Here is a 144,179-nt window from a genome sequence, read left to right as displayed (position 1 = left end):
GCTGGGTAACATCATCAGTGCAGCCTCCGATGAAGCACCGTTGTGTTTTCTTGCCTGTTACTTAAACTCTGGCATCCGTTGGAGTTGACTACCTCATTACCGGGTTTTCTTCGCAGTGGTGTTTATATAGGGTCTACTTCTACATGTTTATTGATGGCCTTCTTGGTGAAGAACCAGGCTTCTAAGAATTCCCATGCTTGTATCTGTTTGATATGTTCTAGAATTCTCATGTTGTCCTTATGAACTGGTGGTTGTCCTTGTCTGTGAGTATGGAGATGAGTGAGTATTGGTCATGTCTTTTTGTTGCTAGTTGGCGTTCATGTATTCTTGTAGCTAATTTCATGCCTGTCTGTCCAATGTAATGTTTGTCACAGTCCTTGTATAGAATTTTGTATATTACGTTGGTTCTGTTCATAGTAGGTAAAGAAGAGGTCTTTGGTTCTTGCTAGCAGTTGGTTTAGGGTTTTTTGTAGATTTGTGTGCTATTCTGATGCCCAGTGGCCATAGGAGTCTTGTGGTTGGTTCAGATATGTTCTTGATATACAGTAACATTGACAAGTGTGTGTTGGGGTGTACAGATCTTTCTGTTGTTTGTGCGACAGGCATCACCGGACCCAGCTGTTCGGGTTTCCATTGTCTCTAAATACTTAGTGTGGGTAGTCTTCATTTTGGCGTAGTTCTGGGTTGCTGCAGGGTGTTGTGGCTCATTTGCACAGTGTTTTATGCAATTCTGTTTGCTGCATGGATGCCTCAGGAACGAGGTATTATCGCGCAATGTTAGATACAGACCTCCCATTAACAACCCAGAGGCACACAGGGCAACACAGCGCAATGGCCACAGAATGGGGAAGGTAATGATTAACAGCTGGGTCCAATGATGCCTGTCACACAAACAACAGGAAGATACAGTACGCCCCGACACACACTTGTCACTTGACTGTACTTTAAGAACAGATCTGAATCGATCACAAGACTCCCATGGCCACTGGGCATCAGAGTAGCATGCAAACCTACATCAACCCTGTGCCAACTGCTAACAAGTACCAAAGACCCCTTACCCACTACGAATAGAGCCAACGTAATATACAAGATTCCATGCAAGGACTGCGACAACCATTACATTGGACAGACAGGAAGGAAACTGGCCATGAGAATACATGAACACCAACTAGCAACAAAAAGATATAACCAATATAATCACCAATATCCAGCAGGGTAATGAAATGTCTGCAAACTAATGAACCATGGAATGCCCAACCCGAGCTACAACTCTACTGAAGAACCTTAGGGAAAATAGATCAGCCTGAGATTGGTGCAATTGAGAGAAAGGAGCCTGTCAAACAGTCAGGGCAGACAGGAACAAAGCAGAGTATGAAGTAGGCCAATAAACTGAACTGCGAGAGTTAAGGCAAATGAGCTCAGGGCCTGGTGGAGAACATGAGACTGGGATATTGTAATGATTTATAGAGACATGGCTCAGGGATTGACAGAACTGGCAGCTCAATGTCCCAGGGTGTAGATGCTACAGGAAGGATCGAAAAGCAGATGAGAGAACGTAGAACATAGAACAATACAGCGCAGAACAGGCCCTTCAGCCCTTGATGTTGCACCGACCTGTGAATTAATCTAAGCCCCTCCCCCTATACTATCCCATCATTATCCATATGCTTATCCAAGGACTGTTTAAATGCCCCTAATGTGGCTGAGTTAACTACATTGGCAGGCAAGGCGTTCCACGCCCTTACCACGCTCTGAGTAAAGAACCTGCCTCTGACATCTGTCTTAAATCTATCACCCCTCAACTTGTAGCTATGCCCCTTTGTACAAGCTGAAGTCATCATCCTCGGAAAAAGACTCTCACTGTCCACCCCATCTAATCCTCTGATCATCTTGTATGTCTCTATTAAATTCCCTCTTAGCCTTCTTCTCTCCAATGAGAATAGACCCAAGTCCCTCAACCTTTCTTCATAAGGCCTTCGCTCCAGACCAGGCAACATCCTGGTAAATCTCCTCTGCACCTTTTCCAATGCTTCCACATCGTTCCTCTAATGGGATGACCAGAACTGCATGCAATATTCCAAGTGAGGCCGCACCTGTGTTTTGTACAGTTGCAGCATGACATCACAGCTCCAGAACTCAATCCCTCTACCAATAAAACCTAACACACCGTAAGCCTTTTTAACAGCACTATCAACCTGGGTGGCAACTTTCAGGGATCTATGTACATGGGCACCAAGATCCCTCTGCACATCTACACTACCAAGAATCTTTCCATTGACCCAGTATTCTGCCTTCCTATTATTCTTCCCAAAGTGAATCACCTCACATTTATCTGTATTGAACTCCATTTGCCACCTTTCAGCTCAATTCTGCAGTTTATCCAAGTCTCCCGGCAACCTGCAACATTCTTCCACACTGTCCACCACTCCACTGACTTTAGTGTCATCTACAAACTTACTAACCCATCCACCTATGCCTGCGTCCAAGTCATTTATAAAAATGACAAACAGCAGTGGTCCCAAAACAGATCCTTGAGGTACACCACTAATAACCAGACTCCAGGCTGAATATTTTCCATCAACCACCACCTTTCTTACAGAAAGCTAATTTCTAATCCAAACTGCTAAATCTCCCTCAATCCCATGCCTCCGTATTTTCTCCAGTAGCCTACCATGTGGAACCTTATCAAAAGCTTTACTGAAGTCCATGTACACCACGTCGACTGCCCTACCCTCATCTACATGCTTGGTCACCTTCTCAAAAAACTCAATGAGGTTAGTGAGACATGACCTGCCCTTGACGAATCCATGTTGACTATTTCCAATCAAATTGTAGCTCGCTAGATGTTTATAACTCCTATCCCTTATAATCCTTTCCAAAACTTTTCCTACAACAGACATAAGGCTCACAGGTCTATAATTACCCTGGTCATCTCTAGTGCCCTTCTTGAACAAGGGCACAACATTTGCAATCCTCCAGTCTTCTGGTACTAAACCTGTAGACAATGAGGACTCAAAGATCAAGGCCAAAGGCGCCGCCACCTCCTCCCTAGCTTTCCAGAGAATCCGCAGAAAAATCCCATCCGGCCCTGGGGATTTATCTCCCATTACACCTTCTAGAATTGATAATACCTCCTCCTTACTAACCTCAATCCTTTCAATTCTAGTATCCCGTAACCCAGTCTTCTCCTCTACAATATTCTCCTGTTCCTCAGTGAAAACAGATGAGAAATATTCGTTTAGCACCTCTCCGATCTCCACAGGGTCCACACACAACTTCCCACTTCTGTCTTTGACTGCCCCTATTCCTACCCTAGTCATCCTCTTATTCCTCACATACCGATAGAAAGCTTTAGGGTTCTCCATTATTCTACCTGCTAATGACTGCTCATGTCCCCTCCTTGCTCTTAACTCTCTCTTTAAATCCTTCCTAGCTAATCTGTAACTCTCTGTCACCTCATCTGAACCATCTCGTCTCATTGTCACATAAGCCTCTCTCTTCCGCTTAACAAGAGATACAATTTCTTTAGTAAACCATGGTTCTCTTACCTTATCACTTCCTCCCTGCCTGACAGGGACAGAGAAGGGAAAGTGGTGTTTTTGATTAGGGATAAATTTACCGTTGTACTTAGCGAAGATATTCCTGGGAGTTTGGGAAGCTATTTGGGTGGAGCTGGGAAATAAGGAAGTGATGATAACCTTTTTGGAATTGTACTGTAGACCACCCCCCCCCCCCCCCTCCCACCCCCAACTCCTCCAATAGTCAGCAGGAAATTGAGAAGCAAATTTGTAAGGAGATCTCAGTTATCTGTAAGAATAGTAGGGTGGTAATGGTAGAAGATTTTACCTTTCCAGACATAGACTGGCACTGCCATTGTGTTAACGGATTGGATGGGCATGAATTTGTTAAGTGCATGCAAGAAAATTTTCTGATTCAGTAGTGGATGTACCTATTCGAGAAGGAGCAAAACTTGACCTATTGTTGGGAAATAAGGCAGGACAGGTGACAGAGGTGTCAGTGACTATAATTCTATTAGTTTTAAAATAGCAATGGAAAAGTATAGAGTGGATCTAAAAGTTAAAGTTCTAAATTGAGCTTGGCTGATTTGTATGGTATTAGGCGAAAGTTGATTGGGGCAGATATTCACAGGTAAAGGGATGGCTGGGAAATGGGAAGTCTTCAAAAATAAGATAATGAGAGTCCAGTGACTCTGTGTTGCTGTGAGTGTGAAGGGCAAGGCTGGTAGGTATAGGGAATGTTGGATGACTGGAGAAATTGAGGTTTTGGTCAAGAAAAAGACAGAAGCATGTGTCAGGTATAGACAGCAGAGATTGAGTGAATCCCTTGAGGAGTATAAAGGCGGTAGGAATATAATTAAGAGGGAAATCAGTAGGGCAAAAACAGGACATGAGATAGGTTTGGCAAATAGGATTAAGTAGAATCCAAAGAGATTTTATAAATGCATTAAGGCAAAGTGAACTAGGGAGAGAATAGGGTCTCTTAAAGATCAGCAAGGCTGCCTATGTGTGGAACTGCAGGTGATGGCAGAGATATTAAGTGAGTTTTTGCATCAGTGTTTACAGTGGAGAAGGATAAGGAAGACAGAGATAGCGACATCTTGAAATATGTCCATATTACAGAAGAGGTGGTGCTGGTCATTTTAAAATGCATGAAGGTGGATAAATCCCCAGGACCTGATCAGGCATCCCCTAGAACTCTGTGGGAAGCTAGGGAAGTGATTGCTGGGCCCCTTACTGAGATATTTGTAACATTGATAGCCACAGTTTAGGTGCCAGAAGACTGGAGTTGGCTAACATGGTGCCATCATTTAAGAATGATGGTAAGGAAAATCCAGGGAACTATAGACCATTGAGCCTAACATCAGTGGGGGGGGCAAATTGTTGGAGGGATCCTGAGGGACAGGATTTACATGGATTTGGAAAAGCAAGGACTGCTTAGGGATAGTCAACATGGCTTTGTTTGTCGGAAGTAAAGGCTCAAAAACTTGATTAAGTTTTTTGAAGAAATAACGAAGAGAATTGATGAGGACAGAGCGGTGGATGTGATCTATATGGACTTTAGTAAGGCATTCAACAAGGTTCCTCAAGGTAGGCTGGTTAGCAAGGTTAGATCACATGGAACACAGGGAGAACCAGCCATTGGATACAAAATTGGCTCTAAGGAAGGAGACAAATGATGGTGGTGGGAAGTTACCTTTTAGGCTTGAGGCATGTGACCAGTGGTGTGCCACAAGGATCGGTGCTGGATCCACGGCTTTCTGTCATTTATATAAATGCCTTGGATGTGAACATAGGATGTATGGCTGGTAAGTTTGGAGATGACAGCAAAATTGGTGTATTGGTCAGCGAAGAAGGTTACCTCGGAGTACAACAGGACATTGATCAGATGGTCCAATAGGCTGAGGAGTGGCAGATGGAGTTTAACTCCGATAAATGTGAGGTGCTGTATTTTAGAAAGGCAAATCAGAACAGGATTTACACACTTAATGGTAAGGTCCTGGGAAGTGTTGCTGAATAAAGAGACCTTGGAGTGCAGGTTCATAGCTCCATGAAAAGGGAGTTGCAGTTAGACAGTACAGTGAAGGAAGTGTTTGGTATGCTTGCCTTCATTGATTAGTACAGGAGTTGGGAGGTCATGTTGTAGCTGTTCGGGACATTGGTTAGGCCACTTTTGGAATACTGCATGCAATTCTGGTCTCCCTGCTATAGGAAAGATTTTGTGAAACTTGAAAGGGTTCAGGAAAGATTTACAAGGATGTTGTCAGAGTTGTAGGGTTTGAGCTATAAGGAGAAGCTGAATAGGCTGGGGCTATTTTCCCTGAGCATCAGAGGCTGAGGGGTGACCTTGTAAAGATTTATAAAATCCCTACCTCTCCCCTACCCCATGGCTCGTTCACATTGCTTCTAGCTGAGAAGAGCAATCCTCTCTCTTTTATGCCTGAGCTTGCAACCATTTTATATCTGTATTTCTCTTTCATCACAATTAGCAATAGCATTGTGTTGGCCCTCTACACCATCTGTTGCCCTCACTTTCCTCCTCCACTTCTGTCAAATGTATAAAAACTATAAAAACTTCTTCAGTTCTGAAGAAGAGTCGTATCAGACTCAAAAAAACATTAACTGTTTCTCTCTCCATAGACGCTGCCAGACCTGCTAAGTTCTTCCAGCATTTGTTCCAACATTCCAGCACCTGTAGTATTTTGCATTTATTATATGCTCATTGATCACATTGTCTAAGGGATTTGTTGTGTGCTGCAATATAAAAGTGTGTCTTGTGATGTCCTGAGATCTTGAAAGCACTATATACATGCAAATTCCTTATTTGCACATAGGTGAGGTATCACTGCTCTTTGCTGCAATATTTTGCATTAGTATCAGCATTTAATGGAAATTGGATTCTGTCATTTGATATGTCTAAGGTAGCTAAGATGTCACATTGAGTACACAAGCTTCCAGTCACACTGGCTGGAGTCCCTCCTTAACTCAGATTCTTATTTTGTGTTTCACACCAGTTCATGGCTTAGTATGCCAGCTTTCCTACAGGCCCCTGGCATAACAATACATAAAATCTAAGATGTGGATGAGGCTGTCGCAAATTTTTAAAAACTGCACTCAATCAGCTCTTCACAAGTTCAGTAATTCTCCCAAGTATGTATTTTGAACGACCTTGCAATGTTGTAAATGGGAAGCTAATTAATATGTACATTGAAATTAATTGTCACCATTATCACAATTATACGTAGCTGAGAAATTGGAGGGGCTCCTGTGGTGCAATGGTAGTGTCCCTAGCTCTGGGCTGGAGGTCTGGGTCAAAGTACCATTTGCCCCAGAGAACATGTGAAAGCAGTATGGTTAAAAATAATTTAAATATTGGGCAATTCCAAGCTGCACTTGGAGTGTCAGTGAGGATATTGCTCAAGTCTCCGATCTGAATGAAAGTGTGCTACCACTGAACTCACTGGTAGTGGAGTAACAGATTTTGACAATTTGAGCTGCACAGCAGTTGGTTAAGTCAGGCATCTGTTTCTGGTCTGTGGTTGGTGCTTCAATTATGCCAAAAAAGATCAATAACAGTGCCACCATCCCTCTCTGCTGTTTCAGCCGTCACTCAGGCGACATTCTATCACTTCTGAGGGACTTCCATGAATGGGGTGAAAACACATCCAGACAGCTGCGAGTAGCTATCAGCCAATCAGCTGCTTGATCTGCTTGCTCTCGATGAGACCATCTCCAATCTGGGCCCAAACTCCTTTTAACCCATCTCCCTTGATACCCCTATTGAACACACATCGATCTGAATCTATGGGTCAGAATCCAATTAGTCTACGAACCTTTGGTGGAGTTTCTCAGGTGAGCCTGTGGGACAAGACCCTACCCAGCCTGACGTGGGTACAGGGGCCCACAAAAACCTGAAGCCAAGAGCAGAGAGGATTGTCTGTGAAACTGCATTCCCGGTGAATAGCACTTTAATGACTCAAAGCCGCTTTGACAGACTGAGAGGAGTGTGTAAGGTAAGTGAAGGGGTGTGGTTGTAGGTGGGTGAGGGGAGGGTTAAGGGCATTAAGTTGAGTTCTACATTTTCATGTTAAGTCAATGCTGAGCAAAGCATTATGTGTTATTTGTTAATGATGAATACTCTTTCTAAACCTCAGTGATCTCACTACGCCATAGGAGGCAGCAGAAAGTACCTAGGTATGTATCCTCTAAAAATAGATACTCTGGTGTCCAGCTTACATCTTGAGAAATTTTGAGATAACAAAGCCTGATGCCTAGCAAAACCATAGTAACCTGGCCAGAGTCCACACCATTTATTATGGACTCAGTTGGTGCTGATGCAATTTGCTTGTAGTAGTCAATGTGAACAATGCATTCTAAGTGTTCTTTATAGACAATCAGCTCCCCCATGTGTAAAAAAAGTTGAAGTTTTGAGTTTGATAAAGCTCTAATTTGGGTTATATTACTAGAATATAAGCTAGACATGGGTGAGCCTGTTGGCATGTCAAGCCATGCTTTGCTATTCAATAAGATAATGGCTGATCTTGGGCCTCAGCTACACCTTTCTGGGCTGCCCACATGTCACTTCATTCCAAATATTTAACAATCTACTGAGCTCTGATTTGAACAGATTCAGTGACTAAGCATCCACAACTCCCTGTGAAAGGGAAATCCAAAGATACATCACTCATAATTTCTCCTTATCACAGCCCTACGTGGCTGATTGTCTAGCCTAAGACTCTGACTAATATTTGTCAATTCCCCAATCAATGGAAACATCCTTACAGGACCTTCCTATCAATTCTCTTACATGTCAGTGAGATCACCTTTTTTTTCTAAACTCTTTGAAATATGGGTCTTGTCTACTCAGTCTCTCCTTGTAGGTCAATCCCACCATTTGTGGAAGTCCTTTTCTACACTCCCTATGGAGTAGAGACCAGATTTGGTACATAGTACAATTGTATGAAGGATTCTCATCTGAGTCACCTTGGTGAAAAATAACTCAGGTAGATTTGTTGTCACCATCCTACTTCTGGTTAGGACCTAAAGGCCAGACTGGTCTCGTGTGATAAAGGAAAACCACTTCTATCAGACCATCTTGTCTTATACAAGACATAATTTATCACATGATAGGTATCTGGTATGATTTACATTTGTATGGTAGACATCACTACTAAGACTTCAATGGAAGGTCTGTCTCATTCAGGGTTTAAAACTATGTAACCTACAAGACCATGTACATCATCATACTAGACAGTGGTTGATGCAGTCTGCTGCATTAGCCCTTTCAGAGAGTAACACCTTATGCAACAAGTACCCCAAGCCCATATACAATTGCAGCAAGACTTCTTTCCCCATGATAAATATAGGAAGTAAGAGCAGGAGTAGGCAATTCAGCCCAACAGCCTTCCCTGCTATTCTATGTGATCAGGCTGATCTGTCCCAGGCCTCAACTCGTCTTTCATGCCAGATTCTCAGAACCGCCAATTCCTTAATACTTTAATAACTATCTTCCTCTTCTTTAAATACTTTCAGTGATCTGGCCTTTACAACTCTCTGTGATTGAGAACACCAGACGTTCACTATCCTATGGGAGAAGATTTTTTTTCTCTGTTTTAAATGAGTGTTCCCTTATTATGTAACCATGTCTCCTAATTCAAGGCTCCCTCAACATCAACCCTGTCAAGACCCCTCAGAATCTTAAATCTTTCAATAAGATCACATTTTATTCTTCTAAACACTACTCAAGGATTTCTGAAGAAGGGTCTAGGCCTGAAACATCAGTTTTCCTGCTCCTCTGATGCTGCTTGGCCTGCTGTGTTCATCCAGTTCTACACCTTGTTATCTCAGATTCTCCAGCATCTGCAGTTCCTACTATCTCTAGGTCTAATAATAATAAAGGTCTAATCTGTTTTGCTGTTCTTGATAAGTCAACCCTTCAGGCCAGGAATCAGCATCGTGAAACTTCTTTTGAACATACCTGTACATCCTTTCTTAAATACTAAAAACTGTACACAGTACTCCAGGTGTGGCCTCACCAACACCCCGTACAGTTGTAATAAGATTTCCCTACCTGTAAACTTCAACCGTCTGGCAATAAAAGCAAAAATTCCATTTGCCTTCTCAATGACTTGCTGCAGCTGCAATTTTTTATATTTCATGCACAAGGATGCATCCTCTGCTCTCTGTCTGAGTAATTGTCTTTTGATTCCTACTGTTAAAGTGCAGGACCTCCTATATTAAACTCCCGTCTCCCAAGTTTTTGCCCACCCACTCAGCCTTTCTATGTTCCCTTAGAGAATCCTCATGTCCTCTCACCTATTTTTGCATCGTCAGCAACTTTGGATACATTATGCTCTGCTCCTGCCTCCAAATTGTTACTATAGTCAGTGAAGAAATGCAGCCCTAACATGTTTTTTGTGACACTCCACTCGTTACATCTTTCCAACATGAAAGCGACACATTCATCCCAACTCTGTCTTCTGCATATTGACCCATCCGTAGTCCATGCTAATACATTATCCCTAATGCCATGAGATCCTATCTTGTGCAATAGCCTTTCATGTGAGCATGGTTCCATGAAGGCGAAATCTTATCTAACATATTCATTAGAATTCTTTGACGAGGTACAACAAGCAGAACAGATAAGGGAAGCAGTAAATGTGATATGGTTGGATTTTTCAGAAGGTGCTTGATAAGGTCCCAGTGTTAGGTTACTGAACAAGATATGAGCCTGTGATGTTGGACATAGTAGATTAGATAGACGATTGATTAAACAGTAGGAGACAGTATTGGGATAAGGGGGTTATTTTTAGAATGGCAACCTGTCACCAGTAGAATTCCGCAGGGATCAGTACTGGAGCCACAATTATTTACAATGTATCTTGTCTTGGATGAGGAAAGTAAATGTACTATCGCCAAGTTTGTGGATGCAACAAAAATAGGTGGGAAGGCAAGTGGAGAGGGTAACACAAGGAGTCCCCAGAGGGTTAAAGGCAGGTTAAGTAAATGAGCAAAAACTTGGCAGATGGAATATAATGTGAGAAAATGTGAGGTTTTACAATTTGTCAGGAAGAATCGAGGGGCTAAATATAATTTAAATGGAGAAAGACTGTAGAAAGCTACAGAACAATCATTTAGGAGACCCTGTGCATGAATTACAAAGCAAGCTTCCATGCTCAGCAGGTATCAGGGAAGGAAATGGAATGTTGACCTCTATTTCAAAGGCAATGGAATATAAAAATGAGGAGAGTTTGCCATAACTAAACAAAGCACTAGTCAGTTAGAACACCATGTGGAAGAAATGATATACTGGCATTGGAGGCAGTCCAGTGAAAGGTCACCAGGCTAATAGCAGGTATGGAGGGCCTGTCTTATGAGGAGAGGTTAGGCAGGCTGTGCCTAAACCTATCGAAATACAGAAGAATGAGAAATGATCAAGCGGGCTGAAAGGACAGTTTGTTTCCAAAAGAAGACAGCCTGTAGTTCTAGAGTGGCTCACGGATGGGTAGGGGTATTTTCAGCTTGGCATTTATTACACTGCTGCAGAAGAACAGGCTGATACTGCAAAGTTGGAGATCTGATGGCTGCAGAGGGGCTGGAGTTGGTGATTAGGAGTTAACAGACTGTTTGGCCATGCTGCAGGAATGCTTAATAAGATTTTAAAATTCATTTGTGGGACCTGGGCATCTCTGGCTGGCCAGTATTTTTATTACCCATCCCTAGTTGCCCTTGTGAAGGTTGTAGTGACCTACCTTCTTGAACTGTTGCAGTCCACCTGCTGTAGTTTGACCCATTTTTCTGAAGAAGGGTCTAAGCCCGAAATATCAGCCTTTCTGCTCCTCTGATGCTGCTTGGCCTGCTGTGTTCATCCAGCTCTACACCTTGTTATCTCGTAGTTTGACCATAATGTCTTCCAGGAAGAAATTCCAGGATTTTGACCCAGTAACAGTGAAGGAACAGCGATATATTTCAAAGTCAGAATGGTAAGTGGCTTGGAGGGGAACTTGTAGATGGTGGTGTTCCATGTATCTTCTACCCTTGTACTTCTAGATGGAAGTGGCTGTGGATCTGGTACGTGCTGTCTGAGGAATGGATGCCCCTGCAAGGACAGTGTAGGAGTCCATCCCAGCCCATGAGTAGTGCTTCCCAATCCTTCTCCAGGTCTTAACCACTCACTGCATAAAAAATACTTTTCTTCATTTTGTAATTTATTATTTTGGTTCTCAACCCTTTCACTGATTGGAACAGTTTCACTTTATCTATCCTAGACCCTTCAATTTGTTTTAATATCCCTGAATACAATGAGACTTTCACCTGTAGTTGGTAAAGCCATGTGGTCACTTAGCACACAGGAGTCAGTTTGGTCTATTAGGTTCGATCCAACTCTCTGTAGAACAATCCAGCTAGTCCTATTGATCTGCTCTATCTGCACATTTATTTCCCTCAAAGGTCAATCCAATTTCTTTTTGAAATCACTCAGCATCTCTACTTCCGCCACTCTCATTGCTAGTGGGTTCTGGGTCATTACCATTCACTAGGCAAAAAAAAAGTTGTTCCCCTGGATTTCTTCCACTAAACTTTAAAACTGAGCCTCTGGTCCTCATCAGACCATCAAATAACGGGAACAGCTGTCCTTTGTCTGCTGTCTATAAACCTGACATAATCTTGTGTAGTTCTTCAGATGAGGGCTTATGTTTCCCCAGCTAATCTCTTTTCAAAATACTTACAGCTGTCTCAAATTGTTTTTATGTATCTTGCTACTTTAGTTTTTTTTTTAACGATCATGGTTATCCTTTGCCAAATTTTTAAATCCTCCCAGGCTTCAGGGTTTTGACTATTTTCTGACAACACTATTATCCTCTTCCATTAATCCACTACTATACTTAACTTCTCCTGTTACCAAGCTGAGTCACTTTTCCCTGGTATTTTTATTTCATGAGAAAAAGTACACTTGTTGCAAATTATGTATTACTATTTTAAATTCATATTGTTGCCTACCCATTGGCATATCTTTTAATTTAGTTGCAAAATCTACTTTAGCTAATGTGCCCCTTATACACAGTTTGCGGCGTTCAGACTTAATTAACCCAATCTCAAGCTCAGTTTAACAGCCTATCATATTACGGCAATCATTCCCCAGAGGATCATTCACAAAGCTATTAATTAACCTCCTTTCATTGCAATTTACTAGATTCAAAATAGCCTGTGTCCTAGTTTTCCTTGATTTCCTGGCCTAGAAAACTAGCTGTCTCCACTCTATGAAATCATCCTCCTTACTAATACTAGAAATTTGGTTTGCCAGCCTATATGAAGATTAATGTTTAATATAATTATTGTTTTATTCATGATACATTCACCTCAGGTTTGCTAATTTATACTCCACAACTATTTACACTTGTGTTTCCTGCTCCTTTTCTGTTTCAATTAACTTTATATTTTGACTTTCTCTAAACTATAATCCCTTCTCTATATCTTTATTCAATTGTTTATTTTCTTTCATTTCACCTATCTTTTCTAAGTGTCAATCAATTATGCTGAGATATTCAATTGCAAACTTTAATCACATTGCAATCGCATTTCTGTAATGGCTATTAGATCAAACTTGTTCATTTCTGCCGAGCTACTAATTCATCTATTTTGTCACGAATACTTTGTGCATTTAGATGTAGTACCTTTGGCTTTAATTACTTCTTCCACTGAATTTGGTAGAGAAAATGTTTCATATGCTTGTTTGTCTGCAAACATTATATCTCAAAAACTAATGGGTGAATTTCAAGTGGATGCAATACACAGTTAAGGTATGGCCTAACAAAGTACCGATTAGTTTTTGATGAAGTTGCAGATCCGGATCCAGATCCTTTGGGAGATTGGGTGAATTGAGTTTTCTTTTAAATTATTGTGGGTTGTTTTCATAGAATCTCTACAGTGTGGAAACAGGCCCTTCAGCCCAACAAGTCCACACCGACCCTCAGAGCATCCCACCCAGACCCATACCCTATTACCCACCTAACCCATACATTCCTGAATACCACAGGCAATTAAGCATTGCCAATCCACCTAAACTGCACATTTTTGGACTGTGGGAGGAAACCCATGCAGACACGGGGAGAATGTGCAAACTCCACATGGACAGTCACCCGAGGCTGGAATTGAACACAGGTCCCTGGTGCTGTGAGGCTGCAGTGCTAACCACTGAGCCACCGTGTGATTGTTGTTGATTATTTTAATGCTGTGGATTTTCTCACGTGTAGTGGTGGAATTTATCACAATTATTAAAATATAAGCAGAATTTTCAAAGCAGATTAGTGGATTCGCAGTTCTGACAAAGTCACCTGACTTGAAATGTTAACCTTCCATTCTTCCCACAGAAGTTGCCAGACCAGCTGAGTTCTACCAGCAATTCCTGTTGTTGGTGGATATACAGATGGGCCTCAAGCCTCTTCTGTGAAGCTCTTAAAAAATGATTACTTCTTCTTTTGTTTGTGTGAATCTTTTGTCTTCTTTGTAATTGCTGAACATTGAGAAAGCTGAGGAAAATATCGAGAGAACTGAATGTTACAATAACCTTAAGTTAGTAAAGCATAGCGAAATGTTCACTCTTTGCTCTGCCTTCTCCAACTTTTCTTTTTTTTCCCCTCTGATATCACCCCAGTTACTAATGCAGTAATGTTCCTTATCTTTATAAAACTCTCTGTCCCATCCTGACCCAAGCTGCATGTTTTCAAACCGGATCACTAGTCTGCTTTACAGCCACACAATTTTTATAGATTATTTATTGACATTCACTTTTCCTGAACCTTCCCAATATTCCCAATCTGATTTAAAGCCCTTTTCACTGCACTTGTTTTATGATTTGTCTGGGTACTATTTTCAACCTGGTTTAAATAGATTTCATCCCGATACAATCGTTCTCTTTCCACCAGCACTGGTACCTGTCACTCATAAATCAAAACCTCTGCCTCCTGTCAGTAGATTCTAAGCAGGCTGGTCAAACAGAGACTAGGGCTTGATTTCCATTGTGCAATAGTTATCGACTATATCAGATCTCACAGTTCTTTCTCCTGGTTCCCACTGTTCCCCTTTTACATATCTAACTAATTGATAATCATCGCCCATTTCACTTCTAACATTAATTATTTGTTAACTTAACAGATTTCTTGCTTCTCTTTAAATAGTTTCAATTCATGACAACCCTTTTAAAAATTAATGAAAAGGAACAAAGGATTTTTGTGATGTTCTGTATATTGCATTATAACACAACCAACTTTACATCTTCACCTTTTTTAAATGAGAAAAATATTACAACATATTGAATTACAAAGAAATATACTAAAGAATTAATTTTCTATGCTCGTATAAGACAAGATCCCCTCATCAATGATTTCAAATAGATTCTTAGGGCAAGCCGTAACCATATATTTTTATCTATTCATGGGGTGGGGATGTTGCTGACGAAGTCAGTGTTTATTGTCCAATCCTAATTACCCTTCAAATGTTTGTGGTAAGCTGCCTTCTAGAACTGCTGCAATCCTTGGGCTGTTATTATATGCAGAGTGCCATTAGGGTGGGAGTTCTAAGATTTTGGCCGAGCAACATTAAAATAACAGTAACATATTTCCAAGTCAGGATGGTGGATGGTGGATGGTTTGAAGTGGATCTTGCAGGTAGTGGTGTTCCAATGCATCGGCTGCTCCTGTCCTTCTTGACGATAGTGTTTGTAGATTTGGAAGGTGGTGTCTAAGGAGTCTTGATGACTTACTGCAGTGCATCTTGCAAACAGTACAAACTGCTGCCACTTTGCATCAGTGGTGAAGGGAGTGAATGGTTAAAATATAGATGAGACAACAATGAATGGAACAAGATAATAAAATGTGAGGCTGGATGAACACGGCAGGCCAAGCAGCATCTCAGGAGCACAAAAGCTGACGTTTCGGGCCTAGGCCCTTCATCAGAGAGGGGGATGGGGAGGGGGTTATGAAATAAATAGGAAGAGAGGGGAGGCGGACTGAAGATGGAGAGAAAAGAAGATAGGTGGAGAGGAGAGTATAGGTGGGGAGGTAGGGAGGGGATAGGTCAGTCCAGGGAGGACGGACAGGTCAAGGAGGTGGGATGAGGTTAGTAGGTAAGGAATGGAGGTGCGGCTTGAGGTGGGAGGAGGGGATATGTGAGAGGAAGAACAGGTTAGAGATGCGGGGACAAGCTGGGCTGGTTTTGGGATGCAGTGGGGGGAGGGGACGAGCTGGGCTGGTTTAGGGATGCTGTAGGGGAAGGGGAGATTTTGAAGCTGGTGAAGTCCACATTGATACCATTGGGCTGCAGAGTTCCCAAGCAGAATATGAGTTGCTGTTCCTGCAACCTTCGGGTGGCATCATTGTGGCACTGCAGGAGGCCCATGATGGACATGTCATCTAAGGAATGGGAGGGGGAGTTAAAATGGTTCGCACCTGGGAGGTGCAATTGTTTATTGCGAACCGAGCGGAGGTGTTCTGCAAAGCGGTCCCCAAGCCTCCGCTTGGTTTCCCCAATGTAGAGGAAGCCACACCAGGTACAGTGGATACAGTATACTACATTGGCAGGAGACATTTTGTTGTGATTCACGAGGCAGAAAATGGGTGATGTTGGTGATTAGGAGATCATGCTCATCATACATTTCAATACGAGAAGACCATTATTGTTACAAACTGCTAAACACGTGGTTTTATTTTGTTCATGCTCTGCCACACTTTTAGATCACTCTGACAAGTGAGTCACCAAGAATGATTAAGCTAACTTTAAAACAAAACAACCATTGAGTGGAAGTTAATGTAGATGTTATCCTTGATTTCATCAGCATTGGCCATGGCAGGGGCACACATACTGGGGAGAGTTGGTTGCCTGGTGCTATGTAGGGAGCAGTAAAGAGTCAGCTGATGGTCATTAACAGACTTAGGAGGGTAATTTAACATAACTGACAGGATGGGCTGCAGCAGTAAAACCTACCACAGGTTTGCCAATTTCATCTTTTCCAAACCCACTCCAAATAAAATGAGAAACCCATGCCAAATTTCCTGAGCTGATCCTGCCCAAGTAGACCAGTCTCACTCAGAATGGTGTTAATGGGAACTGCAGATGCTGGAGAATCCAAGATAATAAAATGTGAGGCTGGATGAACACAGCAGGCCAAGCAGCATCTCAGGAGCACAAAAGCTAACGTTTCGGACCTAGACCCTTCATCAGAGAGGGGGATGGGGAGAGGGTTCTGGAATAAATAGGGAGAGACGGGGAGGCGGACCGAAGATGGAGAGAAAAGAAGATAGGTGGAGAGGAGAGTATAGGTGGGGAGGTAGGGAGGGGATAGGTCAGTCCAGGGAAGACGGAGGTCAAAGAGTTGGGTTGAGGTTAGTACGTAGGATATGGAGGTGCGGCTTGGAGTGGGAGGAAGGGATGGGTGAGATGAAGAACAGTTAGGGAGGCAGAGACAGGTTGGACTGGTTTTGGGATGCAGTGGATGGAGGGGAAGAGCTGGGCTGGTTGTGTGGTGCAGTGGGGGGAGGGGACGAACTGGGCTGGTTTTGGGATGCGTTGGGGGAAGGGGAGATTTTGAAGCTGGTGAAGTCCACTACTGGCTGCAGCCCAATGGTACCAATGTGAACCCTGCAACCCAATGGTATCAATGTGGACTTCACCAGCTTCAAAATCTCCCCTTCCCCCAACGCATCCCAAAACCAGCCCAGTTCATCCCCTCCCCCCACTGCACCACACAACCAGCCCAGCTCTTCCCCTCCACGCACTGCATCCCAAAACCAGTCCAGCCTGTCTCTGCCTCCCTAACCTGTTCTTCCTCTCACCCATCCCTTCCTCCCACCCCATGCCGCACCTCCATCTCTTACCTACTAACCTCGTCCCACCTCCTTGACCTGTCCGTCTTCCCTGGACTGACCTATCCCCTCACTACCTCCCCACCTATACTCTCCTCTGCACCTATCTTCTTTTCTCTCCATCTTCGGTCCGCCTCCCCCTCTTTCACTATTTATTCCAGAACCCTCACACCATGCCTGTCTGATGAAGGGTCTAGGCCCGAAACGTCAGCATTTGTGCTGCTGAGATGCTGCTGGGCCTGCTGTGTTCATCCAGCCTCACATTTTATTCACTCAGAATGGTGATCTGGATATTGTATTGAGACAATTATCTACTGACAAGCTGTTCTTCTGTTTGTGACCAGAAGACTATAAGATATAGGAGCAGAAGTAGGTCATTTCAGCCCATTTAGTCTGCTCTTCAATGAGATTATAGCTGATGTGATAATCCTCAACTCAACTTTCCTGCCTTTTCTCCATAACCCTTGATTCCTGTATTGATTAAAAATCTAATTTATCTCAGCCTTGAATACACTTAATGACCCAGCTTCAATAGCCCTCTGTGGTAAAGAATTCCACAGATTCACTCCCCCTTGAGACAAAATTCCTTTTTATCCCCATGTTAAATGTATGACCCTTTAATCTGAGATTATGCACTGTGCTACAGGACTCTCCCAGAAGGGGGAAGCAACATTTTTGCATCTGTCACGTCTAAGAATCTTGTATGTTTCAATAGGGTCACCTCTCATTATTCTGTATTCCAATGAGTAAAAGTGAAAACTACTCAACTTCTCATTATGAGACAGTCCGTCCATACCTAGTGAACCTTCCCTGGTCTGCTTCCAATGCCAGTATATCTTTCCTTGGCTAAGGGCCCAAAACTATTTAAAGTGTTACAGGTGTGGTCTGACTAGTGCCTTGTATTGTTTTAGCAAAACTTCCCTATTTGGTGAAAAACAAACAAAAAGTACTGGAGAAACCCAAAAGGTCTGGCAGCATCTATCGAGAGAGAAATAAAGTTAATGTTGAGTCCAGTGATCTTCAGAACTGAAAACAAATGGAAAATGGTGGTACTTATGCTGATGATTGGAGTGGGGGCAGGGGAGAATTGAGTAGAATAGATGGAAACAGTACTGAGAGAGAGACAGAGAAAGGGAGGCAAATAAAAGGATTGCTGATGGTAAGCTGGGGGGAGTTGCAGCGAAGATAAATGCTGAACAAATGCTCATGAGAACTGTAAATGCTTGAAAATGGCCTAGCTGTGCTGGGATCAATCCATAATGAACAGAATCTCAGGACATGGGGACAGTGAACAACATAGAGGAAGGTGTTCACTTTCTGAAATTTCTTAATGTTTTGTGCTGAAGGCTAAGGTATCTAAGTGGAAGAACTTTACTGCAGCCCTGCAGCAGGCCTAAGACAGATATATGGGCATGTGTTGGAAGTGGCTGGCAACTGGAAGCTTTGGGTCATTCTTACAGACAGAGTATAGGTTTTCTGCAAAGTGGCCACCCATTCGGCATTTTTTCTCCCCATTGTAGAGGAGACCACATTGTGAACAGTGAATACTGTAGAGTAGGTTGAGTGTAATGCAGGTGGCTCAGTGGTTAGCACTGCTGCCTCACGGTGGCAGGGACCTGGGTTCAATTCCAGCCACAAGCAACTGTCTGTGTGGAGTTTGCATATTCTGCAACCCCCCCCCCACCCTCCACCACCAAATGTCTGCATGGGTTGCTTTTGGGTGCTTTGGTTTCATCCCACAGTCCAAAGATGTCCAGGCTAGGTGTGTTAACCATGGGAAATGCAGGGTTACAAGAATAGGGTGCAGGGTGAGTCTGGAAAGGATGTGCTTCAGAGGATCAGTGTGGATGTGATGGGCTAAACAGTCAGTGTCCATTGTGTAGGGAGTCTGTGATTCTAGGTAATTCATTGCTTCATCTGAAAGGTGTGCTTGGATGGTGATGACATGGAAATGTGGGAAAGTATTGGGAGTGGAGTAGCAGTTGATCAGGTGTCTTGGAGGGAACAGTTCTTGCAGAAGGCTGAGGGAGGGGAGGGTAATCTGTGACAGGTGGTGGCATCCTACTGGAGATGGTGAAATGGGGCTTATGATCCTTTAGGTGCAGTGGTTGGTGATATGCCAAGCAAGTACAACAGGGAACCTATTGTTATTGTGAGATGGTAGGGAAGAGATGAGGATAGAAGTATAGGAACTCAGACAGACATGGCTTTTGGCCCTGACAACCATTTCCGGCAGAGAATCCTTGGTTGAGTAAAAGGGTGGGCATGTCTGAGGCTTCCCTTGGAGAAAGTAGCACCATGTCCAAGGTCTCTTTATTGTTATGCTTGATTCCCTTTGAAATGAAGGCCATCATTCCCTTTGCTTTCCTTATTACCTGCTGAACTTGAATACTAACTTTTTGTGATTCATGGACAAGGGCTTGCAAATCCCTCAGTTCTGGAGGCTTTTTCAATCTTTCTTCAATTAAATAATATTCAACTCCTCTATACTTTCTGCCAAAGCACATGAGCTCATATTTGTCCATGTTTTATTCCATCTGCCATATTTTTTGCCCACTTGCTTAACCCATCTATTTCCCTCTGCCAACTCTATGCCATCCTCTCAATGTGCCTTCCCATCTATTTTTGTGTTATCTACAAAATAAGATGATTAACCTTTGTCAATAAATTAATAAAACATCACACAGCACTTTAGAAACGTTATGAAGCAAAATCTGACATGAGACATAACCCAAAGAAATGGTTTTTAACAAGAGTCTTAAAGTAGGTAAAGGAGATGGCGACCCTAAGGCAGGAATTCCAGAGCCTGTAGCCTTGGTAACTAAAGGCATGGGTGCCAACATTGCCTTAATAGAATTGGAGGTGCTCAAAAGGTAGGGATTAAAGAAGTGCACTTCCCAGTAGGTTGTGGGAGCTGAAGGAGATTCAGAGATAGGAAGAGGAGGGGCCCAAAATACAACTGAAAAGTAAAAGCCGAGACTCAGAGAAACTATAACCGGTCTCAGTACCTCTAAGGATCAGAGAGATGTCACCTTTGCTCCTGACAAGTAATCAGTGACTTGATGGAAAGTCTACATTTCTCCTGTGGATTAGATAACTGTGAAAAGCTCAATTCATGGGTTCACCCTTTGGAGTTGTATTTTCTGGCAGGTATTGCCACCTTCTGATGTTCCAGAAGCTTAAACTGAACAGCTAATTAGCATTCAATACTTGGGCCCAACTTCATCTTCTCAGGACAACTATAGGATGGACAATAAATACTGTTCTTCCAGCAGAGAATAAGAATAAATTTACTTGAGGTGTGATTGAAGCCAGTCCTTTTTGTGAATATACCCTAAAGGGCTTATTTAAGGTCACCAGGGCTTCAGCAGTGAAACGGAGAAAAGAATGTAGTAGAATAGACAAAGAAGCTGCTCTCATGCAATTAGTATGTTTTATAAACAAAGACATTCAAAAACGCTTGTAACACCTGAGTCCCCTTAGCGAATAGGTAAAGAAGGGGTGAGATAAGTGTTTGTGCATCAAAAAATTACTCTTCCTTAAAATATACACTTAAGTCTTCCTTTCAATATCTTACTTTATGCAAGCCATATAATATTGAATTCAAATGTTCCACCAATAGCAGATTTTAATGTAGATGAATTATTAAATAAGTGCGTCAATCATTTGAACATGTTTGAACAGTCAAATTTTAATAGGCTTCACCAAATTAACCACAATAAATTTTCAATAAAGCTTGAGCAATTATTTGCATCTATACAATGCCTTTAATGTAATTAAAATATCTCAGTTCTTCATAGTAGTAATTATTAAATGCAATTCAATGAGCCACAAAAAGATGGAGTAATGCTGGTAATCAGAATCTTGTTCATAAGGGTAACATTAGGCAGATATTTACGAGGAAATTCCAGAATTTATGGCCTCGGGATCAACAACAATTAGCAGAGCTGGAGTGACAGAAATTGGGGATGAACAACAATCCAGAAGCTTTAAACAGTCCTGCAAAAGGATGAGGTCACAGAAATAATGAATGAACGAACATTAATTTTAAAATTGGAACATTGATTTAAACTTAAACCTAGTTCACCAATAAGCACAGGAGCAGTATTTCTACAGATCTTGTTGCAAGTGAGGGTACAGGCAGGAAAGCAATGCTAATTTAAATTTGATGACTCCAAAGACACTGATAAGGATTTCACAGCAGGCTTAGATGGGGTGGGATAGATAGAATTACTGAAGTGAGAGGGAATCTTCATGATGAGAGGGATTATGGGCTTAGAAGCTCAGTTTGGGGTCAAGTAGAATACTTATATTGAAAACAACCTGATTTAGTTTCAATCATCGACCAAGAAGGGAATGAAATAATTACAGTTCACAAACTAGGGAACCAGAGCAACAAAAAGGAAAAGGAGAATGAAACAAAAATTAGAGGAGGGAGAAACAATGTGGGGAACAGTTATTTAAGACAAGACTCCAAAATTTGCACAGACATAGCAAGAACTGCAGATGCTGATGTCAGCAGTTAACACAGTGTGGAGCTGGAGGAATGCAGTAGGCCAGGCAGCAGAGGAGTGGGTGGGACGGGCAGATAGGTGGGAGAGATGAAGAAGAGGTTGTGTCTTGTCAAGGAGGTGGGGTTGAAAGGGAGGTTTGGATATGGGAGGAGGTTGGGGATGGGAAGATTTTGAAACCGCTGAAACCATTTTAACTGCCCCTCCCACTCTCTGGGTGACCTGTCTATCTTGGACCTTCTCCAGTGTCACAACGACACCACCTGCAAACTGGAGCGGCAACACTTCATTATCTGCTTTGGGATCCTACAGCCCAATGGCCTAAACATGGAATTCACCAGTTTTACAATCTCCCCATCCCCAGCCTCATCCCACGTCCAACCCTCCATCTCATCCCTGCCTCCTTGTCGTGAGACAACCTGTTCATCTTCTCTACCATCTATCTGCCCCTCCCATCCCACTTACCAATCCCTACCACTGCCTACCTGTGCTCACCTATCACTGTCCCACCTACCTTCCTCAGCCCCACGCCTCCACTCTCTACTTATTTCCCAGCTCCCTTCCCTCTCCCAATTTCTGAAGGGTTCCAACCTGAAACACAAACTTTCCTGCTCCTGATGTTGCCTGGCTTGCTCTGTTCCTCCAGTTCAACAATGTGTTATCCAAAATTTGCATCTCTTTTTAGGATTGAGTATCAGCTCCTTGATTTTGTTTTGATTTGGCCATTTGTATTACATCTTTGCATTAGAAAGTGCACTAAAGTCTTAGGAAATCATTTAGTAAGTTACTTTTGATATTTTTATTGTATCAATAGCACCTTAATGGTGTCTTACAGTGTAATCAATACTGCAGAAACATCAGAAAGCAATTTCTATTCAAATAGAATTTATATATTTCCAATCCGCTACTCTTTCTTCAATTTGCAAGTTATTCTTCCCATTATGAAAGTCAAAATATTTTATATTGGACTAACTGATACTTAGACATTAAACTAAGACAAATGTGATCACAATGGCAAGAGAGGAGAAGGTCCTGCGACTGACTGAATGTCATGCAATGACTGCATATCCCTGATTTAATCATTCTCCAATGAATAACCATGTCTTCAGTTGTCTTGGCAGTCCCAGAAAATCCCCCTTAAGCCTTTTTACCTCATTATTTTGCTCTCCTCCAAGACGATCTCTAAAACCTATATCTTGACCAAGCAATTGGTCACCTGACCAAATCTCCTTATGTGGATCAGTGTCAAAGTGTTTTTCATAATGCTCACGCAAAATGCCTTGGGAAATTTTATAGCATTATTTAAAGGCACAGGAAATGCAAGTTGTTGTCACACGATCAAATCTTCAGGAACACAGATTTAGCAACCCACAGCTTGGAAACTGATTCTAAGCTTAAAATTACTTCTCTCAAATAAAGTGAGTCTCAGCAATGATGAACTAGAGTACAAGTTTGCGAGAGGAAGAAATGTCATTTTGAATGTTGTCACAATCAGGAATGGAGGAAAGGAATATTTAAAAGATTGGTCCTGAAGCTGCTTTAAGAAAAAATCTTTTCAGCAGTATTGAGAATGAGGGGTAAGTAATTGTGGGAAATACTGGTTGAATGTTAGTTATTACGGCAGCCAAGATATAGCCTTTAAAGGTGAGCGATGAACCCAGTGCTCCCAGCTACCTTTCTCAGTCAGATATAGAACCACTTTGGTGCAGATTCAAGAAATAAGATGGGTGCAGCCTCTCTGTCATTGTAAAAAAACTTGTTGATGTAGGACATACTTCAGAGACAGGCAGATGGTATTGGAGCAGCTGTGTAGTCATCAGGGTATATATGTAAACAGACATCATGCTTTTGGGTAATAAGGTGGTCTCACCTTTAATCCAATGTGCTGCTTCTTTATTCAAATATTTATAATTATTAATTCATGGATTAAAGAAACATTTCTGAAGATTTATCAGCAACTCTCTTCGTTGAAAGTCTAGTTCTGATTTCCGTCTTTTGTTTTACAGTTGAATGTAATAAACTATGCAATAGAGTATGTAAGTTTTTTAAAAGATGGATGAATGATCTGCTGGATTGAATTAATCACTTTTGAAGCTACAGGTTAGAATACTGCAATTATCAGATGGAGGAAAAGGTTGACCGAGGTCACTATTTTCTACTGAGATCTTTATTCAGCATTCTTGATGTAGAATAGCACAAACGATACTAATACTTAAAAACAAACCGGATATCAAACTTGCCAGATGAGGACTGAAATGCACACAGATTTTCCTTTTACGAACACAAACAGTGACAGACTAATTCCAAACATATAGAACAAACATTATGGTCTACTTACTCATCCTCCCAGCTTGGAGGCACTGATTCCATATTCTTCATCTAACTGCCCTATGTTGGTATAAGAGGCAGGATAGAATACACATATCAGACGTCCATGGAAAGGGAGAATTGTATTTCACAGAAGAGATGGTTAGAAATTCTTAGTGGAATATTGTGAAGATGACAAATGCCTTGGTCACTGGTAGCAGAACAAGTGAGACTTCCATTTTACAATTTTTGGGAAGGCCAATCACATCGCTCAGCCATTGGACTGTTCACCCAGCAGGCTTCTGCCTGTGATCCAGGACCAGTGGATGTCCCATCTGTCAAGAGCTACTGGCCAATTAGAAACTAGCAATTCTATTGAACAGCAGTACAAGCAGGAGGCAGCGGTTCTCAACAAGTCACCCTCTTCTTAATACCAGGTCCCTCAATCAGACGTTGTGTGTCTTTGAACAAGGGACTCTTTCCCAACACTTCCCTCTCCCATAACCCGCAAGCTAAGGGATCCCTGCATGATGAGATCCCCTTCCATTGCCATGTTAATGCTACTGACTGCTTCGATGAGGTCCTCAAGGGGGCGTCAACTGGAGCCATCCACAGAGTTAATGGGATTGGAAGTGGGACGATGCCAAGATCTCTCTCGAGACACCACCCCCATTACCAAATCTGCCCCACTCACATTCTCTTCTACCACAAATCATACCATTTGGTAAGGATATAATATTGCATCCTGGGAACCAGGCCTGTTTTAATCTATTCATCCCAAGGTAATGAAACCACTGTTTCCTCAACTGCAGTCACCCTAGTTTGAATCAGTTGGACTAATTCATATTAACATATCTGCTGAAAATGTAGTAGTTTCAGGTTGGCTGCCTGATTAACATCTCAAACAATTTTATACTCCATTGACTTCAGAGATAAAAGCCTTTTATCAAAAAAAATGTGTAACCCTTTGACAAAGGTGTGCAGTAACATGCACATATTTATGTTTCAAGATAATAGCATTTTGTTAAAAAAACTGATCCAAGCTGATGTCACTAGTCCCATTTTTACACACAGCTGAGCTTCAAAGTAATAAAAGAATCCCTGTGTAAGTATTCATCTCAAATATGATCCATGTAATCTGTGCCTGCGTCCTCAACAATTTAACTTGGGTTGTGTGTGCATACATCTCATTATGAACTCTTCATCTCAAAAGAATGGCTAAACAGGGACCTGTTGAGTCTGTGGATATCTGGCAGAGACCAATTTGGAGAAGCACTAGTTTTACAGATTTTCACACTTCTTGTCCTCAGCTTAAATTCTGGCCAGTATTCAAAAATGTACAATTCCAGCAACATTGCTCTATATTTCAAAAGAAAACATATTTTCAGCATAATCCATGAGAATTATAACAGAAATATAAAAATACATCTTCAATCATTCAAGAAGGTTTTCAGCTTGAAACAACAAATGTCATCTAACTTGCTGAACATTTCTAACATTATACTTGAACAAAAAATGTTTTGAAATAATGAACAGTTCATTTGAGACTACATTGATCCATTTGTTTTTAATAACCTCTGTCAGTAAAAAAGACAATTGTCATCCATTTCATTACATCCTTTTGCTTGATTCAAGCCTTGAAACATTTGTCCAGCTTGCTAACTAGATACAAAACTTCATTTAATCAGCAGGGCAAGAGGTTTGTGTTGGCAGATGTTTGTGTTAACACACAGATGTCAAAACATACCGAGTAATGGCCAAGTGTAATAGGGATTGATAGGAAGGGTGAGGGGAGAAACAAATTAAAAATATTATATATGAATGCATGAAGCATAAGAAATAAGGTGGATGAGCTTGAGGCTCAGTTGGAAGTTGGCAAGTATGATGTTGTGGGGATAACGGAGACATGGCTTCAAGTGGACAGGGCCTGGGAAATGAATATTCAAGGCTATACGTGCTATCAAAAGGACAGAATGGTGGGCAGAGGGGGTGGGGTAGCCCTGTTGGTGAGGAATGATATTCAGTCCCTTGCAAGGGGGGACATAGAGTCAGGAGATGTAGAGTCAGTATGGATAGAGCTGAGAAATTCGAAGAGTAGAAAGACCCTAATGGGAGTTACCTACAGGCCCCCAAACAGTAGTCAGGAGGTAGGGTGCAGGTTGAATCAAGAGTTGAAATTGGCCTGTCACAAAGGTTTCACTACAGTTATTATGGGAGATTTCAACATGCGGGTAGACTGGGAGAATCAGGATGGTACTGGACCCCAAGAAAGGGAGTTTGTAGAGTGCCTCCGAGATGGATTCTTAGAACAGCTTGTACTGGAGCCTACCAGGGAGGAGGCAATTCTGGATCTGGTGTTGCGCAATGAACTGGATTTGATCAGGGACCTCAAAGTAAAGGAGCCATTAGGAGGTAGTGGCCATAATATGATAAGCTTTAATCTGCAGTTTGAGAGGGAGAAGGGAGAATTAGAAGTGTCAGTATTGCAGTTGAATAAAGGGAACTATGGAGCTATGAGGGAGGAGCTGGCCAAAGTTCAGTGGTACAATACCCTAGCAGGGATGGCAGTGGAACAACAATGGCAGGTATTTCTGGATATAATGCAGAAGGTGCAGGATCAGTTCATACCAAAGAAGAAGAAAGATCCTAAGGGGAGGCAGGGGCAGCCGTGCTGACAAGGGAAGTTAAGGACTGTATAAAGATAAAAGAGAAGTATAACATAGCAAAGATGAGTGGGAAGCCAGAGGACTGGGAAGCTATTAAAGAGCAACAGTGGATAACTAAAAAGGCAATACACAGAAAAATGAGCTATGAAGAAAAACTGGCCAAAAATATAAAGGAGGATAGTAAAAGCTTTTTTAGGTATGTGAAAAGAAATAAAAATGGTTACGACTAAAATTGGGCCCTTGAAGTCAGAAACGGGTGAATTTATTATGGGGAACAAGGAAATGGCAGATGAGTTGAATAGGTATTTTGGATCTGTCTTCACTAGGGAAGACAAGCAATTTCCCAGATGCAGTAGTGGCTGAAGGACCGGGGGTAATGGACGAACTTAAGGGTATTTATATTAGACAGGAAATGGTGTTGGATAGACTGTTAGGTCTGAAGGCTGATAAGTCCCCGGGACCTGATGGTCTGCATCCCAGGGTACTTAAGGCGGTGGCTCTAGAAATTGTGGACACGTTGGTAATTATTTTCCAAGATTCTATAGATTCAGGATCAGTTCCTGCGGATTGGAGGGTGGCAAATGTTGTCCCACTTTTCAAGAAATGAGAGAGAGAGAAAACAGGAAATTACAGACTGGTTAGCCTGACGTCAGTGGTGGGAAAGATGCTGGAGTCAATTATAAAAGATGAAATTACGACTCATTTGGATAGCAGTAACAGAATAGGTCAGAGTCAGCATGGATTTATGAAGGGGAAATCGTGCTTGACTAATCTTCTGGAATTTTTTGAGGATGTATCTGTGAAGAAGGATAAGGGAGACCCAGTGGATGTAGTGTACCTGGACTTTCAGAAAGCCTTTGATGAAGTCCCGCTTAGGAGATTGGTGAACAAAATTAGGGCACATGGTACTGGGGGCAAAATACTGAGTTGGATTGAAAATTGGCTGGCTGACAGGAAGCAAAGAGTAGTGATAAACGGGTCCCTTTTGGAATGGCAGGCAGTGACCAGTGGGGTATCACAAGGTTCAGTGCTGGGACCACAGCTGTTTACAATATATATTAATGATATGGACGAAGGCAAATTTGCTGATGACACAAAGTTGGGTGGCAGTGTGAAATGTGAGGAGGATGTTATTAGAATACAGGGTGACTTGGACAGGCTAGGTGAGTGGACTGATGCATGGCAGATGCAGTTTAATGTGGATAAATGTGTGGTTATACACTTTGGTGGCAAGAACAGAAAGGCAGATTACTATCTCAATGGAGTCAAGTTAGGTAAAGGGGAAGCACAACGAGATCTAGGTGTTCTTGTACATCAGTCATTGAAAGCAAGCATGCAGGTACAGCAGGCAGTGAAGAAAGCTAATTGCATGCTGGCCTTCATCACAAGAGGAATTGAGTATAGGAGCAAAGAGATCCTTCTGCAGCTGTACAGGGCCCTGGTGAGACTGCAACTGGAGTATTGTGTGCAGTTTTGGTCTCCAAATTTGAGGAAGGACATTCTTGCCATTGAGGGAGTGCAGCGTAGGTTCACAAGGTCAATTCCCGGAATGGCGGGACTATCATATGTTGAAATATTGGAGCGACTGGGCTTGTATACACTTGAGTTTAGAAGGATGAGAGGGGATCTGATTGAGACGTACAAGATTATTGAGGGATTGGACACTCTGGAGGCAGGAAGCATGTTTCCGCTGATGGGAGAGTCCAGGACCAGAGGACACAGTTTAAAAATAAGGGGTAGGCCATTTAGAACAGAGTTGAGGAAAAACTTCTTCACCCAGAGAGTGGTGGATATATGGAATGCTCTGCCCCAGAAGGCAGTGGAGGCCAACTCTCTAGATGCTTTCAAGAAAGAGATAGACAGAGCTCTTAAAGATAGTGGAATCAAGGGTTATGGGGATAAGGCAGGAGCAGGATACTGATTGTGGATGATCAGCCATGATCATAATGAATGGTGGTGCTGGCTCGAAGGGCCGAATGGCCTACTCCTGCACCTATTGTCTATTGTAATGCACAGAAACATTGTGCAGCTTATTACAGGTGCAGCTTAGTTTGTTCAAATCTGGTTCTTTTGGTTTTATCAAAAGCAGACAGGTTAAAAGGGGTAATTTGTGCTTACCTTGAGCAGGAGGCAGGGAACCTTTCCAGTATTCAGCAAATGTCAAAAACCATGGTCAGGATACTTCTGAAATTCCAACAGGTGCTAATGATAACCTGCTGCAAGTGCCACAGCATTATTTCATCGAGTGTTACAGTTTACAAAATGGGCATTTAATATCACAAAAAATGACTTTATGCAGCTTCATGGTGTTTTACATCTGGTTGGGCCTTGCCTCTACTTTTTGTATCTGAAATGTTTCTAAACTACTTATCTTCCAATATATGTGGCACCATACCTGCTACGAACTTTCAATGCAAAGAAAAACCTAGAGCGGTAAATATTCTTCCGGGATGTTCGGTACAGACATGATCAAACATTATGTTGCTATGATGTTAATCTGCTTGACTTCTTGCCCTGCTGAAATGAGAAAATATTAACTCACACTTGTGATGTTCATTTTTACAAAGGAACATGCAAAATACTGTTGGGATAGTTCACAGGAGAAATATATAGTTCATTACAGGTAATGCTAAAAAATGTTTATTCTGTGTTCAAATCCCTGCCTTCATCTCCCACACCATTTTCTCTGCAACTGCAAGCAGACCTACACTCGGTATTCTAGATTCATTTAATTTTGTTATTGAGTGCACTTCCAATTTTCATCACACCACTACTGGCAGCTGTGCCTAAATGTGCATGCATCCCATATTTGGAATTTCCTCCGTAAATGTCAGCTTTATACCTTGTTCCTCTTTAAAAGAATCCTCCAAATCTACATTATTCATAATGTTTTGTTCCTGTCCTTATAGCTCCTGATGAAGCTATATGTCAAATTTTGAGAACAATCAAATTTCAATGCAGCACCTTGAGATGTTTAAGGATGATCTAAGTACATGTTGTTCTTGTTATAAACTAGGTCCAAAATACCAGAGTCTGTATTGCAGTTCATGATTTCTCCATCAGCCTAGGAAAGAGTTACAATGCCAATGCGGCTCTAATCTGAAAAGGGTCACATTCCTACTCCTTATTTGCTAAATAGTTATGTGTAGACAACTCCTGAAGAGTATTTTTTTTTTGAGATGTACCCCATAATAGAGCAGTGCATCATGCTGCCTTTTGCTACCTTTACCTTGAAAACCTAAAGGTCTGTTTTCAAAGTCTTTTTTCTCTAAGGAATTGTACTCCAATTCCTCTATGATGCTGTGTTCTCTGACATCTACAGCACAATGCTGAGATCTCTGTAGCAAATCAAGACTAAATGGAACCCACAGGTTGTCACCATAACAGCTGGTGGAATTTAAGTATAGTCAATAAATTTGGAGCTGAAATCTAGTCTCGGGAATGGTGACCACAAAACATCAACTGTAGAAACCAATCTGGTTCACTGTTTTTGATGGAAGAAAATTTTCCTTACCCAGTCTAGTTTACATAGGACTCCTGATCTACAGTAATGCCGGTCATTCTTAAATGCCCTCCAAAATGACTAAAGCAAGCTTCTCTGTTCAAGGGAAAATTGGATGGATAACAAATGCTAGTAATGCCCACAATACATGGAAGAATACATTAAAAACTATATAAAAAGATCAGGCACAGGAGACTTGAATTTTGATAACTCTGTTGTTGAACCAGAGAATGTAAACCTCAACAGGATAAAAACAAAGCACCACAAATGCTGCACCCTGGGAAACCTTTATTATCTCTTCCACTCGCTCCTCCTCCTTTGTTCCACTGTATAAGACCCATCACTTTTCTAGCCCCCCTCAATTCCAAAGAAGAGTCTTATTAAATGTGAAATATGAACTGCTTCTCTCTCCATAGATGCTTCCAAATCTGTCGAGTTTCTCCAGTACTTTCTGTTTATGCCTACAAGTCACAATGATACCTGGCAGCTATAATATCAGGTCCTGGCAGTTGCAAACTGTTTTCTGTGTTTAATCCCATGGCAGCAACTTGACTCTTCGCTAACTCAGTTACATTACAAATATCTCTTCACATCACTTCTTATTGAGGCTTTTATGAACCTAGAATGGCAGTTCCCTTAGTGTTTACTTTCACTTGAATACAAACTACCTTTGAAATGATAAAGTAGCCGCAAAGTAGTAAACCCTTATTACATTCACCAGACGGAAGCATCTTCAGATTGGCACCAGTATATTCAAAGTTAGTCCCCAAGTACAGCGTTGATATATTATGTGAGCAAATTCTCCAGTGCTAACAGTTGTGCAACACTACACAAGATTATGCATGAAGATTAGATATATTAATTTAATTGGTTGTTGAAGTGGGTATGACAAAATATTAGGAGACCTCTGAAGCAGAAATAGGACACTATTCAACATTAGAAATACTGTGAGTTACAAAAATTCATAAAAAGGTACCCTAAAAGATTCAGTACTTGAGTTGTATGTTGAATTTTTACATTACTGCAGATTACAACAACAGCAGATACTTGAAAATCAGTACAAACAACTGAGTTATTTGAAAACTCCCTCTTGGTCCTTCTTGTGGGCAGATCCATAATAAATAGTAAAATTGTTTCAGTGAGACACAAGGTTCAGATTCTGTTCATCTTCATTGTTCTGTAAGAGATTCAAGAGTATTATGTGTGATGCCATATTGAATTATCAACTCGAAGTGAACACAAAAACAAAATCAATCTGAAGTGAACGTCAATATCTGCAGTACTCTGTCGCAACAAAAGATCATAACCCCAAATTATTTCAGTACATTGAACTTTCAAATTAAATATTTTTGTAAAATGATGGATATAACAAGCCAAAGTTGGCTGAGAATGTAAATTTAGTGGCCATCTGAAACATTTGTGTGGATTACACCAAGCCCTGATAGGAATCCCGGAATATCTCACCCAAAGCATGTCAAACGTATGCCAGACAGCAACACTTTGAAGAGAGAGATGCCATTTAAAAAAGATTGAACAGTAATCTCAAGCTTGAATATACATAGTGACACAGCCTCAACAGCTCCTACAGTAAAGAATTCTTCAGCTTCACTACCCTCTGAGTGAAGAAATTCTTCCTCTGGCTACTGAGGTAATGAGGGTCTCATCTTCTCCTAAACAAAACATGAAAGAGCGCGGAAGCTTGAAACCAGAAACAAAATAAGAAATTGCTGGAAAAACTCAGCAAATCAGACAGCATCTGTGCAGAGAAAGCAGAGTTAACATTTCAAGGTCCAGTGACCATTCTTCAGATCTATTTCAGAAATATTTTGAGTTTTGTGAGATACGGTGAGACAACTTGCTAGTCAGGCCTTGTGGTGACGTGATCTTCAAAAGAAACAATACAATTCAGGCTTAGCCAAAAAAGAAATGCTAGATTCAGTCCAATCTCTTGCATTGCAGCAAAGCCACTGTTGAAGGAAACTGGATAAACTCCTTTAAGCTAACTGTAGACCAAGAATCTCCAAATAACATTTTAACTGCCAAATTCAGTGCTATCGGATTCATCCACTTTAATGGCCTCAAGAATTCATGAAGTATTTGCGCGGACAAGCTGAAGGCAGATTCTTTTTTCTCGACTTCTGCTTTTTGGACTGGTCTCTCATTTCTACCCAGAAGAGTATTTATGAATAGAATATAAAAGTAGGGAGATCTTGCTACACAATAGTCAGGCCACAGTCGGAATACTGTGAACAGTTTTGGGCCAATATATACGGACTTTGGAGGCAGTCAGAATAGGATCACTACCCTGATCCCTAGGATGGAGACACTGTCTTACGATGACAGGTTGAGTAAACTGGGCGTGTACCCATTGGAATTTAAAAGAATGAGAGGTGACCTTATTGAAACATACAAGATGCTTACAGTACTTGTTAGTGTAGATGCAGAGAGGTGGTTTCTTTTTGTAGGAGTGTACAGAGCCAGAGGTCTCAGAATTAGGGGTCACGCATTTAATACAGAGGAGTAATTTCTTCACTCAGAGGGTAGTGAAGCTGAAGAATTCTTTACTGTATGGGGCTGCTGAGGTTGTGTCATTATGTATATTCATGCTTGAGATACAGATCCTTAAGGAATTAAGGGTGATAGGGAAAAGGCAGGAAAGTGGAGTTGATGATTATCAGATTATCCATTATCTCTTTGAATGGTGGAAGTGACCTGATGGGCCGAATTGTCTAGTTCTGCAACTTACGTCTTATGTATGTCATGATTTGTGTTCCCTCTTGTTCCAGTACCGAATAAACTCACTCCTTCTTTAACTCAATAAAGCCTGGTTAAATTAATTGCTTTTAAGACAAACACATATGGGCTGAAGAAAAGTATTCCACAAGATGAGGGATACTTTTAAAATGAACTTTGTGCCCAAATGAGGGACGGGTTGAGTAAAGAAGAGGAGCTAGTTCATACCTCCTCACTCAAAAGTATATCTATTTGGGTCATCCCATATGGAGACATGATAAATTGGAGACCTTCGCTCAGGACTGGTTGCAACAGGTTTTCGATGGATAAATTAACTAGAAACCATAAATCTTGCATCTGAATTAATAGGTTGCACATTCAAGTTCTACTTCAGGACTTGAGTATAGCAATCCAAGTTGACATTCCAGTGCAGTATTAAGGGAGCACCACAGTGTTCAGAGGTGCCAATGTTCACATGAGTTGTTAAATTGAGGCCTTCCCTCTCAATGATAATGGGAACTGAAGATGCTGGAGAATCCAAGATATCAAAGTGTGAGGCTGGATGAACACAGCAGGCCCAGCAGCATCTCAGGAGCACAAAAGCTGACGTTTCGGTCCTAGACCCTTCATCAGAGAGGGGGATGGGGTTAGGGTTCTGGAATAAATAGGGAGAGAGGGGGAGGCGGACCGAAGATGGAGACAAAAGAAGATAGGTGGAGAGGAGAGTATAGGTGGGGAGGTAGGGAGGGGATAGGTCAGTCCAGGGAAGACAGACAGGTCAAGGAGGTGGCATGAGGTTAGTAGGTAGGACATGGAGGTGCGGCTTGGGGTGGGAGGAAGGGATGGGTGAGAGGAAGAACAGGTTAGGGAGGCAGAGACAGGTTGGACTGGTTTTGGGATGCAGTGGGTGGAGGGGAAGAGCTGGGCTGGTTGTGTGGTGCAGTGGGGGGAGGGACGAACTGGGCTGGTTTTGGGATACGGTGGGGGAAGGGGAGATTTTGAAGCTGGTGAAGTCCACATTGATACCATTGGGCTGCAGGGTTCCCAAGCGGAATATGAGTTGCTGTTCCTGCAACCTTCGGGTGGCATCATTGTGACACTGCAGGAGGCCCATGATGGACATGTCATCTAAAGAATGGGAGGGGGAGTGGAAATGGAAATGGTTTGCGACTGGGAGGTGCAGTTGTTTATTGCGAACCGAGCGGAGGTGTTCTGCAAAGCGGTCCCCAAGCTTCCACTTGGTTTCCCCAATGTAGAGGTAGCCACACCGGGTACAGTGAATACAGTATACCACATTGGCAGATGTGCAGGTGAACCTCTGCTTAATACGGAAAGTCATCTTGGGGCCTGGGATAGGGGTGAGGGAGGTGGTGTGGGGGCAAGTGTAGCATTTCCTGCGGTTGCAGGGGAAGGTGCCGGGTGTGGTGGGGTGGAGGGCAGTGTGGACGAACAAGGGAGTCACGGAGAGAGTGGTCTCTCCGGAAAGCAGACAGGGGTGGGGATGGAAAAATGTCTTGGGTGGTGGGGTCGGATTGTAGTTGGCGGAAGTGTCGGAGGATAATGCGTTGTATTTGAAGGTTGGTGGGGTGGTGTGTGAGAACGAGGGGGATCCTTGAAGAACTTGGACATCTGGGATGTGCGGGAGTGGAATGCCTCATCCTGGGAGCAGATGCGGCGGAGGCGGAGGAATTGGGAATAGGGGATGGAATTTTTGCAGGAGGTTGGGTGGGAGGAGGTGTATTCTAGGTAGCTGTGGGAGTTGGTGGGCTTGAAATAGACATCAGTTACAAGCTGGTTGCCTGAGATGGAGACTGAGAGGTCCAGGAAGGTCAGGGATGTGCTGGAGATGGCCCAGGTGAACTGAAGGTTGGGGTGGAAGGTGTTGGTGAAGTGGATGAACTGTTTGAGCTGCTCTGGGGAGCAAGAGGCGGCGCCGATACAGTCATCAATGTAACGGAGGAAGAGGTGGGGTTTGGGGCCTGTGTAGGTGCGGAAGAGGGACTGTTCCACGTAACCTACAAAGAGGCAGGCATAGCTGGGGCCCATGTGGGTGCCCATGGCCACCCCCTTAGTCTGTAGGAAGTGGGAGGAATCGAAGGAGAAGTTGTTGAGGGTGAGGACGAGGTCGGCTAGGCGGATGAGGGTGTCGGTGGAGAGGGACTGGTCGGGTCTGCGGGACAGGAAGAAGCAGAGGGCCTTGAGGCCATCTGCCTGCGGAATACAGGTGTATAGGGACTGGACGTCCATGGTGAAAATGAGGTGTTGGGGGCCAGGGAATTGGAAGTCCTGGAGGAGGTGGAGGGCTTGGGTGGTGTCACGGACGTAGGTAGAATGTTCCTGGACCAAAGGGGAGAAAATGGAGTCCAGATAGGTGGAGATGAGTTCGGTGGGACAGGAGCAGGCTGAGACGATGGGTCAACCAGGGCAGGCAGGTTTGTGGATTTTGGGAAGGAGATAGAAACGGGCCGTGCGGGGTTGGGGAACAATGAGGTTGGAGGCTGTGGGTGGGAGGTCCCCTGAGTTGATGAGGTCATGAATGGTGTTGGAGATGATGGTTTGGTGCTCGGGTGTGGGGTCATGATCGAGGGGGCGGTAGGAGGTGGTGTCGGAGAGTTAGCGTTTGGCCTCGGCGATGTAGAGGTCAGTGCGCCATACTACCGCTGCGCCACCCTTGTCTGCGGGTTTGATGGTGAGGTTGGGGTTGGAGCGGAGGGAGTGGAGGGCTGCCCATTCTGCGGGGGAGAGGTTGGAGTGGGTGAGAGTGGTGGAGAGGTTGAGGCGGTTAATGTCTCGACGGCAGTTAGAGATGAAGAGGTCGAGGGAAGGTAGGAGGCCTGGGGGTGGTGTCCAGGAGGAGGACTTGTGTTGGAAGTGGGTGAAGGGGTCTAATCCCATTTTCCATAACTTAGCCCATAGTCTGGTTTGCTTTGGCGTTCCAAGTGTTTACATAAATACTTTAATGTTGTGATTATTCCCATCTCTGCCATCCTTTCAGGCAGTGTGTTCCACATACCCACCGCTCACTGAGTGAAAAAAATTTCTTAACTCCTCTCTAAAACTCATGGCCCTCGTCTTAACCCCTATGCACCCATTTAAGTGGAGAAGTTTCTTCCTGTCTATGCCCCCTGTAATTTCATTCACTGCAGTCAGGCCCATCTTCAACCTACTCTGCTCTAACGAAAACCACCCCAATTTATCTAGTATAACAAGGTGTAGAGCTGGATGAACACAGCAGGCCAAGCAGCAGGAAGGCTGACGTTTCGGGCCTAGGCCTTTCATTTTCTGAAGGGTCTAGGCCCGAAACGTCAGCCTTCCTACTCCCAAGATGCTACTTGGCTTGCTGTGTTCAACCAGCTCTACACCTTGTTATCTCAGATTCTCCAGCATCTGCAGTTCCTATCTCTGAACCAATTTATCTAGTATTTCTTCATAGCTGAAGACCCAAAAAACATCCTAATGAATCTCCTCTGCATCTTCCCAAGACCAATTGCATCCTTCTTACAGCGTGCTCTCTTCTTGTTCATTATTCTTAGTTCCCACAATGATTTTGAGTCACATTCATATAAACACTCATGATAAATATTCCCATGTAGATTTAAAGTGGAATGCAATCTAAATGTGTAAACCTGCCCCAAAAGAATCTATCAAACTACACAAAATACTTGAAAGAAAATGACAAATTGACAGTAACTGAGACTTTTCATGATTCAAATAAGGATGCAAAATGACTGATTACAAAATTTGATTGCTTTTATCAACTAATTTGATACCATCATTAAAAACTTGCATTTGTAGGCATTGACCTCTCCCAAAAAACCTGTACTTGATGGGTCCGATTTTCCCTCGCTTGCCTCACGCAAAGCATGGCTCTCACGTGTCAAGCAATGGCCATTTTCAACAAGAGATAATTAACCATCACCCCTTGATTTTCAATGGCATTAGCATCATTGAATAACCCACTAATATTCTGGGATTACTACTGATCAAGAGCTAGCTGTTAGGATACGACACAGGTTTGAGGTTATGAAATTCTGAAGTAACTCAGCCCCTGTCTTCCCATTGTCTATCCACTAACAACAATGCACAAGTCAGGAGTATGATAGAATATTCTCCACTGACCTGGGTGAAAGCATCTCAACAACACAAGAAAGTTGACACCATCCAGTACAAAGCAACCTGCTGGTTTAGCACCTCATCCAACACCCTCATCAACCCTTGGGCTCAAGCATGTAGAAGCCCAAGCTCAGCAGATTCATGGGGATACAACCACCACAACTGACATGCTCAGTGTCGTTACAAAACAACATGAGAAAGTAAATAATAAAACACTACAGATGCTGGAAATCTGAAATAAAAACAAAGCGCAGGAGAAACTCAGCGGATCTGGCAGAAGAGTTAACGTTTCAAATCTCTGACTTCTTCAGAACTGAACAGAACTAGAAAGTAATGAAAGAAAATGCTAGAAAAATTCAGCGTCTGTGTGAAACAAAGAGTTAATACTTCACATCCAGTGTCCCTTCTTCAGAACTAGAATATAATGATTTTTGTTTTATTGGAAAGGCAGGAAGTGGAGAAGAGTGTGATAATGGGAACTGCAGATGCTGGAGAATCCAAGATAATAAAGTGTGAGGCTGGATGAACACAGCAGGCCCAGCAGCATCTCAGGAGTACAAAAGCTGACGTTTCAGGCCTAGACTCTTCATCAGAAGAGAGTGAAACAGATGATGAGGATGTTGTAGCACAAACAGAGTGATAATAAATTTGTGCAAAATAGGTGTTAACGATAGGTGTGCATGTTGAAAATAAATTGGCTCTCTGAGAGGAAACACGCAAACAAGACACCTGAGGAGAGGGAATGCTTAAGGCCTCTTTTTTAAAGCTGTGAATTGCTCCTCATGTTTGTGGTCCCTGTTCAACCTGCCTGCTGCCCTAATCCAAAACTGTTATTTGGGTAAGGCCTAATGCTAAATTTTGCAGGAGCCCCTGTGAACAGTCCCCAGTTAATGAAAAAGAAGACTAAGATAGGAAAAAAAATGGAAGCAACCTCCCCTGGTTAATTTGAAGACAGCGATGCAAGACTATAACAAATAGGAGCAGGGGTGACGATTTGGACTCCCAAACCTGTTTTTCCATTTAGTAAGATTCTGGCTATCAGATTGTGGTCTTAACCATACTTTTATGTCTGCTCTATCACCCTGGAACCATGTTACCTAAAAATATAATTTGACTTTTAATATATTCAGTGACCCAGTCTCCATTGCTCCCTGGATACAAAAATTCTAACAACACTCTGCAAGAGGAAATTTTTCCTAATCTCTCATACATGAGGGACATCATTATTTAAAATGTGATCGCTTTGTTCTAAATTCTGTAACAAAGGGAAAAGACCTCTCAGTAACATCATTATGCATTCTTACTGAGTCCAGACTTGGGGTAGTCTATTGAAAAACCTAATTCTAAGGGAAAACAACACGAATGACAGCTTTGGCTCTCTGGTCTTGTCATTAATTGTACAATATTTATGCACACAAGATTAAGAGGTTTTGAGAACTTGTAGTTTCTGATACCAATACTTTAAATGGTTTGCATGATTGGCATTTTTATTGTCTTGTAATAAAAAGACCTTTCTGTTTTATGAAACAAAGGAAAGTTATAGATGGATTACTGACTTATTTTAGATAAAGCATGTATCTCTTTTGTGACTACATTGTTTATTGACTCATTAAATGCTGTACAGAACAAGTGGGCATAATGTGCTATAACTTGGCTTGGGGAGGACCTTTAGAACTTATCACTCAAATCATTCCCTCATGCCAAACATGAATAAAGACTCAAAAACAGAGAAAACTGGACCCGAAACCTTAACTGTTTTTCTCCTCCACAGATGCTGCCGGACCTGCTGAGCTTTTCCAGCAACTTTATTTTTGTTCCTGATTTACAGCATGTGCAGTTCTTTTGGTTTTTACATAGCTTAAGGCACCTCTGAGATGCTGTGAACCCCGACTGTTTAAAAAGCTGGCCTGGCTCCATGAATATGACTAAGGAATTGGAGATGCCTCTTTCCAAGATGCAGAAAGCTAGAGCAGGAGTGGCGGATATTTGTTTGTTTGTTTGTTAAAAGGCACAACTGAAAATTGGATACCTCATGATGGGGCCTGATACTCTGAAATCAGGGCCTGCCTCCCACATCTTAAAGGGATCGACTATCACAACTCAAAGATTCAGACTACTGTCTCAGTATAAGGCAATTACATTTCTTAATGTGGTATAGTGGCATTTACATGTGATATTGTTAAGGTTGAATTCATTTGAACTCAGAAGGGGACAGTTGCCAGAGGCTACAAAACGAAGGAGGCAGTAGCAATCTGATTTAGATTCAGCTGCCAAAGGGAACCAGAATTGAGACGCTTCCTGTAACCTACCAAGCCTGCAGAAATTTGATGGAAAAACAAACAGAATGGCTCCCATTCTAAGATGAGGATCAACTAGTTTCAGGGATTTTGCTAGTCTGCATGATGAACTTAGCCTGCTAATGGGGTTAAAGTAACATGGTATTTCCTTTGATGCCAGGATTATTGTGAAATAGATATAATTTTCACTATAAACTACTGGGTTCATTTTGGACACATTCACAGGTTTACTTCTTTATAATAGACCCTCTCTCAGGAGGATGATCACCTGCCCACGGTCTGGAAAGGATCTCTGCATTCAGTATACACAGAATTTATGATGATTCTCAGGTCAAACCGTTGCATGACAAACCACGGGCAAGTAAGGGGAGGTAGAAATCATTTGCAGTAAAAAAAACCATAGGCCCGGAGAAGTGAATCAGCACAATTTTGAAATTTTAGGTAGCTACATTGTTAAGCTTAGAAAAGCTTGGAAAAGAAAATGAAAACAAATCTAGAATAGCAAAATGAATGTGTTTTGCCAAGCGTAATACTTGCATCAGACTGTCGTTGGATTTTTTGCGCTAAAGATTCCATGTCATCACCAGAAGCTGTATCATGTTCCAATTCGCGTTTACCCACCATTGCTCCATTGGTGTGGCTTTGAACAATGCCTGATTAAGTAAGTGAGAACAGCACTACATTAACAATAAAGATGTGAACACAAAATTCATGGACTCAAGGCAATGCCCAAATAGTTGTAACAGCCAGGTGTTATTTAAATATAGCTGTCCCCATTCTCTCTCTCATCTGCCTCATTGCAATTGTCTTGTTTCTGTGCATACAACTGACTGTTTGGACAGACCTACAAAAATAATCCCCAATGTCCAAGGGAAGTTGAATAGGTATGCAGAGGAAGGAACGGGGCAGGATATGCCTGATAATGAAGTGTGAAGCTGGATGAACACAGCAGGCCAAGCAGCATCTCAGGAGCACAAAAGTATATGTGGGGAGGGGATAGGTCAGTCCAGGGAAGACGGACAGGTCAAGGAGGTGGCATGAGGTTAGTAGGTAGATGGAGGTGCGGCTTGGGGTGGGAGGAAGGGATGGGCGAGAGGAAGAACAGGTTAGGGAGGCAGAGACAGGCTGGGCTGGTTGTGTGATGCAGTGGGGGGAGGGGACGAACTGGGCTGATTTTGGGATGCAGTGAGGGAAGGGGAGATTTTGAAGCTGGTGAAGCCCACATTGATTCCATTGGGCTGCAGGGCTCCCAAGCGGAATATGAGTTGCTGTTCCTGCAACCTTCGGGTGGCATCATTGTGGCACTGCAGGAGGCCCATGATGGACATGTCAGCTAAAGACCACTCTCTCCGTGACTCCCTTGTTTGCTCCACACTGTCCTCCAACCCCACCACACCCAACACCTTCCCCTGCAACCACAGGAAGTGGTACACTTGCCCCCACACCTCCTCCCTCACTCCCATCCCAGGCCCCAATATGACTTTCCATATTAAGCAGAGGTTCACCTGCACATCTGTCAATGTGGTATACTGTATCCGTTGTACCCAGTGTGGCTTCCTCTACATTGGGGAAACCAAGCGGAGGCTTGGGGACCGCTTTGCAGAACACCTCTGCTCGGTTCGCAATAAACAACTGCACCTCCCAGTCGCGAACCATTTCAACTCCCCCTCCCATTCTTTAGATGACATGTCCATCACGGGCCGCCTGCAGTGCCACAATGATGCCACCCGAAGGTTGCAGGAACAGCAACTCATATTCTGCTTGAGAACCCTGCAGCCCAATGGAATCAATGTGGGCTTCACCAGCTTCAAAATCTCACCTTCTCCCACCGCATCCCAAAATCAGCCCAACTCGTCCCCTCCCCCCACTGCATCACACAACCAGCCCAGCTCTTCCCCTCCCCCCATTGCATCCCAAAACCAGCACAGCTTGTCTCTGCCTCCCTAACCTGTTCTTCCTCTCACCCATCCCTTCCTCCCACCCCAAGCCACACCTCCATTTCCTACCTACTAACCTCATGCCACCTCCTTGACCTGTCCGTCTTCCCTGGACTGACCTATCCCCTCCCTACCTCCCCACCTATACTCTCCTCTCCACCTATCTTCTTTTCTCTCCATCTTCGATCCGCCTCCCCCTCTCTCCCTATTTATTCCAGAACCCTCACCCCATCCCCCTCTCTGATGAAGGGTCTAGGCCCAAAACGTCAGCTTTTGTGCTCCTGAGATGCTGCTTGGCCTGCTGTGTTCATCTGGCTTCACAATTTATTATCTTGGATTCTCCAGCATCTGCAGTTCCCATTATCTCAGGATATGCCCGAGATTGTTTGAAGGCTAAAAGGAGCCATTATGAAAGAATATCAGTAAAATCTGACTTAACCATTTTGTCCTTCTGAGGCTAATGCAGTCAATAGGTCCACCAATGGACGTGAAACAAAGCTTCCCACTGTCATGGCTACCCGAGCAGAATCAGCTACTTCTAGTGATATACTGTATTGTATAAGCTATGTACAGGACTGTAATGTACTGTTTAAACTACTTGTAGTAACAGTGTATTGTATGATAAAGTACAGCCAAAAGCCAGATATCAAAATGGAGTTTGAAGTATAAAGGCATTACAGGATTTAAGATAACACGGTGTAGATCTGGATAAAAACAGCAGGCCAAACAGCAGAGGAGCTGACGTTTCAGGTCAAAATCCTTCTTCAGAAATGGGGGAGGGGAAGGGGATTCTGAAATAAATAGGGATAGGTGGAGAGGAGACAGACAGGTCAAAGGGGTGGGGTTGGAGCTAGTGAAGATGAATGTAGGTGGGGAGTTAAGGAGGGGATAGGTCAGTCCACAGAGGATGGACAGGTCAAGCAGGCCAGATGAGGTTGGTGGGTAGGAGATGGGGGTGGGACGGTTAGGGAGGCCGGGACTAGCTGGGCTGGTTTTGGGATGTAGTTGGGTGAGGGGAGATTTTGAAGCTTGTGAAATCCACATTGATACCCTTGGGCTGCAGGGTTCCCAAGCGAAATATGAGATGCTGTTCCTGCAGCTTTCGGGTGGCGTCATTGTGGCAATGCAGGAGGCAGAGGATGGATGTGTCATCCAAGGAGTGGGAGGGGGAGTGGAAATGGTTCGCGACTGGGAGGTGCAGTTGTTTGTTGCGAACTGAGTGCAGGTGTTCCACAAAGCGATCCCCAAGCCTCTGCATAGTTTCCCCGATGTAGAGGAGGCCACAACAGGAACAGCAGATACACTACACCACATTAGCAGATGTGCAGGTGAACATTTGTTTGATGTGGAAGGTCTTCTTAGGGCCTGGGATGGGGGTGATGGGGGAGGTATAGCAGCGTAGGGCAACTGGAAGAGGCCACCTCTTACCAGCAGGAGAATGCAGTTGAAATAAGATATGTTATGAAAGCCCAAGGATAACTGAAGGGAGTGGGTGAACATCATGAGATCGTAGGATGACTTAAAGCCACCAATGAACTGATTACACAGTCGCATGAAGAACCTGGTTGGAAGTGTATGTAACTGAATCGATAAATGACTGGTTAGTGCCAGCTAAAATGGGCAAAAAGAAAGCATATAAAAAGTATACGCTTTCCTTTATTCAATGAAGAAGTTGTCTGGACTTCCCAGCAGTTTGGTCTCCACTGGAGTAAAATAAACTTCTGACAATTGGAAATGGACCTGGGTGATTCTTTGATTGTCTATTTCCCTTTGACACGTATTAAGCTATAGTGGCAATCTGATCAGTCTTATCAAACCTTAAATTCAAAATTTAATGAGGGCATCCCCTGCATGGTCAGAATGTGTCCAATAGAATGGAGCAGAACACAGTCTGTGAACAGTATGCAAGCTAATCATAACAGCAAACATTATATCACTTCCTATCTTATTCTTAAAGTGGTTACCATTGTTTGCGTGGACACCATTAAGATTCAAGAGTGCTGAAATTAGACTGCTACAATATCAAGTGGTATGGTCAGTCTCTGGAGGCAAAATGTAGGTTAGTCTATCAGGCAAGGGTGGTTTTATGCATAGCATGGTTTCAATGAGGGAAGACTAGCAGACAGGAAATGTAATAAATTAAAGAACTTTCATTTACTAATATCAAGGCTTCTTAAAGTGTACTACCTTCAATGAAGTGTAATTATAGAAGCTCTACAGTACAGGTAATGGCTCTCTAGTCCATCGAGTCTGTACCAATCCTCCGGACAGTGTCCCACCATAACCCACATTCACTATAGCTAATCCACCTGGCCTACACATCCCAGGACTGGGGGAGGAAACTGAAGCACCACACAGATAGGTGCCTGAGAGTGGGATTGAACCCAACATCCCTAACATTATGAGGTACAAATGCTAACCACTGTGCCATCATGCTATAGAAATATACAGCAGACAATCCTGGCATGTTGATAATAACTTAATAATTTCTGCCTTGGTGATTTTAACAGAGATAAATATTGGCCAGGACACAATAGATAACTCCCTGCTCTTCTCTAAAATAATGCCAATATTCCTTTGGTACTGGATGGGACTGGAGTGCAAGCCTACCATCTAAAATATCCATTTTGTTTGTAAAAGGTGCACAACAACTTGATTTTTACGCCTCCAGATAAATACCTCCATTAAATCAACCATTAATTTTCTGTAAGAAAAGTGATATACTCAATTTATGCATTTAGTGATTTGGAGTGTCAAACCCCAAAACTGCACTGAATATGATAGACCAGTCTCTGATTAATGTACGACTAAAGCATACCTTTTTACGTTTTATATTTCAGTTTGAGATTAAGGATAACATTCCATTAGCTTTCTTAATTTCTTTTTGTGCCTGTAAGCTAACTTCTAAAGATGTGTGTACTGGGATATCAAAATCACCTTATTCACTTATAGTTCCAGGTCTCACCTTTCAGAAAATAATCCAATTTGTTTTTCCTAGATCCAAAGTGATTGATTTAATATTTCCCCAAATTGAACTCCACCTGCCACAGTTTATCCACTCAGTGCTTGTTCTTGTTTGTGGCTTTAACACGTCAAACTTTCCTTGTAAGGCACAATGTACTAGGTAACAAAGTGTGAAGCTGGATGAACGCAGCAGGCCAACAGCATCTCAGAAGCAAAAAAGCTGACGTTTCGGGCCTAGACCCTTCATCAGAGAGGGGGATGGGGTGAGGGTTCTGGAATAAATAGGGAGAGAGGGGGAGGCGGACCGAAGATGGAGAGAAAAGAAGATAGGTGGAGAGGAGAGTATAGGTGGGGAGGTGGAGAGGGGATAGGTCAGTCCAGGGAAGACGGACAGGTCAAGGAGGTGGGATGAGGTTAGTAGGTAGGAGATGGAGGTGCGGCTTGAGGTGGGAGGGGATAGGAGAGAGGAAGAACAGGTTAGGCAGGGTGGGACGAGCTGGGCTGGTTTTGGGATGCAGCCCTGGTCGATCTATTGTCTCCACCTGCTCCTGCTGCACCAAACTCATCTCCACCTATTTGGACACCATTTTCTCCCCCTTGGTCCAGGAACTCCCTACCTACGTCTGTGACACCACCCACACCCTCCACTTCCTCCAGAACTTCCAATTCCCCAGTGCCCAACACCTCATTTTCACCATGGACGTCCAGTCCCTATACACCTGCATCCCCCATGCAGATGGCCTTAAGGCCCTCCACTTCTTCCTGTCCCACAGACCCGACCAGTCCCCCTCCACCGACACCCTTATCCGCCGAGCCAAACTCGTCCTCACCCTCAACTTCTCTTTCGATTCCTCCCACTTCCTACAGACTAAGGGGATGGCCATGGGTACCTGCATGGGCCCAAGCTATGCCTGCCTCTTTGTAGGTTACGTGGAACAATCCCTCTTTCGCACCTACACTGGCCCCAAACCCCACCTCTTCCTCCATTATATTGATGACTGTATCGGCGCCACCTCATGCTCCCAAGAGGAGCTCTAACAGTTCATCCATTTCACCAACACTTTCCACCCCAACCTCAAGTTCACCCGGACCATCTCCCACACATCCCTTACCTTCCTGGACCTTTGTCTCCATCTCAGGCAACCACCTACAAACCGATGTCCATTTCAAGCCCACCAACTCCCACAGCTACCTGGAATACACCTCCTCCCACCAACCTTCCTGCAAAAATTCCATCCCCTATTCCCAATTCCTTCACCTCCACTGCATCTGCTCCCAGGATGAGGTATTCCACTCCTGCACATCCCAGATGTCCTTGTTCTTCAAGGGCCGCAACTCCCCGCTTCCCCCGCAGCCCCCCCCCCACAGTGGTTGAGAACGCCCTCAACTGTGTCTCCCGCATTGCCTGCACCTCATTCCTCACACCCTGCCCTCGCAATAACCGCCCCAAGAGAATCCCCCTAGTCCTCACGTACCACCCCACCCCTGCCAATGTGGTATACTGCATCCACTGTACACGGTGTGGCTTCCTCTACATTGGGGAAACCAAGTGGAGGCTTGGGGACCGCCTTGCAGAACACCTATGCTCGGTTCACAGTAAACAACTGCACCTCTCAGTCGCGAACCATTTCAATTCTCTCTCCCATTCCTTAGACGACATTTCCATCCTGTGCCTCCTGCAGTGCCATAATGATGCCACCCAAAGGTTGCAGGAACAGCAGCTCACTTGGGAACCCTGCAGCCCATGGTATCAATGTGGATTTCACCAGCTTCAAAATCTCCCCTTCCCCCACTGCAACCCAAAACCAGCCCAGCTCATCCCAGCCTGCCTAATCTGTTCTTCCTCTCACACATCCCCTCATCCCACCTCAAGCCGCACCTCCATTTCCTACCTACTAACTTCATCCCGTCCCCTTGACCTGTCCATCCTCCCCAGACTGACCTATCCCCTCCCTACCTCCCCAGCCATACTCTCCTCTCCACCTATCTTCTCTATCCATCTTCAGTCCGCCTCCCCCTCTCTCCCTATTTATTTCAGAACCCTCTCCCCATCCCCCTTTTCTGATGAATGATCTCGGCCTGAAACGTCAGCTTTTGTGCTCCTGAGATGCTGCGTGGCCTGCTATGTTCATACAGCTCCACACTTTGTTATCTTGGATTTTCCAGCATCTGCAGTTCCCATTATCTCTGATCACAATGTATTAGGTGTCTGTTTTCCATGTCTAGAAGAACACCACACATGACGGTTCGAGACCCTATACTCCATCCACTGGTGATGGGTAACATTTATTCTACAGCTCTACTCACTCTCATGGCAGACTTATTACCTATCTATCTCCGTGTCCATTCAGAGAATCCAAACTTTTGAAGATTTTTCACCCTCAGAATCATTCTATGTGTACGATAGCATGTTGGGTTTGGTTTAGCTCAATTGCCTGGCTGGTTAGTGCATGAAGCAGTATGATGCCAGCAGCATGGGTTCAATCCCTGTACTTAATGAGGTTACCATGAATGATTCTCCTTCTCAACCTCTTCTGGGGTACGGTGGCCCTCAGGCTAAATCACCACCAGTCATCTCTCCCTAATGATGAGACAGAAGGCTGGTCAGACTGGGCGACTTGACCTAATAATAGGATGTGTTGTGCTGACATCTACTGGCCACCATAAAGAAATAAACACTGCTCACTATTCAGTGATAATGGGAACTGCAGATGCTGGAGAATCCAAGAGAATGTCAAAGTGAAAAGTTATCATGCAGGCGCGAAAGCACAAGTTAAATCCACTTGTTACTTTCACAAGTTTGTTTTATAACATGATGGTATAATATGATTACTTGTCCAGTTGCTGTTTTGCATTTAGTTTGTTTTAATTGGATTATTTATCTTTGAATCCATACCATTCTTCGAGTGTTATCAGGTCAGATTCAAATTAAATCAAAAGCTCATGAAAGATGGCATTGTATATTAAAGTCATGTCCCAAGAAGACAATTTGAAGGACTAGCATTTGGTTCTTGTTTTAGATCCTAGGAAGCCAAAGGACACTGCATATACTACTAATTGTCCTATGAGCTTGTAAAAAGGGAAAAGGGTTCTACTATATTGGATATCATGAGAGATGACGACTCTTCAAGCATGTTTTATAATAGGACTTGATGAGTGGTTTGACATAGAAAACTCCAGACTCACCATTATTCTCAGTTATTTGATCTCCTAGAGAGTACATGGTTCCTCCACTTCCATTTTGGTTTGAAGGCACTGAGGCAAGTAGACCTATCACAATAACAGAAATTTGTATACGTATGGTACCTTTGATGTAGAAAAATAATTCCATAGGAAAAGACAGAACAAAATCACTGCCTCTTCAATATTTTATACCATTACTTCAAAAGTATCCATGAATAAACCATTTTATTTCAACATTAAGAACATAAGAACCAGGAGCAGGAATAAACCATCTGGCCCATTGAACCTGCTCTGCTGTTCAGTAAGATCAAGGCCGATCTATTCACGGCCTCAGCTCCACTTACCCAACCTCTTACCATAACTCTGAATTCCTTTACTGTTCAAAAATGATCTATCCTAGCTTTAAATACATTTAATGAGGAAGCCTCAACTACTTAACTGGAGCAGGGAATTCTACACATTCACAACTCTTTGGGTGAAGACGTTCCCTCCTCAATTTAGTCCTAAATCTGATCCCCCTAATTTTGAGGCTATGCCCTTCTTCTAGTTTCACCCACTAGTGGAAACATCCTCCTTGCCTTCCATTTTATCTATTCCCTTCATAATTTTCTATGTTTTTATAAGATTCCCCCTCATTCTACTAAATTCCAATGAATATAATCCCAGTCTACTCAGATGGTCCTCATAAACTAATCCTCTCCACTCTGAAATCAACCTAGCGAATCTCCTCTATACCTCCTCCAGTGCCAGTACATCTTTTCTCAAGTAAGTAGGCCAACACTGCACACAGTACTTCAAGCGTGGCCTCACCAGCCCCCAATACAGCTGTAACATGACCTCCTTACTTTTAAACTCAATCCCTCTTGCACTGAATGACAAAATTCTATTTTCCTTCTTAAATACCTATTGCACCTACAAACTGACCTTCTGTGATTCATGCACTGACACCCAGGTCCCTATGCATAGCAGCAGGCTGCAATATTTTACCGTTCAAGTAATAGCTCTTTTTACTGTTATTCCTACCAAAACGGATGACTTGACATTTATCAATGCTGTACTCCATCTGCCAGACCTTTGTCCACTCACTTAAACTATCTATATCCCTCTACAAACTTTCAGAGTCCTCTGCACACTTTGCTTTACTACTCAGCTTAGAGTCATCTGCAAACTTTGACATACTACATGTGGTCCTCAAGTCCAAGTCATCTATGTAAACTGAAAACAATTGTGGTCCCAACATTGACCCCTGAAGCACACCACTACTCACTGAGTAACAAAAGAAAAGCACTCATCTATCCCACCCTGTGCTTCCTGTTGGTTAGCCAATCCTCTATCCATGCTAATACATTGACAGCAATGCCATGCACCTTTATCTTACATAGCAGCCTTTTGTGCTGCACCTGGGCAAAGGCCCCTTAATTTTTAAAAATGCTTTCCTCTCATAAGACATGAACAACACTGGTAAGGCCAGAATTTATTATCCATCCCTAACTGCCCTTGAACTGAGTGGTTTCTTAGGCCACTTCAGACAGAGTTGAGTCAACCACATTGCTTTGGATTTGAACTCTCATGTAGGCCAGGCTGGATAAAGATAGCAGATTTCCTTCCTTAAAATGAAAAGACATCAATTGTTCGAAAAAGCCATATGTTGACAAATGGTTTTGAAGTTGTCATTACTATCTTCTTAAAAAAACTAATTGATTCTAAATTCCACTAGCCTGGGCATCTGGATTACCAGTCCACTAACAATGTTACCATATCCTCTCTGCAAAAAAAACCTGTTCCCATCTACAGATTGGGGGGGGGGGGAAGAGAAGGATTATATATAATAGAACATCTGTAATTACACATATTTCTTTAAAGGTTCTAATGATTAGTACCCTTATTCAGTGGTTGGGGAGATTAATTAGCATTTTTTGGGCAACTATGAAGAGATAGCTGTCTCTGGGCATTAGACTTGAACACCCCATACCAGTGGTTTTGTGGGAAGGCTACACTTTCTTGGAGATAGCTAAGCAGGCCTGAGTAGCCTATCCGCTCAGGAAGCATTAGCACTCAGGATACATGCACTAAGATTTGCTTGTCAAAGTAAAGTATATTGTCGTAAGTCCATCAGAGTTTTAGAACTACTGCAGCTGAACTTCAACGTATGTATTTTGTTATAGAAAACAATGTTATATTGTTTATTGTTGCCTTATGTTGGAAATTAAAAGACTGAGGAGGGGTACTTTGAGTACAGTTATAGGGGATTTATTCACTTTTTTTAAAAAAAGATCAGTGTTGTGGGTGAAAATTAAAGTTGACAAATTATTAGATGATCAGGGCTACTTAAAAAAATACAAAATTGCAGATGCTGGAAATCTGAAACAAAAACATCAGGTCAGTTTTGAAGAAGGGCCATTCTGCTTTCTCTCCACAGATGCTGCTAAGTTTCTCCAGAAATTCCTGTTTAAGCATCATAAGGCATAAGGCTCATTGGACAGAGACAACTAGTGTGAGTTTACTGAGAGAGTCTCCAAGCCTCAGGTCAGGGGCATGGTTGAGGAGGCAGAAACTTCATGATAACCTCAGCTGGTGCAGGGAATCCGCAGTTGGTGTCAATCTGCATTGCAGACCAGCAGATCAGCTAACTGACCTAACCAACCCCCAGTACTCCTGACATACTGTATTTGCTACACTCTGATGTCAAATTTTGTTTAAAAGTGGAGGGTCCTTGAAGAGAAAGAAATTCATGAAAGGGGTGTTACTAGCAGGATTTCAAAATAGGGCAGATGTGTAGTGGTTTGAATTAAACAAACATTTGGTTTACGTTTCCCTGAGAAACAAGAGAATAGGCTTCTCACCAAGTCCTCTGTAGCGTGATAGCTGCTGATAGATCTGTTTCATTCTCTCGATGTTAAGGCGACTGGCCTCTGCATGTATCACCATGGGCTTTGGATAGTGGATGCCAATGATGCATTTTGCTGCAACTTGAACTGAGTTGGGCGCATTCCATGGATCATAGATATACTTTGCAGGAAATCCTTTAAGAACTGGCAAGTACCGTCTGCAAACAGAGTCTTTTGTAAATACTAATGTTGAGCAAAGTTATTCAAAGTCATTCCAATAACAACTGATCTGTACTTCATTTGTGCTATAGATTTAACCATGTCTCTCCCATTCTCCTTCCCTCCTCAACCTATACATCAAACACATTTTACATGATAATATACCAACATCTTTAGCCTCAGGTCCCCTTCAAGATCTGGACGTCCAAAGATGTGCTGTAATGTAGATCCAGAGTGTCAGAATGCAGCAGTTTAGAACCATAGTTACCCCACACGGCAAACTATGAACCTTTATCACACTATTGGGTAGAACCTAGACAATATAAAATTCTGCTCTTTCAATAGAGAATTGCAGGAAGAAATATATAACTTGGGTTTATATAGTGTAGCCTCTTTCACAAATTCAGGATGTTCCAAACTGCCTTGCAGTCAATTAAGTTAAATTTTTCTAACATGTTATAATGTGGGTGTAGTGATTGTGAAGAGGTCAGCCAGGTGAACCTCACGGAATATCAGTTCCCTGGTTGGGCTAGATTAACAGCCACAATCAGGGAACCCTCACTGACAAATGAGGAGTGTCCGAAGTCTGTACATTCTGAGAGCTGGCTCTGAGGGAGCTGGAGCAGTGTCAAGAACTCTTCATATGCAAATAAATGATAACTTCGAAAAAAAAACTTCTGATGTCAGTCTACTCCATACTGTCCAAATGGATCTCCAGTACAATTTCCAGTCTGTCCCAAGTTAGTGGAATTCAGCCAGTGCAATAGTTGTGTACCGTACGAACATTGATCTTAGTATTGTAGAATTTGATGAGGATTTCTTCTCCTGATGACTATTAAGTTACCTAATTGAGTTTGGTTAGCTCATTTTGCATTGCAATCCAGCTGTCCAGCCGAATGACACCAACAGGTGGGTTCAATTCCCATGCTGGGAATTGAAAGTCCTACTATGAAGGACTTTCCTACTCTACTGCGCCTCTCATCTAAGGCATAGTGACCTCAGGTAAAATCACAATCAACCATCTATCTCTGATGAGAGAGCAGCAGTGGTCCTCTGGGATTATGGTGACTAAACAGGTTTGAAAATAATATGAAAAATGGGACTGAGACAGGCAGCAGCATATGGACACCTTGGGTCTGATCCTTGAGTTGGTTTTAGGGATCCAGAAAGTTTCTATGACCTGATCGCACACTACCTTGCCATCATCCATGGTATTTTCAAATGTAAGTGACTCTATTTCTCTGGAAGCCAGCCAAGTACCCAATTTAGTGGCGCTAGGCATTACCAGAGGCAGAAGACGACTGTCAAAGGCAGATGGCAGCTATTTTAGGGTCTATCAAAGTCCTGCTGAACAGACGAAGCAGAACATCAGAGGGACAGCAGCTCACTGCACATAGAACTGACCAAATAGCCAATTAAAAGGTACTACACCTAATTTGACAAAATCTGCCACAGTTGGCAAAAAAACAAGTTCATTTAAGACTATCTCCATGCTTCCTGCATTGAACCAGGCAGTTGTGTATACATGCACACCAGGTCGGTCAGAGTCACCAATGCATAATTTGAAATTTGCCTTCCGGCCCTCTCCGACAGATGAGCCAGTTCCTCAGCAAACTTCACTTGCAGTTAAGCAGAAGCCTGTAAAATGGACAAACCTGCAAGTCCCAACTACCAGGCCTCCTGAAGTTTTCACTCTTACACTTATACCATGCTGATTTTCCCTCCCAAATGTTTTAATCCATTCTAAACAGATTTGCCTTTGGAAGCTTCAATTTGCCAGTGCAGACTAAACACATGACTATCTTGATGCTAGCATAAAGAACTGTGAAATTTAGTTGGCCATTACTGAACTTACGCTCTTCCACTGATGAAAGTGATCTGAAATAAAGATTATCCAAAAATACAGTTTGAAGACAGCTAAATTCTGGAGGGGGCTCCCCCCCACCAATTTCTGCTGCTGAAAAGGTGCTAATCATAGCTCTAGCAGGTTCTTCAAGACTGGTGGGAATATTTTTACGGTATATACGATAACCATTTTGAAAATAACACCTTCAAAAATAGAACAGTTGATGTCAGTTCCTTATGTTTCTTTAATTGCTTGGTTTTGGTGTTTTTGGAATTGAAAATTCTGATGCATTTATGAAGTACTTTTCTAATTGGCTTAAATGCACTTGAACATTTTAAAAGGGTGGATTTAGTGCACGTGTCTTCCTTATGGTTGATGACAAAAATGTACTTTTTTTCTAAAATATGAGTTGCACGTTATACCTATGTTAAAGCATTAGAAAGTTGAGTTTCATGGAATTAATGACACATTTCTTTTAAAATAAGAATGAAGTACGAACATAATGGTCAGATTCTTCTGAACCAGAGGGATAAAATAAATGGACACATCATTGGATAATGAAGAAAAAAAATGGCCATACTGTTCTAAAGCACAAAGATACAGATATCACAGACCATGTGATTAATTAGCTTATAGGCCGGTAGAAAGATAAAGAATCTTTACTCAAAGAAGTTATAGAATAACACCGCAATGAAAATACAACAAAGAGCAGTCAGATTTCAGAGGGGAAGATCATGTTTGATCAAATTTGTTAAATTCTCTGATGAAGGTGGCACATAGTAGATGCATAATCAAGGTCACAGCATGTGAGGTCAGAGTTATGATAAAAGAAAGGATAGCAAGCTGGTTACAAAGCAGAAGAGAAGGGTTAGGTGTTATGGATATTTATTTGGATGGAAAAAAAAGAATCGGTAGGTCCTGGACAATAGGGATTCATGCTGGCACCACTGTCATTCTGAATTCATAAGAATGATTTAGGTCTGGATTTTCACCAAGTTTGGATGAATTGGAAACTTTTTAAAGTGATATGTGGAACCTGATTCTGGAATTTCTGCCCGATTCCCTATAATTTTCACCTACATGGGATAAAGGTGCAGTCATAATCATCCACCCACAGCTACCACTCCTTTAGTTGCCTTTGCAGGTATGGGGGTGAGTGGTGTGATTAAGCCCCTCTGCAATATTGCTGGAATCAGGACCCTTCAGTTGGCAGACATGATTTACAGCCTCTCAGAGACAGGTGGATGACAGAGGAAACCCATCTCAAGTGAGAAACCAAAAACAAAAATGCCATCCTCTCTGGAAATTCTTTCATTTGCATTTTGGAATTCATTCAAAACCATTACTTCTTTAAGTCTCAACATGTTAGAGTGTAAATCATAAAAGCTAAAACAAAGTGCATTCAAAGCAAAAAGAACACAAAACTTGGGCCCTCGAGTCCAAAATTAAAAAAAAGTCTTCATAGAATCCCTATAGCATGGAAACGGACCATTTGGGCCCCAACATGTCCACACCAACTGTCCAAAGAGCAGCCAGACTCACCCACCTACTGTATCCCTGTAACCCCACATTTCTCATGTCTAATCCACATAACCTATGCATCCCTGGACACTATGGGCAATTTAACATGACCAATCCACCTAATGTGCACATCTTTGGACTGTGGGAGGAAACTAGAGCAAACTCACACAGACAAGAAGAGAATGTGCAAATTCCACACGGGCAGGCGCCAAAGGCTGGGATCAAACCAGATTCAGTGGTGCTGTGAGGCAGCAGCGCTGATCACTGAGCCACCATGTTGCTGTGCAATAGGATCAGCTATCCCTGGACTGTTTTGACTGACAGGGCATTTGTTGTACCTTTGAAAAAACATTTCTGATTTTTCAAAGTTCTATTGTTTAGATTTTCCAGAGTTTCTTATTTAAACAAGCATTCATAATAGGTACAGCTGAGTTTCAAAAGATCTAGAACAACTTCAGTGGTTGAACACATTGATATTAAAGACATTTTGATCTAGTCAATCTTGAGATTAAAGAATTGTAAGAGCTTAATGAAATAAATGATTTACAACAGACTAACCACTAGCAGGGATTCACAATTTTTGAATAATAACTATTCTTTTTCAGTAGGGTGTGTGTTTGAGTGAAAGCTTTCTTTTTCTTGTCCATTTCAGACAAATGGATCCTGAAATGTACCCATAGTGGATACTGAATACTGGTTGCATGACTGTACAGGAAATAATGGGAGAGTTTTGGTCTGGTGGGGATAATATGGTGGGGAAACAGGAAAAGGAGCATGGGAGAGATGGTAAAGGCATTGGAAAAAGGTGAGGGCCTGACTGTCACCATTAAAAGTGAGGTGATATGCCTCAACATCTGCCAGCCTCTTCTGATGGCTTGACCCTGCTCCTGTAGGCAATAGGGCAAACTCTATTCCATTCACCTACCGAACATGGCATTACAAATGCCAGTGACCTTCCAACAAAGGTACATAATAAATTTGCAGCATGGGTAAATAATTGAAAGACAAATTACTATATAGATAAAGGGTGCTGCACTTTATAGAAGAATAAAAAGAGAACATAAATAATTTGGAGAATGTCATTTCTAAATGGGTAATAATTTCCATACTATAGGAATCTAAAGGAACTGATTCAAAGCAAAAGGAATCAAAAAGGTAGTGACACAGGTTCATGAGGCCATACAAAATGTAAACAAAGTACTCGGGTTCACTTTGAAAATGATACAGCTCATTATCTTCTCTGATGCAAACAGGAATGTGGAATAAATGCTCGTGTGGCTGTGATATCCACATCCCATGAACAAATAATAAATAAAAGGGACTGAAAATCATACAAGTTACGCTCAACCAGCATTGAAGCTGGTTAGGCAACATGGAGCAACCGTTCTGGTCTCCATCTCAGAAGAAGGATATAGAACACTGGTAAAAGCTACAAGATAGCCCTGAAACATTTCTCGTAATGGCTGAGAAATTTATTTATTGATGAGATATTAGATATTTACCAGGAAAGAGTTCCTGCTGTTGAAAAGGCAGTGGTGTTGTAGAGGTTGACGTATAGGATTCAATTACCACTGTCAAAACAAAATTTCTGTGTGTATGCATGAGCATGTACTGTGGCAGAGGAAGGGTGCAGTGTTAGCATTCATTTTGAGAGGGCTAGAATACAAAAGCAATAATGTACTACTGGGACTTAATAAGGCGCTGGCAGACTGCGTTTGGAATACCGAGAACAGCTTTGGGCCTTGTGTCTAAGGAAGGATAAGTCAACCTTGGAGTGGGTCCAGAATGATCCCGGGGATGATGGGCATGTCAGTGTTATAGGAATATGGGCCTGTACTTGATACATTTTAAAAGGATGAGAGGAGATCTTACTGAAACTTATGGAATACTGCGAGGGCTGGAAAGAGAGGACATGGAGAAGTTGTTTCCACTGGTAGGAGAGACTAGGACTTGAGGGAACAACCCCAAAGTGACTACCCTTTAGAACGGAGATGAGGATGGTGAATCTGTGGAACTCATTGCCATAGAGGGCTGCATAGGCCAAGTCATTGAATGTATTTATGACTGAGTTAGTTAGGGGGTTAAGGTCTACAGGGAAAAGGCAGGAGAATATGGTTTGAGAAACATATCAATAATGGTCAAATGCAGAGCAAATTCAAAACAGCTTAATTTGCTCTGATATTTTATGGTCTCATGGGTGTGGAAATAGTAGTCCAAAATTGGAGGTCTCACATAAAAGTCAGTTACTCAGGAAGGAACTTTGATATCCAGAGTGGTAAGAGTATGAAATGTGTGACTAGAAGGTGCAGCTGGGGTAAATAACAAACAATGATGTATTTGGGGGGAACGTACAGTCACCAGAGGGTGAAAGGATATTGATCAGATCAGATTGGGATAAAAAAAACTCTAGTGGAGTTCAAACACTGGCATAAATCATTGGGGCCTGTGTTGTACACTGGTACGTATCGTGACGGATTAGATGCTGCGAACAGAGACATAATGGGTTGTATTTCCTAAACACAGACACAATGTTTTTTCTATAACTCAGGTGCTGTTCCAGATTTGATATCTTGAACACAGTCAATATACATGTGGGAGAAATTGAGAATTGCTTATTTATTGTTTTATATTAATAATTTCTCCAAGTATTTTTTTAGGAAATGCTATGAAAAGAGATGACATACTGTATACAATGATTTATCAGTAAAATGAGTGATATTTTCATTGGGGCATAAAGTAATCAAGAATTAATACGGTGTATTTTCACATGACATCTACAATGGAGATTTTTGGAACTTGCATGGCATCAGTTGACCTTCCTCCACTGCAAGTGAGTTAAATTGCAGTGGAGGAAGGTCAACTGATGCCATGCAAGTTCCAAAAATCTCCATTGTAGATGTCATGTGAAAATACACCGTATTAATTCTTGATTACTTTATGCAAGTGAGTTAAATTGCAGTGCTAGTTTAACTGATGACATAGAAGCACTAAAACAAAAGGCAGTAGACATGGTGACGTGATAATGAATTTCTTCGCTCCCTGAAGTACGCCCTATCTTCATGCTGAAAGAAAAATTATAATAAATATTATATAAATAAAAATATTATAAAACTATTACACAAATAATTAGAGAGCAATTTAGAAAATATAAAACAAAGTGTGGTAAAAAATAAGATGCTGTGTTAGGGGCATTGCTGATTTGTTATTTCAGTGCTAATTGTGCAAGCAGTCTTCAGATTACTTCAACAATGAAATAATATCAGCCTTGTATAACTCCATCCATAACCACATCTTCTCCATGTCTTTGCAAAACCATTGTTTGCATAATAAATCCAGATTTTGCAGAGAATGAAATCAAACAGTTCATTATTTTCTAGAATAGGAAGAGGTGAACAGTCAGAACTAGTTGAGATTGAAATTTGCAATAGATTCAAATGTCGTCAAATCACACTAATTAAAAATGAGTGGTTTATGGTATGATCCACATTGGAATCCACAAATTTACCATGTTGTACAATTGCTTTCCATATTCCATCTTACAAATCTTTACAAAGTGAAAGCTAAAGATTAGATTAGAACTGGTATCATTCACATTAAAACATGAGCAAAGCTGCTAGGCTAAGAATGACTGCAGATTGTTTGACTTAAAGGAGCAGATGTGAAGTTTTAATAAAAAATTGGGCTATCATTTAGCCTTAAATTTACAATGAATACCGTTTTTGGGGAAGTTGCAAGCCAGGAAATGAAGTGTTAACAAGATAATGTAGTTTCTTCAATAAAGCCTTTGAAAGAAGCTTAAAATATTTACATACAATTGCCATGATCTTTTGATCAGAAGGTCAGCTATGTGCAGCTATGCAGTCCAAGATGAGGCACATTGGTACATGGGGATTCTTGCTTTTGAACAATGAGGTCTATTCAGAGAATTAAAACAGTAACATAGTAAAATTTGCAAGGTTATCATGGGAAACTTTCTCTCTTCAAGATAGTGACTTTGACATTGGTTAGCGTCCTGTTAATCACCATTTTCTTTTATTCATTCACAGGATATGGTCAGCACCAGTCAGGCTAATTTCCAGAGGGCAGTTAAGTGTCAACCACATTGCTGAGTCTGAAACTAGGTGTAGGCCAGACTAGGTAAGGATGGCAGTTTCCGACGGGTTTTTCCTGACAATTGACAACGGTTTCATAATCATCATTAGACTCCTAATCCCAGATATTTTTGAACTCATATTCCACAATCTGCTGTGGCAGGATTTGAAACCAGGTCCCCAAAACATTACCTGGCTTGCAGGATCTGTATAAGTGTCTAGCATTAGTACCACTAGGTCATCACCTCCTTGAACTCTTTGCTTAGTTGCCTAGTAGTACAGAACTTGATTATTACCAGAAAGAAAAAGAGTTGCCTACCAACTAGCACCTCCGCTTATACACTATAAATGTTGGTTTTACCCTTACATTGGTAACTTATGGATTGTCTTAATTACTAGAAGTTGAAAATCTTCTTTAATTTCTTTTTGCAAACAATTCTCAAATTCTCATTTACAATTCTGAATAATGTTGACAAACTATTATGACCATGGTCTAGAGAGTCAGCCTATTCTTCCTCTATTCCCAACATCTCATATGTCCAAGGCACCTATCCAAGTAATTGCTTAATGTGATAGCCACATATATTTTGTGAGTCACTGGACAGCAATTAGGAGCAAATATTTTTGTCACTTCTTCCCCCAACCCTGCTCTAAATCAGCCTCTTGCAACAGAAAAAGAAGCATATCTAGACTTGTGTATAATCTGCATTACGTGTTTACTCACTCACCAAGCTATCATGGGAGCCATTGAGCAATGGGCCTTTAATGCAAAATAGGAACATTGGGTCAGGATCATGACATTCAATCCTTCAAGTCTGTTTCACTATTCAGTGAAATCATACTGAACTGCATACAAAAGTCTATCTGCCTGCCACAGTGCCATATTTGCCAAAATGCTTGGCTAGTTTAGATGTAAAGACTTCTGATCATCTGCATGTTGTTATGGAAATGTGTTCTATAGTTGGTGATCTCCCTTTGCAGAAAGGAACATTAACTATCTTCATTTCTGAATGTAAGAACAAATTACTGCAGATGCTGAAATCGGTACAGAAAACACCGCATGCTGGAGATCACAGTGGGTCAGACAGCATCCGTGGAGAGAGCAAGCTAACATTTTGAAACTAGATGATGCTTCAGAGCTGAAGGGAAGTATGGAGGGGACAGCATTTATGCTATTTTTGGGTGGGGTGGTGATGAGCAGGGAGTGGGGTGATGGGTGTAAGGTGCTGGTGGAGAAAAGATCACTTGATTTGAACTATCAACATCTTTTCTCCACCAGCACCCTACACCCACCACCCCCACTCCCTATTCCCCCCCACCCAAATATAGCATAAGTGCTGTCCCCTCCATACTTCAGTTCAGTTCTGATGAAGCGTCAGCTAGACCAAAAACATTAGCTTACTCTCTCTCTATGGATGCTATCTGATGTGCTGTGATCTCTATCTCTTGTTGTTTTCAGTTCTTTTATGAACGACTTGGCTTGGGTTTATGTCCCTTGGGCTAGTCACAGCCACCAGCAGGAGAAAACTTCACTATTTCTCCTAACATTTCTTTTCAAAATCCTGAAAATCTCAGTCAAATTCTCATTTAATTGGATATATTACAGCTACAAACTGAGTTTTTCCAATTGCTGTTCCTAAGTGAACCCTTTTAATCCCAGTATCATTCTGGTGATGTTACTCTTGGTGTATTTTCTTGGTGTCAGCTGGCCACTGAAATAAATTACAAACCCAGTTACTCCCACCGTTACCTCAACTATAATCCTAGCCCTAACCCAATCCTCACATCCTGCTTCCTATTAGAACTCCATCCCATTCTTCATTTTCTTCATTTCCATTGCATCTGTTCTGAAGATGGCACCTTCCACAGGGAAGCCTGAGAAGTGCCTACCTTTCTCCTCAAATGAGGATAGCCACTATCAGAGTTGAGAGTCCTTAGCCATGTTCAGTCCATCTCTCATGCTTCTACCATCACCCTTTCTATATGATAGGGTCCCCTTGGGCCTCACTTACCACTCCACCAGCCTATGCATCCAAAAGATTGTAAGCCATCATTTCCATCATCTCCCACAGTATGCCAAGACTAGATATATTCCCCTCCCCCTTCCTCCCTTGTCAACATTCCTCAGGGAGGATTCCCTCTGGGATACTCTTCCTCTATTCCCAACATCTCATATGTCCAAGGCACCTATCCAAGTAATCGCTTAATGTGTAATACCTCCCCATTTACTTCCTGCCTCCTCACCATCCATGGCCCCAAACATACCTTCTAGGTGAAGCAGCAATTTAACTGTACTTCAGAAAATACAGTAGACCATATTGAATGTTCATAATGTAATCCCCTTTAAATTGGGAGATGAAACACAGACAAGGTGACTGCTTTGCAGAGCACCTATGCTCTGTTGATAAAAATGGCCCTGAACTTCCAGTCACCTGCCACTTCAAGGCATCACCGTGTTCCCCTTCAATATTTCTGATACAGGCCCGCTACTGTTTTCCAGCAAGCTTGCACTGAAGCTTGAATAGTAGCATCTAATTTTCCACTTGGACATCTTGCAGTCTCTGGGACTCAACATCAAGTTCAATAACTTTAGAGCCTGATTCTATCCTTCCATGATTTTTACCCACTCCCACAGTGTTATGATGCGATAGTTTTAAGCGATGCCGACCCATTTTCAGCCACCCTCAAGCCAATTATCACATTACATGTTTTGCTTTCAGCACTGACTATCTATTCTCTGCTACCCTCAGCTTATTTTAACTTTTTCAGCTTCTCTTCTGACCTGGCCTAGGGAGGATCCTCTTCAGAGGGTCAATGCAGGCTCAGTGGGGTGAATGGCCTCTTTCTGCACTGTAGAGATTCTGTGATACAATGGGGGCAATGATCAGTGTGTTTGCAGGTGACAGAGATTGGCCAGGTGGTAGTGAGGAAGGTGGTCTTGGGTTACAGGAAGATATGGAAGGGATGGGTAGATCAGTGCTAGACAGAAATTAACCCTGATCAGTGTGAGGTGATGCACTTTGCAAGAAATAATAGGATAAAGTACACTCAATAAATGGCAGGATACTAAGATGTTCTGAGGAACAGAGATCTTAGGATGCTTGTCCACATACTGCCACCTGAAAGCACGTCAGTTTAACAGGGTAGTTAAGGCGGCATATGGGACACTTGGTTACAGACAAAACAAAATCTTCAAATGCTGGAATCCAGGTAGACAAACAGGAGACTGGAAGAATACAGCAGGCCAGGCAGCATCTGGAGGAAAGGAGCAGTCAATGTTTTGGGTATTACCCTTCTCCAGGGCCTTTCCTCCGGATGCTGCCTGGCTTACTGTGTTCTTCCAGCCTCCTGTGTGCTGATATGGGACACTTGTCTTTATCAGTTGAGGCATCATTCCTGAAAGCAAGGAGGTTATGCTACAGACGTACAAAACTTTGGTTAGGCCACAACTGGAGTCCTGTGCGCAGCTCTGGTCACTAAAAGAACAATGTGATTTTACTGGAAGATTTGTAGCAGAGATTAACCAGGATGTTGCCTGGGATGGAGAATTTCAGCGATAAAAAGAGACTAGATAGGTTTGGGTTGTTTTCTATAGAGCAGAGAAGATGGAGGGGTGGCCTGATTGAGTTGTACAAGATTTGAGGGAAATGTACACAGTGGATACAAAGCATCTGTCTCCCTTAGTTGAATAGTCAATAATGAGAGGGCATAATTTTAAGGTAAAGGACAGGAGGCTTTGCATGGACTCAAGGAAAAATGTCAACAACAACAACAACAAATGTGATAAGGTAGAGCAAGTGAATGAAGAGAAAGTTGGGGAACACTTTGGGTCTAGCAATCATAATTCTATTAGTTTTAAAATGGTTGTAGAAAAGCATAAGCCTTCCATAAAAGTTAAAAAATTTTTAATTGGAGTAAGACACATTTTAATGGTAGGAGACAAAAATTGATTGGAATAGACTGTCATTTTACCTGTGAACATCGACAAGTGGGAGGCTTTCAAAAGTGTGATGACGAGAGTTTAGAGGCATTATGTTCTTGTTAGAGTAAAGGGTAAGGCTAGTAAGATTGAGGAACAATGGATGAATAAAGATATTGAGGTTTAGTGAAGAATAAAACAATCTTGTATTAGATACAGATAACTAGGTTCAAAAGAATCTCAAATCAATATCAAGAGTGTGTAGGGGAATCCTTAGGAACTCAGGAAAACAAACAGGGGATATGAGACAGCATTGGCAGGTAAGGCTAAGGATAAGACGGTAACTATAGAGAGGGAAAGGTCCCTTAAAGATCAAAGAGGTTTTTGCGTTGAACCCGAGCAGATTGGACAGATGCTAAATGAATATTTCATGTCAGTTTTTACTGTGGAGAAAGAAATGGAGGGTAGAGAACTCAGGGAAATAAATATCAATGTTTTAAAAACAATTCACAATACAAAAGAGGAATTGCTGGAGGTCTTAGAGAATATCAAGGTGGATAAGTCTCTGGGACCTGACCTAGTGTTTTCCAGAATACTGTGGGACGTAAGGGAGGAAATTGTAGGGCCCCTTGCTGAAATATTTGCATCAGCAACAACTATGGGTGAGTGCCCAATGACTGGAGGTTGGCTAACGTCCTGCCTTTGTTTAACAAGGGTCATAAGAAGAATCTGGAGAACTACAGACCTAAGAGTCTGGCTTTGATTGTGGGTAAGTTGCTGGAGGTGGTTCTAAAAGAAAGGATTTATAAGCATTTGGAGGCAAAAATTGATTAGGGATAATCAGCATGGTTTTGTGTGAGGAAAATCATATCTCTCAAATTTGAATGAGTTGAATATAGGACAGTAGCAGGCAAGTGGGATTAATTTAGTTTGGGATTATGATCAACATGGCCTGGTTGGACCAAACAGTCTGTTCCTGTGCTGTGCGACTCTGGCTCTATCCAGAAGGTGGTGGGAAAACAGCAGAGCCGGAAATCTCACAATCTTTAAGTAGTATAAGGATGAGCACTTGAAATGTCAAAACATTCAAGGCTACGTGCCAAGTGCTGGACATTGGAATTAGTGTAGATAGTTCTGCACAGACTTGATAGGCCAAGGGGCCTTTTCTATACTCTAATATTATAATTACAGAACTCTCCCAAGTCTAGATGGATAGGCATTGTATGGGACCATGTAAAGAGATATACAAGAGATCAAAATTAAATAAATTGTGCCACTGCCCCTGTCAACACCCACCATGCACTCAGTAATGGTTTGTCAGTCCTATCAACATTCCATAGACCATGAGGGAGAGCGTGAACCACATTGCCATTGCCATATTCAAAACTAGCATTCAAAAGCTGAGCATGAGTTAAGTTAACATGTTTCTTAGCCACTCTCATCGCCCAGAGTTACTCTTCACTCTCCAACTAATAAAGGATGTGACTCAGTGCAGCATCACATCACTACATAGTTTTGTGGAAAGGGTGAGAAGGAAAGTGGTTTGAGATGAATAGTTATAAAACAGTTGTGTAACAGAAGAATGAATTATTTCAGAATAATTTTATTTACTCTTCACAAACAGTTTTGACATCTGTGAATTGTGTCCACTTTTTGAAACTTATTAACAATTTATTATCAACAATTTCACTAACCATTTAAAATGTTTCTGCTGCCTTGGAATTGATAGATGTTAATGAACTTCCAACGCGAGTAGCAAGGACTTCAAGATAACTTGCATTTTTGTGTCTCAAACATCAGACACTGAACAGTCAAAATGCCTTTCAAAACACAGATAAAAAAGCAAATTTCCCAAGAAAAGTCTGCACCCACAAATTTCTAATGTGCTTAATGTTACCCACCTATAATGCACATCATTAAAGTATCAAACAAAACTAAAAAAAAGGCAGGTGGACATTTACCTGACATAGTCTCCATTGAGATCTGTTCTGCGACCAAAGCCAACAGGACAATAACAGTGAAAGAACTGTTGAAAGAAGGAGCTGCATGATAGCCACATCCAACTGCCAGCATTCACACTCCAGTCAGCATCCAAAAGCAGCTCTTCAAACACCTGGAACGACAGAAAATAACGCCGAGATAAACAATGGGTCGGGATGTAGTTCTGAATATTTGAAATCTACTTTTTTTGAATGTTCAACAAAATTGAGAATAAAAAGAATAACACGTAGCCAAAGTTCTGAGGAAGTGTCACCAGACTCGAAACGTTAACTCTGATCTTTTCTTCACAGATGCTGCCAGACCTGCTGAGCTTTTCCAAAAACTTCTGTTTTCGTTCCCATTTCACTGCGCCTGCAGTTCTTTCAGTTTTTCTTTAATATATAACTTGGGCAACAACAACCTCAATCCTGGCTCAACTGCAGCACTCTGATCAGTGTGTCATGATTGATGCCATTACTGGGGAAATCAGATCCCAGAATGTATATTTTTATAGTTATAAAAAATACATAATATATAAAATATATTAAAAACACACGTTTATTTTTATCATTAAAAAAGTATTACATAAATGGAAAAAAATTAAATAGATATAGATGTACAATTTATCTGGGTTCAAATAGTTGTAAACTGATGGAATTAGACAGTAGATGAAAATTTGCCGTGCGTAAGACTACTTTCCAAGTTTGAATTGTCCTTCTGTATCAAATCTTTAAGTTTGACTTAACTGATTCATCCCAGTTATGTGAACCGTGAAGTCTTCTTACATAAATATTCACAAAACTGAAAACTTGGAGGATTTCTTAGGTCTTTTACTACTTTGAATGCTACTAACTAAAAATATTCCTGGTTGTGATGTGTCACAAACTAAACTTTTAAATCCAGATAACAGAGCTTTCCTAAACTGTCCTATACATTTCAGGAGATAATCTATATTTACTTATGACCTCCAATCAGACCTCCACCAAAACATAGCCTAAAATATTTCAATCTCTGGGTTTTCTTCGAAGTTAAAAATCAATCTGACATTCATCTAAATCAAAAGCAAATTAATGCCTTAAAATATTAAGGCCCTTACCATAAACCCCTACAGTATCTACAGTCTTCCAGGTATACTCCAGGACTTTGTAGTCACCTGCTATTTGACCCATACTATGTTAAGTCATGGTTTCAGAAGATTCTCACCATATTTTTACAACCTCCACAGAAGTAACCAAATACCCATTTGTCATTAGTTTGAAATCCAAATGCTAAAAATGACCTTTCATCACAAGAGTCCAAAGGCTGTTGGTTCAAGTTCAATTCCAGACTCAAACAAATAAACGAGGCACACTTCAGAGTATTTTCTCATAACTACAATCAAATGGTGCCATCTTTTGGGCAGAATATTAATTGAGGCTCTGGACATGAAAGATCTATTCTACAAATAGAATGTGCATCTTGGCAAATACTTAGCTCTCAGACAACACTAAAATAGTACAGTTTAAAATATGAAAATAAAATAACCCTAACTTTAAGCCTTTAATCCTCCATTTGTCAAATTTCTGCAGCTACCAACTTTCTCAACGACCACATCACTTCCAGCTTTGATGTCCTTGTTCCTACTAAAATCATTGCTGTCTTCATCCTTGCCAACTTCCTGGTAGGGCTCACATTACAATGGCTTTAAGTCTGAGGAATGCAGACAAATCTCATGGTGGTCTAAGCAAAATGGGCAATGGCGAGATTTATGACAGAATGAGGCAAGAATTCCAGTCAGACCTATCTTGACGTGCAGAGTGTTACACAGCAACTTTTATGCTTTTACTAAGTAGCGCGCAGACTTGCCAGTTAAGGGGAATTATAGTTTGTTAAAAACCCTGCTAATGACCTAACATACTTCATTAATATTTAGCTTCCTATTTTACTGCACGCACCAAAAAAGCCAGTTGAGAAATTTCAGTATAGAAATCAGAGCAGGCACCTGGTGATTTCAGCTTGCCACTTGCTCTGAAGGATCTCCATGTTGCTTAGGGCCAAACAGCAAGTCAAGGCATGATCTACTATTACAAGCTGCATGTATCCTTTGTTCATGGACCCTGGCATTTGCCGTCCCCTCACGAGAATCATGGAACCCCTTGGACAGACATGTAGGCTGCTCAGGAAACAAAGACTTGCAGTGCAGAACACACTGGCAACTAGCATTGAAAAGCTGCAGCTATGGAGGTGAAGTGCTAATGCAACTGGAGATATGTAGAGCCAATTTTCAAGGGGTTGGACATTTCATATTCCCATCGTCTGATAAGAGTCAGAGATAAACCAGGTGAAGGGGAGGGCAAGGTAGAAATTGGAAACAACGTGGATAAATGTTTCCAATTTTGAATGAGAGAGATGCAGCACTGATCACGTTTTGATGTACCAGAGAAAAATGTGTGGGTGGGTGCCTGAGTAGAACTGGAACATCGATGTTCCGAGTACCCCACAAAGAGATCGGTATTACTAGGATCCCTGTGTGATCATGGCTGAGAGGCAGTGGCTGGGGGGGTGAAAATAATTTAGTGGGACAGAGGACACCACTCTCCAACCCCTCACAGCCCATTTCTACCTCCTTCCCTAAATTCACAACCTGGACTGTCTGGGCAGACTCATTGTTTCTGCCTGCTCCTGCTCCATAGAACTCATCTCTTCCTACCTAGACTTTTTTTCTCTTCTCGTCCAGTCCCTTCCTACTTATAGCCATGATTGTTCTGAAATTTGCATCAGTTTCACAATTTCCAGTTCGCAGGCAACAGCCACCTCCTCTTTACCATGGATGTGCAATTCCTTTACATATCATCTCCCATCAGGATGGGATCAGGGCTCTCCGCTTCTTCCTGGAAAGTGTTCCCACCCATTGCCACCCTCCTCCGCCTGCTGAATTCTTCCTCACTTTGAATAACAACTTCAATAACTCCTCCCAATTTCTTCAGATCAAAGTGGCAGATGCGACCACCCAACACATATTCCCTTCTGCTCACTTGGCAGCCTTCCACAGGGACTGTTACCTCCAGGACACCTTGATGTCCACTTCTTATCCACTCGTGAGCGCATCTTCCAATGCAATCAGAGAAGGCGTAACACCTGCCAATTTACTTCCTCCCTCCTCACTATTCAAGGCCCCAGACACATTTTTCAGGTGACGCAGCAAAATCTACACGTACTTCATTCAATCTAGTCTACTGTATTCACTGTTCACGATGGGTTTCTTCCAGATTGGGCGAACAAAATGTGGACTGGGCAACTGATTAGCAGAACACCTCCATTCTGTCTGCAAAAATGTCCCTGAGCTTCCTGCTGCCTGCCACTTCAAGACTCCACTGTGTTCCTCCTCCAACATCTGTCTCTAGCTTGCTGTGCTGCTCTGGCAAAGGTCAGCACAAGATGGAAGAACAGTACCTTATTTTCTGCTTGGGAGCTCTGCAGCCTTCTAAATTCATTATCAAGTTCAACAATTTTAGGGCTTGAGCACCATCTCCCATATCCTTACCCCAGCCACTACACACTTGTACTCGTCAACACATAGGCTGCTACCACAAACTATCCATTGTCAGCCACTAATGGTCCCCTTTAGCAGCTATGCATTCTCCCAGGATGACCATTACCCTTTTTTTGTGCACCCAAGAGCCACTCATTGTTTACACCTACCCATCCCACACCTGATCTTTAGCATTTATACCAACTTTTACCTGGCTGCAGTCATTTCTGAGGAATGGTCACTAGACCCTAAATGTTAGCTGATTTCTCTTTATAGATGCTACTGGAGCTGTTGCGCTTTTCCAGCAATTTCTGTCTTTGTTTCTGATTTCCAGCATCTGCAGTTCTTTCAGTTTTTTTTATCCTAAAGAACATTTTTTTTGGATCTCTGGCTGTATTGCATTAGCTCACATAAATGTAAGGGTGGTTTAAATGGTTGGGACTGTACAAATATCCTACAGAGCTAGCATACCATCAACAATTATAGACTATTACTGTTATTTGAAGGTTTAAACACAAGGCAAAAAATACTTGAATGAAATATTCTTAATTCAGTATCCCCACACAAACAAAAACGTTTGTCAACTCGTCAGGAAATCTTAACTTCAGAAAGTGTCTATTTAAAACTATGTAAGGCGAATTTCCAGTGTAACTTGATGATAAAATTTGAGATACAGTAAACAATTGGAGGACCAAAGGAATCTGCAAATGGATATGAGCCAGACGATGGCAGAATTCAATACCAGTATATTTGAAGTTGCTTGGACAGATTTTCTTTCCATGGCACAAACTGAATGTTGTGTTTTACGGCTAAAAGGTTTAAGTTAAAATATTACTTGTACTGATGAATATATAAAATCATAGTGCAATTTCAGTTGAGTATTGTGTCCGGTCTTCAGTTCCACAACACAGGAAGATTGTTGAAGTAGTGGAAGTGCTACAACATCAGCTATATAGATGGTGCCTTTAATACAGCAATGTGACTTAAAATGCTTCATCGGAGTATTACAAGATAAAGTATGAAACCTAGGTATTTCGCATTTTATGCAGCTCAGACAGTGCTCAAAGGTAGGCCACCCCCTAAAACATAAGGCTGTAAAGTGAGGCCATGGTGTTAACAGCTGGTTCTAGAACTTGGTGCCGTGTGAACTGAAGATGCAGCTACCAATGCTGGAATTATTAGAATTGGAGATGGTTACGAGGCCAAACTTAGATGAGCACAGAATAACTTGGAAGGTTGTGGAGATAGGAGATTGGAGAGATTTGAAAACCAGGTTAAGAATTTCACTAAACAAGAAACAAAAAGAACTGCAGATGCTGGAAATCAAACAAAAATTACTGGGGATCCAGCAGTATCTGTGGGGAGAAAGCACAGCCAAGATTTCAGGTCTAGTGACCCTTCTTCAGAAATGATTGTAGCCAGGAAAAGGTTGGTATGTATGCTAAAGATCAGGTGGGAAGACAGGAGTGGGGAGTAAATGATAGGAGGAGATGGAGCCAGATAGAGAGAGAGAGAGCCCTTAGAGATCTTCTTTAGGATAAAGCCGGTTGAAGTTGGGGTATAACTGGATCAAGATTAGACTGCCATAATTCTGATCCATTTTAAACTCATTCGTTCTGTCCTTATATTCATCTAATCCATTAAACTTTTTAGTACAGTTATACAGAAAAACCCAGAGCAGTTTTGGAAACAAGATGATCCTATTCTGCAGTGTTGAAATAGCTGGAAGATTTCAAGCATAGTGCTACAGCACCACCAACAGGAGGGTGTAATTATAGTTAGGCTTTCAAAGCCTAACTATTTTCCTAATAAATATAGAAATGGGAAATAAGGTTAATAGAAAAATAGGTACAACATCCCTAATAGATAATACAGATTGTGTCTTTCTTTGTTGGAAATCTCTGGTATATAGAACTAGGAGACACAGTCATTTAGCTTGTGGTAGATCTTTTTCAAGGAGCTATCTTATATGAAGGCCTCCCAGATTTCTCCTCAATCCTGAAAATTTGTTATTACGTATATGTCCTATTGTCTTTAAAAATTCGTATGGAACCTAATTCCACCACCTATTTTTGTAAGCTCTTTTAGTTTTATCCTGTCCTTTATCTCTTTCATTGTCCATGGCATTTTTTTTGGTGAAATGGAACTTTATCCTCTCAGGTGTACAAACTTGTTTTGTATTATTTTAAATGTTTCTTTAAACATCTTTTACTGTTTTTCAGTAGTTTTACCCATTAGGAGATTTTCCCAGATTATTGTAGATAGCATGTGTTTTATGTCATTAAAGTTGGCCTTGCCTAAATCTAAAATCCAGCTGCTGATTCGTGCTTTTGATAATCAAACACTACATTGAACTTGATCAAGATATGGTCACTATTTGATGAACGATCATGCACTAATTAAATGCGGCTCATTGCTAAATCTAATATTGCTGGCCCCCTTGTTGCATTCAGGACATAATTTCTGAAACTGTCTTGGATGCAGTCCAGAAAAACACTACTTTTCTGATAGGTGCTTGTCTGCCTCTCACAATCTATGTTAACATTAAAATCAGTAATACCACCCTGGCTTTGCTCTGCCTAATTTCTGCGCTTATACAAATCTAGCATTTCAGAGCTGCCACTAGGCATCTACACACAATAGCTATTAGTTTTAGATCCTTTAGTGTTCTTCATAGATATTGTCAGCATGCCTCCTCAGCTTTGTCCATGGTGGATACTTGGTGAGGTAGCATAGGAAGGGAAGAGCAAAGAGCAGCAGTTGAATTGGTATAAGAGCCATCTGGTAACACAATGTATGAGAGGCTATGGATATGGAAGAAAGGCATAGGGCGGAAGTGAGAATGCAAGCGGGTAGTGAGGAAAAGTGAATGACAGGAATATTTTGTGCTTCAATCTCTATTTTATTAACTTTGGCAACTGTGCCAGAACCCCAATGGAGGGTTTCCTCTTAGCCCACCTCAAGAACTAGCAACCTTAGCAAAAATCTAGGTTGTTTGATCTGACTCCCAATCAAGCTTGCCTCCCCAGACTGAAGATCAGAAATGCAGGCATCCACTTTTTAAAAGGTTGGATTTGCAGAGCTGGGAATTCTCCTGCCTCTGCACGTCGGGCTACAGGATGAAAATTAGGGCCGACTTCTAGATTTCTAGTTCTAATTTGCACCTGCAGTGGCCAAAGTTCAATCCATGTAATGAAACAAGAGCAACAATGATCACACTACATACTTCATTTCTGACTGCAGTTTAGGAAGGATCTATTCATCATACTATCTGCCTGAGATACCTTCATTCCTTCTTCCCAACTGATCCACAGGTCTCCTCGGGTTAGGAAACATGCTACAGCATGTCGGGCTAGATGATGGATCCAACCTTCCTGACGTAGCTGAGTCATAATAGCATCAATCCATGGATAGCCAGTTTTCCCCTCTGCCCACTTAGCTAGTGAAACTGGATTTTTGTCCCAAGGTATGCGCACACAAATTGGATTTCCCTCCATTTTGTCAAAGCATGGGTTATTTGTTGCTGCTGTGTAGAAAAACTCACGCCATAGAAGCTGGCCATAGAGAGACAGTGGTGGTGAATCCGTTTTCTTTATCTGGAAGTCAAAAAACCAAAACAAACCATTTTATTTATCAGACAATATCAATTAATGGCTCAACTGAAAAAGGGGTAGTTTTAAAATAATTTAAAATGGAGTGGGCATCACAAAGAAACATTCAGAAGGAGATGCAAAGTAATCAAAGGAAGATACTGACAAACATAATTAGAATAAACAATGCCAATAACTCAAATAAATGGTGGAGGAAATGTGATAGATTAAGATGTGGTTGAAGTACGTGTGTATAAAAGTACAGGGATCCGTAAATAATGTTGATGACCTACAGGTGCAAACAGTTAGATGGTATCATATCAATTGTGTAGACCTATTTGAAACAAGATGCAGAATGGGAATTTAACATTCCTTGCCACAGGGTTCAACAGAGGTGATAATACACACTTGTTTTGAGCATATTGTATTATGAGCAATGTTATCAGAAGGTGAAAAGTCTCCAGGCAATATGCCAATGAAAATGCAAGTTCTACCGTGTAGGAGAGAATTCAATTATTCTAATCAGACTGGGGTTAAAAACTGGCTTAAAATATTTCCTGAAATAAGTAAGAGAAAAAGACTTTTTAGATCAGTTTGTTTAGAAAAAAGGAAGGAAGTGGTACTGGATCTAATTCTGAGGAATAGAGTATTTGCACAGTGATCACAACATTATTCAGTTTAGCACAGAGTTGCAATGAAATATGACCATCTCTAACAAAAGAGGATTTAACCTTTACGTTACCATTATTGAATACCCCCAGCGTTGATCAGATATGGAACTGGGCTAGCCTTATAAATTCTACAGCAACAACAGAGGCTAGAAATCTTACAGCATGCTACTTAACTTCTGACTGCCCAAACCTGAGCACCATCTACAAGATACAAGTGAGTAGTATGATGGAATACTGCTGCTCCAGTACAAGAACCTTTGACATCATCCAGTACAAAGTAGCTTAACTGATGGGCACCACATCCATAAACATTCCTTCCTTCCACCGCTGACACTCAATAGTAACAGTATATACCATCTACAATTTGCTCTGCAGAAATTCACAGACACTTTATACAGCACCTTGCAAACCCACAAACCCCCACTACAGGACAAGGGTAGCATATACATGAGAATTGAACAGCCACCAAGTTACTCGCTGGCTTCACTTGAAACTACATCCTTCAGTGTCACTGGGTCAAAATCCTGGAACTCCCTTCCCTAATGTCATTGCGGGTATGCCTACACCAAAAATGAACTGCGCTAGTTCAAAAGCAGCAGCTGGTTACCACCTTCTCAAGGCGATCAGGGATGGGCAATATCCAAGAGTTGATAAAAGGAAATAGCATCCATACAGTGTGGAAAGAGGCTATTTGGCCCAACAAGTCCACATCAACCATGCAAGGAGCATCCCACCCAGACATATCCCCCTACTCATTCTGTGTAACCCTACATTTCCCAATATTAATGCACCTAACCTCCACATCCCTGAACACTATGGGCAATTTAGCATGGCCAACCCACCAAACTTGTACATCTTTGGACTGTGGAAAGAAACCTGAGCACCCAACAGAAACACAGGAAGACACAGGGAGAATGTGCAAACTCCAGCAGAGAATTGCCTAAGGGTGGAAATGAACCACAGTCCCTGGTGGAGGCAGAGTGGGTACCATGGTCAGCATGGACCTGTTTGGTCCAAAAGTCCTATTTCCATGCTGTATTACTCTATGACTCCAAGTGCTAACCATTGAGCTACTGTGCCCCACTGAAATGGAAATCTTTGTTAAAGCTAAGACGCATTGCATACAATAGTAATAAATTCAGATTAAAATTTGATTTTGAAAAATGGTGAGGGCATAGCAGGTGTACAGAAAAGGGGAAAAAGGGTATTTGACAGTGGTGTCAAAATTCTTAAGAGTTTTGATGCATGCAGTTGTTTGCTTGCCAAACTGGTCGTTCAGTGATGGGCAGATGTTTCGGTACCATTCGAGGCAACATCAGTGTGACCTCAAATCGAAGTGTTGGTGTTCTACTCTGTTCCGAATTTATATCATCTTCTGGTGTGGTGGGTCTTGTTACTTCCAGTTCTGGTTTTCAGCAGCAGTCTGCATACAGGGTCTATTTCTATGTGTTTTTTTAATGGAATCCCATGTTGAAAACCAGGCCCTTGCATGTCTGCTGGTTGCTGTCCCAGTGTACTCACTTCATCCCAGTCGAACTGATGGCCTTCACTGTCTGTTTGTATTGAGCTGGTGTGTGCGCATCCTGGTCATCAGTTTACACACAGACAGACAGACACACAGACAGTATGCAGTCTTGTGCTGTAGGTTTCTTTGTTTCTTTACACAAAACAGAACCAGAAGTGACAAGACCCAACACACCAGAGGATTATATAAATTCGGAACAGAGGAGAACACCAATGCTTCAAATAGAGGTCGTACTGATGATGTTGCCTAGAATGGTAATGAAATGTCTGCACTCCAAGGAACAACTGGCTCATTGAGCAACAAACAACATCACAACCCGAGCTACAAATTTTTTGCAAAGACCTTAAAAAGTTGTGATGCATATACAAGGGAAAAAAGATGGTTTCCAGAGGCTCAAGGGTCAGTAAATAGAGGATATAGATTAAATGAACAAAGAACAAGAGGTGACATAAAAAGAAATGTACACAAGTTATTATTCAATTCCAGAAATCCAGTTGAAGAACAGAACTGGAGCCAGTCAGTACTGAGTTAAAATAGCAGGATGGGTGAGCAAGTTCAGAGACCCAAGCAGCACAGCCAGCGAGTTAAAACAGCATGGAGACATGGACCCAGAATATTAAAACAATGTAGAGAGATGGGGACCAGGTGTTTTAAAACAGCAGGATGGTGGATCCAGGAAGGGAGCCGAGGGAGGAGCTCATCATAAACAGGGTGAGAAAACAGTGACATCATGGGAAAACCACAAGTCTATGGTTGATAAGGAACAGTTGCTCAATGGGTAGCACAGCCTTGGGTGACTGTCAGTGTGAAATTTGCACAATCTCCTCACGGATTTCCACTAATTGCTCCAGTTATCTCAGTCCAAAGATGTGGAGGTTGGTGGATTGGCCATCCTAAATTGCCCTTCAGTGTCCAGGGATGTGCAGGTTGGGTGGATTAGCTTGCAAGGATAGGGTGGGGGCTTGAATCTGGTTGGGATCCTGTCCAGAGTGTTAGTGTGGACTCAATGAGCCAAATATTCTCTTTCCGTACTGTAGGGATTCAATATGAATCTGATAATTTGAATGCATCTTCTATCTGGCCAGTTCTGATGAAGGGTGTCAACCCACAATGTCGACTTTCCTGCTCCTCTGATGCTGCCTGACCTGTTGTGTTCTCCCAGTTCCACACTCTATGGGCTGAAAGATGCTGGGCCAGGTGACATGCTGTACCTGCATGGCGTAAGAACTGGTGAACCTAACTGCAGTTCACTGAGTACATCGGTAGGAAATATTGGTTGTTCTCTGGTTGAGAACTGATGAGCTGGAGTCTGAGCTTTGAACACTGATACATTAGGGATGGGGAAAGTTATCTGAACATTGGTGTCTTAGGAGACAGTCACACCCTTGATATTAACTCCCTTAAATCTGGTCAGTGGTCAGGATCAGAAGGATGTGGCTATGAGTGAGGGAATATGGGCAACTGAGAGCTAAGTTAAAAGCAGAACCAAAAGGATAATGACCTCTAATCACTAGCCAAGCCATGAGTTAATTGCCACAGGGTCAACCAGATTAAAGAGGTAAAGGCATAGCTACAATATTGTTATGGGAGAAGTGGGTCCAAGTTCATGGGGCATTGGTACCAGTAATGGGGAAAGAGGGAGCTGATCTGATGGGAGCAAGGGCAGGTGTATGGAGGAAGGTAGGCAGAAAAAGGTAGAAGGAAGAGGAGAAGATTCAATTGCATGGAAAATTAAAATCAAAATGTTACAGGACAAGGTAAGAATGCAAGTCAGTGATGGGGCTGATCGTCTCTTCCTTTCATTTGCCAGTAACAAAATGTATGAAATGTCACATTGCTTCAAAAAAGCATAAAATTGAGAAATTTGATAACAGAAAAAAAAACTTAAAGGCATTGTATCTGAATACATGAAACATTGAATAAAATTGAGTTAACACTCCAAATACAGATGGAGGAGTATGATCTGGTTATGATTACGGGGACATGTTGCAGAGAGACCCCATTTAGGAATTGAATATCTCAGAGTACCCAGTGTTTAAGAAGGATAGGTGAGAAGGTAAAAGAGGTGGCATAACTTTTTCATTGAAGGATAGGACTGGAGTTGTAATGAGAAAATGTAGTCTGTGTTGAATCACAGGAGATGGGAGAGATATTAAATGAATATTCTGTGTCAGTTTTTACTGTTAGAAAGAAATGGAGGCTAGAGAACTCTGGGAAATTAATATTGATGTTTTGAAAACAGTTCACATTACAGAAGAGGAAATGCTGGGAGGTCTTAGGAAACAAAGATAATTAAATCTCCAGGACCTGATTAAGTGCATCCTAGGATGTTGTGGGAAGTTAGGGAGGAAATTGCCAGGCTCCGACCAAAAGTAATTGTATCATCTATGGGTGATGTACAGGAGGATGGCTAATGTTTTGCCATTGTTTAAAAAAGGCTGTAAGAAGAAGCCTAGAAACTGGAGATCTGAGAATCTGACATTGGTGGTGGGTAAGTTGTTGGAGGTGATTCTGAAAGTTGGGATTTACATGCATTTGGACAGCAAGAATTGATTAGGGGTAGTCAGCATGGTTTTGTGCAAGGAACATTGTGCCTCACAAACTTGACTGGTTAGGTCATTAAAAAAACTCAAAGATTGATGAGGGCACAGCTGCATATGTTGTTTACTTGAACTTCAGTAAGGCCTTTGACAAGGTTCCACATGATTGACTAATTAGTGAAGTTAGATCACATGGGATTCAGGGTGAGCTTACCAATTGGATACAAAATTGACTTTAGAGCAGGAGACAGAGGGTAGTGGCAGAGGGTTGTTTTTTTGGACTGGAGGCCTATGACCAGCAGTGTTCCTCAGGGGTCATTTTTGTTTGTTATTGATATCAATGACTTGGATGAGAACATAAGAAGTATGGTTAGTAAGTTGCAGATGACACCAAAATTGGTGGCATAGTGGACAGTGAAGAAGGTTATCTAAGATTACAGTAAGATCTTGATCAATTGGGTCAATGGGCTCAGGGATGGCAGGTGGAGTTTAATTTGGATAAATGTTAGGTATTGAATTTTGGTAATACGAACAAGGACAGGACTTATACAATTAATGAAAGGGCTCTGCGTAGTGTTGCAGAAGAGACAGGCATTGGGGTTCAGGTACATAATTATTTGAAATGTGCACCACAAGTAGGCAGGGTGGTTCAGAAGGCATTAAGCACACTTGCCTTCAGTGCACAGACTTGAGTGTACAGGAGTTACATTGTTATGTTGAGGTTGTACAGGATGTTGGTGAGGCCTCTTCTGCAGTACTGTGTGCAGTTCCGTCCTACTGTTATAGGTAGGACATTATTAAACTGGACAAGAGTTCAGAAAAGATTTATCAGGATGTTGCCAGGAATGGAGGGTTTGAGATAGTAAAAAAAAACTTGAAAGGCTGGGATGTTTTTCACTGGACGAGAGGAGGTAGAGGGGTGACCTTATAGAGGTTTATAAAATCATGAGGGGCATAGGTAATGTGAATAGCAAAGGTCATTTCCATGAAGAAGTTCAAAATTAGGGAGCATATTTTTAAACGTGACAGAGGAGAAAGATTAAAAGGACACTTTTTTTTAAAAAAAGTGGTTAGTATGTGGAATGAACTGGCAGAGAAAGTGATGGATGCAGGTACAGTTACAATGTTTAAAAGAAATTTGGATATGTTCATGAATAGGGAAGGTTGGAGGGATATGGGCCAAGCCGAGGCAGGTAGAACTAGTTCAGGTGGGACCATGGTTGGCGTGGACTAGTTGGACTGAAGGGTCAGTTTCCATGTTATATGACTCTATGCCTCTATAACTACACAGTGTTAGGTGAGACCACAACAGGAGTATCGCATAAAGCTTTGGTCCCCTTGAGGTGGAATATAGTTACACTGGAGGCAGTTTAGAGGAGGTTCATTAGATTAACACCACAACCAATATTGCTGGAGAAACTCAAAAGGGCTGGCAGCACCTGTGGGTAGAACGCAGAGTTAATGTTGCAAGTTTGGTGACTTTTCAATAGAACTGTTCTAAAGAAGAGTCACTGGGTTCAAAAGGTGTTAACTCTACTGTCTCTTGTACTTGATTAGTAAGTTTGCAGATGACAGTAAAATAGGTGGTATCGTGGACAGTGAGGAAGTTTATCAGAAATTGCAGTAGGATCTTGATCAGCTGGGGAAGTGGGCCTAGAAATGGCAAATGGAGTTTAAAATAGCTAAGTGTGAGTTGTCATATTTTGGAGAGTCATGCTGAATGGTGGGGCCTTAAGGAGGGTAGTGGAACATAGGGACCTTGGAGTTCTGGTGCATGGTTCTTTGTAAGTGGAATCACAGGTAGACAGGGCAGTGAAGATGGCTTTTGGCACACTGGCAGTCAGGGCACTGAGTACAGAAATTGGAAAGTTATGTTGCAGTTGTACAGGACGTTGGTGAGATTACACTTGGAGTATTGTGCTCAGTATTGGTCACCTTGCTATAGGAAGGATGTTATTAAACCGGAAAGGATGTGAGGAGATTTACAAGGATGTTGCCAGGACTCAAGGGACTGAGTTACAGGAAGAGGTTGGACAAACTAGGGCTTTTTTCTTCAGAGTGTAGGAGACTGAGGAGGGATCTTACAGAAATGTATAACATCATAATTGGCATGGATAGGGTGAAAGCACTTAGTCTTTTTCCCAGGGTTGCGGAATCAAGGACGAGAGGGATAGTTTAAGGTAAGAGGGGAAAGAATACATGGGAACCTGAGGGGCGTTTTCTTCTAAATCCCAGAGGATGGTATGCATATGGAATGAGTTGCCAGTGGAGCTGGTCAAGGAGGCATTTGGACAAATGCCTGGATAGGAAAGATTTAGAAGGATATGGGCCAAGTGCAGGGAAATGGGGTTAACGTGGATGGATATTTTGATTGGCATGGAACAGTTTGGGCCAAAGGGCGTGCTGCCATGCTGTAGGACTCTATGGCTCTATGACCTGCTGAGTTTCTCCAACAATTTCAGTTTTTGTTTCAGATCTTCAGCATCTGCTGTTCTTTATCTTATGATAGTCACTTGACTGATTCCAGAAGAGAGGGATTTGTCTTATAAGGGAGATTCAACAGTTCATGTATAGAAGAATGAGAGAAGATCTAGTGAATGCATATCAAATGCCAAATGGGATTGATAAATTAGTCACAGAAAATGCTTCCTGTAATGGGGTAATCTAGTACAAGGTTGGAATAAGGGTAGTGGATTTAAAACAGATATCGGGAGAAATTGCTTCTCTCAAAAGGAATGTGAAACTGTGGAATTCACTAGCCCAGAGTATAGTGGATGCTGGGACATTAAGTAAATTTAAGGAGGAGTTAGATACATTTTTAAATTGATCACAGTTTGAAAGGTCATAGAAAGTCAAGAAAGTGGGAGTGGTGGCTGAGTTGAAATCTTCCATGATAGTCTTGAACGGCTGAGAGGGCTTGAGGGGCTGAATTGCCTACTTTTCCTGCTTCTTGTATCAACATGTATATATTTACTAATAGAGAAACAGGTCAAAAGATATCCATCTCTTAATCCCAAGAAATAAGTTTTAGTCAGTGTCTTTATATAGGCTTCAAGTGAATCTGCAGTAATGTCCACCAATTGCAAAGTGGTGGATGAGATTTAATAATAATAATAATCATTTAATAATAATGCAGGCCTTGGAAGGGTAGACAATGGGAAGGAGGTGACACAGACACAATGAGCTAAATAGCCTCATTATGTGCTGTCATTTTATAATTTGATGGTAAAAACTGTGACCTAAAATTGCAAAGTTCCCTGCACAAAAATGATGTGATAAATTGCAGCTATAGTACACTGCAAGCATAAAAAATAAAAATCTTCCTGTTCATACTACCGATAGAGTATACAACCAGCAACCAGATTTTTAACAGTTGATACATCATTTGGTCAGCAACTTTGAGCCAACATAAATAAAAACACAATAAATCAGTCACTTGTTTAGTAGTTTCATTTTTTGATACTGATCATCACAATTAGGAATCTTAGCATTTGTCACAACAGCAAAATAAAGATACTTACACTGCAACATTTTCCTTCTCTCCCAAATGAGCTTATATGCTTCCTTGAGATGTCAGAAATAATTATCTTTCTTAATGAAAAACATTAGTTTAGCAAGAGTCTCAAAACGGAGAATTTTTTTATTGTTTCATCAGTGCTAGACAGTAAAGATAATTCATTTCTGAAAAACTCACTCTTTTATATAATTCTGTTAGCTTGAAGTAGAAGAGTCGACAGGACAGGCAGCCAAATCGAAGGTAGGGACTGAGGCCTGTGGGACTTGCCAGTAGCGATAAGGCATTCATCCTCGGCTTTTCAAAATTAGCTACCCATGCCTACAGAAAAATAAAGTGATAAGCTGTCACATTGTACAAATTAAGTGTCTATTCTGAAGAGCTCCAACTTCTGCTAATGCCACTAGGCATTCAGAAGGTGAGCTACTCATTTTGACATGTTTTTTGAAAAACTTTCTGCTTTTTGGCTGGAATTGTTCTGAAACTACTTGGCTAATCCAAGTGGAGTTTTGGAGGTTGAAAAAAATTCAGAGGATAAAGATTTCAAACGTCAGAAATCATACGACACCTGGTTATAGACCAACAGGTTTATTTGAAAATACAAACTTTCAGAGCAGAACCCCTTCATCAGGTGAAGTGAGAAAGAAGCACACAGAACAAAGAATTTATAAGTAAAAGATCAAAGGGTCACACAACTGATGATGATGTATTAAACAAACCTAAGATCCATTTTATTCTTTAATCAGTTAGAAGGCTTCAATTGTATTATGAATTGTGTTCTGTTTGCTTCTTTTTCACTTCACCTGAAGGGACTAGGCTCTGAAAGCTTGTGTTTTCAAATAAACCTGTCGGACTATAACCTGGTGTTGTGATTTCTGACCTTGTCCACTCCAGTCTAATACCAACACCTCCACGTCAAACATTTAAAAGGCTTTTCACTTGCCTTTCTTTCCAAATGTCTCTCCAGCCGAGTTAAAGCCTCAGTTTCTCCACCTGGCCACACAGCAGAAGGCAGGTCTTCGGTATCAAAACCTAGTCAGACGGATGGTCAGGCGTCAATGCAGTTGGACAAATATCCAGGATTCAACTTGTGGCTAAATAATTAATTTGGTTTTGGCTTTTATAACTGGACAAATAGATTGTTCAATTACTATATTCAAAACCTGATTAAGCTGTGACTAAAAACTAAAACAGTTGCCTTTTTGTTCTGCACAGATGTTTATATTTTAGATAACAAAGTGTGTAGCTGGATGAACACAGCAGGCCAAACAGCATCTCAGGAGCACAAAAGCTGACGTTTCAGACCTAGACCCTTCATCAGAGAGAGCCTTCTCTGATGGAGGGTCTAGGCCCGAAACGTCAGCTTTTGTGCTCCTGAGATGCTGCTTGGTCTGCTGTGTTCATCCAGGTACACACTTTGTTATCTTGGATTCTCCAGCATCTGCAGTTCCATTATCTCTGTTTATATCTTAGCTTTGTCAAGCTAATAGACAGCAATAGTTCAAAACAAAATGCTCCAAAGTTAAATGTAGAATCAGGATGAGCCACTTGATCACTCAAACTTGTCTCTGCTGTTCAACAAGATCATGGCCAGAGTTCAATTCCTACTTGGTTTTACCTCCGATCTCTTACTACCTATTGGTTAGTGAGACAAACCTACCTGTCTCAGATTTAATACTTAGCGAGGAAGGTTCCTCTTTTGTCCCACTGTTTGTGTAAGTATGTTGCCTAACTTTAGACCTGAAAAGCCTCGTTTGAATTTTTATGTATGTCCTCTGGTCTTATACTACATGTTAAGCAGTTTCTGTCTCTATATTCTGTCAATTCACTGTAAAAACCATGAAAATGTTAATCAAATCAATCCTTATCTTTCCATTACAGTGAATGCACAACCAGTTTAGCTGATTCTGACTCATAAGTTAACCCTTGCAATCAGTAATTATAAGCTATATCCTGCAATAAACAAAACATGCACCCTACCATTTGTTTCCAAAAAGCTCAATCCTTTACTCAGTTGTCTGATGTAGCATAACTCTTGTGTTCTAGTCCTATGGATCACTGGACTAGTAAATTAGAGATCCACATTAAAGGATATGGATATAAATCCTAACAATGGCAGCTATGAAATTTGAAATGACAATAATGGAACATAAAGTGAGTTACATCATCAAAATTAATCAGACTTTTATGGATTGTTGTTAAAAAATCCTATTTGACTCAGTGATGATCGTTAGGGAAAGTAAGATCTACTACCCTTGCTCCGTCTGGCCAACATGCATTTCCAGATCCACAGCACTTTGGCTTGGTCTTCATGATTTAGCAATTGAGTCAGTTCAAGGCCAACTAGGGATGGGAAACAAATTCTGGTTTTATCAGCAATACCGAAACCCCATGAAAGATCTAAAACCCATCACTACATTGCCCTTTTAAATTACACTTTAGATATTTTAAAATCTATGTACATTTACATACTTTCCCTCCCCATCTGCAAAAAGTTCATTGGACTTCCACTGTTTCCAGCTTTCTACCATTTAGAAAATATTCCGTTTTGCTCATTTTAGTAAAAATGAGTGATCTAATATTTGCCAACATTACACAGAAATCATGAACAAAAAAACTGGAAGAACTGTGGAGGCTAGAAATCAGAAACAAAAACAAAAACAAAAGTTGCTGGAAAATTTCAGCAGGTCTGGCAGCATCTGGGAGAGAAATCAGTTAATGTTTCAGGTCCAGTGACCCTTCAGATGTAGCCAGACCTGCTGAAATTTTCCAAAAATTTCTTTTGTTGTCAATGCTGAAATCCTGTGCCTGTTTTTTTTTGAGAAAATTGTTCAGTGCATGTTCATCACTGTTCCTAATTATCCATCAGAAGGATCGCTGTTCCCAATTATACTTAAGCCATGATCACGATCCATTGAGTTCCTTGTGGTGTAGGCAGTTTCAGCCCTTATGAGTGGGTGTTCCAGGGTCTGCCCAGTAACAGTGAACTAATAGTGATAGAAAACAGAAACATACCGAGCAGACATCCTGAAAGGATTAAAAACCAAAAGAACTTCTGTAAGTCAGGAACAAAAACAAAGTTGCTCTAAAAGCTCAGCAGGTCTGGTAGCATCTGTGAAGATAAGACAGAGTTAACGTTTTGGGTCTGGTGACCCTCAGAACTAAGTTGACTTCCTCAGTTCTGAGAAAGGTTCACCGGACCCAAAATGTTAATTTTGTTTTTTCCTTCACAGATGCTGCCAGACCTGCTGAGCTTTTCAAACAACTTTATTTTTGTTCCTGGAAGGATCGTCAGTCAGTTGACAAACTCAGTCTGTGCCACAGCCTTAACATGTTGTAGGTGGGCTAAATTAACTTGATAGATGTTGGCTTATCTGATAGCCAGCAATTCCAGCTGTACCAGAGCTTGGTGACAGGCAGTGCTGGGACAGCAACCGGCCCCAGCATGGGAGTCCTACTAGCCGCCAGACCATGGCAGTAAAGTATAATGAGAGGGAAGATCTGACAACATTATGAAGGGGAGCAAAGGGTAGGCTTTAAAGTCCCTGTAGGGTGGAAAGATAGGAGATTGTGCCCTTTGCACACTGACAATCTGAAGATGACATTCCTCTTCCTTCCCACACTTTGAAAACCTTCAGGAAAAAAAAAATCTGCTCATTCTCAGCAACCTCAACTGTATTATAGTGTGGGACGGATAATAATTGGGCAGTTGAGGTTTTAACAAGCAAGGGTGAGCTTACTTACAGATGTGGGGAAGGGCTCCTATGGTACAGCAGTAGTATCCAACCTATGGAGTCTCACTTGCTCCAGAGATATGTCACAACAAGTGTGAACAGGCTGGTTAAAAGTATCTACATATGGTGGGCAGGCTGCAGATTTGGGCTTCTACCGAACCTCAACTGTGGGGTGAGTGGGAAGGCGATGAGCTGGGAACCAGCCCATGTTGAAAACACATGTGGGTGGTAGACAGCGTGGTGGCTGTCTGCAGGTCCACAGCAAGTGGGGTAGAAATAGGAAGCAACACCACTGAGCCAGCGGGTGCACAGGTTGGGGGATAGGAAGCAAAGGTCTCAATTTTCCTACAGAAGAATATTTTGCTACTTGGGAACAGGAAAACTGACAGTGAATTCCTTGCAAATTAATGCAGAGGCTCTAGATTAAAGCTGAAAGGCTTCAGGAACTAATAAACTGGAAGAAAATGAATGTGATAATGGTGACAACTGCCAATTATATAGCTTAACATTAAACAGTTTTAATACATAAATGCAAGTCTTTATGAAATATTATAATTCAAAAGAAACTTGCATACTGTCCATCCCTAATGTTCCAGAGTATAGATGCTATAGGGAGGATAGAAATGGGGTGAGAGAGTTGAGCAATGGTGTTTTCAGATAAGGATGACATTAAAGTTGCACCAAGGGAGGATTTTTCTGGGAGAATGTACAGTTAAGTTATATGGCGGAACTGAGTAATAAGAAAGGATGATCATCTTATTGGGATTGTACTGGAGGTACCCAAATATTCAGAGTGAAATTGAGAATCAAAAGTGTAAGGAGATCTCAGATAGGAATAAAATGGTTGCAATATTAGGGGATTACAACTTTTCAAATATAGGCGGGGACCACCATAGCGTTAAGAGCTGGGACAGAGACGAATTTGTTCAGTGTGCAAAATAATTTTATTTTGTTCAATACATGGATGTGCCTACTAGAGAAGAAGCAAATCCATACCTTCTCTTGGGAAATAAGGCAGGGCAAATTACTGAGGTGTCAGTGGGACAAGCACTTTGGGGCAAATGATCATAATTCTATTAGATTTAAAATAGTTCTGGAAAAAGATAGAACTCATCTAAAAGTTAAAGCTTAAATTGAAGGAAGGCCAATTTTGACAGTATAAGCTGAGAACATTTAAAAGTTGATTACAGGAGGCCATTCGCAAGTAGAGTGGGAGCCACTCAAAAATGAGACAAAGAGTTCAAAGACAGTACATTCCTCTTAGTGTAAAGAGTAGAGAATGGTAGCTGCAGGTAGTGCTGGATGGCAATAGAAGTTAAAGGCTCTAGTTAAGAAAAAGGAGACATATGTCAGGTATAGACAGTTAGGATCAAGTGAATCACTAGAGCAGCAGGAGCACATTAAAGTGGGAGATCTGGACACCAAAAAAAGGGACATGAGATAGCTTTTGCAAACAGGGTTAAGGAGAATCCAAAGAGATTCTACAAGAACATTAGGGACAAAAGATTAACTAGGGAGAGAATAGGGCTCCCTAAAGATCAACAAGGCCATCTATGCATGGAACCACAGGAGATGGTTAGATACTAAATGAATATTTTGCATCTGTATTTACTGTGAAGATGATGGAAGCTAAGGAACTTGGGGAAAATAAATCGTGATGTCTTAAAAAGTGTGCAATTTTCAGGAGAAAACACCTAAATGTAGATAAATTCCCTGGAACTTGATCAGGTGTATCCTAAAATTTGTGGAAAACTAGGGAAGAGATTATTGAGATATGAGTATCATCGTCAGCCATTGATGAGGTGCTGGAAGACTGGAGAGTGACTAAAGTGCTGCCTTTATTTAAGAAAGGTGGTAAGGAAAAGCAATGGAACTATAGACCGATAAGCATGATGTCTGTAGTTGGAGAGGATTCTGAGGGTTAGGATTTACATGCATTTGGAAAGGCAAGGACTGATTAGGGATAGTTAACACAGTTTTGTGCATGGGAAATCATGTCTCACTAACTTGATTAAGTTTTTTGAAGCAGATACAGGAAGATTCATGGAGACAGTGCAGTAGATGTTGTCTATCTAAACTTCAGCAAGGCGTATGAAAAAGTTCCGCATGGTAGGTTGGATCACATGGAATCCGGGGGCAGGGGGAAACCAGATTGGATATAAAATTGGCCTGAATGCAGGTGACAGAGAATAGTTGTGAACAGTAATTTTTCAGATTGCAGGCCTGTGACCAGTCATGTGCCGCGAGGATCAGTGCTAGGTCTACTACTTTTCATCATTTATATAAATGCTTTGGATGTGAATATTGTAGGTATGATTAGTAAGTTTACAGAAAGCATGAAAATTAGTGGTGTAGTAGACAGTGAAGGAGGTTATCTCAGAGTACAACTGGACCTTGATCAATGGACTGAGGAGCAGCAGATGGAGTTTAATTTAGAGAAATGTGAGGTGTTGCATTTTGTTAGTGTAATTCAAGGCTAGAATTGTACAGTTAATGGTAGGGCCCTGGAGAATGTTTCTGAACAAAAACATCTAGGGGTACAGGTGCAAAGTTCCTGGAAAGTAAAATTGTAGGATGACAGGGTGGTGAAGGCAGCTTTTGGCATGCTTGCCTTCATTGGTCAAAATATAGAGAAAGGAGTTGGGATGTTATGTTGCAGCTGTTCAGGACATTGGTGAGGCCACTGCATTCAATTCTGGTTGCCCTTCTATTGGAAAGATGTTGTTAAACTTAAATGAGGTCAGACAAGATTGACAAGGATGTTGCTGGGATGAAGGTTTGAGCTATAGGGATAGGCTGAATAGGCAGGGGCTTTTCATCCTGGAATGTCAGAGGCTGAAGGGTGACCTTATCAAGATTTATAAAATCATGGGCATGGATAGATGAATAGCCAAGGTTGCTTTCCCAGGGTATGGGAGTCCAAAACTAGAGGGCACATGTTTAAGGTGAGAGGGGAAAGATTTAAGAGGGACTCGACTGGCAAACGTTTCAAGCAAAATGTGGAGCGTGCATGAAGTGAGCTGCTAGAAAAGGTGGTGGAAGTAGGTACAAAGCAACATTTAAAAGGAATCTGGATGGGTACATGAATAGAAAGGGTTCAGAGGGATATGGGCCAAGTGCAGGCAAATGGGATGAGATCAGTTTAGGAGATCTGGTTGGTGCAGGCAAGCTTAACCAAAGGGTCTGGTTTCCATGCTGTAGATTCTATGACTCTATGACTGGAGGTGCAATGACAGTTAGGTGTGTTAGAAACAAACATGCAATAGTTTGAGATGTCATGGTAATGCCAATATTTTTATGTCAAATTACTAAAATTTCTTACTTTACATTTTTGTCTCTAATGTTACAAAGTTATGAATCATCCACAAACTTGAATATGTTGGTCTCTATACCATCATGAGTCATTACTAAAAATGGTCAATAGTGGAGCCTTCATATATCCCTATGAAAAACCACTAGGCACATCATCTCCACGATCACCACCGTGTATCCTCTGCTCAGCCAATTTCCACATCAATCAAAAGGTAGGGAGATGGTAGCATAGTAGTAATATCACTGAACTAGTAATCCAAAAGGTGCAAGTTAATGCTTTATTGGAGGTGAGAATGAGAGAAGGCAAGATAGATAAAAAAGGAGGCTATATCGCAGCTAAATAATGAATATGCATACCAAGCTCTTCCAAGGACGGAACTCCATATTTCTCATTATGATCATCCAATATCAATATTGTAGACTTCCCAAGACTTCTCTCACTAACAGTTTCAACAGGTGGCTCTGGACAGTCCATCTGGCTGATCAAAGTCTGGAATCGTTTATATGTTAGTGGGGGTTGTCCTCCATTCAATTCTATTATTCTAGACGAGAGAAAGCAGAATTTGGCAAACAAAGAAGTTTAATATTTTAAATTATGTTAACTGATCTTTCCCATTATCTACTTTGAAAAGTAGAGAAAGGTGTCTGAAGTGTGAAATATGCCAAATATGTCCAGCTATTCCATTACAACTACAACACTGAAAACTGCCCAGCAGTGTGAAAAATTGTCCAGGTATGTACCATGTACAAAAAGCAGGACAAGACCAACCTGGACAAGATCACAGCTCCAGTCAAGTGATGGAAGTTGTTATCAGCAATGCTATCACTCAACGCTTGCTTACAACAGCCTGCTCACTGATAGTCAGTCTGGGTGCCATCAGGGCCACTTTGCTCCTGGCCCCCACTATAACATCCTGGAGTTTACCATTGACCAGAAACTCAACTGGACTTGTCATATAAATAGTGGTGGTTCAAATCTGCGTACTCACTTCATAACATTTTAGGGTCTGGTGATAAAGTGTTTGTGTCCCTCCTGAGTCATAAGGTCTGGGTTCAAGTCCCAGCTGCTCTGCATGTTCTTCATAAGTCTCTGAACAAGTTGATTTTAAAAAAAAAACCTTATAAAGTTTGGCTACAAGAGAAGGCCAGATGCTAATGAATACTACACCAAGTAATTCACCGCAAAGACTGCCCACCATCAACAAGGCACAAGTCAGGAGTGTAATGAAATATATCCTACTTGCCTGGATGACTGCAACACCAACAAAAACAAACTCAGCAAGCCTGACACTATCCAGGATAATGCAATCCACTTGATTGGCACCACTTCCATAAACATCCACTTTCTCCACCACTTATGTTCAACATACCCTACTGCAGAATTTCAGAGATACTGAGACAGCACCTTCCAAGCCTATAACCACATGCATCTAGAAGGGCAGCAGACACATGCCATCATCACCAGCAAGTTCCCATGCAAGCCCCTCACCATGCTGACTCAAATTTATTCTGGTTCATTCACTGTTGTTGGGTCAAAAATTGACTTCAGGAAGCAGAGTGCAGGAGACACCCCTGTCAGTATCAGTGGCGTTGAGATGGAGGTGGTCAATGGCTTCAAGTTCTCACCAACATAAATATCACCAATCTGTCCTGATCAATCCACATGCAGTCAAGCAAACACACCTATGTCTCTGCTTCATCAGAAGGCTAAGGAACTTTGGCATGTTCACACTGACTCTAACCAATTTCTATAGATGGACTATAGAAAGCATCTTACTCAGGTATATCACAGCTTGGTATGGCAAATGCTCTGCCTAAGACTGCAAGCAATTACATAGCATTGTGAACGCAGCCCAGTCCATCAGGCAAGCAAGCCTTTCTTCCACTGACTCAATCTATTCTTCTCGCCGTCTTGGGAAAACAGCCAACATAATTATAGACCCCTCCCACCTTGGTTATACTCTCTTCCCAACCCACTTTCAGAGAGAAGATAGAAAAGTTTGAAAACACGTACCAACAGATTCAAGAACAGTTTCTTACCAGATGTTTTAAGACTTATGACGCATATTAGAGTAGATCTTTCTCTGCACCTTTGTTGTAGCTGTAACACTATGTTCTGCATTCTGTTCTATTACCCTGATGTATTTATGTAAGGTATGTTTGTCTGAATAGCATGGAAAACAATACTTTTTACTGTACTTCAGTACAATAGATGGAATCAAGTCCTGGAATTCCATCCCCAACCATACTGTAGGTTAACCCATAGCATGTGAACTGAAGAGGTTCAAGCTGGCAGTTCCCCACCTCTCAAGAGCAATGAGGTATGGGTGAGCCAGAAACACCCATATCCTCAAATGATTTGAAGAAAATCCGTAAATCCAGCTTCTGGTTGTCTAACAGTGGATACTTTCATTCCACGAAGCGACACAGCTAAGGAGTAGCAACATCCTGGTAGGTTTCACAAACGACAGAAATGGAAAACACTGGAAATACTTGCCAGTCAGGTGACATTTGGGGAGCACTAAAGAGTTAACTTTTCAGGTTGATGACTTTGTTCCAGTTCTCTCCTTCTCCATTTATGACAGGTTTAAGTAAAAAAGCAGGGAAGAGGTGGGAAAGAAATTGGAAGTTGAGAGATAAAGTGAAAGTTTGGAAATACTCAGTGATGAAAGGAATGAGGTTCCAGGCAAAGGAGATGGTAACTGGACTGATAAAACACAACAGGGGGTCTTGGTTCTTTCTAATACTATCTTACTATTTTATTTCATGATATTGCCAGCATTGAACTAACTGTTCAGCAGTTACCAACAGAAACTCTGCATGACGTACTGTGAAAAGATTTGGTTTTAAAGCCACAGCGGAAAGATAGTCATAAAAGTCTGACTTTACTAACATTACAATGGCTTCGTATATAGTAATGTTCATGGACTTGAGTTTAAGGATAATGGAGATATCTGGATTAACTTCTTTTAAAAAAAAGTCAATCTAAAGATTTTTCCTAAAAGGCATTTCTTGGAAATCACATGGTTCCAGATAATTATTGGTCTTGATTACTTGAACTCACTTCAAGGAAAACAAGTGACTTTTTTATTGCCATCTTGTTTGGAGCAGTGTTTTGCTGAGATTTGGAATTTTAGCTGTGTTCAGAAAGGAGATTGAAAAGTAAATATGAGAAGCAGAGAGGGGTTATGAAAAGTTGTCACATAACAAAGGAAAATCTCAAAGACTTTGAAGACTTCTATAAAAGGACGGTGAAAGGAATAGTATGGCTAACTAATGACCAAACAGGGGATTTACATAGAAGCAAGAGAAATGCAAGAATAAAGGCGAGAGAGGTTTGATGAAGGAAAGGTTGTTATGTGGGGTACATGGACTGTTTGATATAAATTCACACAAACTTGAGGAAAATTATAGATCATGGAACAAAATGGGACAGTAGTAACATGGACACAGAATTGCTGGAGGAGGAGAAAAAGAGTAATGGACACCTTTTGGGAAGGAAGGATACTTGTAATGGAGTTCCCAAGGGGTTGGTATTGGGATTCTTGCTTTTCCTATCTATAAATAACTGATCTAAGTCAAAGCGTGCAGAGTTCAAAGTTTGCAGACACACAAAACTTGAGCGAATTGTAAACAATGAAGAATTAAAAAAGTGTAGACCTTCAAGAGGATATTGACACCTTGTGGAGTGGACAGATAGGTGGCAGATGAAATTCAATGTGGAGAAATGTGAAGTGATAGTATTTGGTACAAAGTACATGACAAGACAGTATAAAATAAGAGGTGCTATTCTAAAATGATGTACAGGAGCATGTATGTGTACATTAATCATTAAAATGTGGCAGCACAGGTAGGGAGATGCTGTTAATAAAGCATACAGTGTTCTAAGCTATATAATTGAGGCACAGTTTACAAAAAAAAGTACGTTATAATGAACTTATAGAAGATACTCAGCATAGGGTGCCACACTGTGGAATGATGTGGTTGCATTGAAGGGAGTGCAGATTACGTTTATAACAATAGTTCCATGGGCGAGGCACTTTGGTTATAAGGAAAGATTGGAGAATTTGGGACTAATTTCCTTAGAGAGAAGGCTAAGAGGAAATCTGAGAAGTTTTCAAAATATAGGGGAAGGGTAGAGTACATGAGAGAACTGTTCCCACTCATAAGGGATTGAAAAACTAAAAGGTAAAGTTTCCTGGAAGAGTGGTGAAGGCACATTCAATTGAGGCATTCAAGAGGACAATTAAATAGAGATGTTGTACAGGAAAGTGGCAAGAGATTAACAGTGCCAAAGAGTGTTCAAAGAACCAGTGCAGGCACAATGAGCTGAATTAATTCCTTCTGCATTCCAACAGTTCTGAGATTCTGTGAAGGTTAGAAAAAAAAAAGGGAGATACTGGCATGTTACAGAAACAGAGAAGGAAAGAAAGAAGAAAAGCTATTCTTTGACTTGAAGCAACCCAAGGATGCCAGTATGAAAAATACTTTAACAAGATCACAGATATTCACAACTGGATGACAGAATCAACCTGTTGGTGAATGGAATGTATTTATCTCAGGTTCCAATTATTTGAATCATTGCACAGAAGCCTACTAATGATACTGTAAAATATTTGACATTGTACTCCAGTTGCAGAGTTCAGACATTCATTAGAACATTTTAAAATCTTTGGAATCTTGCTTCCACCTTATTTCCATCACAATAGTTTGGATAGTTTTAACTTTACAGTACCATGGTTAATTGTTACTCAAATAATTTAAATACTTAACAGAGTACATACTTATCTAGGTCATACAATGTGTGTGAAATCTTGACAATGACCTCAACTCCAGCTTCACTAGCCATCTTCTTAATGGCTGCATCGCGTTCCTTACCAAATGGCTCAGAATCATATTCGAATGTCAAACGGTTAATATTCCATTCCTGTTAGATTAAGGGCAATGAATCTGTTAGAACATCATAAATTACTATCTTTGATATTTTCCCTCATAAAATACAAGTTCAATACCTTACATTTCGACACTTAAGTAATTGGATCATGACTGCCTTAGTTGCAAGATTTAGCGACCAGGGGAATTAATCCAGTTCCTTGCAATCCAAAACTTGCTCATCTTAGTCTAGGATAAGTCAAAATTAAAATTTTCCCTGGGTAAAGTTACGTGAACCTGCTGATAAGATTATTTGGGATATTATTTTCCTCATTGTACTTTGTTGGAAAGCAAAGACTTGACTATGTTACAAACACTGACTGTTGTCAAGTTATTGAACAATTTGTATCTTGTTTTCTCTCAAAATGCTTCAGTCGATCTCTAGAAAGATTGGAAAACTACATAATAACCAGTTCGTCCTCATCCAATATTCATTGGAAAAAATGATAATTAAGAGTAATACAGGTCCTATTGATATCATAGTGTTCGGTTTTGACATATACCACACTTGGTCTTCTTTGCAAGCTACAGAATCTTCAGTGATTTTTTTTTACAATTTTTATTGCAAAGGCACTGAGAGGATACCATTGTTTTGTGGTTCCTGACAGCAAGGAGAGAAAACATCCAAACTTTTCAATCCCTAGTTCAGTCGATGCTAGGATATTGCTGATGCTGTGTCATTTACCAGGCCACTAGCTAAATCCTCTACTTGTAGCTACCAAACTTGTTTCTCTTCAAGAAAACCACAGTTGTTATTCTGAAGTTGGAAATTACACGATAGACTCTTGAATTTTAATACCAAATGGGCAGGGTACTGAACTGGAATCTTGCATTCTGTTAAAAATCATATCTTGCACTCAAAAGGACAAGGCAAACTATTTAGCAGCCAAGCCTTGTCAAAATGATCTAGCAATATAAAACTGTAAAAGATATTGAAAATGGGAGGCTACTCTGACCCACACAGAGGATGAGTCAACTTAAATACCAATGATACCTCAGACCAGAAGTCAGCAATAGAACATAGAACATAGAACATAGAACAGTACAGCACAGAACAGGCCCTTCAGCCCACAATGTTGTGCCGACCATTGATCCTCATGTATGCACCCTCAAATTTCTGTGACCATATGCATGTCCAGCAGTCTCTTAAATGACCCCAATGACCTTGCTTCCACAACTGCTGCTGGCAACGCATTCCATGCTCTCACAACTCTCTGCGTAAAGAACCTGCCTCTGACATCCCCTCTATACTTTCCACCAACCAGCTTAAAACTATGACCCCTCGTGCTAGCCATTTCTGCCCTGGGAAATAGTCTCTGGCTATCAACTCTATCCATGCCTCTCATTATCTTGTATACCTCAATTAGGTCACCTCTCCTCCTCCTTTTCTCCAATGAAAAGAGACCGAGCTCAGTCAACCTCTCTTCATAAGATAAGCCCTCCAGTCCAGGCAGCATCCTGGTAAACCTCCTCTGAACCCTCTCCAAAGCATCCACATCTTTCCTATAATAGGGCGCCCAGAACTGGACGCAGTATTCCAAGTGCGGTCTAACCAAAGTTTTATAGAGCTGCAACAAGATCTCACGACTCTTAAACTCAATCCCCCTGTTAATGAAAGCCAAAACACCATATGCTTTCTTAACAACCCTGTCCACTTGGGTGGCCATTTTAAGGGATCTATGTATCTGCACACCAAGATCCCTCTGTTCCTCCACGCTGCCAAGAATCCTATCCTTAATCCTGTACTCAGCTTTCAAATTCGACCTTCCAAAATGCATCACCTCGCATTTATCCAGGTTGAACTCCATCTGCCACCTCTCGGCCCATCTCTGCATCCTGTCAATGTCCCGCTGCAGCCTACAACAGCCCTCTACACTGTCAACGACACCTCCGACCTTTGTGTCTTCTGCAAACTTGCTGACCCATCCTTCAATTCCCTCGTCCAAGTCATTAATAAAAATTACAAACAGTAGAGGCCCAAGGACAGAGCCCTGTGGAACCCCACTCACCACTGACTTCCAGGCAGAATATTTTCCTTCTACTACCACTCACTGTCTTCTGTTGGCCAGCCAATTCTGTATCCAAGCAGCTAAGTTCCCCTGTATCCCATTCCTCCTGACCTTCTGAATGAGCCTTCCATGGGGAACCTTATCAAATGCCTTACTGAAGTCCATATACACCACATCCACAGCTCGACCCTCATCAACCTTTCTAGTCACATCCTCAAAAAACTCGATAAGGTTTGTAAGGCATGACCTACCCCTCACAAAGCCGTGTTGACTGTATTTGATCAAGCCATGCTCTTCCAGATGGTCATAAATCTTATCCCTCAGAATCCTTTCTAACACCTTGCAGACGACAGACGTGAGACTTACCGGTCTATAATTGCCGGGGATTTCCCTATTTCCTTTCTTGAAGAGAGGAATTACATTTGCCTCTCTCCAGTCCTCAGGTACGACTCCAGTGGAGAGCGAGGATGCAAAGATCTTCGCAAGTGGCGAAGCAATTGCATTTCTCGCTTCCCAAAGCAGCCGAGGACAAATCTGATCCGGGCCTGGTGACTTGTCAATCTTAATGTTTGACAAAATTTTCAGCACATCAGCTTCCTCTATCTCTATCCATTCCAGCATGCACACCTGCTCTTCAATGGTGACTCCAAAATGTCAATTTTCCAAAATGAACACTAAAACCTCATTTTAACATTTTGGAAACTTTCTAAACAGGTTAAAAACAAAACTTCACTAGTTTCTTTACTGATTTACAAAAAATATGGTATATGCTAACTGAAAGAACTGAGTTCACAAATTCTTGGCTATCATTATTTGAACCATAGTAAAATAATTACAAAATAAATACAATACAAACTCTGGAACTTCAAAGAAATATTTTTAAAATAAAATGTAGAATTAAGCTTAGTTACTGTAAATTTACAGGTGCATGCTATTTGCAGATATTGCAATATAATCCACGAGAGCTTGCCTTAAAGAGTCTTGGAAAGACATCAGCAGGTTGCCCACGTATCACAAAAAGCCGGGAGTTTAGCTCCACAAGGCTAGCATCTAGATCTTCTAAGCACTGCAGCAGGAATCTGATGGATAGAAAGACAATTTGATTCCTTTCTTGTATTTTGGAAATTGAAGGAAAGCATAATGTTAGTCTAATAATCATTACAGTCTGTGCAGAACACAGAGGAAAAATGATGTGGACATCATGTTGTAAATAGACCCGAGCGTCACTCCTTCTGGTGAAGGGTTTAAAAAAAGGCAGGTTCTGTTGTTTGCATGCCCTGTTTCACATTGTATTTTCTACTTCGCACTTCCCACTCCAGAAAAATTTCTCCATGTGTATCCTAGGCCCAGTCATCTTCTTCAATGACATTTTATCATAAAGTTCAAAAGTAGGGATATTCACCAACAACTGCAAAAGCAAGTTACAACTTCTCTTCCGAGCAGTAAATAACATTTGTGCCAAAAAGTGCCTGATAATGAGCATTTCTAACAAGCGATGATCAAATCATCTCCCCTTGATATTCGATGTGGCGACCTTTACTGAATATTGCAACAATGTCCTGGAAGTGACAATTGATCAAAAACTTATGATAAAGCTGCAAGATGTCAAATGCACCTACTAGTTAGGCAGAAAAATCAAAGCACCATATTATTAATCCATTTATTTTGAATTCAAAAAGTTAAATATCCTGTAGGCCGCGTTCATTCACAACATGGCTAACAATTGATCTTGGTGACCAGAGTGAGATAAAGCACGGCTTAGAATCATAGACTGCTTACTGCATGGAAGGAGGCCATTCAGCCCATTCCTACCCCACTGTCCAAAGGTCATCCCATCCAAACCCAGATCCCTACACTATGTCAAAAACACACATTGACATTGGTTACTCCACTTCGGATGCACATTCCTGGACACTAGGCAAAATTGCAAATCCAATCCACCTAATCTGTATAACTTTAGACTGTGGGAGGAAACTAAGGGTCCTGGTGGATATCCTCAGACATAGGAAAAATGTCTGTGTGGAGTCTGCACAGTGTCACCCAAGACCGGAATTGAACCAGAGCTTCTGGCACTGTTAAGCAGTGCTAAATCATTGTGAAACTGTGCTGCTCATTTTAACAAAACGCCCCAGATGGGACATGAACCCACATTCCCTGGTTCGAAGGCCAGACCTCAATATATTTGTTTTGTTGCAGTGAAAGGGTTCAGTGTATATCCATCCAGGAAACATAAATTGTCATGTTGAGTTTGACTGATTATCTTGAATTAGTTGATTGTCAAGCCAGTAGTGCACACAGTTCTTTTACATCTAACAATAATTCAGATCAAGTTATCCATGCCAACTGATTCTTTTCTGTTTTCAATTTCTCAATTTTTATAGTCTTCCTTCTGCAAATACATTGAACTTTCAACCAGTTCTTAAAATATCACAAACGTTTTAGCCACCTGGTTCTGTATTTATTCATTTTGATTTGTTTTATGCTCAGTTTATTCCTAGGTGACATGTCCATCCTGGGCCTACTCCAGTGCCACAGTGAACCACATCCAAACTGGAAGAGCAACACCTCATATTCCGCTTCGTGAGTTTACAGCCCAATGGTCTTAACATAAGATTCATTAGTTATAAATTCTCCCCACCTTTGGCCTCGTGCCACATACAAACATCCCTCTCATCCCTACCTCCTTGACCTGACACAACCTATCGCCTTCTCCACCTATCCACTGCGCCTGTCCCACCAGCCAATCCCCACTACTGCCTCCTGGCATCCAAGCTATTGCCACTCCACCTACCTTTCCTCAGCCCCACCCATCTTCCCTCCTGCTTCCTTGACCTGACATAACTTGTCCATCTTCTCTCCCACCTATCCAGCCCACCCATTCCACTGACCAATCTGCACCACTCCCTTCTTGCATTCACCTATCACCATCCCACCTACCTTTCCCCAACCCCATCCCTCCACTATTTATTTCCCAGCTCTCTTCCCCCTCCCTATTTCTGAAGAAGGGTCCTGAGCCGAAACAACAATTTTCCCGCTCCTCTGATACTGCGTGGCCTGCTGTGTTTCTCCAGCTCCACAATGTTGTCTCTGACTCCAGCATCTGCATTTGTTGCTGTCTCAGAGGTCAAAAATCGACTGGTAGGATGGAAAACAAAGCTCAGAAGTGGGGCACAGATATAGAGGTGAGACAAGGGTGATTGTTCAGAATGATATAAAGTGGGAAGTGGCATCCCAAGGATCATTACTGGCACCACTGCTATTCACAATTTGTAGTGACAATTTGGAATTCAAAATAACTTTTTAAAATTTCTAAATTTGAATGTGACACCAAATTCGGCAGAAGTGTCAATACTGAGCAGGTGATGGCCCATTATTGCTGGACTGTTAATGCAGACACCCAGGTAATGTTCTGGGCATCCGGGTTCAAATCCTGCTACAGCATGTGGTAGAATTTGAATTCAATAAAAATCTGGAGTTAAGCGTCTAACGTTGACCCTGAAACCATTGCAGATTGTCAGGAAAGACCCTATCTGGTTCGATCATGCCCTTTAGGGAAGGAAATTGCCATCTTCACCTGGTCTGGTCTACATGTGGCTCTAGGCCAGCAGTGATGTGGTTGATATGTTTCTGCCTTCTGTGTAATTAGGGACGGGCAATAAATGCTGGCCAAGCTAGTGAAGCCTTAAAACCATGAATGAATAAGTAAAATAAAATTAAAAACACTGCAACAAATTACAGGAGTACGTTAATAAACTTGCAGAATGGGTGAATAATTGCCAAATAGCGAATGCTATTAAATGAGAAGTAGATTTTTTAAAACTAGATTACATTATTTGGAAGATACAAATCTACGTTGGTAGAACATCCTATCTCGATAACTCCATAAAATCAAATATGGGACCACATGTAAAAAGGCACTAAAAATCTAGGCTTTTTTAAAATCAAGTTTTAGGCTTTTCAATTATACCCTTATTGAACTGGAGTGGGAGTACCATCTTAAATCTTTATAAATTTGGTCCCATTAAGGTTTGAAAAGTACTGAGAGGAGTTCTGATCGCTATTGGAATGATAGCAGTAGTGGAAAGGCTGTGAGGGTGACCCCAGACTGCTTGTGTAAACATCTGGAAAGCATTACAAGCTGTGACTTTTTTCTCTTCAGAGGTGGCTAGGGAGCGATGTATTTAGGTTTTTGAAAATAAAAGCTTGAGTTAATACAGAACAAATGTTTCCCCTTCTGGGAACAGCATATTTTGAGATCAAGGTGGGAGATAGATTCAATTATGATTTTCTAAAGGGAATTTGATAATTACTGACGAAGGAAAATCGTTACAAGGATTCAGGGAAAAGGTAGGGCAATAGTGCTTGCTGGGTTGCTTTTATGGAGAGCCAGCCTGACACAATGGACCAAGTGGTCTTCCATCTATGACTCAAGTCCCAAACACTGACATCTAAGAGTTTAATTTTTAAAGAATGCAGAACATTACAATGCTGTTGTTAACATTACAGGCATAAGATAAAGGATAATAGGACACATGACATGAATCTTTTCATGTTCATGATATCCAAATAATTTCCCTTCCAATCTTGAACAAAGTAAACCATTATATTTTTCTCTCAAAATTACACAACAGTCGCAGCAATGGCTAGGCTACTGCATGGTCACAATAATTGTTGAAGTAGTTTGATTAGTTCTTTAAAGTTTTATGAAAAGACATGCAGTGGCTTTCATACAACAAGGCACATTAGAGAAATCACAAGACACAGGTAGTTTGCGAGCAAAATTATGACAGGTCACAGTTTCAGGGAACTTGAGGGAAATTAGGCAGAGATTGAATAGAAAACTTCTAGAAGGCAGCTGCTAAGTGGCCAAATAAAAAAACAGATGGAAGTGAGCGACAGAAAAGAAATACATGATAGACTGTAGTCTGAAGAGTAGGGAATGCATCATCGTACTGGAAGACCACATCTTTATGCTGCATTTTGGATTCTAGGAAGGGGAAAAGGAACTATTTAAAAAATTCAAGGATATTTGCAATTTGTTTGAAAGTAATTCAACATTCTTTGTAAGCAGTGTCCTGTTTGCACAGCTGCTAGTTCAAGTGGTTGTTGATGATTAGAAGAAGCTAATAAGATTTAGATGGCAATGAGTAGCTGATTGATCTGTGCACTAGTCACCAGTAATCCATGACAAAGGTCCCCTGCCAGCCAGCAACTGTGAGATTGGTTCTCAGGCAGCTGTACATCTTAGGGCTTTGAACAGGATAGTGAAAAGGCATTGGATCTTCACAGGCTCGGGAGAAGCCTGATGAAAGCCAGCTCATTTTTCTTAAGCAGTTGTTATAAACTAAGACGTTTAATTAAAAAGTCAGAGGCCTTTAATAAGTGTGAACCAGTCACCACGTTCCCACTACAAACAAGTAAAAGCATCCCGAGAAAAATGATCCAGAAGCAATGTATTGATCAGCACAAAAATCACAGCAAATCCTGTGAACAAATCCACTGAACCGCTTTTCCAGTTGTGCTTCCATCCATAAACTTGCATTTCTTGTTCTGTCTATGTCTGTATATGCATAACAGGAGTTTAAAAAGGGGTTAGAGTTGTAATTAGTAATATGTGCCAACAGTTTATAGTTATTTCTGCAGCTACAGTTTATTTGTTAGTAATCCTTGTTCAGTACAGAAATCTGGTCTGTGCTGTCAGACTAGATCTAATATACACGTAAACTGAGAAACTCTGGGTACTTTTCAAAATCAAAACTTGTTACAACTCCAGAGGAGCTTGATTTTCTGTTGGCTACCCCAGTGAGGTAAAACAGTACACTGAGTAATATGGAAACTTGAAATAAAAAATAACAGTGAAGCCATGGTGGTTAGCAGTACTGCCTCACAGTGCGAAGGAGTCAGATTCAATGCCAATCTCAGGCAACTTTGTGAAGTTTGCATGTTTTCCCTGTGTCCGCATGGGTTTCCACTGGATGCTCTGATTTCCTCCCACAGTCCAAAAGATGTGCAAGTCAGGTTGGTTGGCTGGCCATACTAAATAGCCCATAGTGTTCACAGACATGAAGGTTAGGTGCATTAGCCACAGATAGGGTGTGGATGCTCTTCAGGTCTGTGTGAATTTGTTGGGTTGAATGGCCTGTTTCCACACTCTAGTGATTCTACGATTCTTTCCGTGAATCAGCAGAATAGTTTAATTCAAACAGGGAGATAGAAAGATTTTTAAGTAAATCTGGAGTCAGACAGTGTTGTCATCTCTCTTTCAATCTTGTCTGTGTTCTGTATCAAGTTGTTTGCTGAGCCCATTAGGGAAGGTACAGCCAGAGAAGCGGAGTGACATTCCCAGACATTCAAGTCAAAGACTCCCTAATTATGGACAAAGTTGCTGTCACTTGCTTGGTCTGTGACCTGTTCAAACTGGCTTCCAAAACCAAAGTGTATTGCAACAAGAGCACATCCTTAGGAAATCAGGACAGCCTATCCTTTGCATCTTGCACCATCAGGTGAGAGTACTGGATAGTGTTTAAAATATGGGGAGGGGTTGCAGCATGTGCTAACAACTGGAAGAAATGCATTATCATAGTGAAATAGAAATTGGGCATGTGGGAATGACATTTCCCCACAATTGATGGTAGGTACCTAGTCATCACATAAGAGGCATTCTACATGCATGGGTCTGGACTATATTTTAGTCCTGTGCTGTGTCGATCATCCATTTTGATGTCCATTTTTGGTGAGATTGAAAGTGGGCCAAAATCAGCTGACAGAGAATGTATAAATCTCCATACAAAACATTCCCAACTTTGCCCTCATCCCAATAGCACACTGTCTGTGGATGCATATGGGCTCTCTGTATGCAAGTGTCCCTGCATGCTCAGGTGCTATTGGTGTTGCAAAGGATAAACATGACCTAATTATTATGGAATACTCTAGTTAGTTGGTTGCACCAACTATCTGTCCATCTTAATGCAGGAAAACACCTTTGACCACAAGCCCATCAGGCTGCAGTCCATATGCAATATCCTTGAGGCCTTACCGAATCACAGAAATGCTCTGACCCAGAAAGGCACCATGTGTTACATCATGCCTGTACCATTCTATTACTGAGTATCAAACTTATGCCTTTTTCTCCATATCCTGCTGTTTTGAATTCGTCAGTTGAACCTGCCTCCAGGACAGTTTCAGGCAGTGCATTCCCTACCTTAAACTACCCAATGTGTGAAAATGTTTTTCTCCCCGTCATATCAACCTTGCTTCTTTTGCAGCTCACTTCAAATTCAATGCCTTCTTGTTCCTGTTACAAGCGAGATCAACTTTTCCTCATCTACTCTTCCAGCCCACTCATGATTTTGGAAGCCTCAATCAAACCTCCTCTCAGCCTTCTTGTCTCCAAGGGGCACAGTACCAATTTCTTCAACCCATCCTCATAACTGAAGTTTCTCATTTCTGGAACTATTCTTGTAAATCACTTCTGCATTCTAATGCATTCATTACTATCTTATAATTAAGTGCCCACAACTGTACACAGTGCTCCAGTTGAGGTCTAACAAGCGTCTTTGACAAGTTCAACATAGCTTCCTTGCTCTTGTACTCTATGCCCCCTATTAATAAAACAGAGTGCACTAACTTCATTAACTGCTCTCTCCACTTATCCTGCCACCTTCAATGATCTGCGCACACATATACTCAAGTCCCATGGCTCCCACACCACTTTTAGAATTGTATCCCTATTTCATATTGTTTTTCAATGGTCCTCTGGCCAAAGTACATCGCCTCACACTTCTCTAAACCTCATCTGCCTACTCCACAAAGGTGTGAATACCCTTTTGGAGTTCCATTTTGTCCTCCTCACACAGTTTACAACTTTTCCAAATTTACTCACATTTGCAAACCCTGAAATTGTCCCCCGCATACCAAGATCCAGAACATTAATATCAAGAAAAGCAAGGGTCCCAACAGCAATGCCTGGGGAATTCCATTAAAAACCTTCAAGCCTGAAAAAATATCCATGGCTCAGTCAATTTTGTATCTGTTATGGAGGGAACGGTTAAATGAAATGAACTCCCTGATACTCACTTTATAAGCAATAAATAATTTATTTAACTCTAACAGTAATCAAAATAACAGAACTAAGAAATTGAACAATTCCTCCCTTAACTAACTATTCCTGAATAAAACAAAATTCTAATAGTATGCTGTTCCAATAAATACAACATCAATTTATGTAAACCAAAGTAATAAGAAAAAAAAAATTAAAGATTAATTACAGAGATAATGGGAACTGCAGATGCTGGATACTGCTTGGGCTGCTGTGTTCATCCAGCCCCACACTTTGTTATATCAAGATTAATTACAGTCCTGAATGTTCCATGTCTTTTCCGTTATTCTTCAGTCAGGAATTCTTTCTTCTTTGAATCAGTGTCAAGAGTATTAGCTTAGAGTGCCATGGTAAACTTTTAGACGGTGCTTAAGATTTCTGAGAGAGCCAGAGTTTTACTCTTGCAACAGCAACTCACTCTCTCACTGATTTTCAAAAACCTCATATACCCTTGATGACCTGACAATTTTTTTTATATTAGGGCTGGTCCTAGGTTGTCAACACCGGATTTAAATTCAATTGGTTTTCAGTCGCTAAGTACCTGGTTTATATTAACTGACTGATATTCAAAGCTGTTTATCTTAACACGAAAATGAATCTAGGTTGCCAACCACACAGCCAATTGTTACACATATTTCAATTTCAAAATTGTCTGTGCATCAGTAGCTACTTGCAGGCTTCTTTTTTTAAAATCTCCAAACTTAGAAAAGCACAACACCCACACGCTCTTCCCCCCTATCATTTTTAAACAAATGAATTCTAACATCTTCCCTTCCAATTCAGTTACTCTAATCAGCTTCACAACAGTATCCATATTGCTACTGTCCCTATAATTCCAGGAGCTATAACTTTCCTCACAGATCTGTGTGAAGCACTGTATTAAACACCTTCTGGAAATCCATGTATACCACAACAACATTGGTCTCATCTAGCCAAGCCACCTCTTCAAAACAAAAGCAAAACTCTAGTGAATTGTTAAACAAGGTTTCCCCTTTTGAAATCCGATTCTTACCAACTTTTTCCACGTGACTACTAATTCTATTCCTAAGTGATCCAAGAAATTTCTCCAAAGGTAAACTATTTGCTCTGTGAAAGCTATGATTATCCCAAACTTTCTTGAACAAATTTGTAACATTTTCAGTTTTCCAATCTTCAAGCACCTTCCTTGAGTCCAATGCAAGGGTACTGGGCATATTGTGTCATTTCCCTAAAACCTTGGATACACCTCATCCCAATCTGATACTTTGCCAACTTTATGTGCCAACAATCTATTCAAGACTTCTTTCTTAATTAACTTCAAACCCCTTTAGTGTCAGTTTCCTCCATCGCCAGGGCCCAGGCAGTTACCTCCTCCTTTGTAAAGACAGATACAAAGCATTCAGTTCTGACAAAGGGTCATTGGATTCAAAACATTAACTGTTATACTCTTCACAGATGCACACAGACCCACAGCGTTTCTCCAGCACATTATTTTACATCTCTCACATCCACAGTTCTGTTTTATTCCAGACATACTTGGCTATTTGGTGAGAAAGGCCTTTCCCTACTAGATCTTTTCTGCAGGCCCCTCATTTATTCACCTCCGTGTGATGCCCTTGGCTGTAGTGGGGATGACACTGGCTCCCATCTCTTTCAGGAAAGTGCAGTTTTGAAAGAATGTAAACAACCTTTGTCTAAATTTGTCTTGAACTGCATTGTAATGCGGGACTGTGGAGAACTGTCCACTCTGGGGGTCCAAAACTTCTGGTCTTTCAGGGCAAAAAGACAGTCAAAAGTAGTGTTCCAGAAAGGCACATTCAAGGGATTAAATGCCAAGGAACGCACTAGAACTTGCAGCAGACAAACAGCTCAACGGGGAAAGGCCACTAAAGGTCCAAGGTCCTCGGTCCTCAAGCAATTCGTCCCATCGCACCCTCCCCCGCCCAAAAGTATCCAGCCCTAGGATTGTACGGACCTAAGTTTGACTTCAAATGTATTGTACACTATAATTCGATCTACAATTCCATGGAATGAGGCACTTTATGTATTGTATTATTATTACTGTACTTTATGCAATGTCACATTCGAACTCATTCTTTAAAATTTGCGATAATACGTGTATATATCTTAAAAAAAAAGACGAGGAACGCATGCGGCAGTAGTGGGCTCGGAAAACTCTTCTGTCTTCTCGCCTTGAGTAAACAGCTTGCCGCTTCGGAATGGTTTTCCCTTGTTATTCTAGCGAGACTAACAGCAGGTTCCCACCAGAGCACAGCTCCCTGCTTCCGACAGCAGTTCGTAGTGTTGGATCCCGAAAGCAGTCCAGCTCCTTGCTCAAAATGGCTCTACTCTGGCGATACTATAATTACTGTGTAATTTCACTGGCAGAATGCAAGCTAAATCAACAGTCGTATGTTGCGCTGTGATTAAGTGACCTACTTTAAGAGAAAAAAAGACAGTTGCCAAATTATTCTTTTGACAGAGCATGTACGAAGGAATTACATTTTACAATATGAATCATTGCCTTGCTATTGACGTAACCAGCACCGTAGGTCACTGTTTGGATAGATCTGCGTCATACATTCACAGAAGGTGGCCTAAATCAGACCAGAAACTAAATTATTTTCGACTAATTTTATATTCTTGCACATAACGGAGTTACAGACATCGTAAACACAGTTAACAATCTCAATCTCCGGCCGCATTCATGTTTCCTCTTCCTTTCCAGGGTACAATGGAACATTGAGCAGATGAATCTTGTTTCAAAGAGTGTCGGGCATAAAAACAGAGATAACTACGTCCCCTTCTGTTAAATTGGACGATCAGATTAAAAACACTGGAATCGAATGCCGCTTTAATGAGAATTTCTTTTCCATCAATGTGGATCAGAGATCAGAAACAATAAATTTAGTCAGGATTGGAAGAAGGTTGGTGGTTTTAATTGTTTTAACTTTTATGTTGGTGGATCGTCTGTTCGCAACAACTGATCAGTTTAGTATCTTGAACCAATATGAACCAAAACGCTTAAATTAAATACACAGTAGTTAAATAGAAAGGCAATCCCTGCATACAACCGAAACAATTGCGGATGCTGGAAATCAGAAATAAAATCAAAAATTCCTGGAAAAGAAGTTCAGCACGTCGAGTTGCATCTGATGGGAGAAAGCACAGTTAAGGTTTCAGAACTGAAGAGGCTTACTGGACTCGAAACATTGGCTTTGCTTTCTCCACACGGATGTTGCCAAACCTGCTGAGTTTCTCCCTTTTTTGGTTTTAGGATAGATAAGTGTGCTTTGATAATGACTATTTCACACTTTGTTCCTGCTTTCCTGGCTCAATGTTCTCTTCAAAGTGCAAGTGTGGATTCCATGTCTGTTAAAAATCGGTTTTATTTACATATCTGATAATTAATCTGGGCATGCCTCGTTAGAAGTCTTTACCGAAGCTGTAGGTCAGACTCCCGATATTTATGACAGCTAAGAACCGATGGGGTTTTGGCTTGTGTTTCTGGAGGGCTCTTGTATGCAAATCGCTGCCCGAGCTTCTCCACACACATCCGTGCGTCTGAATGTGAGCAAATGTGGCAGATAGGGTGGCCTAATTCGTGGCAAATTCAAGTCTACGAGATTTTTAAAAAATGCCAACGAAATTTTTTTTTATAAAAGGAGGAAGCAGGAAGTCGCTCACAGGAGATGCACACTTTAATACTTAACACGTCCGCTGGCTTTGTTCATGATGAGCTGGAGACTAGGCAGCGAGTGTCCTGAGTGATCAGGTACAGAGATTGTACAGGCATGAGATATCACGTGCAGGTGGACATGCTCTGGTGTTCAATCTCTAGATATCAGGCAGCCTGCTACCTTCACCATCCCTTCCTCATTTGTACAACTGGCATCTCATCACTAAATGAAGCTTCTCGTCATCCAATGTATTTTCTCCATCAATTCAGCTGACTCAGTATCTTATCAAACAACGAACGTATTTCACCATGTACCCAACATTTACTCAATTAATCCCTTGCCATTTACGTCCTTCCCCTGTGATCAATCACAATCTGAGGAAAACATTTTAAAATATTAAAAAATACTTCGTTATGCTGTCTGCAATAGGATCTTTGTATGAAAGCTGAACTACTTTGAAATTGCAATAAGTTAGTACAGTTTGAACAACGGAAACTTTATTAAAATATTTCACAAAACTAAACTGTTTTTACAAGCCTATACTAAAAGTATGAATTCAATACCGTCAGGATTATTCAACACACAATACAGTGATCAATAAACTGGAGATTATATTGGCAGGAAATAGTTCATTTGTACCTTTATTCTCAGAATTTATAATACCATACAACTGAGCCAATTTCATAACATTGCTAACATTCCAATCTATTTTCTCCCATGTTGTTCAAATGTGGGATTTAATTCCACTGAAACAGTGGTCCTTCCTATTTCCAAAATCTTTTGGTGACTTAGGAGGAGGAAAACGAGAATCTAGCAGACAAACTTTTTAAATCAAGACTACAAATTTGGGGGGTGGATGAAGCCTTGACGTACTAGTCAATCCGTCTGAACAAGCAGGTCTTTCTATGACCAGATTATACAGCAATCGCTTACTAGTTTACTGAACTCCTGCCAATTATATTTGCCCTCTTCACGAAGATTTTTTTCGGCAGATACTGTACTCCCTACACCTTATAGTCTGTTAGCCATTATTTATAAACGAGTCTTTAGAAGCACTAGGTATTACCAGTGTACATCCTCAGAAGTAGTAGGTAGAACCAGCGTACATCGAAATACTTAGCAGCATATATAAAAACGAGTAAACCTAAACTTTTGGCCCTGTTGCAATCTATTTTGCAAGAGATTCAGTTTATTACAAAAATATCCTTAGAGAATTGCAAAAGCAACTGTTACTACGTAGAATCACGCTGTTTATTTAATTCCCCTGTCATCTGCAAACGTGTAAACTCAAAACCGTACCATTTATATAATAATGAAAACATTTGCCCGAGATACTGGTTCCTCAGCAATGCTTGTCCGAGTTTGGAAAACATATACAATTGTTCTCTGCTTTCTGACCGTTATTCCAATCCCATATTCCACTGACACTTTAATCCATTCTCTTCAATTATGTTGTTGCCTCAAAAGTCTTTCTTTGGGAAAAAAAATACCCAACAATTGATGCTGTGATATGCAGCTTTGATGAAATGTTCTGTAAAAATTGTTTGTGTTAAGTTCATGCAGAGCTGTCCGACTTACAAGTTATATAACTGTCCTCATTGTAAGCTGTTCCTCGTGCAATGCACAACACTCTGTTACCACACAGTAACCCACGTTAATCTATATTGAACCTCCCTGCAGTAACGAAGCCGCATGGAGACGGTCTCTTACCTCCAGCGGTTCAGACCAACGTTGGACGAACCGGCGAACCAAGGGTCGAGAATGTAGACGCAGCGAACGGTGCTAGCGCCCCGTAGAGCTTCCTTGAGCGCCGGGTTATCATGAAGCCGGAGTCCTTTACGGAACCAGTGGATTGAATGGGTCTCCATGGCCACAAGCGGCTGTGATGCGAAAGTTGACAGTGACTCTAGCGGCCGCAGCAACTTGGCGCCACGGCCGGCCAACTTCCCCCCACGCAGGCGCACTCGCACCTGCAGACTGCGCCTCGCGCTACTGCCGTTAGTTTTCCCACAGCGGGCAGCGCGAGCCACGCCCCATCCGCGCCGCTCATTGGACAGTGCGCAGGTGTGGATCCGACCCCGGACTCGGCGTTCGCGGCAATTCTGGTAAACTCTGTCCTCATTTAAAGAGTGGATGTCTTCATATTCATAAGTAAATATATAATCGGTACATCTCGACAACAGAGCACGCACGTTTCCCAAATTGGTTCAATGGCATAAGTGTGTGTTGCCCATTGACGCACTGAATGACCTGCTTTCCGCACTGTGGGGATTCTGTGCCTCAAATATTGAATCAGGCCATGGTTCTTATTCAACAAGTGCTGGACAATGTTCAGGCTTGGGAAAATCTGTGCTGCAAATGTGACTTCCCTCTTAACAAATAAAACATTTACGTTCATCAAGGCCTCTTCGGCAGTACCTTCCAAATCCACAACCATTACCAACTGCGAGGAGAAGGCAGTAGATGCGTGGGAGCATGACTGTCCACAAGCCATTCACTATCCTGACCTGAAATACATCACTGCTGTTTCAGTGTTGCTGGGTCCTGAATTCGCGAACAACATTGTCACTGTGCCTTCGCACAGTGTCTGGATTACAGTAGTTCCAGGTGGTTACCAATGCCGCTGTTGATATTTACATCCCATGAAAAGATATTTTGAAAAAAAAGCTAGTTTCAGTCGCTATAACTATCTTCTAAGCTGCTGTTTGCAGTGAGTCATATCTCCATGCTGTACTGCTGGCCAACAGTATGTCATTCTCGGCTAAATGCCTGTTAAGAAAACTCAGAATAATTTGCGTAATCTTACCACATACTGAGAAAAATATAAACTCTATCCGTTTGGAATAGAATCTTATCCACGCAGTTTCTGGATTGTGGGTGGGTCCTGTTCTTGAATCCATTCTCGACTCTATTTGTACGCAAGATGGAATACAATGCATGACAACTTAAAACACCTGATGATAAGAATGAGGAACCATGCACATGTTAATGTTAATATTCGTGCACCCCTGTAGAGGACTGCATTTGTCAGAATGAGCGATTGTAAATCAGAAACTAGTTCATAAACTATATTCTGTCCTAAGATAGTCTGATATTATAACAAAAGCAACAGTTCTTAAGGAATGGAAATTTAGGAATGATACATCAGAGTCTCAGCTTTTGGGAATGGTAACTTACGATTGATATGTCAGAACTCCAGTTTTTGGGCATGGTAACCAATTCAGACACTGCATGTTAACACATGCAAAATTGTTGTTCTCAATAGTAAGTCATGTATTTATATAGTAATTAATTACTATATTTAAGCAGAACATCAGTTCCAGATAACAGTCAATAGGCCACCAATTGTTCAGTAGTTACTTCTCTTTTTGGGTGCTGGATTTAATGCTTGCCGATTTTATGTTAAATTAAGTTAGATTTAGAAATCTGCATGGCCAATAGCAGGAACTATAAGTGATAATGGGGTGGCATGGTGGCTCAGTGGTTAGCACTGCAGCCTCACAGAGCCAGGGATCTGGGTTCGATTCCCGCCTTGGGCGACTGTCTGTGTGGAGTTTGCACATTGTCCCCGTGTCTGTGTGGGTTTCTTCCAGGTGCTCCAGTTTCCTCCCACAGTCCAAAGATGTGCAGGCTAGGTGGATTGGCCATGCTAAATTGCCTGTAGTGTTCAGGGGTGTGTGAGTTATAGGGGGATGGGTCTGGGTGGGATGCTTCAAGGGGCAGTATGGACTTGTTGGGCCAAAGGGCCTGTTTCCACACTGTAGGGAATCTAATCTAATGTGGCTATATTAGCCATATCTATTTCATTTTATAGGAATTGAAAAGTAAACTAAATGGCACCTATACTCAATCTATTCTGTGCTACAGACACTACCCTGGTAAAATTCTACCAGTTAATTTTGTCTCAAAGGTATATTGTTGTCAAGGTTTTGTGCTTGAATCCTTTAGCACACCTGTGACTTGTGGCTCAGGTGAGCTGCTAAACCAACATGATTATATTATCAAAGTTGCACTATTGTGTGGGACCTTGCATACTATGCTGGTTACCAAAGTGGACAATGTGGCTACTTATGAAATCCTGGACCAGCAGTCATCACAGATCCTTTCTGGCTGACCCACTTTCCAATGACGCTATTACCTGTTGCCCTCTGAGTGTCTGGATGAGAAGTTTAAGTAAAACAGAGTTCTGATGAGTTACAGGACTTGAAGTCTTAACTCTGTTTTCTTCCCGCAGATGCTGCCAGACCTGCTGACTTTCACCAGCAATTTCTTTCTTTGAGAAATTTAGGTATTTACATTCATCTGGGCAAAGATTTGCCGTCTTCAGTTCCGTCAAATGTGTTTCATAATATCATGTGAAGGGTGGATTTACTATTGATAAATGTACAAAGTCCTATGGATTGATTAAATCTAGATGTAGAAAAGGGTTAATTTTAATCATGATACCCTGGCATTTTCCAAAATAAAAATCAGAGACATCTGATTCCACTTCCACTTCAGAACTATACGCTGATTCCTTGAGAAGGAAATATTAAAAATAATAAAGGGAATGATGTTTAAATGAATCATACAATTTCTTTCATTCAACCTTGTCAGGGTGTCCAATTTCAATGTCATGACAACCAATAGTGTGTTTTACATAGAATAACATAGGAACAGGCCCTTTGGCCCACCATGTTGGTGCTGTTAATGAAGGTGTTATAAACTAATCCATCTGCCTGTACATATGCCTCTATTCTTTGCCTGTTCATGTGTCTGTCTAAATGTCTCCACACATCCTAAACAGTTTTACTGCTACTGTTCCTCCAATGCCACTTGCCTTAAAGAAATAGCAGTCCAATTGCAACCCACTTACACGCTAATCTTGCACCATTTATGCATGGAAATTCCTTATCAGAAGATACACAGAAGCAGCCAGCAAGTTTTCCTTCTGTTCTAGCTGTTTGATGTTTTTGAAGCGGCAGTACATAAGAGGGAGTCAATGGAAATCACTGAAATAAATGCTGTGCTCCAGTTAAGCTGGGCAAGTCACAGATCCAGTGTTGTTTGCAGCTCACAAATAAACCAAATGAGGCAGAGTCACATGATTCATTAAACTATAGGTGGAATACTCCATGGAAGTCTGAGCAACTCATTTCAGAAGCACTACTGAAGTAAGAAAAATATTATAAATAATTGACTATGATGATAATCAGGACTTGGAACAATTAGAACTGTATTTACTGAAGCAGGAAAGTTCAGAGAGATTTAATGAATATTTTTAAAATTGTGAAAGGGCAAATACTTAAAGATTACTTTTATTGAAAAGTGGATGTGTAATTAGAATATAAATTTTGGACTGAAACTAGAATTGCATTTGAAATCTGGAAAATGTTAATTCAGATAACAATTAAAACCAAATTGTTTAGAATAGAATATCCTTTATTGTCACTTGTACTACAATACAGAGGTATAGGAGTACAGTGAAATGTTTTTACAATGGTTGCCTTTTAATGGTGCCATCTTAGGTAAAAGTACCCAGGCATGAATCTTACAGAGTAAAATAAAAGCGTTCTTATACAAAGAGGATTAAAGGAAAATATAACCATTACTTACAGAGGTAGTTACCACATAGTGAAAAGGTTTTAAATTACAGTCCAACAACAGCAGCTCAACAAGTGGCTCCGCACCCAAGTCCAGCAATTGTCCCACATCACTCCAGCCTCCAGTCCTCTCCTCACTAGCATTCAGCAGCAGCCAGGTAAGTTGCACTGTACCGGGATTCATACCTTGGCCCCTCCTTTGCTCTCAGCCTGCCTTTTCCCGCTCACGTCGGCTGTCTGCTCCTGCTTTCACCATCTCTGCCAGGCACTTGCTGCCCGTACAGTGCTTCAGGGCTGGTCCCCCATGTGCTGCTGTGGGCCTCTTCCCCGCGGTGCTCTGGGGCTCGCAGCCCATCAGCTTGCTGCAGTGCTCGCTGTTCTGGATTTGCTGCTGGTTCTGATGCTGAGTGGAGAGAAGAAAAGAGATAAAGAATAAAGAAAAGAAGGAAAACGAAGGAAAAAGAACAGGTGTTAAAGGAATTACACAATCCTTTGAAATGTGATTCAAGTAGAAGTCTTTGATGTTGAGATAGCATTAGCATGGTAGGCAAAATAGTTTTCAAATCACATATAAAAAATTCAGATCCCTAGCAAGTAAGAAAATGAGAGCCAAAATTAGTAAGGATATGGATGGCAAGTGGATATTTTGAACTCCCAGCTCAGCTAAACTACAGATGTATGCAAAGCAAAGTTGTCATATCTTCTCAATGACTCCATCTCCAGACCAAGTACCTCCTACTGCAGCTGTTTAACATTAATCCTAATTCTTGCAACAGTCAACTTGTAAGATTATCACACTGTGGCCATACCTGATGCATTGTCAAGGCACTTTAGTTAGCTGTTTCCAGAATAGGTTGTGCCCTAACATTCAAATAAGCACATTTTGTATGTTTTATTGAGCTTTTTGAATATAATAGGTATGCAAGAACAGAAGCAGGTGGGTCAAAGGTGCCATTTGAGAGTAGGGGTTGTTTGATGATACATTATTGATAGCAGATTTGAAGAAGAAAAAGACAGTCATTGTGGAATTAAAACCATTTATGACATCAGCCAGCTTAGTGACCAGAAATGGAATTTGGAAGAACAGCAATTTAGTCAGAATAGGATAGGGAGAGCAGGAGGAGGTCTCATGGAAAAGAAAGCTTGGATAAGGTAGTTGGCAAACTTAAGAAAAATACATGGTTTGGGGCTGGGGTGGCTTGGCTTGGTATACAAGAAGGATGTAGGAATGTGCCAGCCACAGCTTACAAATAATGTGCATTTTATTGACCAAGAACCCCATGGATTCCTGTTTTTTGAAGGCAAGAGTAGAAGGTGGCAGGGGATAAGGGTTTCTGGAGATGGACGATAATGGAGAAGAAAAGCCAAATGTTATTTTTGCCCTTCAGAACCATCTTAGAATATTGAGCAGTTTTGGCAGAAGAGAGCAGGGCCTAATATTATTTGATATAGTCTAATGAACCCTAGGAACGAATGGCTTGTCTAGGTGTGTGCTGTCGATGATCAAGGATGGTGTGAAGAATTCTACCTGATTATTGTCACTCTTCTTCCCCAAGGTTTCATATAGCTAGATTGATAATTGTTCATTTCTTATTAAACAATGTAATTGGCCTGTTCTTTGGTTCCGCAATGTATTGACCCATAAAACCATTCTGTATACACTTTAGGAATTTCTCCAGTTTGGTATTCTTAGTAATTTAATTTGCTCAGTCTATGTGCATTTTAAAGTTGTTCATAGTTACATAAATGTACTTTATAGCTTTTGTCTCTAAATTCCTGTTTCACACCAACCCCAAAATTATTGCAGTTATACAACTCACACTACTATCTTCTGTCCCTTTGTGATTCTAAGCTCTATCCATACAGATTTTACTTCATTGGAGCAAATATCCTTCCTTGCTATTATGTTAACTTTTATCTTTAACCAGCAATGCTACCCCACCTCCTTTTCCTTGCTTTCAGCTAATGGCTGAATATCCTGGATTTCAGTTCTCATTGGTGGTCACCCTGCAGCTACATCTCTGCAATCTCAACTATATCATAGATAATGGGAACTGCAGATGCTGGAGAATCCAAGATAACAAAGTGTGAAGCTGGATGAACACAACAGACCAAGCAGCATCTCAGGAGCACAAAAGCTGACGTTTCGGGCCTCGACCCTTCATCAGATACAGGGTCGAGGCCCGAAACGTCAGCTTTTGTGCTCCTGAGATGCTGCTTGGCCTGCTGTGTTCATCCAGCTTCACACTTTGTTATCAACTATATCATATTTGTTTCTATTTCTTTGCACAATCAATTCATTCACTTTGATGGAATAAATGAGAACTAGCCAGTGAGGTTTAACTAGTGCCTTGAATAGCTTTAGGAAGACATCGCTATTTTTGTACCTCCTATCTGCTGTTATCAAGCAGCACCTGCTCAGCAATCACCTGCTCAGTGATGCCCAGTTGGATTCTGCCAGGGCCACTCAGCTCCTGAACTCATTACAGCCTTGATCCAAACATGGATGAAAGCTTTGAACTCCAGAGGTGAGATGGTAGTGTTGACATCCTTGACATCAATGTTGCATTTGACTGGGTTTGGCATCAAGGACCCCTAACAAAACAGGAATCAGTGGGTGTCAGGGGCAAACTCTCCAGTGTTTAGAATCATACCTGACACATAGAAAGATGGTTGTGGTGTTGGAGGTCAACCATCTCAGCTCTAGGACATCTCTGCAGGCGTTCCTCAGGTTAGTGTCCTAAGCTCAACATCTTCAGCTGCTTCATCAATGACCTTCCCACAATCATAAAGTTAGAAGTGGTGATGTTTGCTGATGATTGCACAATGTTCAGCACCATTCATGACTCCTCAGATACTGAAGCAGTCCATGTCCACATGTCACATGATCTGGACAATATTGAGGCTTAGGCAGATAAGTGGCAAGCAACATTTAAGCCACACAAACGCCAGGCAATGACTGTCAATAATAAGGGACAATCTGACCATTGCCCCTTGACATTCAATGGCGTTGCCATCACTGAATTCCCTACTGTTAATATCCTTGAACTTTTCACTGACCAGAAACTCAGTTGGACTCACCACATTAATACAGTGGCTACAAGAGCATGGGAATACTTTGGCGAGTAACTCAGCTCCTGACTCCCCAAAGCCTGTCCATATTTACAAGGCACAAGTGTGGAGTGTGATGAAATACTCCCCACTTGCCTGGATGAGTGCAGCCGCAACAACACTCAAGAAGCTTGACACCATCCAGGACAAAGCAGCCCGCTTGACTGGCAGAACACTCACAAGTTTCCACTCCCCCCACCACCAACATTCAGTAACAGTGTGTATTATTTACAAGATGCACTGTAAAAATTCACCAAAGATCCTCAGACAGCACCTTCCAAACTCATGACCACATAAATCTAGAAGGACAACGGCAGCAGATATATGGGAACGCTACCATCTTCAAGGTCTCCTCCAACGTATTGACCTTCCTGACTTGGACATAAATTGCTGTTCTTTCACTGTTGCTGGGTCAAAATCCTGGAATTTCCTCCCGAATGGCATTGTGGGTCAACCCAGAGCAGGTGGACTGCAACGGTTCAAAAAGGCAGCTCACACAACCTTCTCATGGGCAACTAGGGATTGACAATAAATGCTGGGCAGCCAATGATGCCCACATTCCACAAAATGAATAAAAACAATCATTCCCTTTGAAATGAATAAACAGTGAAAATAGAGAACCTGTGTGAGCAAAATTGATAGTGATTATATGTAGGAAATTTTATATAGAGGCCGCTGTTAACATAGTGACTTCTGGGAAGAAAAAAGTAAAGTGATCAAAGATTGAAATTGATGGCTCCAGCATAAATCTGAAGTGAGAGTAGTGATCATCATCACTCTGCAGAGCAGAGTTAGGTAAAATCAAAGGGAATTTTAAAAGGAGATGTGGGAAGTATAACCAGGTAAGACATCCTTTTGAGGGCTATGTTTTCATAGTTGGGGTTACAGTTTGATTTTCAGGAGCTCTTTGCAGGTAAAGCAGATTGAAAAAATATAAGATGGAAATCAAACTGTTCTCAAAGCAAAAAATTGGAAACGTCTTGTACACCTCCACTCAAAGATATGAAAGACATGGGAGACTCACACTAGGCAGGCACCAATAATTCAATAAGAGTTAACAAAGTTTTACTTCCTTGACTCATTCCATCCTATTCCACTGACTGATATAAGACATTAAGGCAAAGGAGCAGCAATAGGCCAATCAGCCCATCTTGTCTGCTCCACCATTCAAGGAGATCATGGCTGATTTAATAATCCTCAACTCCACTTTCCTGCCTTTTCCCCGTAATCCATGATACATTACTGATTAAAACTATGCCTCTCTCAGCCTTGAATGTACTGTTACTCAGTCTCGACAACCCCCTATGATCTGAATTTCCACAGACTCAGACTTCTCTCAGGGAGAAAATCCTCCTCATTATTCCCTAGCTGATTAATACCTTGATCTGAGATTTTGCTTCTAGTCTTTGACTCTCCCACAATAGGAAACAACTTTTCCACACTTAATCTGTTTAGACCCTGGAAAATCTTGTATGTTTCAGTATGTTTGTATCTCAGTTTTCTAAACTCTAATGATTTGTGCATAAGGACTCCCAAATCCCTCTGTGCTACAGCTTTCTGTAATATTTTTCCAAGTAAATAACAGTCAGATCCTCTTCTTCCTACCAAAATGCATAGCCTGACATTTTCCCACATTATATTTCATCTGACAACTTTTAGCCCACTTCATAAACCTGCCTGTCTCCAATGACACTTGTGTCATTCTTACTACTTGCCTTCCCACCCAATTTTGTGTCATCTACAAACTTGGCAACAGTACATTCACTTCCTGTATCCAAGTCATTGATATATATTGTAAATAATTGGGGCCCTAGCACTGATTCCTGTCAAACTCTACTGGTTACAGGTTTCTGTCCTGAAAATGCATCTCCTTCCTTATCCCAAATTTCTGTCTTCTACTAGCTCGCCAATCCTCTATACATGCCAATAAATTGCCCCAACACTAAAGTTCTTGTTAGGTAGCCAAACCTATTGTACAATATCAAAAACTCTCTGGAAATCTAAGTATATTACATCTACTGGGTTCCATTTATCTATCCTGTTTGTCATCTCTTCAAATCATTCTAACAGATTTGTCAGACATGATCTCCCCTTCATGAAGCCATGCTGACTCCAGGCAGGATAGAGGTGGAGGAGCATGCATCTCTGGAGACTCCTGGAGTGAAGACTTCTGAGGATTCTGTATGTGGCTCCTTTCTCAGCTGTGTGCCTGCTGGCACTGCCTAGACTCTCTGAGAGGAAGAAGCACCTGGAAGAAGCTCAAGGTCCCTTGTCCACCTCCCGTACTGCTGCTGAAGCTGATGTGGCTAAAACAGTGGTGCATAAGTTTGGCAATGCACATGCTTTTGGAATTGGCTTTCATAGCAGCCATCAACCTGTCAATTGAGATAGCTGGATATGCACATATTGGAACCAGCATGATAATGACGCTGTTGTTGGAATCCTGCAACCTTCACTCCAGTTGCTGACAAACCTGCCTGCCATTCCTCTATCTGTGCATTTGCGCAAAGTTATTAATGGCAGACATCATTGGGCCCTCTCCCGCTTGGGGTTGAGCAGGGTTCTGTTTTCCAACTGTACTCTGACAGCCAATGATCTGGGACTGTTCTTCATTGGGCACCTGTATATGGGCCAGTGAAGTGTCCACCAGAATCTGTTCCCAACTCTAATTTGGATAAAAACCCATTGTACTGACCGTATCTGAATTAGTGGAAGCTACAGGGTACAACCTTGCTGGTGCTTCTCTGAGGGATCTGTAGTTTCCAACTCAGCGGTGGAAGAGGATCTGGTGGTCAGAGGGACTTGTGTCTTGTTGAAGGATGATGTTTGCTTGCTGTTGCTGCCTGCAGAAGACAGGAGAGGGATGAATTCCACAATAAGTGGAAGTTTGAGCATGTTAAGAATTGTTCATGGTGGTAGTACTGCAACAGCAGCACAATACGTTACACTGAATCTTACTTGATTGCTGGGGCATGGATGACTTGGCACCCTACATTAATGGTCTCTATACTCTGTCATGAATCAAAGGCCCTCTTCTTGTACAGGGTGAATAAATGAATATCAGCCAATTCGTCTCTTCCCTCCCCCCTCACCCAATTTGCCTTGGCCCTCTAATCTCTACTTTGGACCATTTAATTCTGCAATGGGACTGAGGGATTCAGTGACATGAATGTGGCTAGAATAGGTGGAGGAAAGGTGATGAGGTGTCCTGAGTGAGTGGGAAGCACAGAAGTTTTGTGGGAATAGGATGTGTGAGAACCATTGAGGGAAGATGTTGCATGGAACAGTGGGAGTTGTAAACCATGAGTCTTGGTGGGAGGTAGGTGCAATATCAGACTTAGAATGAGCATGTGATAGCAAATAGAAGACGGTGAGTTTTTTAAAAAAATATCCATTTGTAGGATGTTTATTGCCTGCCCCTAGTTGTCCTTGAGGAGATGAGCTGCCTTCTTGAATCGCTGCAGTCCACCTGCTGTGGGTTGACCCACAAAGCCATTAAGGGAGGAAATTCCAGGATTTTGACTCAGCAGCAGTGAAGGAAAAGCAATATATTCCCAAGTCAGGGTGGTGAAAATTTGGAGAGTATCTTGCAGGTGGTGGTGTTCCCATATAGCCTCTACCCTTGTGGAATTGCTGTGCATTGCTTCCCTCTGTGGAAATTGCTTGGGTGGCAAGATTGGACCAAGCTGGCAAGGTTTGGTGCCATGGTTTCCTCTGGCAGTTCAGGGAAAGAGTACAGCCCTTCTCTCCAAAACCCCATCCAGTAGGGCATCCTGGTTCCTATCAGCAAAATGTTAGCCTCTGTTTACATCTCCTTTGCAGACCATTGTGACACAGCTATGAAGGGCAGTTCTTGGCTTGCAAGGTTTGAAATGGTGCGCATCTGGGGTTTAAATAAAGTGCTAGTAGCATGAACGCTGAATGGTCCCAGCATTAATGAGCACTTTCACTGTTACTGAGTGCAAGATATCATAAGAGCATTGCTGTGGAGGTGGGGTACATAAAATTATGTGAGTAAAGTCACTGTGGCTCATGGATGGAACTCCTCCATGAATCTTCATAAAGCAACATGTCCAAAATATGGGAAAAGCCAGTCCACAGTTCCTGTTTAATTCCCTATTGAAATTATTAGACACTTGCCAATGCCAATGTTCACTCATTTAGATCATTGAAACCATTTTCTCCATTCCTACCAAATGAATTTTTATGTAGTCATAAAGATCTCTTGTTAGGTGACCCCTTATGTTCTATCTATGAAAAGAGGACCAGTCCGCTCAATCATTCCTGATATAAACAGCTTTGAAATTATCAACTATATTTTATAGTTCATAATAATTCCAAAATTTGCATTGAAATTGTATCCATGTCCATTTTAAGAAAATATTGAGTTGCCTTAGCTCATTAAACAGCACATAAAAGAATACAAAATACGGAATATTTGAAAATGCAAGTGAGGTAAAGCTGCATTAAACCAGTTACAAGCTTTCATTCCTCAGCCTCAACCTGTATTATTGGATCTGCGTATGTTTTTGTTTCCCAATCACTGACAAATCAATTATCAAAATCTGATCTCAGAGATCACACGTCATGCATAATCATTTAATCATTAATACTGCAGATGGGAAAGAAAATGTGACCTTTATTTGAAAGCACTGAAGTGACATTTTGTAGTAGTGTTTGAATTAGTCATAGCTTGTAATGAAGGCAATGTTTGAACTTCAATTGTGTTTGCAGAGTGTTTTATAGACAATACTGAATCTGGTTCATCTTTCATCCAAGCAATTCCTATGGTTCTGTGAAGTGGTCTGATGCTGTGTTGTACAGTTGTTTTTCTCATCAAAATAGGTCATTCGTTGCTTTGAAGTAAAAGTGAAAGTGAAAAAGAAAAAGAAGCAGACAGGACTTTTCCTTTCTGGTGACTGGATTGATCATTTCTTTCATTAGGATTCTATAAGGCCCTCACCTCACTTACAGTGATACAGAATCTGTACTTTGTATCATCTAGTGTATTGGTTATTTCAGTCTTCATTTTAATTTGTACAATTGTTTAGGAAAATTTTAATTTGACAAATCAAATTGTGCCAATAGTTTGATTACATTTTGTGGGAAGGTAACTGAAGGATGCAGGAAGAATGAGTGAGATCACTTAACTACCGCATCTAGTAGATTTATCACTTCAATCCCATGGATAGTGACACGTTGCTGGCCCTGAAATACCGTGCCTGCCTCTTAGAAGATGATTTAGGGGCTTCAAGTCACATTTCTGAAATTTGAGCAAAACCTAGTATGACACTCCAGGGTTGTACGAGTGGAGGTACCATCATTTAGATGTCTATTCCCTCAGATAGAATAAAGCAATTCCATGGTACTTTACCCTCCCTTGAGGTGGAGAGATGAGGGAGAGGGAAATAGTTATGCAAGTTGGCCCCAGAGAGAGATACTTGTCTCCTTCTCACCATCTTGCCAATTAAGTACTTGGCAAGAATGTCTATTAAGACCTTTCTTGATTCACCAACAATTCTGATGAAGGGTCCAGGCCGAAACGTCAGCTTTTGTGCTCCTGAGATGCTGCTTGGCCTGCTGTGTTCATCCAGCCTCACATTTTATTATCAAGGCCCTGAAGTAGTCAATTAAGATCAGAAGAAAAGCTGGTTCATGACTGGCTGACCAGGATGACCTGACTGCAGAGTTGATGAGGAGAGATCTCTATTTACTCTAAACTGGGGGCATCCAGATGCCTGGATGGGGACAAGAGGGTAGTATCTGAAAGCTACCCCTGCCATTGCCTCTGACACCCCTCTTAAATGCTGTTTCCCATGAACCCCCGCCGCCCCATGAGAAGTAAAATTTCTCGAGATTAGTTGCCCAATAAAAAGGAGCTCACCTGTCTAATCTTTCCTCATGAGATAATAGCCCCATCACAGCATCAGTTGAGCAAATTTTTTTTTGAACAGCCTTCAATATATTTAGATACTTTCTAAATGACACCAGGAGTCAGGAAGTGAGTTTTGCACTACAGCATTCCTCACTGCAGAATTCCTGACCAGCTCTTATAGCCACATTATTTATATGGCTGGTTCAGTTCCATTTCTGATCAATGGTAATGTCTGGGATACTAATATTAAGGGATAGTGAAGTTACAGTAATTCCATTGAATATCAGACATGGATGGTTATATTCTGTGTAGTTGGAGATGACTGGTGAGTGTCAATTGTGTGGCATCAATATTATTTACCATGTATTTAAAAACAGGAAGTGCTGGAGAAATGTAGTAGGTTTGGCAGCATCTGTAGAGTGAAAAACAGAGTTAACTTTTCAAGTCCAGAATTACTCTTCCTTGAAAATGAGAGGAGCTGGGAAGGTATGGCTTTATGCTAGTACAGAAAAGAAGGTAGAGCAGTAAAGGGATGATGAGCATGCCAGGAACAAGAGATAAACGAAGTGATAATAGTAGATTTAGAACTTAACAAAGGACTTAGTTTTATCCATTCATGGTTCTATCTCAATGAATTTCAAGCACAATATGATATTCAACTTTTGTGCATTGTCTTTGCCTCCATGCACATTTTATTTGTACGGGAATCCTGTCCCTGGTCCATGTACACTTCCATCTATCTCCAATACTGCCCCTCCACCTGGAATTCTCCTTCTGGCTTTTTAGCTGCACTTAATCTCTTTTTTGAAAACTGTAAATGTGACATCAGCTGCCTAATTTCTCTTGTTTCTGCTGCACACTCTAACATGTTTCTCTCTGAAATTCCTGTACTTTGATCTCTCAGGCCTAATCTTGACTTTGTTTTCAAACTTGCTGTCAAGGATGCTGCTGTTGTTATCTGGTGTGCTGACCTCAAACTTGCAATGGCTAAGTGCCAACCCTGAAATGCTTTGTCCAATCTCCCTGTGGATCATGACTCCACCACAGAAACGACAAAATGTTATTTCCAGTACTATCATCAACCTCATCAACTCTGCAGGCCCCTCCCCAGCTTCCCACCTCAAGTTACCCTCACACCGCACAGCCCATTCCTATCTCATTCCCAAAATCCTCAAACAGGACTGCCTTGACAGACCCATTATTTTAACCTGTTGTTGCCCCACTGAACTTATTTCTTCCTATCCTAATTCTGTTTCTTTCCCTCCTTGTTCAGTCTTTTCCCACTTCCATTTATGATTCCTTTGACACTTTTGTCAGCTGTACAGTCTCCAATTTTCTGGTTCTAGCTACCTCCTTTCCACCGTGAATGCGCAATCTCTTTGTGTGTCCATCCCCATCAAGATAACCTGAAAGCTCTCTGCTCCTCCCTTGAAAAGAGGTCATGAAAAGATCCCTTCCACCACTGCCCTCCTTTGCTTAGCCAAGCTCCTTCTCACTTCAAACAACTTTTCCTTTAACTTAGCTCACTTTATCAAAGTCAAAGGTTTGGCTATTAACGTGCACAGGTCCCAATTGTGCCTGTCTATCTGTGGTCTATGTGGAATATTCTTTGATCTAATCCTACTCAGGCCTCCACCCACAGCTCTTTCTCTGATATCTTCCTGTCTTGCCCAGAACTGGTAAAGTTAATCAATTTTCCTTCCAATATCCATCTATCTTTCAACTTCGTCAAGAAGGTGGGTGACATGGTGGCTCAATGGTTAGCTATTCTGCTGACAGTGATTCAAGGCTCAGTTCTAACCATGGGTGATTGTGTGGAATTTGCAATTTTTCCCCTTCTCTGTATGGGTTTCCTCTAGATGCCCTGGTTTCCTCCCCCAGTCTCAAGATATGCAGGTTAGGCACATTGGCCATTGTAGATTACCCCATAGTGCCGATGGGATGTGGAGGATAGATGGGTTAGCTGTGGTATATGTGGATTATGGGGGTAGGGGACAGATCTGGGTGGGATGCTCTTTGGAGGGTCATTGAGTCATACAGAATGGAAACAGACCCTTTAGCTATAGGCACATCCATAGGGATGTTAGGAAGATCCTTCCAGGATTTTGACCCAGTGATATTGAAGGAGTAGTAATGTACTTCTAAGCCAGCGTACCATAAGATTTGAACATATGGAAAGTCCAAAGACCATCAAGCAGGATTAGAGTCACAGAGACATTTAGTAAAGAAACACACCCTTTGGTCCAACCAGTCCATATCAACCAGAATTCCAAACTAAACTAGTTCCACTTGCCTGTGCTTGGCCCATATCCCCCCAAACCTTTCCTAATAATGAACTTATCCAAAAGTCTTTTAAATGTTGTATCTAAACCTGCAGTGACCACTTCTGCTGGAAGTTCATTCCACACACTAACCACTCAATGTTTAAAAGATTTGCCACTTAGCTCTCTTTTAAATCTCTCTCCTCTCACCTTAAAAATATGCCCCCTTGTCTTGAAATCCTCACCCTAGGGACACCTACCATTCACCTTATCTACGCTCCTCATAATTTTACAAACCTCTATAAGATCATCCCTCAATATCCTACACACCAGTGACAAAATTTCCAAACTATCCAGCCTCTCCTTATAACACAAACCCTCCATTCCCAGCAACATCCTGGTAAATCTCTTCTGAACCCTCTCCAGCTTAACAATATCTTTCCTATAACAGAGCATCCAGACTGGACACAGTACTCCAGAACAGACCTCACCAAAGTCTTGTACAACCTCAACTCCTATACTCAAAGATCTGAACAATGAAGGTAAGTGTGCTAAATACCTTTTTATATGAGATGCAAACTTCAAAGAATTATGTACCTGAACCCCTAGGTCTGTCTATTCTACAACACCACACATGGTCCTACTTTTAATTGTACACGTCTTGCCCTTGTTTGTTTTACCAAAGTGCAGTACCTTGCATCTATCCAAATTAAGTTCCACTCTTCAGTCCATTGATCCAGCTATCAAGATCTCCTTCTAATCTTAGATAACCATTTTCACTGTTCGCTATACCACCAATTTTGGTGTCATCTGCAAACTTACTAACCATGCTTTCTATATTCTAATCTAAGTCATTTATATAAATGGTAAACAAAACTAGACCCAGTACCAATCACTGCTGGGTACAGGCCTCCAGTCTGAAAAACAACCTTCCACCAACACGCTCTGTTTCCTGCTGTTAAGCCGTTAAACCAATTTTGGATCCAATTGGCATGCTTATCCTGGATCCTACATGATCAAAAACAAAAACAGAAGTTGCTGGAAAATCTCAGCAGGTCTGGCAGCATCTGTGAAGAAAAGTCAGAGTTAATGTTTCATGTCCGGTGACCCCTCCTCAGTCCATCTCTTTGGACTCACCACACTTTCTGGTGGAGTTGACCAGGTCAATGGGTGAATAGTCAAGAATCACATAAGGCAAAACAGGGCATTCATGAGTGGTGTAAATCCAGAGGATGCTTCCAGTGTGGGCTGGGTTTACTCGCACTGTAAAGCTGGGGCTTGGAACCTGAAGAAACAAGTGCTGCCAATTGTACCACCTCAGGAGTCCCGACAGACCTAGACCCATTGTGGGTGATCTGCCACAAAACCTGGATCCCTTGTACAAACATAAGGTTGATAAGTGTGGGGTGTGGTATTTTAAACATAAACCAGCTCTGAGAGGCATTCAGGCCATGGTTATTTACTCTCAGAAGCAAGATGTACAGACGGTCATGTATGGTTGGATCTTTCGCACTGTTCATTACCCTTTGGATGACAGGGGCTGGTGCTGGTGCAGCTCTTAGCAATACCATAGACCTTGCAAAGCTCCTGTAGGAATTTGCCCTTAAAGTTGCAACCCTGATCACTGAATCTGAAATGAAACATAAAAATGTCAAACCAGTCACGAACTAACACTTTGGCTATAAGTGAGGTCTTTTGGTTGTGGGACCACAAGTGGTCTGTGTGAACTTGGTGAAGACATCTATCAGTACAAGAACATGGTCAGTCTTGTTTATACAGGGGCCAAGGACCATAAAATCCATTACAAGGACCTTTAGAGGCCTGTTGGAAGTTAGGGATCCTATCCTGTGGCAGTTATTCCTTGCTTTAGCTACTGTACAATTCTTAAAACTTCAACACTAGTCATCAAGTTCAGCAGCCATCTTGGGTCCATAACACTGCTGTCTGGTCAGGCCAGTTTTTCTTTTCTGTGCTTGGTGTTCTGCTTTATCATGAACTGCTACCTACTCTTGATACTTTAGGCTGTTGGGAAGGATGCGTTGTTTCACTTGCCTCTCCTTGTCACGAACCAACTGATAGAGGATTCAATACTTCTCCCTGATCCTTTTCTATGTACGTGTTTGAACTCCCTCATCAGTTGTTGATAGTTTGGTGGATATTGGGCCTTCCATTAATAGTGCAGTTTATTAACGTCAGTTAGACAAAGCTACCAATGATATATCTTAAAACCACACCTGGCTGTCTACACCTGGTTTGGATCTCAATCACACAGCCATCGGTGACGCTCCACTGGATCTTAGGGCTCAGAATTGGGAAATTGGGCTCAGAAAGCTGCCTTTGACTTGGGCATGGACATGGACATAGCAGCAACCACAGGAAGATATCCTGACTCCAATTCTCAAATCCTGTCACTAGATTATATAGACTCTGGAAATGTTCCTAACATTGGATGTGGGCAAAATGCTAGAGTCCATTAAATAAAATTTAATAGCAAAACACTTGGAAAACAGGATTGTGCAGAGAATTGGACAGAGTCAACATTGGTTTATGAAAGGGAAATAGTGCTTGAAAAATCTACTGGATATTTTTGAGGATGTACCTGGTACAGTTGATAAAGGAGAACCTATGGATGTGGTTTGCTCGGACTTCCAAAGCTTCCAATAATATCCCACATAAGAGTTAGCATGTAAGATGAAAATGCATGGCACTGCAGGTAATGTACTGATATGGATAGAGAACTGATGAGAAGACAGGAAAAAGAGTACAAATATATGGGTCTTTTCTGACTGGCAGTCAATAATAATGGCAATATATATTGGTGATTTTGATGAGGGAATTATATATAATATCTGAGTTTTCAGTTGACACAAAGCTGGGTGGGTGGGTGAAATGTGAGGAGGATACAGAGGTGCTTTGTTGTGATCTGGACAAGTTGACTGAGTGGGCAGAGGAATGGCTGCTGATGTATAATGTGGATAAAATGAGGTCATCCATTTTGGTACCAAAACAGCCAGGCAAATTATTATCTAAATGGCAATAAATTGAGAAAGGGGCAAGTGCAATATGACCTGGTTGTCCTTGTACATTAGTTGCTGAGAGTAAGCATGCAAGCCTAGCAAATTTTAAAGAAAGCAAATGGTGCATTGGCCTTCATAACAAGAGAATTTGAGTACAGGAACAGGGATATCTTGCTGTAATTGTACAGTGTCTGTGTGAGACTGTACCTAGAATATTGTGTGCAATTTTGGTGTCCTTATTTGAGGATAGATGTTCTGCCTATGGAGTGAATGCAACAAACGTTTACCAGTCTGATTCCTGGGATGGCAGCACTGACATATGACAAAAGACTGGATTGATTAGGACTATATTGACTGAAGTTTAGAAGAATGAGGAATTAATCTCGTATTGAGGATGATACCCTGTCACCAAGTCACCTCTTATTTACACATGAACAGTCCTTTACTCAAGTACTGTGTCATACAGAATCAGGCACCAAAGTGTCAATATCCCTGGCGCTCAATCTTTTTATGACATCAAGACTCCTGATTGGACTGGATTAACAACCCCAATCAAGGAATTCATATTGTATGAGGCCCAGCTGGCTAAAATCAGTATACTACATCCCTCCCCCTCTGACACTAGGGACATAGCCCAGTTCTTTGTCTTTGAGAGCCTCATGGGGTGATTTAGCATTAGGTCAGTTTCCTCCACTCAGCATCTGACACAGACAGTGTGCAACACATGGGAACTCACTTTTTGTGACAGGAGCGCCTCGATAGACTTTCGCTCTCTTCTTCCGGCAGCAAAAGAATCAAGGCAGCTATCTCTATCATGTCGATCTGTGACTTAGAGAACTCAACAATGTTTGATGAAGAGAGTGAATCCACAGGTTTGGCAGCATTTCCAAAGGATGCCAGAGCAGGGCACATATTGTCCTCCCACCATTTGTGAATTTGCGACTTTCATGCTGTCCATGTACTTATTCATGTCACTGGTCCTCACCTTTGATGACTATGCTTCGTACCGATGCAGGATCATTTCCATGATTCATACACCAAACTTTGACCCCTGTATCAAACTGTCGATCTCTCTAAGTGGAGCCTTGGGTCCAGCATTGAAGTTCCTGATGCCATTTCACCTTCCCCATCAGGCCCAAGAAGATCAGACTTAACCTGGTGCGGAGTCTTCTACCCAACCACGCTGGTGCCATCCCTGTAATTGCATGTGGTACAGTCCAATAATCAAATGAGAACCATGACAGTTTGGTGTCTTGCAAAGCTGCAGGCTGTTTGTTCAACCCAGCCTTTAGAGTTTGGACTGCTCTTTCATAAAAGATTGGAACTGAAGTTGTACTCTTTGGACTACTCCTTCATAAGAGATTGGAACTGAAGTTGTACTCTTAATTTGTAAAGGTTCTCTGGTTTAGGTTCTGTAACTGAGATCTTGTGCAAATTTAAGGGCTGGACTCCAGAGTGAATTTTATTAAAAACTGGTTCTGCAATCACTAGTATCAACCTTCATCAGAACTAGGTGAGCATTTAACCAGACATTTATCTTGATTGTTCTGATTTTGATGTTGCTAAGCAATTTAACTGTTCCAAACCATATAGATATGACGAAATTGTCCTCATTTTTCAAGGACCGCTACTTCCCCTCCACAGTGGTCAAAAACGCCCTCGACCGCATCTCTTGCTTTTCTCACAATTCATCCTTCACACCCTCTCCCCGCAATAACAGCAAAAACAGAATCCTCGTCATCTTCACGTACCACCTCACCAACCTTCGGATCCAACACATCATCCACCGCCACTTCCGCAACCCTCAATCTGACCCCACTACCAAAGACATTTTCCCCTCCCACCCTTATCTGCCTTCCGGAGGGACTGCTCTCTTCATGACTCCCTCATCCGCTCCACACTCACCACTAGCCCCACCACCCCGGCACTTTTCCCTGCAACTGCACGAAGTGCTACACCTGCCCCTACACCTCTCTCCTCACTCCCATCCCAGGCCCCTAGAAAACCTTCCACATTAAACAGATGTTCACCTGCACATCTGCTAATGTGGTAGGCTGTATCCGCCTCCTCCAGTGTCACAACGATGCCACCCGAAGATTGCGGGACCAGCACTTCATATTTCGCTTGGGACCCCGCTGCCCAATGGCATCAATGTGGACTTCACAAGCTTCAACATCTCCCCAAACTCTCTGATGAAGGGTCCAGGCCCGAAACGTCAGCTTTTGTGCTCCTGAGATGCTGCTTGGCCTGCTGTGTTCATCCAGCCTCACATTTTATTATACTTGTACAGTGTCCACTATTCATCAAATATGTTACAGCCAATTCACGTTGACAAAACACACATTATAGCAGAAACACCTGTATAATCAATCAAAATAACTGTTTTGCATGTCTTAAAAACCAAAAGAATTGTGGATGCTGTCAATCAGAAACAAAAACAGAAGTTGCTGGAAAAGCTGAGGAAGGGTCACTAGACCCAAATTGTTAACTCTGATTTCTCTTCACAGATGCTGCCAGACCTGCTGAGCTTTTTCATCAACCTCTGTTTTTGTTTCTGGTTTGCATACCTGTCTGGCCTGATCCAATTCCCATCATGCTGATTAGTTAGTCGATGTTGCTTTCAGTGTTCCAAAAGAGCTGTTACTTTATTTGAAAGGAATATTCTGATACCTACGTTCTCTACTGTTAAGCTCCAACCCCCTTTAAACAAGGGCCAACAGTCTATTCACCTTCCTGATTACCAGTTGCACCTGTGTGCTAGCTTCCTATGTTTCGTGCACTACCCCCGCCCCCACCTATGTCCCTTTGTGTTGCACATTGCTGCTGTTTTCTCCATTTAAATCAAATTCTGCTGCTTTGTTCACCTTTCCAAAATGAACAAGTCTGAATTTCCCCTCACTATACTCCTTTAACTAACTTTTTGCCCACTTACTTAATCTATCAATATCCTTCTGTAATCTGTTTGTATCCCTCCAGCAGCCTGCCTTTCTTCATACTTTTGTGTTGTTTGCAAATTTGACTACAGTACATTCTTCCTTCCTCCAAGTTATTACTATATATTGTAAACAGTTGCTGCCCCAGCACTGATTCCTTTGGAACCCCACTGGTCATGGATTGCCAACCTGAAAAAGAACTGCTTATCCCCACTCGCTGTATTCTGCCCATGAACCAGTTCTCTATTCATGTGAATATACTACCTTCAACACCATGAATTATTGGTCTTAACCTTTCGTAGGATACCTTGCTGAATGCTTTCTGGAAGTCCATATAGAACACTTCTACTGATCCCCCTCCATCCACTCTTGTTGGGACTTCCTCAAAAAACTAAGAAATTAGTCAGATATGATTTCCCTTTCATGAAGTCTTGCTCAATCTGCTTGATTAGATTATGATGTTCAAATGTTTTGCTATTACTTCTTTAATAATTGATTATTAATCCATGAGGTCACTATCTCAGACTTCTCCATTCTGGAGAAAAGAATCGTAGCCTGCTTATTGTTTCTTCTTTGGTATGATCTCTCAGTTCTGGTATCATCATTTATTTAGTTAGTTCAATATCTTAATTGATATTGAACGTCTAGCCTTTGTCCCTTTTGGGAAAGTATTGATCTGACTTACTCATCTCTGCAAAATTCTAATGGAAATTGGGTATCTTTTCAGTGTGACACAAACAGCTATTCAACCAATACAAGATTTAAAAATACAAATTAAGTAAAACTGCATTAAAATCCAGTTACAAGCTTTCATTCTTGAGTCTCAACCTGCATCACTAGATCTGCATATATTATCTTCGTTGTCCCAATAACTGACAAAATATATATTAAAATCTGACCTCAGAGACCACACGCCATGCCTGATCATTTAATCACTAATAAGCAGTTGGGACAAAGAAAATGACCTTGATTTAAAACACTGTGAGTGACATTTTAAGGGAATACTTGAATTGGTAATAGCTTGTATTGAAGACAATGTTTGAACTTTGTTCATGATGGTAGAGTGTTTTACAGACAATACTGAATCTGTTTCATATTTTCTCAGTGCACATCCTTTTGTTCTGTGAAGTGGCTTGATGTTGTTTTATACTATGAGATTTCTGATCAAAAAAGCCTTTCAAAGCTTTGAAGTGAAAGTGCCATTGGAAAAATGAGAAGCAGACAAAACTGTTCCTTTCTGGTGACTGAATTGATTATTTTTTTCATTAGCAGTGACATGGACTTGACAAGTACTTATGGTACTACAATACTATATTATGAATGGTAAAAGCATAAAATCTTTTGTATCATCTGGAGTTATAGCTTTCAGTTTGACTTACACAACACTTTTATCTATTCATTAGATTGTGGGTGTAGTTGGCAGGGCCTGCGTTTATCGCTTGTCCCTAATTACCCTTGACGAGATGGTGCTGACTCACCTTGAAATGTTGCAGCATTTGTGGTGAATGCACTCCCACAGTGCTGCTAAGTGCTGAATCAGAATGTTCACACCACAGTAGCAATGGAATACTGATATGCAGTATTTTCAAGACAGAATGGTATAAGACTGAAGGGGAACTTGCAAGTGCAGGTGTTTCATGCACCATCTACACTTGTCTTTTCAATACCAGAGGTGCTATCAAAGCAGACTTTGCATAATGCTATACTGTATCTTGTTACAGGTACACAACGCAGCAATATTACATCAGTTGTGGAGGAAATGAACACTTAAATGGTTAATTGAGTGCCAGTGTAGCATGGGTGTCAATGTTTAGAATCATAGAATCCGTAGAGTATGGAAGCAGGTCTTTCGTTGGGTCCATACCGACTCTCCGAACATCATCCTACCCAGGCCAAACTCCCTACCCTATCCCTGTAATCTTGCATTTCCCATGGTTTATCCACTGAGCCTGTGCAGCCCTGGACACGACGGGCAATTTAGCGTGGCCAGTCCATCTAAACTGCACATCTTTGGACTGTGGAAGGAAACTGGAGCACCAGGAGGAAACCCACAAAGTCATAGAGAGAACGTATTCAAGATGGCAGTGGCGGAGTAAGACACTTCAGCTGGAGCTTGTCCACACCTTTCGTTTCTTTTTATTTTTGCTTTTCTTTGTGTTTGGTTTCTTTGTTCTTTGGTGAAGTCTTTTGGCAGCCTGTGGTCCTCTCTCAGCCCCGTCTTTCAGCAGCTATGGCAGTGCCCCGGCAGCCCACAGCAGTTTCTTGGCCCTGAGTGAGGGTCTTTCAGTGGCCTGTGGCAGTTTCTCAGTTCGGCATGTGTGGTGTCTCAGCTGCCCATAATGGTTCTCAGCCTGGAGTGGGGGTCTTTTGGTGGTCATAGCAGTCTCTCAGCCCGATCTCTTGGCAGACCATGGCAGTCTGTCAAAATGGCATGGTGGTATCTCAGCAGTCCACAGTCCTCTTTCGGCCTTCCACAGTCGTCTTTCCACCCAGAGTGGGGGTCTTTTGGAGGCCCATTTCAGTCTCAACCAGCCTGCGACAGTCTCTTGGCCCAGTCCCCAAGGTGGTCAGTGGTAAGAATGGGGCTCAGTGTGTGATTGGAAGATATGAGCAGGTCCTGCCTGGGCATATTCTGGAGGCAGCAGGACGCGAGGTAGCAGCTTCAGTTGCAGAAGCAGCAATGACATTGCGGCTCAACACAGGAAGAATGAGGTGTAAGGGAGGTCTCCGGTATCTGTGTCTGCAGCATAGAAAACAGGCAGCTGAGGTCTCCAGGAGAACAAACTAAGTGGAGGAGATTGGGCCCCAGCATGGCTAAGCACTCAAGAACAACTGTTGAACTTTTAACGTATGCCTTTATTTTTCTAGTTTATATTAAGATGGACTTTAATGTTAACTATTACTGTATTTCTTTATTTTTCTAATTGTTCTATGAAGGTCTGTAATGCTTAACTTTTTAAATTTGTTTCTCTCTGTTTATTATTTTGTACCTAAGTTTTTGTATCTTGGTACATTGTACCTAAGGTGGCGGTGTGGTTGATACATCATGCACTTTTCACTTCTTGAGTACATATGACAATAAAATCTATATCTAAAGATGTGCAAACTCCCCACAGACAGTCACCAAGGCTGGAATCAAACTCTGGTTCTGAGTCAGTAGTGCTAATCACTGAAGTGCTGTGCCACCTCATTTAGAGCATTTTATGTTTGTAAAGGTGGCCAAAGGAAACAACAAGATTTAATGAAATAATATTTTGCCATAAGATCATAAGATGTAGGAATAGAAGTAGGCCATTTGGCCCATTGAGCTGCTCAGCCATTCAATGAGATCATGGTTGATCTGTTAATTGTGAACTCCACTTTCCTGTCTTATCCCCTTAACTCTTGATTCCTTCACAATTAGAAATCTATCTCAGCCTTGAATATTCTTAATGACACAGCTATACAGCCCTCTGTGGTAAAGAATTCCATGGAATAATTATCCTTAACCTCTTATCCTAAGAATATGCCTGTGGTCCTAGCGTCTTCCATAGGGAAAGAACATCTCAACATCTATCCTGTCAATTCCCCTGAGAATCTTATACTTTTCAATAAGGTCACCTGTCATTTTTCTGTACTCCAATCAGAGCAAGCCTAACCTACTTCAACTGTCTTCATTAGAGTGATGCCTAATAAATGCATGACTTGAAACACGTATGTAATGGTTTATCTATGACTCAGTGGAAGTACTCCTGTCCTTGAGTCAGAGCATTGTTGGCTCTTGTATCACTTTATTGCATCATATTCAGTCACTCCAGTTCATCATTCATGGAGCACTGCTCTGTCAGAGGTGATGTTCATCAGATAAGTTATTAATGTGGAGCCACACCTGCTCTTTCAGGTGTTGAAAAATATTATGTGCCACTGCTTGAAGAAAAGTTGTGGAATTCTCTTTGTTCCCTTGGCCAACATTTATCCCTTGGCCAACTTCACTTGAAGAAAGAACAGAATGCGAAACCAATGCGCATTGCGGTTTATAGCATTGTGCAGTGGCAAGTTGGATGTTTTGTTTCCTCCTTCATGAGATACATTGTGGTACAAGGATAATGGAATATTGACCTTTATCTTTGCTAATCACTAAAACTAGTTAACTATTCTATCCTACAAAAAGTTGTCTTCAACACTCATAAATATACAGGAAATCATAGAATAGAGCATACACCACAAAGAAGAGATAACACAATGTGGAGCTGGGGGAACACTGCAGGCCAGGCAGCATCAGAGGACTAGGAAAGTTGACGTTTCAGGCCAGGACCCTTCTTCAGAAATGGGGGAGAGCATAGGGAGCTCAGAAATAAATAGAGAGAGCAGGGGAGGGGCTGGGGAAGGTAGGTCAGATGGTGGTAAATGAGTGCAAGTAGGCAGTGGTGGGGATTGGTCAGTGAGGTGGGAGGAGCAGATAGATGGGAGAGAAGATAGTCAGATTGTGTCAGGTCAAGGAGGCAGGGATGAGAGGGAGGGTTGGTCTCAGGATGACACCACGGCTGGGGAGATTTTGAAACTAGTAAAATCCATATTTATGCCATTGGGCTGTAGGCTCCCAAAGTGGAATATGAGGTGCTGCTCCTCCAGTTTCTGGGTGGCGTCATTGTGACACTGAAGGACGCCCAGGATGGACATGTCGTCCAAGGAATGGGAGAGGGAGTTGAATTAGTTCGTGACCAGAAGATGTTGTTGTTTGTCGCAAACAGAGCGCAGGTGCTCTACAAAGTGGTCCCTGAGCCTCCACTTGGTCTCACCACTGTAGAGGAGGCCACATCGGGAGCAGTGGAAGCAATAGACCACATTGATGGATGTGCAGGTGAACCTCTGTCTGATGTGCGAGGTTTGATTGGTGCCTAGGATGGAGGTGAGGGGAGAGGTGTAGGGTCAGTTGTAGCACTTCCTGTGGTTGCAGAGAAAGGTGCCGGGGGGTGGTGGGGCGAGTGGGGAGTGTAGAGCCGATGAGGGAGTCACAGAGACAGCGGGCCCTACGAAAGGCAGATGGGGTGGGGAGCGAAATATATCTTTGGTTTTAGGGTTAGATTTCAGTTGGTGGAAGTAGCAAAGAATGATATGTTGGATATGGAGGTTAATGGGGTGATATGTGAGGACAAAGCAGATTCTGTCTTTGTTTTTGTTGAGGAGTGGGGATGTGAGGGCAGAGGTGCGGGAAATGCAAGAGATGCAGTTGAGCGCATTTTCGACCACTGAAGGGGGCAAGTTGAGGTTCTTGCAATAAGAGTACATCAGGAATTTCGGGAGTGGAATGCCCCATTTTGAGAGCAGATGTGGCAGAAGTGGACGAATTGAGAGTAGGGGATTGCATTCTTGCAGAAAGGTGGTTGAGAGGAGGTATAGAATAAGTTGCTGTGGGAGTTGGTGACCTTGAAATAGATGTTGATTTCTCTCTGTTCCAATGCTCAGGTCATGTAAATTTTTATCTATACATACAGCAATAAAGATGCACTACTACCGTTGGAAACATTTACAGTGCTGAAACAAAACCCGGTTAATGTTATGCAACATGTTACACAATGTTCAAACATTGAGAACCCATCACACAAATAAACCAATTATATGTTATGCTTAAATAAAAACTGGATGCTAGAGATCTGAAATTAAAACAGGAAATGCTGGAGAATAGATAATAAAAGAGAAAGTGCTGGAGAAATTCAGCAGGTTTGGCAGCATCTGTGGAAAGAGAAAGAGTTAATGTTTCCACTATAATAAGATTCTTCTTCAGAACTGAAGAGGGTATGAAAAATGATGGTTTTTATGCTGTTGATGAAGGGGAAGGACGAGAAAATGGTGCGGATGCCAAGAGCAAAAGGCAACATGAGTACTAGTTGTAGTACAGGAGACATGTAGATGATGGATAGGTGTTAACAGCAAAAAATAGGCCAGCTCTACTAAACACCATGGAGTGGAATGCCACATGAAGTGCAGTTTTCATAGTCTGAAGTTAATTAACCTAATGTTGGGTTCTGAAAGCAATGAGGTGTTCAAAGTGCCTCAGTTACCTTGGATGGCTGATTGGCAATGTAGAATGCTGCCAATAGCATGATTCAGTTACCACATTGGCTCAGCGTAACATGAAGGTCCTACCTTCTCATCCACCCCCTTGCCTGACGTAAACCTTCAGTTTAAACTCACCCAATGAGTTATCTCTCTAAAGAGAGAGGATGACTATGGAAAAATGAGGTTCTGTTCCTCTAACGTATGTTTGGCTATGTCAGAACACTGCAGCAGGCCTAGGACAGGCATGAGAGTGCGATGATGTATTAAAATGGTATGTGACCGGAAGGCTGGGTTATTCTTATAGACAAAATTAAGTGTTTCTATGAAACAGTCTCTCAGTCTGCATTTGACACTGCTAATGTAGAGAAGACCATATTGTGAGTGGTAGATGCAGCAGACTAGATTGAAATAAGTGCAAATAAGTCATTGTGTTAATTAGAAAGAGTGTCTCAGTGTTGTATCTACTAAGATTGCAAGGAAAAGGTGCCATGAGAGGATGAAGATGTTGTAGGAGTGATGAAGAGGTTGTAAAAGTTATGAAGGGGTACACAGGTGTTGTGGAGGTACATGTCATTTTCCATTTGGACAATTTACAGGACTCAAAATTGAGTTCAAACATTTCATCACATGTCCATCCATTTTGATTATACTGCACCACCACTCCCCCACCTCCCTCACCCAATTTTGTTGGCAAGAGTTTCTCTAAACTGAGCAGGCATATCAACACCTCTTCTCGATCTATATTGCTCTTCTGCTACTGTTAGTACTCCTTTTTATTTTACTCTGGACACCCGAGACACATGTTCCACTTGGTCCCCCTCCACCTTTGACAAAGGCATTAAAAACATTATACCACCTCTTTAGTTCCAAAGAAGAATCAAGTTGAACAGGAAACATTAAGTTTTTCTGTCTCCACCGATGTTGCCACACCTGCTGAGTTTCTCCAGCACTGTTTTGATATTATTGTCTACTAACACTTGCTTGTTCACCTGACATATTGCTGAGCTTTGAGAAACCCATTATTTTGACATCCACCTGATAGTACAACAGTTTAATGCAAGAGCAGCTGCTGCTCTGATGAGTCTGTCCTAAGAAGCATGTGAGCCAATGATATGAGTTAGCTGGCTATTTGTCCCTGAGAAGCAAAAAGCCAAGCCTGAGTCAGCCCTCACTCAACAGCAAATGTTTTTGAACAGTGATTACAGAATAACAATAAGGAGCAGCAACTATGGCTTTTCCCACTCCCAATTAGAGGCTGCTGACATCATTTGGACATCCTGCTGTCACCTGAGCTGAAGTCAGCTCAACACAAACCAGAACTTCCTTGCCTTTGTGAACTAGGCTAGGCAAGGTAGTCATTTTACTACTGGTTAGGAGTAGTCTGTAAGGAATAATGTATTATTGACTCAGACTGATATTCAATGTTGTACTAAGGTTGTTGCATGGCTATAGCTCTGCTCTGAAAGAAAACTTGATTTGTTATGACTATTTTGATGAGATGTTTTATTCACAGATTTTTCTATATAAGTGTTAAGGTAATTCTCATGCCTGTCGTGGATGTGTTGCTTGAAATAGGTTAGTTGTCTGGTGCAATAGTGGGTTTTTTTTCCTCCTCCTTTCAGTTTCATCTGATTGGGGCCCCCTGTGTTGTTTCACCAAATGCTCAACATGACCAGCTAATTTGCTATGTGGGTTGCAGCGGTTGAGTTGTTTTAATCATTGGTTTGTTTCGTAGAAGCAATTAATGTGATGTGGGTTGAAAGGTCAGCATGAACACATTTTGTATTTTTGTTTAATTTATTTATAGTTGTTAAACAAACAAATACTAAACAAACATGTTCATTAAATCTAAATTCTCAAAAAACTTGTAGATTACACCATTCGTTATGATCCCAATGCGTATTGGATGTATGTTCCAGATTTAATGTCGAAAGAGGAAGAAGCAAATGAATGCTTCTAATAGACATATTAAGACACATAGCAAGAATTTCTGAAATATCAGAATATAAAGGGTAAGACAGACACAGAGCACAATTCAGTTTAATAATTTATAAATCATTTATTCTAGGCAAATGACGATACATCTCTTACATATACCCTTCTGAATTTTGAATTATTTTCCTAAAACCATCTTTCTCCGCTGTCCTTTTATTTTTGTGCTTTTAAAAATTGGGGGCTAAAATGAGAAAGAGAGCTGTTTTGAAAACCAGTGTCTCAGAGGATGACTGCAGTTTTGGATGCAAACAACCTGACACCCATGGCAAGCAGTGTGAACAGTTGTTTGAACAAGTAGTAATTGGAGTTTGAGTTGCTGATGAATTGGAACTGAGGGGTGTACTAATACAGCTTTTGCTGTCAACAAGAAGTTGAATACTCTGTGGACTGGTGATCAGTTATCAGTGACGGTGTCCTTTTTTGCCTGCCAACAACTGATTAGTTTTCCGGTAACTGGACAGCTTGGAGCTGGGAGCAAATTACTGATAAAGAGAGGTATGTAGTTCTTCCCCCGCTCAGGAGAGGTTTCATTGTTCTCTGCAGTAAAACTCTCTGTACACCTTTCTGCAATGGTTTTGTATGCTGTGTCTTTTAATAAGTGTCTTACCAACTGGTGGAAGCATCTGGAGAAAGATGATTGGCACAACAAACAGGCCAACAGAAAAGTCATAAGGATCACCGCAACAAAGATAATTGAACTGCCTTGATAACAAAGTGTGAAGCTGGATGAACACAGCAGGCCAAGCAGCATCTCAGGAGCACAAAAGCTGACGTTTTGGGCCTAGACCCTTCAGCAGAGAGGGGGATGGGGAGAGGGTTCTGAAATAAATAGGGATAGAGGGGAAGGCGGACTGAAGATATATGGAGGAGAAGATAGGTGGAGAGGAGAGTATAGGTGGGGAGGTGGGGAGGGGATAGGTCAGTCCGTGGTGGACGGACAGGTCAAGGGGGCGGGATGAGGTTAGTAGGTGAGAAATGGAGCTGTGGCTTGAGGTGGGAGGAGGGGATCCCACCGACTAACCTCATCCCGCCCCCTTGACCTGTCCGCCCTCCCCGGACTGACCTATCTCCTCTCCACCTATACTCTCCTCTCCAATTGTCTTCTCCATCCATCTTCGGTCTGCCTCCCCCTCTCTCCCTATTTTTTTCAGAACCCTCTCCCCATCCCCCTCTCTGCTGAAGGGTCTAGGCCTGAAACGTCAGCTTTTGTGCTCCTGAGATGCTGCTTGGCCTGCTGTGTTCATCCAGCTTCACACTTTGTTATCTTGAATTCTCCAGCATCTGCAGTTCCCATTATCTCTGATCCAAATGCCTTTCCTGTTTTTAGCCTCTGTCAATAACTTATTAGCCAGACTGTGTGTGTCTAAGGGGTAGTTTACACAGGCAGTAGAATTTTAGGTTAGTAGTTTTATATGCTAATGGTTTACATTTGTTTATCTGTAGCTGGAATCATAGAATCATAGAATGATGGAATCATACAATTCTACCACAATCACTGGAATCATCTGGAGAAAGATGATTGCCACAACAACTGGCCAACAGAAAAGTCATAAGAATAATCTCAACAACACTTCCTGGGGGGAAAAAGATGATTGAACTGCCTTTCCCATTTATGCCCTCGTTCTACGGCTAATCGGCCAGTCTGTGTGTGTGCATAAGAGGGAGTTTACAAGGGACTAAAATTTTAATTAGTACTTTTATACACCAACATTTTGTAACTATTTGCCTGCAGGTAGAGTCTAATTACTTATAACAGATTGTGGTTTTTGCTTAGTAGAGAAATCTGGTCTTTGCTTCCTATTAATCAGGGTCTGAAAGTCATCTAAGTAGTGGAATTTTGCACAAATCTTCTAACTTTTGTAATGACTCTGGGAATAGCAGGACTTGAGTTCCAGCATACTAATCCATTTAGTCATAACACCCCTTCTAAAATCGCCTTAAAGCCTACCTTGGCAACCATGCTTTCAGATGCTTCCTTTTTGCCCCTTACCTCTGTGAAGTGTAGTAGACATTTTTAGATATATTACGTGAATATATGCTGATGTTCCTTTTAATTTCCTTTCTTCTACTCAATATTATATTTCCTCTGATATTCATCCTCCTACAAGTTGGATTCAGTGCGCTTTAAGTTTCCAGTCTTGCAAGTACACTGTCCCTTTCCTCTTCATTTCTAGTTTCTCCTTCATTTTTTGTTCTACTTCTAGGTCCCAAATTGGTTGCATGAGTCAAGGCCCATCTTATTGTACTTTTCAATATTGTCAAATTACTCCTCCCTGCTTCTAAAACAGATTCATCTAAACATGACAATTCCAAGTCTAAGAATAAGGGGTAAGCCATTCAGGACAGAGATGAGGAAGAATTTGTTCACTCAGAGAGTTGTGAACCTGTGGCACTCTCTCTCGCAAAAAGCTGTTGGGGCCAGTTCATTAGATATATTCAAAAGGGAGCTGGAAGTGGCCTTTGTGGCTAAAGGGATCAAACAGTATGGAGAAAGAGCAAAATTGGGATACTGAAATTGCATGACCAGCCATGATCATATTGAATGGTGGTGCATGCACGAAGGGCCAGATGGCCTACTCCTGCATCTGTTTTCAATGTTTCTGTTTTCTCCTTGCACAGTCTCAACCCTGGATAACAAAGTGTGGAGCTGGATGAACATAGCAGGCCAAGCAGCATCTCAGGAGCACAAAAGCTGACGTTTCGGGCCTTGACCCTTCATCAGAATTATCAGTCTCAATCCTATTTGTTTTAGGTTACTCACTCATTTGCATTCTCTTTCTCACTCTCAAAAAAAATGACTCTGCGTAGGGTCAACTTTCCACATCTGTCCATCAGTGAGCTGCTGTGAGCTGTTGCTTCTTTGTTAATACAGAATATTTCCTCATACAGTATGAGTATTAGTAAGAAAAATAGAATGAATGCTGGAAATCCAAAACAGATACACAAAAAGCTAAAAATACACATTTGGTAGCAGCTGTGAAGAGGGGAAGAGAGTTAACACTGCATCATGATCTCTCCCTAAAAGCAAAAGTTTGATCTCTTTGCTTTTATAATCTATTTCTCTGTTCCCACATCTTATTTGTTTTGTTGGGAATCCACACTTTGATCCCTTTAATAATACAAATTGAGCTGTTAAGGGCTTTTGTGGCATAGTGGCAGTGCTCCTTCCTTAGGTCCATAAGGTCTAGGTTCAAGTTCCAACTTTGCTGGAAATGTGTCATAACATGTTCGAACATATTGATTCCAAATATTAAGGGTTCTTGAGGCTCAGTGGTAGCACCCCTGTCTCAGGGTCAGGTGGCCCAGATACAAGACTTACCTGTTCTGAAGGTGTGCCATAATCTTCTGGTCCGTTTGATTAAGATAACAAACTGTGTGTTCAGGGAAATTTAGCTCAAAGACAGCCCTTGATTGTTTTCTCAATTGACCATTGTTGTGGGCTGTGAAGAACTCAGCTTACTAACAGCTACTTGATTGGTTTCTGGAACAGCCTTGTTCGTGGACAGTAGAGGAGAAGCTTCTAGCCTGTAAAGAGAAAACATCTCAATCTCTCCCGTGTGTGTGAAGAAGTAATACAAGATCTCCCGGTTGCTGTTCTTACTCACCTCTTTCCTGGCAACAGCACTCTGCAAATTCCAATGTTGAAAAGGGAGAAAAGGAAAACCTACCTTCAGAAGCACGGAAAGGGCAAATCCTCAACCAGTGAAAGAAAATCTAAGAATCAGGGTACCCAGAACCACACATCATTAACAAAGAGTCAGAAGAAAGAAAGCTAAATGATAAAATGCATCTAGAATATGCAACAATTGTGCTTCTCTAATTTTTTTAAACCATCCCACCAATACTACCTGGATCTTGTCACATCCTGTGTGTCTGTTTCCCAAGCATTCTGCAACACATTCTGCCTGCCCAAACAACTGAGCTATGTGCCTGTGAAGAATGCTACAGCAAATAGAGACACATGGTAAAAATGAAATGCTTTTTAACTTAAATGCATGCAATATGTCAAACATGATAGTTAAAATTATGACATGAATAGAAATAAATGGGTGTGAACTGTGACTGAATTTTAAAATGGTGTAGAATTTAAGATTTGGAGTTATAAGTTAACGATTCATATTTCTTCCTTGTCATTGGTTAATAACAGCTTTAGTACAATAAATAGTGATTTTCCCAGGTACATGATGAAAAAGTCTGGTGTAAATATTCTTTTAATCTGAATTTGCTGGTTTAGTTAAATTGTGTAATTTATTGGTTTAATCAAAGTTTAACATTTGTGATGACTCCAGGAATAGTGGAGCTTGATTACAAGGGAATGAAAATAGATTTAGCTACAATGAGTCCAGGTACATAATTCTTTGAAGTCTGTGGCATGTATGGACAGGATGGGCAAAAAGGTGTTTAGTATGCTTACCTTCATTGCCTAATCCTTTGAGTATAGGAGTTGGGAATTCATGGTGAGGTTGTATAGGACATTGGTGAGACCTATTTTGGAGTGCTGTGTCTGGTTCTGCTTGCCCAGTTATGGGAAGGGTATTATTAAGTAGGAGAGGATTCAGAAGAAGCTTTACCAGGATGTTGCCATAGAATGGTTTAGTTATAAAGAAAGGCTGGATCGGCAGGGATTTTTTTCCCACTGGAGCATAGAGGTGACTTTATAGGGGTTGTAAAATCATGAGAGGTATAGATAGGGTTAATAGTAGGTGTCTTTTCCCTGGGATGGGGGATTTCAAGACTAAGGCACACTTTTAAGGTGAAAGGAGTGAGATTTAGAAAAGACCTGAGGACCGTTTTTTTATGCAGAGGGTGATTCGCATGTGGAATGTACTTGAGGGAGTGGTGGATGCAGGCACAATTACAACATTTAAATGACTTTTGGATAAGTACATAAACAGGAAAGGTTTGGAGGGATATGGGCCAGGAGCATTCAGATGAGATGAGTTTAGTTTGGGAATATGTTCGACATAGACTGTTTGGACCGAAGTGTCTGTTTCCGTACCGTATGACTTTATGACTGACTGTATACAGTTGGCTAACAAAATAGATTAAAAGTGCGCCACCCCAGTGAGTTGTGATAGTTATGAAATCTCTGTTTGAAGGTCTGCTACTGCTTTTCTTGCCTTTTAAAGTATTTTGCTAGTCCCCTGTAGCTAACTCTATCTTCATTCTCTTGGAAATACCTTGATATAAATTTGACACTCATTTCAGATTCAAACTTATGATGTTCAAACTGAATTTGAAATTCAGTTGTGTTATAAGCATTCTTGCTCAGAAACTCATTTACTATGAGCTCATTTATTAATTCTGCCTCATTAATCCAAAACAAAACTGTACTCACAACATATTGTTCTAAGGAGCTGTCCCGAATACAATAATTAACCTGTCCTCAAGGATATCCTTATCAATTTGTTTTGTCCTAACCATTTGAGTGTTTAAATTGCCCAAGAATATTGTAATTTCCTCCTTACAAGCCCCTATCATTTTTGGTTAAAATCTGTCCTGCAGTGTGGCTATTGCTAGGGAATAAATAGACATCCCACTAAAACTAGAGATAACGAGAACTGCAGATGCTGGAGAATCCAAGATAACAAAGTGTGGAGCTGGATGAACACAGTAGGCCAAACAGCACCTTTCCAGATGAAGGGTCTAGGCCCGAAATGTCAGCTTTTGTGCTCATAAGATGCTGCTTGGACTGCTGTGTTCATCCAGCTCCACACTTTGATATCCCACCAGTAACTAGTTCCCTTTGCATTCTGACCAATGGCTCTGGATATGATCTCTGTGTTTTTAGGCAATTTACAATACATTGCACTTGTACCAACTTTAGAATAATAGAAATTTACAGCTTAGAAGTATAAAATTCTCTGAGTAAGACCATTGCACCTATCATGTTTGTACTGGCTCCTGAAATAACTACTCAGCTTGTCCCACTCTTCTGCCTTTTCGGTAATGCTGGTCTCCATCTATTATTATCTACTATCTTGTCAGTAAATTCCCTCACCTCCTTATTGTAATCTTTGCATCATTTAATTATTTTTGAAGACAACTGCAACAAAATCATTTCATACTTTGCTATAGAGATAGTAGGAACTGGCAATGCTGGAGAATCTGAGATAACAAGGCATAGAGCTGGATGAACACAGCAGGCCAAGCAGCATCAGAGGAGCAGGAAAACTGACGTTTCACGTATAGACCCTTCTTCAGAAATGGGGGAGGGGAAGGGATTCTGAAATAAATAGGGAGAAATGGGGAGGCGGATAGAAGATGGATAAAGGAGAAGATAGGTGGAGAGGAGACAGACAGATCAAGGAGGCAGGGTTGGATCCAGTAAAAGTGAGTGTAGGTGGGGCATTGAGGGGTGTATAGGTCAGCCCAGGGAGGATGGACAGGTCAAGGAGGTGGGATGAGGCTAGTAGGTAGCAGATGGGGGTGAGGCTTGATGTGGGAGGAGTGGATAGGTGGGAGGACAGGTTAGGGAAGTGGGTACGAGCTGGGCTGGTTTAGGGATGTAGTTGGGGAAGGGGACATTTTGAAGCTTGTGAAAGCCACATTGATACCATTGGACTGCAGGGTTCCCAAGCAAAATTTAAGATGCTGTTCCTGCAACCTTCAGGTGGCATCGTTGTGGCACTGCAGGAGGCCCACGATGGATATGTCATCCAAGGACTGGGAGGGTGAGTTGAAATGGTTCGCGAATGGGACGTGCAGTTGTTTGTGGTGAACCGAGCGTAGATGTCCCACAAAGCGGTCTCCCTAGCCTTCGCTTGGTTTCCCCAATGTAGACGAGGCCACAACGGGAACAGCGGATACTGTGTATCACATTAACAGATGGGCAGTTGAACATCTGTTTGATGTGGAAGGCAGTCTTAGGGCCTGTATTGGGACTGAGGGGGTAGGTGTAGGGGCAGATGTACCACTTGCTTCAGTTTCAGGGAAAAGTGCCAGGGGTGGTGGGTCTTGAGGGGAGAGTGGAGCATCAAGGAATTCATAGAGAGAGTGGTCCCTCTGGAAAGCACATAACAGTGTGGAGGGAAAAATGTCTTTGGTAGTGGGGTCAGATTGCAGATGGCAGAAATGTTTGAGGATGATGTGTTGGATTTGGAGGTTGGTGGGATGGCACATGAGAATGAGGGAGATTCTGTTTTGGTTATAATTGCAGATAGTGGGTGTGAGGGATGAGCTGTGGGAAATGCGAGAGACATGGTCGAGGGCATTTTCGACCACTGTGGAGGGGAAGTTGCGATCCTTGAAAAACGAGGACATCTAGCATATCCGTGAGTGGAATGCCTCATTTCGGGAACAGATGCAGTGGAGGTGAAGGAATTGGGAATTGGGGATGGCCTTTTTGCGGGAAGGTGGGTGAGAGGAAGCGTACTCTCGATAGCTTTGGGAGTCAGTAGGCTTGAAATGGATATCAGTTTCCATGTGGTTCCAGAAATGGAAACAGAGAGATCCAGGAAGGAGAGAGAGGTATCAGAGATTGTTCAGGTAAACTTGAGGTTGGGGTGGAAGGTGTTAGCGAAGTGGATGAACTGTTCAAGCTCCTCATGGGAGCACGAGGCAGCACCCATACAGTCATCGATGTAACGGAGGAAGAACTAGGGGAAGGGCCCAGGTAGCTTTGGAAGAGGGATTGTTCCACGTATCCTACAAAGAGGCAGGCATAGCTTGGGCCCATGTGGGTACCCATAGCCACCCCCTTTGCTTGTAGGAAGTGGGAGGAATTGAAGGAGAGGCATAGCTTGAGCCCATGCGGGTACCCATGGCCACCCACTTTGTCTGTAGGAAATGGGAGGAATTCTGTCATCACCACTGAAATAGCTCCACAGAGGCCAGTATCCTGTCACCAAGTGACCTTTTATAAACCCATGGAAAATCCTTGAAACTTAGTCAGCTTCCTCAGAGCCAGTTGTCAGGATGTCTGACACTCCTGTTTATTTGTTTTTTTCCCCTTTCTTTTGTCTATCAGGCACTTGTTCTCCACAGTACACTGGCTGTGGCCAGCCAGTTCGGACACTCTGGTTGGTATCTGTGAGTCAGGATTCCCTGTTTGGACCAGATTAACAGCTCCAATTAGGGAAATAATGTTTTATGAAAACCATCTGCCTGACCCTGTTACACGTTGCTGCTCCAATTAGCCAATGTTGCCTCCAATTTGCAGCACCACCTTCTGTGTATATGTGGGAAGCATGTCTGTCAGTTTTGTGCTAGATGTTCAGGTAATATGAGTATCTTGTTTCAAAAGTTGGCAAATGATGCCTGGGGTCAAGAATTCATAAT

General features: G+C 41.6%; 1 protein-coding gene across 3 annotated transcripts; it reads right to left on the bottom strand.

The window, feature by feature from the left end:
- Positions 1–28,298: 28,298 nt before the first annotated feature.
- On the bottom strand, positions 28,299–107,283 carry LOC125462958 (cryptochrome-1). Of its 3 annotated transcripts, XM_048553502.2 has the most exons (12): positions 106,797–107,283; positions 94,300–94,408; positions 91,173–91,315; positions 86,746–86,930; positions 80,286–80,374; positions 79,523–79,663; positions 70,787–71,098; positions 63,973–64,124; positions 50,431–50,633; positions 47,591–47,674; positions 40,041–40,156; positions 28,299–31,537 (listed from the first exon to the last, which is right to left on the bottom strand). In XM_048553502.2, exons 1-12 carry the CDS (start codon positions 106,952–106,954, stop codon positions 31,496–31,498), a joined length of 1,734 nt encoding a protein of 577 aa, XP_048409459.2. In that variant the 5' UTR covers positions 106,955–107,283; the 3' UTR covers positions 28,299–31,495. The 3 variants fall into 3 exon arrangements, with proteins under 3 accessions (XP_048409459.2, XP_059509484.1, XP_059509485.1); XM_059653501.1 differs by lacking the exon at positions 40,041–40,156 and having other exon boundaries at positions 106,797–107,065; XM_059653502.1 differs by lacking the exon at positions 94,300–94,408 and having other exon boundaries at positions 106,797–106,908.
- Between the last annotated feature and the right edge of the window lie 36,896 nt (positions 107,284–144,179).

Source organism: Stegostoma tigrinum, chromosome 21, assembly GCF_030684315.1.
Source record: "Stegostoma tigrinum isolate sSteTig4 chromosome 21, sSteTig4.hap1, whole genome shotgun sequence".
NCBI lineage: Eukaryota > Metazoa > Chordata > Chondrichthyes > Orectolobiformes > Stegostomatidae > Stegostoma > Stegostoma tigrinum.
The sequence above is the reverse complement of the archived record's forward strand: the minus strand, read 5'-3'. Positions and strand labels throughout refer to the sequence as shown.

Coding starts and splice junctions, on each gene's coding strand:
- LOC125462958 (XM_048553502.2), bottom strand. CDS start 106,954: ATGGAGACCCATTCAATCCACTGGTTCCGTAAAGGACTCCGGCTTCAT. Junction 40,157..47,590: donor TCAAATAACTGAGAATAATG/GTGAGTCTGGAG, acceptor TTACTTAATCAG/GCATTGTTCAAAGCCACACC. Junction 31,538..40,040: donor AAATCCAACGACAGTCTGAT/GCAAGTATTACG, acceptor AATCTCTTACAG/AACAATGAAGATGAACAGAA.